The sequence below is a fragment of the Scatophagus argus genome, chromosome 12, assembly GCF_020382885.2.
Source record: "Scatophagus argus isolate fScaArg1 chromosome 12, fScaArg1.pri, whole genome shotgun sequence".
Lineage (NCBI taxonomy): Eukaryota > Metazoa > Chordata > Actinopteri > Scatophagidae > Scatophagus > Scatophagus argus.
In genome coordinates this window covers 8,664,837-8,786,732 of record NC_058504.1, presented here as the reverse complement: position 1 = coordinate 8,786,732, position 121,896 = coordinate 8,664,837, and the positions used below count along the sequence as shown (strand labels likewise).

The window sequence follows — 121,896 nt, the reverse complement described above, 5'->3', positions numbered from 1 at the left end:
GAGGAGAGACTTTTTGACTTGTTGGTATAATCCCCAAGAAAATGGCTTTGCGAAAGAAGTCTGTTTGTCTCACGGATGTTTTCTGCAACCATGCAGCTCTTGTGCTGTCGGGGAGTCGTCGCACACACAGAAATGTTAATGACATCAGTGAGCACGCTGGTTCTCATTACTTCTGCAGCACAAAGCGGCATATTGTAAGTCTGAGGCGTGTAGGATGATGTGGGCTTAACCGTCTTTCACATGAGACAATTGAACACAACTCTGATGCCTAGCAATGCATGTTGGCCACATGCATCACATAACACAACAACAAACCTATTTTAATCATAAGCAGCGGTTACCTGGGAGCACGTTAAGCAACTACTGAGCACGGGGGTCACTTCAAGTTTAGTTGGCGTAAAATAATAATTATTTTATTTTGTATTATTTATTTACTTCATTTGCAGTATGTTATTTGGCATTTCTAGTTACAAGTTACTTTAAAGAGCTATCTTTTAAGTACACAACTTACTCACGGTGGCCACTTTATGAGGTAATTTAAACAGAACAGGTCCATCAAAAATCACTGCCTTTATGAGATGAGAATTCAAATAGTATAATATAATAATAAAGAAATATAATAATAAAAAAAGGCAAAGGCAAAAGCTTATTACACATGACATGGGTGTAAATTGTGAGATGTGGAGCACTCTGATGAACTGAAACGTGCCTTGATATTAAAGCAAACAATACAGTGAATACACACAGGTGTTTGCTCAGGGAGCCGTGCTGTTACCATAGAAAAGTTCAGAATAAGGGTAACCAGGTGATAAGAGCAAACAGCTGTAGGTGTGGCAGCCAGGTAGACCGTAGATTGCTGCTGTAAGTGCAATCTCACTGCTAACGTGATACAAATCCTCATTTAGAATCACATTATTGACCCTCAGACGTCACTTTCCATTGCTGAGAGGTTCACCAGAGCTGCCTCATAAAGTAATAATCTGTGCCCTGGGTGGTTGTCTGGGGCTTTATCCCTGTCAGGTAGGAGTTTTACAGCCGTTAAGCAACAGGCAGCACGGTGACACCACCAGAAAAAGCAGAGCAGACGCTGCCTTTGTCTGCCAAGTCTGTGATCACGCAACCTCCTGCTGGCAGGCGGGTTGGGGCAAAGGCCTGACAACCACACAGTTTAATTTTAGGAGACCTTTCAACACTGAATGTCTTCCATGTGTCAAGGCCTCACAGTCACCTTGCAATGAACCCAAAAAACTGCTCTTACAAATATCAGACAAATAAACAAGTGTTTACATCAGGGTTCTGGTAAGCAGAGGCCATCTTGCATAAGCGGATTTCTTACTGCATATAAAATATAATGCACCATTTCAGAACATGGACTTTGAAACCCTCAGCTTTCTAAAAACTGCTGTGCACACTGAAACAGCACATCCTCCTCTCAACTCTTTTATTGAATGGTTGCAGCCATTTGCTCTCAGGTTTCTCAAGACATCAACGTGACTTCTGAGACTTGTGCATGTCGCCAGTCGGAGCTGCATTACAGAATATCAATGTCATGGTTCAAGCCCTTTGTGAGTTGTGTGGTTAGAGCGTGCATTGGAAAATACAGCTTTTAAGCATATGTTTCAGGAGATAGCACTCACTCACTGAAAGACATCTCTCATATAGACATATAGAAGTAGTTTTCTTAAACAACATATTTAAGTTAACATATTTAATATAAGAAAAGAAGAATTTTACCAGCAGTTGTGACAGTTCTTAGTCTTAAAGAAAAAACGTTCATTCATTTCCTGGCAGGGAAGATCAATCAGAAGATTGATGTCGCTCTCATATCTTAAATATGAGGTTGCACATGTTAGCTTAGCTTAACATCAAGAGTGGAAACTGGGGAAGGTGCTAGCCTGTCGTCTGACGGCAAACTCTAACTAACTGACATGTTTTACTCATTTGTTTAATCCAAACAAAAAGGGAAGAATAAAACCCACCATTTACTCGATGTTTTTTACTGCTCTGCCGCAAAAATCATTCATGAAACTGCACATTTGATGATAATGATAATCAGTGTTACCTCTGGACAGAGTCAGGCTAACTGGTTATGCTAAGCCAACAGGCATTTGTGGCCTTAGATTTAATAGTCAGAGATCTCATAGTCAGAGAGCTCATAAAGTCTTTTCCCAAAATACTGAGCTCTAAACATGAACATGTAGATTTGACGGCTGTATTTCATGAAACTTCTGTTTGATTGGTTGAAAATCTCGATAGAATAGAAACGCCATGTTTTTTCACATTGGCTGTAGGGCCAGCTGTCACCAGTTTGGTTGGCCCAGTTTGTCTGAGTGGGCTCAGGCACAGCCATTTTGATTTGCAGCCATTTGTATGGCCCATTGTGAGTCTAAAAAGAGGATTGCAGCCTTGCACCACGGGGCTCACAAAGCACTTTTCATGCAAACTCTCATCCCCTGGCGTCCTCGCTGCTGCTGCTGTCTGAGGAGCACCGGTTTGTTGGATGACCTCGTCTACCCTCCACTCACTTCCTGAATGCCCTTCATCACACTACAATCTCTAATCACCGCTGCGTCTTTGAGGGGTGTGTGTGTGTGTGTGTGTGTGCGTGTGCGTGTGGAGGGGCTTTGCCACCGTATTGGCTGCTCTTGGTGGAGCTGTTGCTAAGGGGAGGGTTTCACTCGGTGATGGATGTATTTGGCAGCTGGTGGGGGCAACCAGCTTGAGCAACATATCAGTTTAATGTTTCAGATGTACTTCAGTGCTGTCACGTTCAGCTTCACATAGATGCAAAATCTGTGATCGATATCCTGTGAATCTCCGCAAACTCCTCCACGGGTTTTAAAGATCATGTTCTCTGCACCACCTGGATGCCATTTATTTTTGTTTTAAATCCACTTTATTGTCTCACCCAAATAAAGTCTTATCATTTCTGATGGGGTCAGTGCACTTTACAGCTTTCCTAATCACTCTTTTGGTTATTATTCCCACAGCTTGAGACGATTAGACTGTAAATGTCAGCAAAATTATCACTTTGAGATAAGAAATGGCCTCACATGCAGGTGGCAGACTGAGAGGGTTTGTTGCATCCTGACACGTACGTTTGTGGCAGTAACAGGAACAACTGCATATTTAAAGAAATGTTACGGTATTTTGTAATTTGCCCTTAAAACAAACAAAAAAGATCCTTGAGGAGAGAACATATTCATCATTGGCATTGAACTTTGTAATTCTAAGGATTTGGTTAGTTTTCAAGTTACCAGCAACCTAAGGGACGAACAAGCAGCAGGATGTGCTACCAAAACACGGCAGGCGATTTGCCTGCGAGCACAACCGCCTATTTGTATAAAACAGCAATGAAATCTTCAAGCAAATTTTACTTGGGAGCCACGGCTCCTTTTGCAAATCGCCCGCATCATAGTAAGGAAATATTAAATGCCAATACTGTCATTACATAGAGCTGCCAAACTACAGCACTGAATCAAACTGTTTACTCGTTACTGCATGTGAAAGTTCAACATTTCACCTTCCTGCACAGCTTTCAGCAAAGTGCCCACAACTTGCATTAAGAATTAGAAAGAGGAAGAGACATTAACACCACCTCCTGTTCTGTGACAAACAAACGAAGCCAACATCATGTTTCCAATTATTTATTTCAGTTTTCTGCATCAATATAAAATTGGGTTTTGAAATATCCAAGGACAAAGAAATGAATCATTTCATCATGAACATTTTGATGAACCGTTAAAGCAGTCACACAATGGGGGGGGGGGGGGAATAACTGAACAGGGCATGAGGGTATACAAAAAGTCAAGGCACGCCATGTTACAGTAATGCCAGGCGGAAAGATTTAAAACCTCTGCAGGTGAGAGCCCTTCAGCTCAGCATTAAAATCATTTCTAAATTGTAAAAAGGAGGGACAGAATAACCAGCATTCAACTTCTCCTACAGTCAGAAACCTTATTTTATTCACAACCGGGTGACATGTTCAAACTTTCAAACAAAAAAAAAAAAAAAAAAAAAAAAAAGGCGGGGGAGGGCAAGGGGACAAGTTTCTGCATGAACCACACCTGTGCTTCACCTGGGCTTAGATTCAATAAACCTCCACCAGGCACAGAGCATCAACCTCTGCACTGAAACAGACAGAGAGAGGGACATGTGCAGGTGTCACTGGTTTCAGGGAAGGGCGAGGGGGGTTACTGGAGTGTCGGTACTCGGGAGTGAGAGAAGTCACGAGGAGTGGTTACCCTGGTCAGTTCGCTGTCCGTTGAGATCAATTAGGAGGAGATGGAGCCCTTCTCAACACATCCCATTGTGCAAGTCAAGCAATCCGAGGAGGGGGACGAAGACGACGATAAACAACAGTGACTTTTATCTCATGAAGTTTCCGCCTCCGATTTCTCTCTTGTATCTGTTAGTGAGGTGGTCGGCTTGCAGCGTGAGTTTGGACAGAACTCCAAAGAGTCCCCTGAGGTGATAATGAAACTGATGCTCCAGGTCAGAGTTGTTGTCCACGAGCAGCTCCCCAGTGACCGGCTGCTGCTCCTCCTGCTTCACCGCCATCTCCAGGAAGCTGGCGCCGCTGCTCATCTCCCTCCTCAGCAGACCCCACTCCATGTCGTTCTTTATGGACTTGAGGAGCAGGTAGTGCTCGTACATATCCCTCTGCTTGTTGGGACACGGCGGTTCGTTATTGTTGTTGGGCTCCACCTCGCTGGCCGCCTGCTCCTCCAGCGGCAGGTCTCGCAGCAGGCTCGGCACCATGATGGTCTCGTCCATGTTGTTGGCAGCTGCTATGAAGCGGTGCATGACGTTGATGAGGGAGTGCTTGTTGCTGGCGGGGTCGCTGTTGATCTGCATCATTTTGAAGGCTTTCGGTTGGTTTTGTTACAGTGTAGAGCTGGCAGGTGGCGACGTCAAGGCAGAGCTGCTCTGTGGCTTGGAGGTGGCTGATCTGCAAGAAGCACAGTGGAAACGTGAGGATTGCAGTGTGGGTGCAAGAAGGCTGCTGTGGAAAAAGGCCAGCACAACAAAAGCCAAATCCAAGCCTAACATGCACCTTGAAAAACAGTTTTGCACCTTCAGCATGGACACAAAGGCAACCAGTGAATAACCACACACACAACAGAGTAAAACCACACCGCAGAAAATATCAGGAAACGGAAGCAGCTTGTTTTTTCATCTCATTCTCAGAGCATAACCTGAATGTTGGCACAAACAACAACAACAACAGCCACAATACATTTAGATTACTACAGGGGACGGAAAAAAATCGCGTTTGCCGCATTGAAATGTCCGAATCATATTAATTATGACCTTGACTTCCTGATATTTAAAGAAAAAAAAACAATGGCTCGCTTCATTGGCCTCGAGCAAACAGGATGTAGACTGACCTGGACCACGAGGTAGGCTGAGGAAAGGCTTTTTTGGCGTGCTGGTTTGGTAAACGAAGTCTTCTCGGGCTCTGCACACCACCCGCCGGGAAGAACCGTGAAAATTTCTCCCATCTGCCTCGCAGCTCAACTCTGCTTTTATACCACATAAGCCGGGTTAGGGCGGAACATGGGAGTGGAAGATAAAACAAAGTCCGCCCCTCTTGTATTTGTCTACCGAGCCGGTTGGGCAGCATGGAGGACGTAGGCGGACTCTCAGAGCGTCTGATCCAAAATGGACCAATAGGATATCGGATCACAGCTGCCAGTCAAGTGTGTTCGTCAAGTGTTTGTCAGCACTTAGCTGCACCCTATGTACTTCTCATCTTTTCCAGGCCGGTTGTACCCTGAAGGCAACACTGCTGCAAGTTCACACAGCAGCGCTGAGCCCTGGTTGTGAGTCATGTGTCAGGTTTGCCAGGTGTGCAGTTTTGGCCTTTATATTTAAAATAATAATAAATAAAAATACGGCACTCCACATTTAGAATTTTTCAACAAGTACAGTTTTATTTTATTTTTTTTACTTTTGTGTCAACATCTGATTTTTGTTACACAACACTGCCCCCTGGTGGTCGGCTTTAGTAAAATCCTCTGAACCGGCACGCAGCAACCACAGACCGCATTCAGTGATCTGTCAGTCACGGAACCCCGAAGTGTTGAATTATTCCGAACACGTTGGTCTTACCAGATGTTTTTGGTGTGAAAATGGTCCACTTGTCTCCTGTATTATGTGAGAGTGACGCTGAGGTATCGACCCTTCAGCTGAAACACTCAGCAGCGCTGGGAGCTGCAGACATTTTGACGGGACAAAGCAGGAGCGGCACAGGTGTGTTTAATGGAGTTAATTAGCTGTGAGGAGTCTGCAGCGCTGGGGCCCTGGTGCTGTGCTTGTTGTCCTACTCTTGATGTTCTTGGTTACACCTGTGTTTTTCTTGTTATGATAAGTCAAAGTATGTGCTGTACTCCAGGCCAAAGGGGCTGAAGAGGACCACCATCAGTTCACTTCACTAAAACCTTTTGAATTTCCCATGAAAGCAAGAACAGTTTCACAGTCTGAATACGTTAGAAGCTTGTGAATGAACAACATCCTAATATTTTGCTTTTTTTTTGTTTGTTTGTTTTGAGACCCTACAGTGTTAACAATTGCAAAAAAAATTTAAGTAATGCCCTGTTCAAAATCAGTCCATTTTGAAAATAAATTTCTACTAATATTTCCTGATTGTAACATAAAACCTGAAATCAAAGACTAATGGTGTGTGTGTGGGGTGGTGGTGGGGGGTACCCACACATACCCTCTCTAATGTAATTGTTTTTGTTGTGGTCTGACAGATTTTTTCCCCTAAAAGCATCCTAAAAGCCAGAACACATCAGCCTGACTCTGATCCCGTCTCGTTTTCAGACACTGTCATTTCAGTTTCCAGCTGTGACAGAACATAACAATTAAAGCTGAGTAAGATGTTGATACATAAACATTGTGATATGCTAGATGTGTTTGTGTGAATTCTGGTTGACACGTTCCCCTCTCTGGATTAGCGTAATCTTTATTTGTCTTAAAGCTTGCATTACAGAAATGCAAGCTCATCAAAGTGTTGTGGCTGTTTGATCACACAGTTTACAGCCATCGTGTTCATTTTACAGCACAAACAATGTAATCCTTATAATCATATTGAATCAACACTCTGCACGAAGGCATCAAAAGTTAAAAACTGTCAAATAGAAAAAGTTGCCCTTCATACTGAAAAAACTAAAAGCCTCTCCCGATCTTGTAATTTTTATGGATCTGAAAATAAAAATATCCGCTTCTGTGACAGGAATTTAGTCTTGAATCTTTTCAGGTGGACGCAGAGGCTAACAGATGTGACACCGACGCATCCTGAACACACACGCTGGTAAAGATACTTTCATCTTTATTTCACATGCATTCACGAAAGAATATCAACTTAACACTGAAAACTGTGACATTGAAGTTGGCTTGCCGACTCATATTGGCACACTTGAATGCAGGCTTTCAACAATACTGGCCTACAGAACGAAGTCCTCACCGTAAAGAACACATGCTAGATTTCAGGGTGGCGACCTCTTGTCCATCTCCCACGCCTATATGGGTTTCAGACACAGAAATTCACTTAGTGTTGCGGAGAAGTTAAGCATTTATCAGCTTATTCTATGAGCTACAGACTAGTTTTAGCAAAAATTACAAAATACGGCAGCAGCATTATACAAAGACACAAGAGACGGAACGACTGACAATCGGTAGAGTTAATTAACTCAGATGAAAGTGACTACATTTATACGATGTCATCGAGGCTTGGTGGAAACTGATAAACTCCAGGAGTAACGAATGTTCCATGAAATGTCCAGGTCCCTTTTTCTTTTTTTGGAATTTTTGGTCAGACTACATTGCAGGTAAAGTCCCTTTAAACATTATTCCCTTCTGCTTGTTTGTCGTTACTGAGACCGGATAAAAGAAGAAGCAGTGGCTGTTTTTTCACTCTCTAAAATGACAACATCAACTAACACAAAATATTAAAAATCACAGGAGATTCTCTCAGCTGGATTTGCATCGGGAGCTGCCCATCAGTCACCTGCAAAGACACATCAGACAGGTTGGCGGACGCCGGCAGCTAATTTGTTTTTGCATTTGAACACTGGCTCACTGAATCACTGCTCAATCTGAAGAATTCATGTAAAAATACGATTTGATCTCCTAAAAAAAACAAAAAAACAACTGCAATGTTAACTCTGGTAATATGAAGTCTCACCTGTGGAAGGGTCACTGTTAGACCATCTCATACTGGTTGTTGGTAATGTATCGAGACAAGCAGCAGGACAAGAAGATCCCAATGAGCTGAGACACAGACAGAAAACAAAGTTCCAGTCAAAATACAATAAATTCATCTTTGGGAGGAGGAAGACACTGAGAGACCATCGTTCAGTGTAGTGTGGACAGCAACGCAGAGCTGCTTAGTTAGAGCCGAACAGCTGTCAGGCTCTGTATCTCGACTGGGAAGGCGGGGAGCCTGGTGGTGGTTTTACAGTACTCACTAGAAGCACATTTATGGCCCTCTGAGAGTCACTGTGTGTGTTCCTCTGTTGTATTATTTATTGTTTTTATCTTTATTAGATAGCAAGCTGTACAGAGCAGAAAAGAAATGAGAGCAGAGCGAGAGAGGGAGCAGCACAGATCTCCCTCCAGGCAACCACCCAGAGATTTACTCAAAATATGCTTGGCTGTCCGTCTGATCGCAGTAGTTATTTTATTCTAGTTCATTTATTTATTGGTTTATTTAACAAGGACAATACACACTAATAAATATTGCTCCAGAGTTGACTGAAAGATTTATTTTTCTATGTCACAAAGTTACCTGACTCTTTTGGCACGTGCCGCTGCATCACTAAGTCTCAACCACTGACTGTATACAGTACAAAGATGGACGACATGACAGTTTCCCAGCCCAGTCAAAACATCTCAATCGCCCCCTAGTGGCTGCCTAAGGTATAAGCCCTCCATTTTAGCAGAGACTGCACAGGCTGAACTAAAAATTTCAAGTACACATCAAATAAATTTTCCCCTTCTGTGAGTAAGATGTTTCCATAACCAACAGGAAAGACGGCCAATACCACAAAAACAATGTTGGAGAAATACTAATCGTGCTTTCATCCACTGGGAGTAACCCAGGACCCCATTTGTTCCATGACAATATATCTGAAAAGATCAACATGTGATGATGATGTACCTGGAAGAATGCAATCCCAAAAGAAATCCCTGCGATGATACCCAGGTTAGCCTCCATCACGTTGGTCACCAGTGAGAAACAGCCCTACAGAAAAACACCACATTTGTAGAACTGCTTTTCAAGGTTTCTATAAAACATAGCCGGACAGTTTGTGAGCTACCCTGTGTGTTCCCCCAAAAATAACAACTTAAATTTGGATTTAAAACTACATGAATATCGAGTGGTGGTGAACTCACAGTTGTGTACACCTCCTTCTCAGCCTTGTCGAGGTCTTTCAGGGTCTCCGGTGAGCATTTGGTGTTAGCCTTACAGCAGCTGGCAGGGATGCCCTTCTCTTTGAAGTAATGTGTGTCATTCCAGTCAGTGTAATTATTCACCCCGCAGCAATGCAACTATATTGAAACAAAATTAACATATCGTAACACATTTCTTGAAGAGATTAAGATAAAAGTAACACCACTCGTAATGGAAAACCTGCCACTCACAGTCCTCTGGATGGCATCAACTGCAGCGCTGCTGGTGTCTGTGCTATTGTAGGACTTCACAGCCTTTTGATAGGCGACACCTAACTTGGCCTTGATCTGGTGGATTCAAAACAAAACAGATGGCATATTTTAGTGAGCTAATGTGACTCACTTTTTTAAAAAAAATATATTCACGTTTGGGACAAATAAGTCACCTCATGCCTGAAGATAAAGCCTGAGATACCGGCCACGAGCTCAGCCAGGAACACCAAGGTCAGAAACATGGCATACTGAAGGAAACAAACAAAGAAAACAATTATGCAGGGTCACATGAGAGCAGAATATTTCAAGGAATTCACTACACCTTCACTGACCAGTTTGAGCATCCACGGGCTGCCACGGCATGTAGCAAAACAGCCGAAAAGGCCGAAAATAACGATGATGGCTCCGGTCCCGATGAGGACATATGGTGCATTGGTGCTCTCCTCAGAAGCCAGGGAGAAATAGGCCTCCAGACTAACCTTTCCCCACACCCCGACAGCCAGCAGGATCACGCCTGTCAACTGAAGAAGACAGCAGGGCAGGTCAGCTCCAGCGTCAAAGACGGTGGACAGGTTCTTATGGCTGTCTCTCTGACACAGAGAGCTAAGATTAAAAGGCTCAAAACCACTCGGTAAATTACACTGTGGCATCCAATCTGCAATCTTAAGTTTTGCCTCACAGATTTTATAAATGTGCCATTTAGCTAAATTACTGCCTGGATGTTTTGACAAAGACATAGCAAAGACAAGATGTGATCAGAACAGGTAGGTTTGGGCTTTAGCAAATGTAAATATTTTTACAAACTTAGAGCTGGGTCCAAAATGAGAGCCGTTATGAGATCTGAAACTGGAATGAAAGAAAATGCTAAAAATGTGCTTTTTAATGTGAAGATTTTCACATTTGATAAGAAAATTGTATAAAACTGTGACATTTTGAGGTTTTGGGCTGTTGGTCGAATAAAAGATTTGAAGAGTCTGAGAAGTTGAAACAGACGTTTTCACAGATTTCTATAAAAAAAAGACATGAAAAATCTACACATCAATAATAAAGACAACTCGCTGCATTGACTAGCTGATTAATTGATCAACATGAAATTCTCTTCACAAATGAGAGAATTTCATGCTCTTCTTTGGCATATGACAGCACATTTCATATCTTTTGTTCAGTTTTCTGAAATTTTACACACCGATAATTCTAATAAATAACTCAAAAAAAACTGTCAGATTAGATAATTGTTAGTTACAGCCTTACTGAAACCCAACCCTCCACACCAGCTAACCTTTTCCATATTAAGCAGACAAGTTTCAGCTCTGACGCACCATGCGTACTGAGTAAAACAGGACACAGCCTTTAACATTGTGCACAATCAACATATATTTGATCAAGCCTCATTCCTCTGGTGTCAGTGATAAGATACATGATTCACATGCTGCAGATGATTTATTTTCCCTGTCAAGATTTTTGTAAAAACACACCTGGGATATGCCATCAGCCTCAGCCTGAGGTTTTATTAACTCAGCATCTTTTGCTTTAAGACTGCCAACACAAGTCATTAGCCGGAGGGGAGGCATCAACTGGGAACATCTGACGGCAATAAATCGTCAGATAAAAGCCCTGATCTGAACTTTGTGTTAGCAACAGCCTGTTTGCTCAGTACAAAGATTGACAAGGGGAGAGTGAAAATAACTGCTCATTTTCTTCTGTAGGCAAGCTTATGTTTATACCCCCCCAGTCTGCTCAATATTATATGAGCAACTCTAGAGATACTCAGTTTACGATCATAACAAAGAAAAGCATCAAATCAAAGCTGGAGCAAGTGAACCGACAGAAAATTAATGAGGAAATAGATATGAGAATAATCTTGAAGTCATTTCAAGAAACCAAACTTTTCCTCCTCTTTGCTCGCCAAATATGAAATATGCATTTTCTTTCTCTTATGTGAAAATAACCTTTTTTTTTCTTTAGGACAGTGGGTGTGGTGGAGTGATTAATCACCCTCCCATTAGTTGGCTGATGTGCCCTTGAGCAAGGCACCTTCAGCGTATGTAAAAAATATACTGACAATACAGGTCTGAAGTTTGAAGATGGTCCTACAAAACCTGATATCTGAAGAGGTAGGTAGTCTGTAATAGTCCCAGTAGTCTGCTACATAAGCTGCAAAAATTAGTTGATTAACTGATTAGTTGATCAACAAGTTCATTTGCAAGGACTTTGATAACTGATACATCGTTTGGAGTCTTTTTTTTTTTTAAAAAAGATAAAATATCTCCAGCTCGTCAAAAGTGTTTGATGGGAATCTTAGTCTTTCAAACTGAGTACATTTGAATTTTAGCTTTGACTGTTTCTGATTAAGCTAACAATTAATCAAGAAAGAAAAAAACCTTAAAAAATTAAAAACCGTTTAGATTAAACGATGATAACAGTCACTCCTATCATTAGCTCTTTGCATGTGATTTTTAGGAGATTATCTTGCTGGAATGATAAAGTCTTATTCCATTTTAACCGGATAAATGACTAAAATGAATAGTTGGTCATCAAAACAGCCGCAGATTCATTTTATATTAATAGATTAATCGATTCGTCGTTAGAGTTTCAAGGATAATTAAGTTGCGTTGCAGAACAACAAAAACGATCGCGTTAAACTAACTTTCAATTGACATAATGTATCTTTTGGGATAAGTACGTTGTGTGCAGAAGAAATCTGTTTTCTCAAGTGGTGAAACTAAATATCTGTAGGCAGTTTTCATAAATGTGGCTAACAACACGACAAATCTGCTCCAACGGTCACTAGTTTTTCCAACAAGTGGTTCTTTGTGTTGACACAAAACCAACTCCACTTTCCATCTGTGGACATTTATTACAACATATTTACTCAGGGTGTGTGTCCTTGTCTTGATTTTAGGAAACCACGTAGTTAGCTTTGTCGGCATCGCCGTCGCTTTTAGCCCATTGTGTTGCTCCTTTAGCTTGTTGTCCCCCATTACATGTCAGGCAAACTCACCCAGAATATGAGGCTGTAGGAGATGAGGAAAGTCTTCAGGCAGGTAATCACTGGCTTCGTCTGAAGCCGTCGAGACGGCGGAGACATACTGATGCTTTTGGTTTTAAACTGGAAAAGAGGGAGAAAAGTTCGCACCCTGAAGGCGAGAGGGGAGAAAAACTTCGGGGATAACTCCAAAGACAGAGGGGGAAGTGTCGTCACTAACCCAGATTCATTCTCCTGAAGGGATAAACAGCCTCCCACCGTCCACACCAACGTCAAGTCAGCGGAAACGCTTAACACACGTCGACGTAGCGTGCAACCTTCAAAATAAAGCACTCTCTGTGGCATTTGACTTATTTTGAGTGGGAATCTTTTTAGGAAGGTTTTCTCGGCAAAACTGTTATTTATTTATTTTTTTTATTTTTCTGCAGTGGGTCAGTATAATTTAATAGTCATTACTTACTTACTTAATTAATTACTTACTTGGATGGAAGTATCATTATGACGTGTGGAAATAATATTAACTAAAGCACTCAGAATATTAAAATAAAGTAAAGTAAAATTAAAGTACTTTAAAGTATTATCTTCAATTAAAGTAGGCCTACAAAAATAAAAGTACTCGTTATGCAGAATGGGCCTTTTCAGAATAATGTTTTGCATTGTATTTACTATAGTTACTGTTTACAGTGTTGGAAAGTAACTAAGTTCATTTATTAGAGTATTTCCTCTTTCTTTAAGTCTATTTTTTATGCTAATACCTTTGTACTTCTGCCCATGTAAAAGTTTAAATACATAACTTAACATACATTTCAAAAGATTTTGCTAAGACTGATTGTGGTGTAAAAATGTGACTTATTACTATCTACCTAACCTTCTAAAACAAAACTTTGTGATACTAAGTTAAAATGTTCATGTCGTAACACAGGTAGGTTACTTTTGTATGCATTTCTTTGTTAAAGGTGCAGTTAAAGGTGAAAATATATGCTTTTATTTTGAGGGAAGTAGCACTACTTCCCTCAAAATAAAAGCATATATTTTCACTGTATGCTTTTATTTTGAGGGAAGTAGTGCTACTTCCTGTCTCCTGTTGTCTTACTTTATAATTATTTTTCTTTTGACGACGTGACACGTGTAGGATAAATTAAATCAGCTGGGTAAATGATAGTAAAATGACATGACGCTCATGAGATAAACATGGAGATTGTTTGTTTCTTTTCTTTTTAAGAACCTGATTAGTACTCAAATGATGCCCTCCTCTGGCAGATTATTACAGCACACTGCATATCCTTTGGGACATATTCTAAACAGATTGCACACTCTTTTCAAAACCAAAATTATATTACATGATGTGAGGGGACACAAGAAATATTACAACAAACCTGTGAGGTTTGCATGTGAGGTGACTGCATGTGTTTTCTGCTGTATACTGCTCCTCCATGAATAAACGATATCATTCACTGCAGGAATACTGAGTATTAAAATATTACTATTAAATATTATAAATATTAAAAATTATAATAACTACAAATCATTTCAAGTCATCATTATCTCATCATGTTGGAGAGAAAGATTCTTGTGAATGGGTTTTTCATTTCCTTTTCATTTGCAGCCTTCACTCTCACACAGCTGTTGGAGCGGGTGGGGTCTTGTAGAAAGGCTCAGTCATCATGTTTAATGCAGCGCTGGGTGGAAACCATAAGGAGTCAGGTAGCGCCACCAAGCGGGTTTTGACTGTGATCATGTGGGCCTACTAAACCAAAAGGATCCGGACTTTACAGAAAGTGCGGAGACTCTGACGTGACCGTGAGGCGATTCTTTTCCTCAGCGGGGGCTTTTTGAGTTTTAAGTCGTTCGTCAAACCGCTTTTGAACTTTATTTGGAATATAACTGTATCCTTTTTGTTGGATCTGGCACCTGGACCGATCTGCAAAAAAAACAAAAACCTTCCTCCCCCCAGGAGTGTCATCTTTGCGATTCTGACATGCTCCTCAGCCGCTTTGTTGCTGTGTTCATCTTATACTTCACAGGTGAGTTCACGGCAGAAAAACCCCCCATCGACTCTTTTCTTTTCTTATGTGTCCATGTATTCTGGATATTATTTCATTTCAATCAGGCAGTCACCGTCAAAATCTCATTAAAATCTTTTCCGCTCTACAACAAAAAGTGATAAAATTATCTTCTGTCTTGGACAAGTCACTTGAAAAAAATTTCAAAACTCTCCCCTGCAGTTGGGAAACAACTTAATCACAGCTGTATTAGATGCAGATGTGCTGAATTTTTGAGGCGACTGCATGAATGCAAATGGAGCCCACTCCTCCCTGCAGGAATGAAGAGTCGGGGATCTAAAGCGTCTCCTAACATGCAACCCGCACTTCAGATGCTCCTCTGCTCACTGACAAGTCAGTTTAATTACAGCTTGGCTCCAATCACCGCCAGTTAATTACTAAGGAGACCCCCCCCCCCCCCCCCCCCCCCCCTCCTCTGGGACCAAGTGTGCTCAAGCCTTCTGGTTATCACGTGACCTGAAGATGATGAGGCAGAGTGACTGAAAGGATGCTGGTGATCTTCTCACCTTTGTCATTAGAGACACGTGAAGCGTTTTGCACGGTCGCTCATACAGGCTGCACACCTTTCCCCTGGTGTGACTCATCCCTGCTACAAGTCAGTACTGTGAATGGTGCCTCTTGCATAGTGTGTTTCAGCGTCTTGGTATTCAGTTGACGAATGTCTGAAGAAATGGTAAAAGTAGTGTGAAAGCCTCCCATTTAAGTGAGAACGTCAGTGTTATGAGCTATTAGTCTGCTGCTTTATTTTAGAGTTTGGCACTTGGTTCCCACTAAGGGGTCGGGATCCTTCAGAAGCTCACAAGGTAAATCCTGAAGAGAGGCTGTAATGTGATTAATGGAGTAGGAAAACGAGGAAAAGTTCTGTCACACAAATGTGTATTCAAGGATTTCTCTCAAAGTTTTGAGCTCTGGACAAAAATGGTTTGAGGCGAAACTGGTGTAAGTACTAACAACTCATAGACATCTAAAACATGACAAGATGGGGTTTTAACGATTAGTCAATTGATAGAAAATGAATTAAATAATTATTTTTTTTACAGCGAAAAATAAAAAAATGTCCGACATTTGTTCCCATGTTATGACTATAATATGCTCTTATTTTATGTAAAATCATAATCTGAAAAGTAACTAGTAACTATAGCCGTCACTTAAATGTAACTGAGTAAAAAGTGCGATATTCCCATCTGAAATAGTTGAGCAGAAGTGTGAAGTTATTAGTTATTCTTAAGTTATTCTTATTTGCCCTGTGCATGATGCTGCACGCCATCGGAGGTAACGCCTGTCTCTGTTCACGCCAGGCGGTGCACACCATCAGACTGATGAGCTAAGCTTGTTTATTTCCTGTGTGACTAATTCTCTCTAAGGGAGATTTTGGGAAATATTAGTCTGGTTAAATGTTACTGGGGAACACTGACAACAGATTTAATGCACACAATCTGAGAGTAGAGGAGGAGGAGTAGAGGAGGGTTTTGAAAGTGGTCCAATCGGTATTATTAGAAACTGTGTTAAAGTGAACTTTATATGTTGGAGGGAAACTGTGCCAGAAAACAAGAGAGGAAACAGCACAGAGGTTGACGCACTGGAAAGTCTGGCACTTGGGTCTAAACACGGAGTCGTTTTTCAGGATTTCAGAAGAGATAAACGTTCCTGAACCGCAACTGCTGAGAAAGTTGGATGACAGTGAAAGGATTTATTGTGCAGTAAGAGTGGTTCATAGAGGAATAAAAAAAACCAGAATGTGAAAGTACATGAGCCCTCCTTATTATTATATGAAAAGAGATGAGTAAGAGGAACAGTCTCCAAGTGAGAAACGAAAAGATGCTGTTTGTCCTCATTTGTGGCGAAGCTATTGCCAATTTAAAAGTTTTATAGCAGAACGAGGGCCAGAAAACATTAAAATATAAAGCCCAACATGCTTTCCCTGTAGTCACATCAACTTTCATCTCTGTCCCTTTAAGAAAACAACATCATCTTTAAGCCTTTTGCAAGATGTGTGTGTTTTCTACTCTCGGGTTTTAAAGGAGCCCCAGTAAGCACCTCTGATTGCAAACCCAGGTGGAATGTTGTTGAGCTCCTGTTAAAGGAAACCTGAAAGGAAGTCCTGGAAAAGACATTGTGTTGAAGAGAACCATTTGCATGCCAGACTTCCTCTGCGTGACCCATATACACTGTAACGCTCCTGATGCACAAGCTCGACCGACTGTACTGCTCGATTGAGCGGACGGTTGTGTTTGACGTCTGACTGCCTGCCGTTTCCCTGTGGCTGACTGTGGTTTTGTTTTGCTTTTAGCTGCTTGTGGGACCACAGTGTATGACACCCACAGCGACTTTGCAGAAGACGACTACACGCCTCGACTAGACTACAAAGGTGCATATGCAAAAACTCCCTCGGGACGGGTGATATCACACACACCTCCAGTAACAAAGCACTTTTCAATAATAAGTTTTCATGTTATATAACTTGAATAAAAATCTGTTGGCTAAATGCCTGTTCTTTGTTCTGAATAATATCATCAATAACTGTGCTGGCATTGCGCTCAACCCTCCACCTTCATTTAGCGTATACACACATGTTTTTATCATCTTCAGTTTAGAGCCTCTTAGTCCAATTCCTACATATTCCTAAACTGGAAGCTGCCACCATGTCTTGCGCAGCCTGACGCCGGAGGCTATCTGAGTTTTGTTGTGCTTTGAGTGCAGACCCATACTGGTGTCATTCCCTGCATCTGACCAATGGGGAGGTGACCTGCCACTCCCCTCGCGGCGGGGCCTACCGGAGCACACTGGGCACCCGCTGTGAGATGAGCTGCGATCGGGGGTACAGACTGCTGGGAAGGAGCTCCGTCCAGTGCCTCGCCAACCGACGCTGGTCTGGGACCGCCTTCTGCCGCAGTATGTAGAGGTTTAGACTTTAAATTCCCATGAAACACACCAGTGAGCCATGCTGTTGCATTCACTGATGAGTGACTTTAAACATATCCACTGTCCTGCTGGAGTAAAATCTCAATAGCTCTCAAGGTCTATATAAGGTCTGAAAGTCTCCCACAACAAATGCACTGTTCATGGTGTTTGAGTAACATTTGCTAAAGCATACAGGAATAGGAACGAACAGGGAAAGATATAAACAGATTTTGTGACTGTCCTCGACTCTTACTCTGAACCAACTGTGCGTCTGTTTCCTTCAGGGATGCGTTGCCATGTGCTGCCCCTCATCCCACACGGCAGATACACCTGCACTCATGGCTTTGTGGTGGACTCCAGGTGTGACTTCACCTGCGACCCTGGCTATCGCACTGAGGGGGAGCACTCACGCACCTGTCAGCATGGGGGGTCATGGAGCGGTGTGCAGCCAGTTTGTACAGGTACCTTACAGTCTTATTCTTCAAGTCCGTGTAAAGAAAAATGAAGAATGTAAAGAAAAAAATCAAAAGTCTTGTGGATGATTTGTTGCAACTGTCAGCTAGAGGTTTAACTTACTGCCACAACATGGACCTAAATTCAGGCCATCTGTGTTGCAGTCCTGTTTTTCATTTCTTTTTCATAAGCCGAGATCCCCAGTGTGTCTCATCTGACGGTCACAAAACAAACATATTTCCTGCTCCTCTGGTCTTTGGACTGAATCCAGATTTGTTTTATTTCAGTCTTCATGGGACTGTTGTAGTTAGACTGTCCAAAAACATTGTTGCTTTGAATGAATTTCCTTCCTGCAAAATTTCCAACTGTTTATTTCAGATACCGATCCTCCAAAGATCAAGTGCCCTCCATCCAGATTTAAGTTTGCAGAGCCTGGAAAACTCACTGCTACGGTGACCTGGGACCCCCCTGCTGCGAGAGACACTGCTGATAAATCACTCGAGTATGCCGCTCCTCTCCTCTGCTTCCCTTTCCTGTTCATTTTAACTGACTGACTAATTGACTGCTCCTATGCTTGTGTCTCTGCAGTGTGATATTAGTAGGCCAGGAGCCAGGAACCGACTTTAAAGAGGGAGCAAACATCATCCGTTACAAAGTGTACGATCAAGCCAGGAACAGAGCTGCCTGCAAGTTTATTGTACGTGTTGAGGGTAAGCTGCCAAATCTTAATTTCGGACTTATGAAATGAGTTTAAGTGCTACATGGAAAGTACAGGATTTAGTTTTTTATTCCCCACTGTGTGTTGTCCTTCCAGTAAGAAGATGTCCAAATCTGTTTCCACCTCTGCACGGCTACCTCACCTGCTCCTCTGATGGCAATAACTACGGCGCGACATGTGAATACCACTGCGATGGAGGACATGAACACAGGGGCGCATCTAGTCGTGTCTGCCAGTTCAACCGCAACTGGGACGGAGACCCTGCTGAGTGTGTTCGTGAGTCTGCACGAAAGTGGCAAACACGCTTATGGATTTGATGCACATACATAATAGTGTACGGATGTACTGTGAAGGGGGGCATGAATGCAGGATTGTGACGCGGTGTGTTTGCAGCAATGGAGGTCAAATCGGACGTGAAGACGGTCTCTGCTCTCCTGGATCAGTTCTATGAGAAGAGGCGGCTGCTGATCATGTCTGCGCCTAACATGTCTGACCCAGACTACCAACTGCAGAACATCATGATACAAGTGAGGCAGCTTTTTGCTGACTTCACATAGCAGTTTCTAAGGATGTTTAATAAGCAACCAGTACCTCAAAAATCTTTTTACTTGTTCCAGAAATCAGACTGTGGGTTAGACCTGCGACGTGTGACCGTGATCGAGCTCCTAGACTCCCCGCCGCGTGAAATAGGTCGCATTAAAGAAAATCTGCTCACTTCTGAGGTCATCGAGGGTTTGAGGTAATAGCGAGACTCCACTCACTACTCACTTATTCAGCAGTTTTATGTTTCACTCTGTGGAAAAAAGACATTTTATGCTATTGAAAAATTCCATCCTGAAATGGCTTTATATAACTCCCGTTCCCATGGAAAGTAACGGTTTGCTTCTCCTCACTCTATTAAAATGTCACAAGCCTCCTAATGAAAAGGTTTGACTTTAACGGGGGAAAAATGCACTCAAAAAGATCAACGCTATTAAAAAGAGCGACGTGTTTTCAGGGTGGTGGAAGCGACGGGACTTTGACAGGTCAGACAGAACTTCAGTAGTAAACATCTGGCTTGATACTCTGAAGAAAACACTTTGTCATTCATAGTCAGAGGGCCTCATATTCATTCAAAGTAAGCTGGGCTTTTTTTATTTCTTGCACTTTTATTCGACTATTGGTCCTGTCCTTGAAAAGCACCCCATTTATTAATTCACTATTACCAACATTATAGATGTTGACCCAGTGCGGCTCTCGCTATGTTTTCTTGTTTTTTTCTTCAGATCTTTTGAGAATAGGTGAGTATATAAGACTGTTAAAGAGTCCATTTTGCACCAGACGTAGACACAACTGTATAGGGACTAATTCCTCTTAGAAGAGGCGAAGATATAGACTTTTTCCACTAACACTGCAATTTGAGTAAGGGGCACTGCACATTTTTTCCAGACTGGAAAATTTCTTCCTTCTTCTCTCCACTGACACACAAATCCCACAGCTGAGTGAGGGCAGCTATTGAGGCACATTCTTTACTCTGGGAGATGTGAGCAACCAAACATGGCAGAAGCATATGCGGTTAGTACATACATGTGCGAATATGAGGGATTCTTGGAGCGCGTTGCCAAGCAAAGCCTAGAGCTTAAGATAAAGCAGCACTAATGAATATTCCAAATTTAATAATGAATAGAGTGATGTGCGAGTGTTTTAGCATCTCTCAGCTTATTATTTTGATTGGACAGCCTGTAGCTTTTCTGTCATGTCAAACTCATTGATTAAACCCACTGTACACTCGGCACCAAACAGCAGAGAAACTAAATTAGCAAAACATCACCAATTCCATGAGGTGATAATATGTCTGTGTTGTGTTTAAAGCTTGCTTACTACAAATATATTATTTATTTTTTTTTTTTTAATTGTCGCTGCTACAAACCTGCAATATTTGATTTTTTTTTTTTGCCACTTGGGTTCCAGTGTGACATAACTCTAAGACATCATCACCTTGTCATATAGGTTGACAAGGCAAACTATATATGGCACTTTAGGTGCTTTTTAAGGTGCTATTAAGTCTGAGATATGAAGTTTCAGATAATCACCTGTGGATTCATCACTACAGGTAGCCGCTTCACATAACACACATTCATTTAATTCATTGTTATTACAAAAATATTCATCGTGGCAGCTTTAATTATATCAAAGCGGTCGATGACTGATTTGTGTCTCTCTGTAGACAAGTGTTCAGAATCAGCAGATCCTACTTCAGCATGGTGCTGCTGGACGAGCTCGGAGTGGACCGGGAGCGCTTCATTATGCCGATGGCGTCGGACGAGCTGTTCTCCTACATCGACAGCTTCCTGCTGGATGAAGAGGAACGGGAGAGGCTGGAGCTCAACAGAGACTTCTGTGACTAATTTAATAAACCCTCCCTGGTTGCCACAGTGATAAACTCATCAGTATTACTAACACAAGAAGGACAACCAACCAGAAACCAGATCCCGAGGGGCCTCAGGAGAAGCGAGAGGACAAGAGGACTGTTCTCGTCATGTTGAAATGTGATCACTATATAACACTGAAGTGCTGGCACTGTTTTCTATATATCAAATCATCACCTGAAAAGGCATGGAGGCCAGGAAATGGACATGACAGACACAGGAAAAATAACAGAAGCTTAAGTAAAACACATAAGTAAACAACAGCATATATTTTGACCCACAGATACATAACATCTATGCATGATGTGGAATAGTAAATCTGCCATTTAATGGGAACTAAAACAACCATTTCCACAAAAGACTACTGAGGAACACTTGGGTGGATGGACAATATTTTTTAATCCAGCTGGTATTTGAGTGTAACACAGAGCTGAGATAATCACATGCGTCAGTTTTTATTGGGTGAATGAAATATTAAAAGCATCCTTGAGGTGAACATGACACTGATTAATCACACTCCAAGAGGTTAAAAATCTACATTTAATAACTTCAAATAAGATCTCTGAAAACAATTTATATAAATATAATTTTTACATGATAGTTTTAATGCAAAATTCAAGATTGATCTAAGCCCAACTTGTTAGAAGCAACACTATGAATTCTGCGTATTACCAGTTTGTGTTGAATTGTTTCCCACATTTCTGTGTAATTCTGTACACTATTATATAATAAAGGGTGACACATTATGACAGCGTATCTGGGCTAAGTGCTGTGTGCTGTGCATGTTTTTGAACTGCAAGAATAGATGCAGCCTGAATTTCAAAAACACAAAATGACTGTGTTAACGGTTACACCAGTCTGCAGCCGGGGGGGGGAGGCGTGCTCAATAACAACCCTTACAGGGACGCAGGCGTGGACAGATGTTTAGTGTTCAGCAGGCAGGTGGAGCGTCGTGTCAGCTTAGAGCCGATCAGCTGTGTGCTCGTTCACGTCAGTAGTCCAGCTTCTGGTCTCATAAGCTTGTAAAGTAAAACTGATCCACAAACAGCTTCTCCCCATATCAGTCTCTGGATTTTCTTCGAGCCTCGAGGCCTGTGCCGTCCTTATTTGCCCTTACCCTTCTCCATGGTGGAACGCAGTGGAAGAGTGCCCTCTGCCCACGAGTCGGGGTACTGCATCATTTTCTGCCACAGACTGACTTCCTCTCCAACCGAGTCCATTTCCACTTCCTCTTTTCCCATTTTTATAGGGCCTGCAGGGGTGAATATTACACCGTGAATGTCAAATTAGCACAGACTCTGCTACTGTAAATAGAAAATTCCCTTTGCTCACTGAATTTTCACCGAGGGCAAAGAACAAGACTTGCAGGTGCTTCCACAAGTAAGCGTGTCTTTCTCACAAAGGCAATTACGTTTTGACAATAAAACTATTTAACGTAGAAAAGCTTTATTTTACTTTCTCCTTTTACGAAGATTAAATCAAAAACTGAACTGCAATAAGAGGAAGCACCTTTGCTGTCAACTCAGGTTCTGCAGTGATTGTTTTGTTGTATGTTCTGCTTTCTTTCTGCAACACACTGATAACCTATTACGACCAACTTAGGCAACTAGGCCTAAGAAGACCTCACAAAACAGCACTTATGTATCACAAAGCAACTACACAAGGCTACGTTTCACATATAAACATTGAAAGCCAGGTGAAAAAAAAAAATAAATAAATAAAAAGGCAACACCAGGATTCATTGGCTTATCTGACCTTTTCCCGAGCTGAGCCGGACTCCTCCCAGGAACTCGTTGCTTGACATGGCCTCTCTGTCCCAAACAGTCAGCTCCAGACACATCTCCTTCAGCTGCTCCAGAGCCAACTCCTTGTACACAAACGTGTGGTTATAGTGGGGGTTCAGGTTCTTCTTCACGACCGGAGTCTTCCTCTTCGTGGTCTTTGCCTTAGCTGGGAACAAGTATCTGCAGACGCACAAACACAGAGTGGGCTTGAAAAAACAAACAAACGAACAAAAAAAAAAAAGACAAACTGCTTGTGAGGAAACTCAGCGAGTCAACAGGTCATCACTGACCCCTTTACAAAGCTATCTGATGTTCCTCCTGATTTCATGGCCACCAAATCTTTTGCCTCTTTAATTAGGACGTGCAGTTCTCCCCCTTCTGCAGTCATCGCCTTTTTGCCTGAGGAGGAGAAGACATATTTAGAAAATTAAGACAAAGCGTATCAAACACAGCCAAAGCTTATCTTTGTCTTACCTTTGATTTTCTCAGTTGTTGGCTTTTTAGGTGTGACATACTTCAAGGAAATCACCAACTCTCCTTTATACTGAGCAAAAGCTGAGGCTGGCATAGCAGAGGCTGCCTGTTGGAGAAAAGTACATCATATTTAGAAAAGACAGTATAGCAAATGTGTTATCACTACTAACATTCAGGCCTCTACACTAAAGCCTGACTACTACTGGATGGTTGAGACTCATAAAGATGTTGATATCCAAGTGTGGAAATAAATCTTAACAATATATCAACTCATAAACGTAGACAACCTTGTGTTCCAAGGATTCCTTTTGTTATTGGAGAAGAAAAGCACATGTCGGGTATTTCCAGATTAGCAATTCAACACAATCTGCATCTGATGTTCCCCATAAAATCATCTTTAACTGCAGTTTTTAAAATCCCAAATCGATGTGCAATTATATTACAGATGATTTGGCTTTAGTGAAGCATTATTTTTTTGTCATCTCTTGTTAATTTGAAAATTAACACAACTGCCATAATTTTGCACTTCAGAGTTCCAAAAAGTACCCTGTGTAGTTTATGATGAAGAACAATAAATGCAAACATCTCAGTGTGGTTAAAAAAAAAAAAGAAACATAAATAAATAAATAAATAAAGTTTCTCTTTACCCTCGGCCTGAGAGCCACGCAGTCTATGTCGGGGGAATCGAGGTCTCGGCAGTCCAGAGGAATCTCCACCTCTCCCAGGAAAGTGTTGCGGCTGAGGCGTCCATGATGCCAGACTGAGATCAACATGGAGCGGGTTGACAGCTGAGAGCGGCTGATAGAGTACTGTTGGTGGGAGATGAGGAGGAGACGAGATGGATCAAAGGCATGTCTCAATACTGATGCAGTGGCGGAGAAGTCTTATTAAATTTTAATGCCCTGGTGCTGAGGGAGGATTAAATAAATCATGGAACGTAGATTAAAGCAGAAGGTGGATTCAGATTTTATTGGAAGTTGCAGCTAAAATCTTCCAAATTATCACCTTCTTTTCAACCTTTAAGGAAGGACGGTTTGCTCCAAAACCACAAACATTTTCCCTCTTAGCCGTAATGCTATTTAGTCATCAAGGGTGTCTACGTATGCTTTGCAGAGTTAGAGATATTGGCCACAGAGATAACGAAACTAGATCACACTTCAAAGACACATTTGAAAAACTCAGCAGCAACGTCACTTTCCAGGAATTATAAAGCTACTCAACATAATGCACAGACCTTGTCGTGAGCAGTTTCACGTTAGAACTATCACAGGCGTGAGGCTAACCAAGCTGACTAATGTCACAGCTCAGCTCAAGAGGGCGCCATTAATGATTACATCCCGGCCTGTGATGAGCCTCCCGCTCAGCAGATGCACTTTTCCTCCTGTGCAGTGATTCGATGTAGTTTGGTAGAAAGAAAATAGTTCCAACGTGAAACTGCTCACAACAACCTTACCCAGCGTAACGATGGCATAAGAACCGTAAAGAAACATTGCTGTTGAGTTTTCCCAAACACATTTGTTTACTCCATTATAGTGGAGACAACACAGACATCTCTATGTATCTCCAAAGTTCAGCAACTTGCATCGAAACACTAAACAGATGAATAAGCAGCACAAGAGGTGAGTGAAAAAATACGTGTTCTTGATTTTGGAGTGAACATCAATGTGTCTTTTTCACATGTGTTTTATTCACCTGGCTAATTTCCTTTGCAGCAGGTTTTCTTTGTTGCTGCACTTAAGCACACTCTACACTGGAGACGAGGACCAAAAATCAATATTTGAGAACAGCTATTTTAATCTGCAATGTCAATATCAATCTTAAGGTCTCTGCAGGTGTGGTCATTATTTGCAGCAGGCATGGCACAAGGTCACTACTCAGGGAGTGTCATGAAGTCAACAGGATACAACAGGATAAAGTCAGTGGCTGCAGCAAAGTTCGACAGGTGCCAGTTATAAATCATCACCTTCAGTGTTTCTTTGTAGACAGGACTGACTGTGTTTCTCTTAATGCCGGTCTTCCTTTTGCTCTGGCGAGATTTGTCAGGGAGCAGATAACATTTGACATAGCTGAAACACAGAAAAACAAAAGATACATCAAACTGAGTTTCTCCCGCGCACGGCTACTGGTCTTTTGCTGCATTTCCTGACTGAATGTGTGTTGATGTTTAGTTTCCTGTGAAACTCAAGTAATAACCTCTGGGATGTTATTACCGGGACTAAATATGGCAACCTCTTATCTAGAATGATCAAAGCCGTGTTAACACCACCGATGGGGGTGTGAGTGTGCGTGCGTGTACAGTGGAAAAATGTGTGTTTTCGAGTCACAGCAAATTATGTTTCGCGCAGTGAACCTTCACATTCCAGCAATTAATCATGTTCTTAATATTTACGGGTTGGAAATCCGCCGTGAGATATCACCGTAGGCCAGCCCATGGCACTCTTGGATGAAAACCTGGAGGCTCTTGGTGTGTTCATCATAGCTCAAAGAGAAGACGACGTCTCCGGTCACCTCCACACTGTCAAAGTCTCCTGCTTCACTGTAAATACTCATCAGGCTGCCCAGTGTGCTCTGGAGAAACATGCACACACTAACAATTATTTCACCAAACATTAGCATGTAGATTATACTTGGACAGATGTGCTCTAAAGGCTTAACACTGCAGAGTTTAAGCAGACTGCAATAAGAAGAAATAATAAAGAAATCATACAAATAAATACTGGAAAGTTAACAGAAAGAAAGTCTGGAACATTTATGTTTATGGCCATCTCCATCTGACAGTCAAAGTCATGCTGGCCTCATTTCAGCTTTGGTAACTACAGAAACATTTTGTCAGACATTTTAAGGCTTTCTAACTTGCAGGAGGATATCCTGAGGTTGTAGATGCTTATTCAGATTATCTAACATCAGTTCCGGTCTGAGAGAAACAACAGGCTGCTCTTCTGAAAGGTTTCAGAGGACTAATGCAGGCTACGAGAAATGTCAATACTTTACCTTCGAGCTGTGCAGGCTGGAGGAGCTTGAAGTCATTGTCCTTTTGTGAAAGCTAACCAAGCTGTCGATATCTTCCTCCTCCTCCTCTCCATCTTCCTGAAAGTGGGGTGAAAGTGTGGTTTGTGTTTGTAATCAGTTATCGTGTGATTTTAAAAAACAAACAAACAAAACAAATGAAACTAGTCTGCTTTCTCAGAGATAAATCTCCTTGAACATCTGTACCCCATAATTGAGCAGTCTAATTATTAAGTTAATTAGCATCAGCTGTAAGGTGTAGGTATTAGGGGATGGGCTTCCATCTCACTATATCTGGCAGGGATGGTCAATAAATCACACAGGAAATAATCCACCACTAAAGGGAAAAAAAACAGCCTGAAAATAGCCACAATAAACCAGAATTAAATGTAACAACTAGACATGTTTGGTTTGAGTCTCTTACTATCACTGCTGCTTGGTGGTTATATCTAACGTCTATTCTCTGGAGCGGATGTCGGACGTCAGACAAGGATCTAGGATGAGACCACGCCTGGCATACAGATTCCACAATCTCATCCGAAACTTCCAAACTGCTACTATGTTGACTCTGTTTCACTCTGCCGTCGTTTTATCACACAGAACTGGGCTGGGTTAAAGTTAACTTTTAACTGACATTAGGCTGGTCTGCCCCAGGTCCAATGGAAGAGGCTCTAAAGTTAGCTAATGTCAGCTGCAGTCCAAAGGAGAGACGCTGCCTGTTAGCGTGAAGATATACACAAAAATCACACCCTCCAATCAAATGCCCCCGAACAACTCACCTGTATGTCCAGGCCTGGTACAGAATGGCTCCTGTTGCCCATTGAGGCTGCTGATGTGTCAGGTCCATCGCGCAGGTCCAGTGTCGATACATACTCTGCTGTAAAAATGCAGACTAGCAATTACGCTGTGATACACACAAAGCCGTCATTTGAATCTGGAAGAAAAATAAGAGCATTGCAAAAGGTAATATAAAGATGATAACCAGTAGGCCTTGGGTCTCGTTTGACGCTCTTCTTGAAGAGTCTGTCAACATCTAAATCTGGGCTTGGACTGACCGATTTTACTTCTGGGGCCTGCAGTGACACGGAAACGAGAAGTCACAGTCAGAGAAAAGAAGTTAAAATGTCTTGAGACAGAAACGTAACTGTGAAAGCATGTGAAAGCATCGTACCTTGCAAGCGTCTGTGCTGGTGTTCTCATCCTCAACAATATCTGCTTTGAGTGGAATGGCCATAGTGGGAACACTGGATCCTGCTGGGCTGGACTGAACTGAGAGGTTCTCTCTCCTGTGATGATACGAATCATTAATTATAGTGGGAACTTTTTAGATTCAAATACTTATAAAATAACTTTTTATTTTTTTTTTAAATTTTCTGTTGACTTGGTGTGTAAATGTCTACACTCTCAACTCCCATAACCTGAAACCTGTCAAATGGGACACCTCAGCAAGCTTTGCCTGCCATCTGCGGATTTTACTTTAACAGCAAATACAATGAGGAGGAGGGCACTTGAATTAAATTAAATATCTTCTTCAGGCGGACAAGAGCATTGAAACAAGCCTGAAATGTCCATGCATGAGTATTTAATTTAACTGGAGTGCTGTCCTGTACTTGATTTTGAATTTTGGATTCAGCAGCTAAATACATAAAATGAAGCTGACTGCACTGATCATTATTTTTCTCTATTTCAATAATGTACTCATGTACATACTGAAAACCAAGAAGTATTGTGGTTACTTATTTATCGGGTAGTTTAAAGAATGTTGTAACAAATTACAGTGTACTTTATGAACTTTCTTTATTTAAAATTGACTTGACCCTGCCCGTCTCAGCCTCAGATTGGCTCCGGCCAGCTGTGGGGGAGGAGGGGAAAATGCTACACTTGCTGCTTCAAATGTTGCTATGGAATAGGCAGGTTTGTTCCTTTCAGAATTACTACAGGTGATTTTTACCTGGGCTGCTCAGGTGTGACACGACCAGACTCTGTCTCAGTTTTACTGCTAATTACACTGGCAGTTTCGACAGACTCCGTGTCACTGCGTGTTGGCTTTGACCAAATGTCCTCCTTTGATTCAAATGATTCTCTGGAGGCAACGGATCCTGAATTTCCGCTTGAATGACTGTCAAAGGAAGCACGACAAAAGATACTCTTAGTCCGTGTTCACAAAATCCATACATTCGCAAATCTAAAACTGATGCGAGGAATGATCACGCACTCTTTGTTATTAGCGGTCTGATTTTTTTGCCTGGCCCGGGGTACAGGAGTGGGAGGATCTGGGTTCAGTTCGTTACTTCTCAACAGCAATTCTCCAGTTGTCTCCCGCTTCTTCGCTATAACACAAAGAAAAAAGTTGAATCATACTTCCATACCAGCTGAGCAAAATGCTATGCTGTCACTGCAGTATTTAACTCTGCTGTTCTTCTACTGCTGAACTGGGACAACGATCACGTCTGTTTACATTCCTGGTTAACCAGTTAACCACCCACTTCCTCTTCCTGTACTTACACAGAGGCCTCTTTTTCAGTGAGACTCTGACGAGGTCATGTCCAGGCGTTGTGGAGAAACGGTTGACCCTTTGATCGTAGAACCAGTCACCTGTCATTTTCTTCAGATCCCTAGAAACCAATATAACCAATATGAATACTTTTTAAACATCTGAACTGAACAGCATTTACACTCACTTATCAGTTAAATGAAGAAGGTTAATGGTGAGCAGTCATGTGTGGACTACTGTCACAATTACTGTATAAGCTGTTTAACAGGTCTGGGTTTTCAGAGATACGTCTGTTACAGGGACACATGCAATGATTGGTAACTGTGGACATTAAATGTATAGACGCATAGATGGTGGAAACTGCAAATTCCATTTTTTTTTGTCCATTTAATGGAAAATGCACCGATACAGACACAGATGACAATTTAGAATTTTGTATCTGTGTATGTACATGTATCTGTTTAAAATGTATATTCTGATCCTGTTTTACTATTATTTATTTTCACACAAGTGCCCTTTAGTGTATTTAATTCTATTTTTATACCCAGTATTTCGTGTCATTGTGTGTCTTACTGTACTCAAGTATACCGGACTGCTATGACATCCTAATTTCCCCTCGGGGATGAATAAAGTCATCTATCTGTATAAAATTGTATAAAATATCAATATTATGAATACAAGCACAAAATACTATGAAGTAACCTCAGTGTACATGAGTTTCACAGAATCATTTGTACTCTCCTGTATCCAATGCAAACTGTAAAGCTGATGCAAAACAGATTTAGCTGACAATCTCAAAAAAATATAAACAATGAAGGCACAAGATTGTTTTGTTCCAGACACAATACAAATAGTTAATTAACGCTTAGTTAAAGGAGAGTATAACAAGACAGCATCTTACGACTCTTTGGCACACACACTGCACAGCCAGGATCCATCGCTGAGGCCCGTCTGGCAGTTGCGGCACACGAGGTGATGGCACATCTTACACTGGCTGGAGAAAACAGTCAGACGACTCAGAGGCTTCTGGCATCTGCCACAACTACGCTGACTGTATCTTCCACTGCCACGTTTGGCCCCTTTCCTCTTCACATCCAGCAGCTCCGTCTTCAACTTCCTGTGACAAAACAAAATCAAAAACTGAGACATTGTCCTTTAAAAACATACCTCAGGGGTTAAGTGTCTGTGAATTATTTTAAATACTGTAACTTTTTGCACTTGGAAATGTTTTATATAGCTACAGCAATTAGCTGACTGATCAATTAACTAGCAATAAATTGCAGATGCTTCTCATAGTCTTCTTAATAAGTTAAGAATAGGATTTTGTTATAGATAGAAGCTGTTATAGGACTGTCAGTAGCAGTTTTTAAGATATAATTTCAGGATACTGTAATGGACATTGCACACTATTTTAATTTTAAAGAACAGCTAATCGATTCAAAGACAAAATAAGCGTCAGAAAAAAATCAATTGTTACTTGCATCCCTAACAAACCTTAATAAAATCAAAAATAAATATATAAATTCATTCATTCATTTGAAGAAAAATCACACAAAATAATGCTATCACGTGTTGATGATCATCAGACAAATTTCGCCACAGGAAAACCTCAGAGCAAATCTTTTAAATATAAATTCCACAGATTCTTGAACTACAAAAACAGAATGTGATCATATCATTGTGATCCAATTCCATCGCTAAATGATAATACTGAATTATTTCCCAGTCCTAAAGTTATGCATATTACAACACAAACATCTGTGTATTGAGAGACGACTGTGCCAGCACAGTCCACTGCATTACCCCTAATGTAAATCTGCCTTCAGCACAGCATCAATACTGACATCAAAATTCTTCCACTACCTTAATTGTGCTGCCTTTTTTCATTTAACAAATGAACAGTTAATGCAGAGAGTAACGGCCTCACACAAGAGGACAAAAACATCCATTTCTATTTTAGATAAAACATCATCAGACGATAAGTAAACAAGACTAACAAGATTTTCCACCTCTCGGCTGTATGTTTCTGTGCACGACTCCAGCTGCTGTCAGCCCTGACTCATATAAGTGAAGACTTTGAAAGAATTTAATAAAAGGCAATAAAACTGAAGTTATCACTATATTGACTTATATGACTGCAGGGAAGACTTTCCAGTGAGAAACATACTGCTTTCACTTAAGGGTCTGATTGACAGCTTCATCACATGGCACAACAGGAGTCACCTGAAGCTCAGCGCCAGCAAGACCAATGAGCTTGTGGTGGACTAATAAGCTGAATGCTTATTAGTGTGTAGGTTTCAATAAAGTGAGTCAAAATCACTGTTTGTTCACATGCTTAGCCAAATGTGAAATGTGGTCACAATCTGCCCTTCTGTTCCTGAGTTATGGTGCTGAATCAGAGAAGTGTTTTTGCATTATGATATAAAATGTCACTTCACTTCATCATTTCATCCTGTGAGACATGTGCATGAAATTAAGTTAGACAACCACAAAAAAAAAAACAAACTCTCTTCTCACCGCACACGTTGCTCCTCAGCCCGTCTCAGCTCCTCGTCCCGTCGCAGCACCTCCAGGATCAGCTCCTGCTCATTCTCGGTCAGGAAGCCCAGGTTGATTATTTCTGCAGCCTGAGGCATGGTGTCTGCAACCAAAAACCCTGCGGTCAGGTTAACTGGCTCGACTCAGGCGCTGTCACATGTAGAGGATCTCCTGAGGACTAAACAGAACATCAGGAGTTCACTGAAGTGGTTATGAACTCTTTGCTGAGTCACAAATATTTGACAATAAATTTATGATCAGAAACGCCTGCAGAGATGAGCAGCACTCTTGACTTTACTAGTGCAGAACCAGTTTTTTTTTTTTTTTTTTTTTTTTTTTATGATCTCACGTGAAGCAACCAAAGTAAAAAGTGGAACTTGGTGGCTTGACGCCTTGTGGTGATTTAGACTCACTCAAAGTGTTTGTTGTCTGCACAGTTAAAGGCAAGCACGAGTACGGTAAATCATTATACTCTGACATAATTAAAGTACAATTAAGTCACGTTGTTTTAACAAGAAAACATGGAGTAAAATGTAAAAAAATATAAAATACTGTAAAGCAGCTGTGTTATCCAAATCCAAGTGCAGTTAATCCATGATGGATAGTTGTGGAGTACAAGAGTTGAAGCCTCCTTCTTGTATGTCAGTCTGTCAAATATAATCGCCCATGGGAATCCAGATATCCGCACCGCCAATAGGGACTGACCTCAATGTTTTTCCATTTCATGAGAGGACAGGAAATAGTCTACAACTCTGGAGCAAAGTTTGGGCCAAACTTACCATTGCCAAAAATGATAAATGACTAATATGAACCAGGATGCAGGAGGATTTTAAAATCCCACAGAAAGCCTCTGCCTGAGTGAAAGGTTGTTTTGAAAAGGACATGCAAAAACAACATGAACTTGGCTGCAGGGTTCCCACCCTCTAAAGATACAGATTACAGGGTGGAGTTTAGAAACTTTTGCCATTTGTTTAAGCCCAACATGAAGCTCAGCGTCTGTCTTGTTCCCATCTTAAACTTCATGCCACAAAAGACATGAAAGTGAAGGGTTTATTTTGAGCCTGACAAACTGTGGGAAGGCTGCAACTCTAAACTGTACGTGAAAACCTGACACCTTCTTTTTTTTCCTCATTGTTTGAATGCCTGCAGCCAACTACCACCCGTACGGGTTTGATAACAACTGCAAGGTAACTCGTCAAGGTAAAACTTAACCGTCAAGGAAACGGCGCATGCGTCTGTACCAGATGACAAAGACAATGCACTAACTGGAAAAAAAAATCCCTTAAACACTAAACAGAGGATATTAGAGAGGAAACTGGTGTTAAAGGAAGGAAACTCTTCCCGTCGTCTCAGTTTGTAGCTTAGTTCAGTCGTGGTTTATGTAAGTTAAGAATGACTAACAGAATTAATTTCATTTAAACAAATTTCACGATGGTGGCTGAACAAATCATGTTCAACAGGCAGCTATTAAAAAAACAAAGCAATCTGCGACTAACTATAGTGAAATTCAAATATGAGGTATCATCAGTTACAGATGATACTCCATCAGCCCAACTTAAATGCAAATTAATGCTAACGTTACTACATATTCACGTCATGGTATTTTTTTTATTTTTTTGGTGGAGAGGGACTGATAAGGCGTAAAAGATTTGGAAAGTTTTACTGCGCAGATAAGTCTGAAATCAGGTCACAAATAATACAAGAGACAAAGAGTTAAAGATGGTTAAAGATAACTACACGCACCTGTTGCTTAAAAAGTCGACGTCTCTCCGCTTGTCGGTTTGCGTCGCTACGGGCGACAGCGAGGAATTCCTGTCAGAAAAACGCAACAAAACGGGCTAAAAGTAGCAGTTAAGCTAGCAGCGCATGCAAACTAATAAAACTGCCGCGTACCTGTGAGCTGCTTTACTCACTTTCCTTGTTGGCTGTGAACATATCACTGCCGCTTCCCTCTTTATTCTTCTTCTTGCCTCCCGTCTCCAAAAGTGTTGACTCTGTGCACTGTGTGTGTGTCTGCGCTACAGTCCAGAGTACCGGAAGATGAGGAAAGTTTGCAGCGGACAGATAGACAGGAGCGCCTCTCCACATTTTCCATGACAGGTGCATTTCCTGGGCTCTATTTACCAGCAGAAGGGCCGAAAGTGGAAAATTTGACCCATTGAAACGGTCCAATAATTAGCCCGATCCGCTTTCAACACGCAAACAAGTAAAGGTGACAGTTTCTTTTCAGTGCAGAGAGAGCTAAAACTTGGAACAACGGGAAGTACAGGTCTTTTTTTTGCCTCTGGGTGGGAAATTCATCACAAAGTAAATTGTAATAAATAAATACAGTGAGCTATTTAATGCTGTTGAGTTTTTTTTTTTAACACTACAGATATATTGCTGTTATTTTTTTTTTTGTTAGGGCGCATGCAAAATGATGTAAAACGATGATGATCACCGGGTTTATGAAAATTAATGTTAGTAATGTTGTCAGTAGGATTAACAGTAACTCTCTAATAGAGGTCACAATCAATCAGATATTTTTCTCCAAAAGTTTTAATTAATTAATAACCTTATTTTTTTGCTCTAAATAATCACAATTGTAGAATTCAGAAAGAGTGTCGATGTTGATTTAAATATTACATTAACGTTGATGACTGAAACACCTGATTGGCTGATGATAATCACCAAGCTGATGCAGATCATTTCTCTGCTGTTTTTAGTCCCAACTAATGAACTGTGATTGTGGCCGAATGCTACAACCAGACGCCAACATGTATCTGTAACCTGAGGTGTTGAGCTTCACTGGGATATGGACAAGAGGTGGCTCTGGATGATTAATATGACATTTAAGAGGAAACTCATATGGGCCATCACTTACTAGGAAAAGCCAGCCTTCTCTCCTTTAGCAAGTGGTGCAAAGATGCAATTTTGCACTTTCGCCACCTCCACAGTAGACACAGATGGGTGACAAGGGGAAAAGACAAACACATTAACTGTCTTAGTAACATGCTGGTCCACCACGAGCCACCAAAACAGGCTTCAGTGCTCCTTGGCAAAGATTTCTGCTGGGGGGGATAAGCACTAATCATCCAGAAGATATTCCCTTATTTGGGCCCTAAGTCTGAGCAAAGCTGTTCAATTGGATTCAGGCCTGATGAGCGTGAAGGCCGTATCATATGATTCACATCATTTCCATGCTCATGAAACAGCCAGTCAGCCCCTTGTATGGAAGCATCGATATTCTGTTTCTCCACTTATTTGTTCAGGTTTTTGTTTTCATTTCCATTAGTTTATATGTTTACATAGTACGTAACCAAATTTCTTGTCGAGTTTAACCTTTTTAACCATCCCAAATGTATGAATCTTGTTGTTTAACTGGTCATAAAGTTGGTTTTATAAGATTGGGTGTTCCTTTAATTATCAACACGCTGATGTGAGAGTGAGGAGATCTGACTCGTGTCTCATTCTTTAGCTTTTTATTTCAGTCGACCACAAGGGGTCTAGTGAACAAACACTGGAGGAAAATCAATGTATAGAGCATAGCACATCAATAAGGTGCCCTTCAGCAAGACACCTAAACCACAGCTATTTACTGGCCAAAAGATAAGGCTTCGGTTGTGGCGTGGCTTTGCAGCTTCCACATGTGATTATATTAGCATGAGTGTGAGGCAGGGCGTTTCTAAAAAAACACAGCATTTGTGCACAGTGAACCTGCCTTGGATAAATAAAGGCTTAGAAAAGTACCGCAGCAGCTGACAAATGGAATAATCATAGATACCAGCTGATGTGGTGTTTGGTTGCACAGAAATCTTCTGGAACCCACCGTTGCCTTTTCTTTCCCTAGAAGAAAGTCGCATAATAAAATGTTAACCACCACAGTGTCTGTGGTCATCAGTTCAACTCAGGATGGTCTGCACTCCAAGTCGAGCACAATATGGTGAACATGAGGTGCATAGGACTTAACATGCTCAATGTGCTGGATGTTTGTTATCCACAGTGCACCGGTGATGTCCTTTAAAAGAGAGGTGATTCGGTTTGCTGTGTCATCAGCCCAGGCCTGCCACACCTCTCTGTCAGCTGCCTTCCCAGAAATCCTCTCGGGGACGTCATCGATTGCTGGAATGGCAGCCATATCCGGTAGCGGAGAGCTTACGTTCTGGTGAATGTGCAAAACGCCACCAGTTGTTCTCTTCAGCAGTCGACAGGCAACAGGCCAGCCCTCCTCAGAGCTCGGTATGAGGCCCAGGTTCACTCGGTCGGCAATGTCATATAGTTGGAGCTGAGGAAAAAAAAGAGAACCAAATTTCCCCCCGAAAATTGTATCAATATGTTGTTTAGCAAAGATGTATATATAACTATAACATTCCTGGGAGCCGAGCCCTAATGACTCTTGCTAAGGCCATGATTTACAGTGATTTCACCGTAAAATGTTATATATTCTGTTATTTTGCACATTAAGAGATGACCAATGGGACTTTAAAACAAAGAGAGTTACTGTGCAAAATGAGATGATACTGAATATTGAGATGCCTCTCGTGTCTCGTACTCTGTAAAGTACGAGTAGTTGCTGTCCAATTTTCTGCTGCACTCTTGCTAACACTTGCTGTCCTCTCAAATCTGCAAATTTGCCCTTTGAAAGCAAATCAGTTCCTGTCACATTAATAGTTAGGGAAAAAAACCTGTTTAATTTGCAGAAATCCCAGATATCCACTAAAAAGCAGATCAGCTGTTTTTCTAAGTTTCATGCCATACGATCTATTAAAAGTTTTGAAATGCAAGCTCTTCAGAACTGAGTGATATGGTTTAAATCCTTTCAAATATAAAAAGATTGAAAGCAAAACAATTCAACATTCATCGCACTGAGTTGCCCGTACATTTCAAACCAATCTCACATTTCATACATCATTTTGTCAGCAGTTTAAAATAAAATGTGCTTGTTATCAATTTGAATGACAGAGTTGTGTATTATTGTATCAGCAAAGGTGACTGTCTAAGTGATACAGCAAATGACAGCAGCAACAGACACATTAATAGTTCAGTTTCTCCTCCAGAAATGGCCTGAATTCTAACATTACTTTACTGAATTATTGTAGTATTAACTCAGCAATAACACTTGCATCTGAATGAAGCTGTTCCCTTCTGAGTTGCGGATCACACAGAAAAATCTTGGACGGTTCTGTGATTTTCAGTAGAGATGGGAACTAAAACAACCACTAGAGGGCATAACTCAACATTTTCAAGCCTATGGTGAGGTGTCCAGTTAACAGTGGGCTAATATTGGAGTTGTGTGTAAACAATACATGTTACATCAGCAGTATGTGATGCATATTTATACACTTATACCTTTCGGTTGTCTCCCTGGTGAACAGTGCAGCAGTCAGCCACCCTGTTTGCCACAAGGTTTTTCTGTAAAGCTTCAACTGCGTCGGGGTTCCACTCACAGGCATGAACATGACTGGCTCCCGCATGTACCAGATATGGCAAAGTGAAGTATCCAATACCTGAAAGAAGATACAGTTATAATAGTTATGCACCAACATTCATCTCAGGATTTAAATTATGTTTATTTACTGCTGAAGAGTACAAGGGTTAGACATAACAAAAAAATGATGGGGCACTTTTCTGGGCAAGAAAACACATCTAATCTGGACCATCTGGACCACAGACAAATGAGAAATCAAACAGCACAGATGGCAGGACAGAGGACGTGTATTTTATTAGTTCTCTTTGGTGATATTAAAGAAAAAAAGCATTACATCATTAATTCATATCCTTTATAAATGTAAAAACCTGTGATACACTGGCACAGTTATCCCACCTGCATACAAATCCACCACAGTCTCCCCTCTGCAGTCAAATCCTGCCACCCGGAGCTTCTCTGTTATGTTTCCAGCTGAGAACATGCATTTGGTGACATCAAACTCATACCTGAAATTGAAGTGTAAGACACTATAAACGTTTTAGTCATACTCAGACGTATTTGTTCATGGGCCCAAGACCTATTCACTGAGCAAACCAATAGCAAATAAATGATTCTGATTGACTAAAACTCACCTAATCCTATTGTCCACATGTTTGACCCAGCTGTGTTCTCCCAAGAGCATCGTCACCACGGGAGACCTAAATCCATCCCTGGATATTCGACTCGTCTTTGCCAAGCGCTTTGCCCCCAGTCCTTTGGCCACTGCACTCCATAACTCTTGACCTAAAAAGCAATAAATAAATGTCCTATTAATTGTATTGTACAGCTAGAACTAAAAAGAGAGAGTTTGAAAAGTTTGAGAACAGCACCCATTTTCTTCCATAGTGGCAGAGAGAAACAGTTGTCTCCCAGCAGGACTAGGTCTCCATGCCTCTGGAAGCTGCGAGGAAGGTCCCCTCTCAGCTCCTCTGTCCATCCTTCCCCACACGATCCCAACAGCTCCTGGAGGATTTTCTTTAATTTATTACCATGTGTCTGTCCTCTCCCCCTCTTTGAAAGAAGAGGAGACTGTGGAGAAAAGAGAACAGGCAACAGGGTGTACACAACAAAAGCTGCAATGTAGTACTGTCTGTTGCAAATGGTGTATTTAAGTGAAACTTTGCTTTAATTACCTGACTCCAAACTAATTCACAAGCATTGTCTGAAGCCACCGTTTTTCCGAGAGACTGTAGATCAAGTTGTGACACACAAGATGTTAAAATGGGCAGAAGGACTGTCTCATCTGAGTCTCTCAATAAGCACAAACTCCGGTCAAGAGCTCCTTTAGACTGCAGACATCTCCTGTAAAATAAGACCGTAAAATTACAGCCACAGAAAATATATAAAACTTGTCAATAAAACAATGTTTCTGGAGACACTGTTTAGTCCCCACCAATTTTATAGGTTCCAAAGCGAAGCACTAGCTAGCTTAGCTTAGCTATTCGCTCACTACACGTCCGCTTTACCTGATCTGCTGTGCATGACACTGATATACACGAAGGCAAGGCACACCGTCCATTTACAAGCAATCAAACAAATCCACTATATTAGTATTTCACGGCTCAAGAACTTTTCGGCACACAACAAAAAGTATAGGTAACCTAACAGTTGCTACACATCAACAACAACGCGTGTTTCTAGTGGGATTGTTATTCAGGACGGACGTTTCAAAATACAAAACTTTATTGCAACGTCCGTGAAACCGTCGTAGTTTAACTTTATTCTGACGCTGAAGAAGAGCAATACAAAACTGTGAAAGCTTTCGGTTTATTTAGGTTACATATTTGTCAGAGAAAGACAGCTCTCGCTAAATTTCAAGGAGACATAAATCGGTTTGGACAAGTTGCTTGACAATGTCGATAGATGGAGACAAACGGCTCAAAAGTCACGCAAAGTCAATAGACACTTTTCGGTTAACTAGATGCATCGGTTCGGACTACTAAGTAAAACAATAAAATATGTACGTAACGTTAGAATCAGGCATGTCATATCAACATGGCTCATGAGGTTGCATTTACAGATATGATAAAGATATTAGGCGTCGCAGATTTTCAGAATACCAAGGTACAAGAAGACGATTTAAATTAATGTCTAATGAATTAAAACAATAAAAACATTACAGTTACTTAAGCCCAGCTGCCAAAGGAAAACTGCTGCATGAGGTAGTTTTATAAGTTTATATTTATTTCAGGATTTGCTTCTGTAATATCACAGCTGTTTGTCCATGTCACTGTGTTGCCACGTAATGTAATTAAAATAGTGCGATCATAAATCTCGCAGTGCAGGCTGTAGCCTATTGTAGTTCACATACTTACAATTCTTAGTGAGATACTGTAACATGAGATTTCAAGTCATTTGACATTTTTGGTAGTTTTGTACTTGGACAAGATAGTGATAATAGACCTGCTGTATGTATGTATTCTCTGTGGTACTGGACATAACTCTATAAGTCTTAGTTTTGTCTGTGTTTATTGCTCTTTCTGGGCTGGTGTCCTTTTAACCCTAACCCTGATAGAGGTGGTATTGGTATGTCCATGGAGATTAAGTCATACATATATCTGCTGAACATTAGATCACTCATAAGTTTCTGCTGGCCGTGCGATCAAAATACCTCATCCGGCCTGATCTCTCCTCATGTAAGAAAAATTTGGACCAGATTTTGAATTCTGGCCTTTAAATGTCATGCAGTCAAGTACATTTGAAACTGAGCTGGCAGGATGGTCAAAGCAACACCAGACAGGTGGCGCATTCATAATGTCCTCCTCTGGATTAAACATAACACAGCAGGGATTCTGACTGATGGAAATGTACCAAAGCTTTTTCCACCTCTAGTCTATAACTTCAGGACAGACTGATAGTGAAGGATGTTTGGTTCACTCCTTGGGTCATTTATGGTTCAGCCCTCCTCCTGTGCGTCTGATAAAGTGCCATCTCCTTGTCCCTGTGTAGCAACGGGGAGGCTATAATGGCTGTCATAAACATCATAATAACTTTTTATGTCTTTACGCATTGATACCAAGCATGGGTTATTGTATAGTTTGTACAGTCAATGCAAATATCCTCATTATTCCTGGCCATGAACACGTCACAGTCTTTAAATTATAAGCTCAAAGAGGTGAAGACCGAGGCAGACAATACAGTTCTTTGGTGGGTGCTGCTTGGCTTTCTTAAAGATGGACTCTTTAATGAGACATAACATGAGAGACTGAAGAGTAAATGTTGTATACAAGAGCAGTAATGATGACCTCCAATCAAACTCCCACATTTCTGTAAGGAGCTTTTTGTGTCAATTTCAAATCAAATATGTCCAGCTGTAAACCAAAGACTTCCACGTCCTGGACTTGTGTAACATATCATACTTTTATCCTCAATAAAAATACGAAAGCACTTTCTTAAATGTGCTTTATTGTTCAGTTTTAGACGTGAGAACTGACGTGACGTGTTCTATTTTATCTTTTTTCCTAAGAGTTAGGATGTGAAAAATAAATACAATGAATCAAAAAATAAATATGAGACGCAAGAAATATGCAGTTGGTAGAGATTAAAACAAAAATAAAAAAGTGAACAGATTTTATTTCCGTTGAGGCCTTATGGTAAAAAGTGATTTTCCCCGAGGACCCGCGCTGCCTCTGGAGTCTTTAAACTACACATGGAGCAACACCTGAGGGATTAATGCATCCCGGCCACGCCACCAATTATCTTCATTAATACTCTCCCTCACAGTCTCCTCCCTTGGGCAATACCTTCAGGCCAGCGATTTAGCATATTAATGTGCTCTAAATACTAGGACCCTTATCTGTGTCCTTTGTTCCTTTTTGTTTTACCTGTCCTGCCCCTTTAAGACTGGACCTTTCAATCTAGGCGTGTTTCCTGCTGCCATTGACTAAAACATAAAGCCTGGCATCCTGCGGGGGGGAAAAAAGCGCATCAAACGGCTTTGCGTCCTTAAAGGCGATTAATTCCTATTTTTGAAAGATTTTAGCTGTTTATTATTATTATTATTATTATTTATATGAAGGCATACTGACCAAAGTGCATGGTCTCGGTCTAATGTGTGTGTGTGTGTGAGCACGGAGCAGCTCGCCTCTGCCACCGTTTATGATTTATCGAGATGATATGAATGTCATTCGGTCAAGGTCCGCTCTCCCGACGCCACGGCCGCGGCCGGATTGTCGAGCTTCTGGTGGGAAACATCTGCCCCAAGCATTTGGATGAAATTTCCAATAATTTCCCGAGTGAACTGAGTGGACGGTGAGCGCGGTTGGGATTGTGAGCAGCGTGGGATCCTCGCTGTGACAGTGACCTGCTGCAGTAAAAAATAATATATATATAAAAGAAAAAGACAGGGAAACAAACGTGGATTAGAAAACACCGATGATGTGATTGCGACATTGAGAACCAAAATGCTCCACAGTCTTCGCCTTGTGCACAAACCTTCAGCAGTACCGAGTAAGCCGTTTGCTTTTTTCTGCCAAAGGACTGCGTGTCACATTGACTGAACAGTGTTTGTAAGAGCATACCGAGCGCAACACCCATCGACTTATTGTCTGACTAGTTTTACAGTATTAACGACTGACATCCACCCAAAGAGGGACCGATCCGGGCTGATCTGAACGGAGGACACCATGTCGGCGGTCATGATAACACGAAAGGTGCGGAAATGGGAGAAGCTCCCGGGTAAAAACACTTTCTGCTGCGACGGGCGGGTGATGATGGCCCGGCAGAAAGGAGTCTTCTACCTGACCCTGTTCCTCATCGTCGGGACCTGCTCTCTCTTCTTCGCTTTCGAGTAAGTCATCTCCTCCGTCTGGCTCTTCTTGGGAATCAGAATTATTGTGATCTGATTTAGAAAGTGTTCTTAAGTCACTTTTGGTCACTCTTGTTCCTAATCTTAAAATCCACAATAATTTCTATAGCTGGCAGGATGTCAAGTGAGAAAACTCATCCCACATGGGTCAACTTTTGATAGATGAGCACGCTGAATAGTTCTTGGTTTCCTTTTTTCTCCCACGATCGTAAACTAAATCTTGGTTTTAGACTGTTTGGAAGATGTCACCCTGGCCAGTGGGAACCTGAGATATTTTTCACCATTATTCTAACCTGTTATAGCTCAAACATGAATCGGGTTAGTTAAGAAAATGTAGATTATGTGTTAATGAAAACAACTGTTGCAGCCCTGCAGCACTTTAGGGCAATCTAAGGATGTTTTTCAGCAGTGATTGATGGTTGTCAGTGAAATGTCAGGCATCAGTTAAAATGCTTATTATTATAATTAACTCAAGCTCAAAATGATGCATTGAAATTGCTTCTTTTGTCCACCAAACCACCCAAAACCCCAAATATTTGGGTTACTGTCATGACAAAGAACGTCATGAAATCCTCACATTTGATAATCTTGAACCAACAAATATCTGGAATTTTTAATTTTTGCATAAATTATGAAAATAATCTCTTTTGGTTGTTTCAGTTCAATTTCAACTCTGTCTGATGTTTGTATTTGATGTGTGAAAGATAAGATTTTACTGGTATTGGATGTTTGCAAGCTTCTAAAATATACTTAAAGATGATTTATTTGTTTATTTTGAATCAGTGCGAGCTGAATTGTGCAAGCTGATCTACAACCTCTTGTATTGCCTTCATTTATACCCAAGGATTACCAAGAATTTCTGTTCTGGTAACCTCACAGACACAGCACAGAGTGTGTTTTGCTGCTCAGAATTTATACCCTGTCAGAGAAAAGGTTTATGATTGACCACATACTGTGGTGATAAATATTTAATAACCCTGGCTGTCCAGCTTTTCCTCTGGTTTAAGAAAGGAAAGCTGCTGATTCCTGGTGCCTCAGCAGTCCTGTCTCAACCCACTACTCGCACAACCCAGTGGACTCGTTAGCACCGCAAACGCTGCCAGTCAGCTCGGATGCAGCATGTAAAGGCAGTTAAGGCTCCGCAGATTATCGTTTCAAAACTGAAGAACACAAGTTTGAATGATCGTCATCAAAGCCTGCCGCTTCTCATTCAGATTGCACTCGTTTCTGTCGGTCGGTTGCACCTCCTCTCTTTTCTTGCCTGACATATCGGGCACAATGATGTAGCACAATATGCTGTGCTGTAACACAGTAACCTCTCTTGATTGTGGGTGTGTGCGCAGCTACCAGGCCAAATGGATTTGGAGCATAGCAGAGAAGTGAAGTATCTGCTCTCACATAGTGTCAGGCCCTTCCCATCTCTATCCGTTATGTACTTTAATGGCCTCCTGCTTCCTTGGAGTCCAGACAGAAGGAGCTGTTGTTTGGTTCAGAGCAAAGAGGGAGAGATGATACTGCTCACACTGAATATCCCGAGCCCAGAGGAGGCATTGCGGTGACTAATGGCTAGGGGGTTGTTAGCATACTATGTTCATATTACAGCAGAACAGAATTATCTCTCAGAGGGGGTGGATATTAACGTGGAGATTGGACCTAGACAACGTGGGGGTAATTTTCAAACTCGCCATTAGACGGCATGTTGATACATATCTGATTTAAAGCCCTGATAGAGTAATTGCCTCGTGCGAAAGGGCTCTGTGGTTTAATGCATCCGCAAACTACCCATTTGAAATTATGTTTAATAGAATACTTAAAAAAAAAACCAATACATGCAGTCTTTCTTTGAGTGAATATTGTAGAACTGAACATCAGCTACGATTAGGGCTGCATTAACAACTATTTTTATCATTGATTCATTTGCAGGTTGTTTTCTCGTTCGATCAATGAATTGGTTTTATGTAAATGTTAAAGAATTAAAATTGTTTATTTGGCAACAGTCTAAAATCCAAAGTATTCAGTTCAGATCATTTCAATAATTCACAGAAGACAGCTTTATTACTACTTTGAGAAGAAGCAGGAAATTATGCCATTTTTATCCACAGTGGCAGCGTGACTGTGTGTGTGTGTGTGTTGGTCAGCCTTCCTGTGCAAACACACACACACACGCCAAATGGGTCTTTAGTGATGAATGAGAGGGATTATTTTTTTATGAGTCTATACATTATTTGTTATGAACATCCTGTTTATTCTGCCTTCGATTATTAGATGGATTGCTATGAAATTTGGCGCAACTAAATTTTGCCAGCATCAGGTTATCAGATCAAATGTACTTTGTGTTTCGTGCTAACTGGCGAATGTAAACATGCTCACACATTAAACTAAGATGTTAAACATTGTAAATATTATACCTACCGTGCTGATGTTAGCTCATAGCTCTCAGCCTCACAGAGCCGTTAGCGTGGCTGTAGGCTCTAAGTCGTGTTAGTGTAAGTTAACAGCACAGATTGTTCCAAAACACAACACGGTGACCATAATTTGTCAAAAACTGTATTTGTAAAAGGTTTGGGATTGATTTAAAAACTGTACAACGTAATCTGCATGACACTGCATCATTATAATCTAATTTTAAAAATCAAAGCTTTTGTGTTGCAGTTCATCATTCTGTTATCGCGCTTTTTGTCGGTTGTTTTTTTTTGTTTGTTTTGTTTTGTTTTGGAAGATTCAGTCCTCACATGTTGTCATGAGGTTTAGCTGTGAGCTGTGGACGGTGTCCTGTTCTTGGACTGGCTCATATCCAACATCAGCCGAGCAGACGTTTCACTTTTATCGCCAGCCACCGGCGCACTGTGCAGGGAGGCTTCTCTGTGCTTTAATTTGTGCTAAATTGCAGTCCATTACACAAATGGAAAAACCTGTTCCGACCAACGTAACAAATGATTTCCTGAAGAGGTGGCCCAGTCTATTTTTCCATTTACAGGTACAATCAATTTGAGGACTCTATGTCCTTACCCTATTAGTTTTGTGCCCCTTTATTATCCATTGATCTCGTCTTTTTAAATGGGATTTTACATAACGTGTATGTATCTGCAAAAGCCTTCCTCACAGTTGGATGTTCACTGGTCTGGTTCCCATTTATGTATTTGTGTAAATGTGTGTCTGGTGTGCATGCATGCACGCACATGTTCATGTGAATAGCCGCATATGGAGCTTGGATGAAGGAGCAAGAGACTGGAACACAAGGACGGTGTGTCATCTGTCTGTCCACCCCAGGACGCTGAGCTACGAGGCCAGAGAAGCATATGTGCATGCAGTAAGGCTGACGCTTTCCCTCTGTTGGGCCTGTGTGCTCCGTCCACATCCTTACATATAGCTGCAGTGTAGAAGCGTGTCCTGTCCTGTCCTGTCCACCCGTCCTGTAGTTGGATTCATAAAATGGGAAGATGCACTGAGAAGTGCAGGGTTGAGTCTGGCGAGCTAGCAGCTGCAGTCATAGAGGGTCCTGTATCTGACAGCCTCCCTCAGCATCTAACCCCACCCTGTCTCCCTGTTAGCTAATCAGGAAGCAGCTACCGGGCCAGCTAAAAGAGAAATAACATGATTTATGTCCCATCCAGAGTACATGCTCCACTTACAGTAACAGTGATCTACAGGCTTTGTTCTCTAGAAGCTTCCCTGGAAGGAGGGTGAAGTGATATTTTTTGCCCACATCCTGTGCCATATAAGAAGGCACATTTCACATGTTTCCTCACTTTATCTTTGTCTATTTGGTTTGAAATAGAGGCTCTCCCATCTTTATCTTGCTATTAAATCGCTAGTATTGTTTTTTCATGTGGCTGAAAATAAATCATCAAATTTGTAATTATCTTTTATTTCGCTTAGCGAGTATTCTGTGACGCAACATCTGTAATCCTAGCTTTAATCCTAGTGAAAGGACCATGACCCTGGAGTTCATGTCTCATTTCTCTCATATGGTATTTATTTGTTGCATAACGAGGTGGACTGACTGAAACTGGGCAACAGATTCCAGCTAAAAATTACTCATACATTGGATTCCAAAGAATTTAGAAGGACGTTTCTGGTCAGATTTTTGTAGTCCAGTGAGAGGTCTGAGATACCCCTAGTTTACCATTGCACTCCAGTCATACAGCTGAGCATTATATTTTCTGAATAAAAGAAAAAACATAATTAAACCGGCAATTTTTAACCTAGAAGGTTACTGAATAACACTTGATTATGCTCAAAACTGAATTCTTCATACTGCCCTCATCGGCGAAGAATCTTGTGGTTTGCTTTTCCTAACTCTGCTCAGTTCTCTGCGCTGTCCATCAAACGTTATCGTCCATCAGCGTGGATGCTCATGTAGTTATCGTTATGGTTGTGTGGGCAGCCCTTAAAATGGAAAACACTGAGGATTGGAAACAAAGACTGAAACGAAAAGACTTCTAGAAATACCTTTAGCATATTCAGAACATGTTCAGAAGCTTCAGAGGTGCTAAATTACCTTCTGGATTTTTACAAATATCACCAGCTATTTATTTTTAAAGAAGGGATACTTAGCCCTGTGGCTCAAATGTAATGCATGAGAGGCCCAAACTGGAGAAAAAAGGAAAAAATTGTCTGAGATTTCTGCTGCAGGAGGATTGCAGAGGCATGAAATCCTCCCCGAGTCAGAACTTTTGCCTAGTTTGGTAACAGAGTTGTTTTCAGTCTGTGTGTGAAAAAGACGAGAGGGCAAGTGGTTAGTGACTAGTGAGCTTTTGTTTTGTTTTTTTCTCAGCAGTGCCCAAGAAACTAGACATAGTCACAGTTTACAGATGTTTGTGTGATGAGGGCTGTTACTGAGGCCCACTGTGGACCTGCCTGCACACTAAGTGCATAATTCATTTGTAGTATGACTCATGCAGATCTGCAAGCGCTTACAACTGTTAAGTTTTAATAAAGGAAGGGCTTGAAATGTTCGACAAAGGTAAAATGTCGTCACTAACCATGGCTTGACATGGTGACGTATTAATCCTCGGTTCAGTGGTTTTGCTGCTGAGAAACTAATGTGATTTTAATTCAGCGATTTCCCCATTTTAGAAACTTCTCATATTTGAGCTCATGTCATCCTTGGTTAAGAGGGGAAATCCTCTGGATCAAAGTCTGCAGCAGACACACCCTAATGCATCTAATGCTCCCACACACACACACACACACACACACACACACACACACACACACACACACACACACACAGAGTGAACCTCACACTTTCCATGCAGAATAAGCAGCACTGTAGGTAGCTTATCTCTATCTCTTATGTAACCCTGTGTAATTGTATTTATATGTTTAATGTCATTATTGACTTAATAGCCAGCTGACAGCAGGTTTTTCAGTTGATGGCATCCCATTATTAAACATTAAACTGTTTTCATTATTCCAAGAACTTTGAGCCTTATAATCTGAAGTATAATAAAAATTTGTTTTTGTGGTGTGGCTTTGATTTCATGGTCAAAGCAAGGTTACAGTAAACATATCCCTCACATATGAAGCAGGCCATCTCTGGACTGGCAGTTGTAGTGCTAAAATTAAGTGTGATTTAGGCAAACTTGATTGGAATGATTTGCTTCACATTCTTAAACATACAGGCGTTGATCTGGGAGAAATATTCAGATCCCTTCCTTAAGTAAAAGTAGTAATAAAGCTGTCAAAAATGTTAAAGTCATGTATTGAAAGCTTTAAGTGAGATCATGAGATTACAGTAGTTTTGTCACCAAAATTTTCTTGTAATATAAAAGAAATGTTGTAGCTTATGCAGGCAAAATGGCCTCAATGTTAAATGTTTTAATATTATAGATTGTATTATTTTCATATATTTAGGTTGATGTTGACGAGTTAAATGAGGAGAATTATACCACTCGGACGTGAGATGGAGATGTTGAAAAGTGGCATGCCATGTCGTTTGGCAGTCTGATTGATTGCCTCGCTGAAAACAATTCCCCTACATGGACATAGGACCTGATTAAGTCCAGTTTTTTTGGCTGTCTCTGATGAGCACGTGGGGTCACCGTGCCGGCACCACCCTGCTCCTCAACAGAGGAAATGGTCACATCCAGGAAGGACGTGGAGGCTTGATGGGAAGCGATGATGGAGCGCGCCTCGAATACCTACCAGTCATCATTACGGGAATTACACTTCATCGACAGACTGCTCCCCCACAGTCTGAATCCATTGGCTTTTCTCTGCTGTCTGCACACTAACAAATGGGCCAAACATACTTCAAAGGCCTGGTCCAGTGGAAATTTCTATTGATTTAATCTCTGCTCCTAGTTTCCATTAGTGTGGGAAAAAGGCACTGCAGGGGAACTGCTCAGACCAGTCCAGCAGGTGTTGTGTGTTGCTGGCACGGCACAGCTCAGGTATGTTGATATACCTGGTTCATCATGCTGTGACTGAACGAGTGGACTTTTCTGCCACGTGGTGCTGACTGGTAGTGTTTTTTTTGTTTGTTTGTTTGTTTGTTTGTTTTTTTTAATGTGCGTGTATTTTGACACACAGACATGCGTGTTGGCTGTATTTAAATAAACTATTGGCTATTAGTTTATGTGCAAATCTGGTCTGGTGGCACTCGTTTATGTAACTGTGTATGCTGCGTTTTAGCTGCTAAGTGATTCAAATAAATGACTGCTGTCCATATTTGATATTCTGTTTCACACAAATGAACCCTGTAATTTTGTTCATCTCAAAAAAGCAGAGCATGTGTGTGTGGGAAAACTTTACGCATGACATGCTGTTCAGAGGTTGGTTTTGTACAGTATATGGCTCTTTCCAGTCCTATAGTGCAACATCAGGGCTGCATTATGAAAATATGATCCTGGTTGCATGAGAGGGAGACGAGGCACAGTTTAACTATTAATAACTGCATGCAGAAGCCTTTGCTGCTACTGCTGCTGCTGCTTTTTTTCCGTCGCAACACTCGGCTCTGCAGCTCACGTCTGTTATTGCACTGAGCAGCAGGCCTTTTTGGTGGAGGAGCCCTACTGGCTCTAATCTAATGCTAATGTGTCAACACTCCAGTGGGTGAAGAAAGTGCGGCATATTGTTGTTTATTCAGTGCCATGACTTTGGCACTGTCCAGAGAAAGGGAAGCTCTCATGGTTCATAACCTTATGGTCAGAACACACAGTTGAGAACATGTATGTTGTTGTGCTGTGCCCTCTCCACACGTGTTCTTGTTGAGAGGGCTCAACTTGTTTCTGTTCACGTTGTTGACTTTCTTCAGGTGCTGCTGCGATGTGAGGTTGATTCAGATTAAATGTTCTGTCCAACCAACGGTACAAAATTTCATATATTTGTTTGCAGTAATATAAAACAAAGAAAAGCAGCAAGTACTGTGGCTGAAATCATGACCACGCAAGACACAAAAAGTGTTTCAGTAGTAGTTCTGTTTTATCTGCTAGAGTATCTGCAGGCAGAAAATGTTGCTCGACAGCTTATCATTAAGCAACAAAAAAAGTTTCACCTCTTCACCTTTCTGAGACATTACCTGTTTTTAAACTAGATCTTTGCCTTTGTTTTGTTTTATTACAGATGTCCGTACCTGGCTGTCCATTTGTCTCCTGCTATTCCAGTTTTTGCTGTCCTGCTTTTCCTCTTTGTCATGGCCATGTTACTGAGGACCAGCTTCAGTGATCCTGGGGTGCTGCCCCGGGCCCTTCCAGAGGAGGCTACATTCATCGAAATGGAAATTGGTGAGTTCTTATCGCTCATTTCGGCCACAACAGGCAGCCATTTTCAGAAAAAGATGTTCTAAACATCCATGGCACACCTGCTCAGGAACTGATAGAGAGCAAGGAGGGAGCTAAAAGGGTATTCAGAGTATTGGTCTTGGGTTCATTATTTGGTCAGAAAGTCAGTTCTGTGTTTGCATGGAACACTGTGTCCTTGGGAATTTTACTGGAAATAGAAACATGCAATGGCTGCGTGAATCTGAAGAATGTTTTTCTCTATCATATTTTTGCATACGATAACATCTGTGAAAGTGGTTGGAGTAAATATCAATTAACTGCAGATAAAAGCAGAAAAGAGTAAAGCCAGGCCAGTGCCGTCAGCTTTCCTGCACCATCAGTAACAAAGCTCAGATCTGCAGCAGGAGTTTGAAGTAGTCTTGTCTCTTCCAATGTGAGTGCAGTCCACTTCCTGTCCTTGAGGTATGCATAGCTATTAGGTGCAGCTGATAATGCCCCCAGGCACAAATCCCTTATCTATATCCAATCAAATATTAGGTCAGCAAGAGGACAAATGGACCCTCCCTGGGCTATTCAGGCCCTCTTTTTGTGTCTGTAAGAATAAGCATTTATACTGCAATATCTGTGCACCAGCCAGCCCTGCATCCTTAGCATGCCCCCCCAACACACACACACACACACACACACACACACACACACTCACACACACGCACACGCATACACTCCCTCGTTCGCCATGTCCTTCAGCCGTCGCCTCTCTCTCTCACTAAGGCATAGGTTTCAGCACATGCAAGAGGAGGAGGTCTTTGGTCTTCTGAGAATGGATTAACTGGCAGCCAGTGCTTTTCTCATCATGACTGTGACTCATGCCACTGGATGACAATGGCTCTGTGTTCTGACCAGCTCTGTCCGTGATGACCCAGGCGAACAATGTGTAGCTCCTGCCGTTATTTATGTGAACTGAGCTTGAACTGATTATTTTTGTAACTGATAAATGTGTCGATTTGTCGAAAATATATTCGGTGTATGTCGCCGTTATCATGTTACCTGTCATTTCATTCAACTGTTTGCACAAGAATGGCAGCGAAAGTGCAGCCACAGTTTCCCCAACGCTGCTTGACAGCTGTGAGTGCTGTTTTCTTACATGTGAATGAGACATGAGGTAGTTGGAAACAGTTAGCGGGGGTCACTCGCAGTACACAGCACCTGAGCTGAGGAACGAGCGAGGAGCTACGGCAGCAGCCAACTCAGTAATGTTAGCACAAAGCACACGCCCACAGCAGTGCGCAGCAAGTGCCACGCTGGTAGCTTTTCCTCGGACTGAGGTATGTCTGTGAAGGATGTTTTTCTTGTGTTAATATGAGCTATGGGGCAGTCAGACAGTGTGTGATTTTTTTTTTTTTTTTTTTTTTTTGAGAGGGTTGTTTAGGATGGAGGCCTGAAGGGGTGGGTTGGGATTTTTTCGGTTTCATACTTTGAAAGTCTATTTTTTTTTTGTTTAGTTTGTTTTGTTTTTTTTGCAGGTTTCTCCACTGTTATCAAAGTCTAACTTGTCAAAAAATGATGAAATGAAACGATGATGAAATGAAAGTCTGTACGAGTCTAAAACCCAAAGATAGTAAAAGAAGTTAATACACAGTTATATCAAACAAAGGCAAAAGCAGAGGAGACATTGTATGCAGGAGAGTGAAATATTATAATATGACAAATATTTGTGCAAACTCTACATTGTGTAGACTTCAAGACTGTGCCTTGAATGCAACTCTAGCTTAAATATCAAATCGATTCACACAAACATTTAACAGCTAGTAAGTCTAACTTATACTTATTCGTTTGTAAGGTATGTAGGACCTCTGTTTTTAGATTCAACCACCAGATGAACATCATGATTAGATTTTCACCTAAAATTAAAATGCCTTGTGAATATATGTATAATTAGTGTAGATTGCCTATTTTCAGTCTTATGACTTCCTATTTTGATTTCATTTCATTTTTTTTTTTAACCTTCCACATCTCAGCAAACCTCCCAAAATAGCAAGACATTCATCACTTAAATGCTGACAAGGGCCACGTGGCTGCAACACTTTAAATGAAGCACTTAGCTGATAACCTCCAACACTTATGGCTCTCCTACATTATGTTTTTTTTTTAATGTGTTTGGTGAGTGTGAGTATTCATACAGATACCAGCCAATGGAGAAGGCAGGTATGGATGTTTAATCTCATTCTGAGGCTGAGGCAGGCATGTTGATGAAGCAGCCACTGCCTCGCAGCTCTGTGCCCTCAGCCTGTTAGCGACTAGTCCCAAGGGGGAATGCTAATATGAGGAGAGGCATCCTCTTGGAATATATAACACCACCAGCAGACAGAGCTTCGCTACCCGAGGGAGTGGCATCATTTCTAGTGAGTTATGACCCATTAATTTATTCTACACTGGTTTTCTCTGAAAGCCACTAATCTTACATCCTGTAGCTTCATTGTGCAGAACATTTTGTGCTGTCAGATAAATGAAATTCATTCATTTTGTCTGTAGATGTATGTTGGTTGGTTCTGGCAGGAACTTGTGAACATGCAAGTTTCACTGATTTATTTATGGATAAACTGTTTTGTTTTACATAACAGAGAATGTCCATAGAGAGGTTTATACAAATGATATGCAGTTTAGCTCATGTGGAATATTTCCTTTACCCATAACACTCCCTCCAGCCAAGATTTAATTTTCCCAATACCACATTTTTTTTTATCTTAATTTATCCCCAGAAAGTCAGAGCAGCATGCTTGCTCTTTATCATTAACTCCACGTTCGGGCCTTTCCAATGCAGCATGATAATGGTAGATTTCTCTCTAACAGCTTCTCTCCTGAGAGATTCCACCCAGCAGCCCTCTGGTCATTAGCCAGCCTCTTGAACCTTTGGGCTGCTGCACTGCAACATCACCAGAAAAATCTGGAGTGCCCAGAAAAGTGAATGCATGACGGTTTTATTTAGCTGGTGTCTGGAGGAACAAAAGATAAGACTGTGAAATATGTCAGGGTGAGAAAGGTTAGTTGATACCCCAGTGGAGCAGGGCTCTGCATTATAGTGCTGCTAATAAATAATATTAACAGCTCAGCAGTGATTACACATAAATCCAATCAACGATGCTGTATCGAGCCAACGTCGTCATTTACTGACATCTTCAAGGTTCAGCCGTCAAGATTTACGTCTTATTTTTTCTTCTTATCCTTGTCACTGAATATGACATTGCTCGATTGCCTGTTTAAGAAATGTACGGTAGGAGAAAGCAATGCAGTGAGCTTATAATGCAGATTATTTGTGAAAACACTGTCAGGGGTGTTAATTTGTGATTTTTGTGGAGTTGCTGGTATTAGATTGCAGTTGGATAACAACACCTTTAAGAATCATTCCTTGTGTGACCAAGATTGCTAGCACCTACTCACGACTGCTGTGTTTTGTTCTTTTTTGTTTCCTCAGAGGCTGCCAATGGGAACGTCCCCGCAGGGCAGCGTCCCCCACCACGAATCCGCAACGTTCAGATCAACAACCAGATTGTCAAGCTCAAGTACTGCTACACCTGCAAGATCTTCCGACCACCTCGAGCATCTCACTGCAGCATCTGTGACAACTGCGTCGGTAAGAAGTCTGTTCTGATCTGCCCGCAGTTCTCATGGTGTTCAGACAAAGGCTTTTCAAAGTAAGACGGCAGCTCATTGAAGTTGGTTTATTTCAGTTTTCTCTGAAATAGAAAGGTGAACAAAGTCTTGTAGGAAAAATAGCTCGCTGACGTGAAGATTTGTTACTGAAGCCTCCGCATTCATTTGTGACAGTGATTAAATAATTTAAATTATTATAGCTCCATAAATAAATGTTTGACTAAGAAGAATATGGGCTAAAATCTGTTTTGTTTTGTTTTTTTGTTTTTTTTATGGCATGTGCTTTGAATTTTGAAGGCACTTTGAAGTGTGCGTGTGTGTGTGTGTGTGTGTGTATGTGTAAACGTCTCCTCTCTTAACCACGTAGAATAACAGCAATTTGGCTTCTAATGACTGAGGAATGCGTAGACTCAGTCTGCATGTGAGGAGACAGTGGAGGCTCAGTCAAGAAATAAGCGCTCAGTCATTGTGAACAGTGGTTCATCTGTGTCCTCCTGCACACACACACACACACACACACACACACCCAGTCCCGGCATGACACAGCAGCATACCTCATTCCCTCTTTAACTGCCGTCATATCTTTTCTTCCTCAACTCGACAGTGTTTATAGTGGTCAAAGTCTCTCTGCTAAACAGCCAAACCATTTCACAGTTTAGATTTGTTTATACCCGAGGCCTTTTCTGGTTAATATATTATGAGTTGTATGATTTACAGTATGGTCTCTGAGTATTTAACACGTGGAAGTTGAAATAAAACAATAATTATGGGTGTCAAGTGAGTCTGGTATCATTATTATTATTTTAGTAAATCAAATGTACAAAATGGCAATTTGGTTTCACTGTCAAGTCAGTAAAGTGCATTTAGCTTTAATTTGAGGGTTTGGACTTCCATGTTTGACATTCATATTCAGTGTAGGGGATTATTGTCCTGCTGCAGTCTCTATGCAGTCTAAAAATGCTGGCAGCTCTGTGAGGCTGTGCTTTGTGGTGTTTTGACTTAAATGCAAATGTTGGCATGCCAACATTCTCACAATGACAACGCTGATGTTTAGCAGGTAATATATTTACAGTGTCTTGTTTTAACATGTTAATATGCTAACATTTGCAAGGTATCACTAAACACTGTCATTAGTTTCTAGGATGTAAGTACTGGGCACACTGGAATGCTGGCCTGGTGGATGATAGTGATGGAGCAGCCACCCAACTGACAGACAGACACTGCCATTTGTAGAGCTAATGTGGCTAAAACAAATAGTGGCAGGTCTCTATGAAAAGGCTCCTTCTCTAATCTGTAAATGTGCTTAAATATTTGTTTTGTGTTTCTGCACCGATGTTGACTGTATGTTGGTGTGAAAGTCCAACCGGGGAGTGCGACTGTGTGGCCGCTGCAGAGAAGAGTGCAAAACAAGATGTTTACCTCTGTTGTTGTCTGTATGCCCCTGCCTTGCTTCCTGCTGACTTTCCTCCAAATTATAGAGGAGGAGGAGGAGGAGGAGCGAGGAGGAAGCGACAGTTAGTCTGATTGCAGGATTACAGAAGCCAATGCACAAGGCTGTCTTTTATTAAGACAGCTGATACTGCTGCTTGCGTCTTTATATGACAAGGTTTTTCTCTCTCTCTTTTTTTTTTTTGTTTTTTTGCAGACCGTTTTGATCACCACTGTCCATGGGTAGGCAACTGTGTAGGCAAGAGGAACTACAGATACTTCTACCTGTTCACCATGTCTCTCTCCCTGCTCACCATTTACATCTTCACCTTTGACATCGTCCATGTGGTCATGCGTGAGTATCCTGTTAGTCATTTGTCCAATCAGAGGGAACAGACAGGATACATGGATTAACCATGGAGTTATTATAAGAACTGGATATGCCCCCATGTGTCCCCAGTGGCCACTCGCGGTATTGCAACAGGGAAAAACAAGTAAAATAGATGACCATTAATGGTTAAACTATTAACAGGTCAATTATTACACTTTGTTTTTTTTAGTTTTTGAGCTATGAGTGTTTAGTGTTTGTACAAGCACACTATGTGTGTTTGTGATGTTACAGAGGCATGCCTAATTTTTTCACATCAAGATACATAGATTTTGTAATTTTTAATTGTGCTTACTGGTCATTCGTTTGCTTTTGTTCTTTAACTTAAATTTTTTTTTTAAATCAGCATATTAGCTGCATAATGACTGGATTGACTGATGTGATACTGTAAGCATTTTTTCAAAACAGTTTTCTTCAGTGTTAAAAGAAGGCGACGGGCATATGAAGAAGACAGTTTTATGTCAATTACAGGATCATTTTCATAGAGATGTCATTTGTATAAATACAACCAGGGTTTTCCAGATCCAGAACGCTGTTCACTTCACAATGCCCAGCATGATGTCATTAACTCTACTGCACGTGTTCAGTAACCCAGAGGCTACATACTTTATGTCCCTGGTAAGCAGTTTTTATTGGAATAGAGAGGGAGAATCTCAAGGTTTATTATCCATGACTATGATCCATTATAACAGGAAGAATGACCAGTGACATAAGCTCACTAGCAGCTTCTAGTGTATATGCAAATGCACGCTCGTGTGCTGAAACTTAGACCTGAACCAGACCAGGATTTTCTCAGTGTGACATGACATGCAATAACAACTGACAGCTTGACATGACTCCTCTTTTCAGTCCCATCTTCCTGTTTCTTGTTCAGTCCAACATAGACGGCATGAAGACAGAGAGAAAAAGGAAACAGGGAGTCTGGATCTTTAGTGCTGAGATTGCTGTCTTCGTACTGGGAGTAATATGTAAATGTATGTCTTTTCAGCAGAGAATAAAATGAATAACTTCTCTCTGTGTTGCTCTGTGCACAGGTTCGGTGGATAATGGCTTTTTGAACACTTTGAAGGAAACACCTGGAACATATCCTTTAAGCTGTGACCCCAAAAAGAGATGCTGTGTGCACTATGTTTTAAAATAGAAAATTAAAAACATCAAGATCCTTTTCAAGTCCAACACCCCAGCTGAAACCTTCCTTAAAGTTCTCCACAAACAGTGCTTTTTTTCTAATTTTAGCTTAGTATCCGTAACCAGGCACAGCAGGCCTGTCATCAAGTGGTGTCCTTTTTTTCTCCTCTCTTGATTTTTCTCAAACCAAAAGCATAGGAGCAAAAGTTTAGGGAATGGGTTAAATCATTGGATCGTTTATGGGTCCTAACAGAAGCTGCAGACGACAGCATGTCCAGCTAATTAGTACATGGCCACAGTAATAACCAAGTGTTACTGCCATGCAACACAGCTACCTACATTAATTTGAGGGGATGAGATAAGATAATTGTTTATTATTCCCGCAGTTGAGAAATTCACATTGTCTCAGCATCACAAGGATAGCAAATAAAGGTGCAGATGTCTGCTGGGAGCAGTGCTGGTTGTCTCACAGCAGCAGGGAGGAAGGACCCTAGCGCTCCTCACACACTTGGAGTTAAGCAGCCTGCCACTGAAGGAGCTGCCCAGACTCTGATGCAGGGGGTGGGAGCCTTTCTCCACCAGAGCGGATAGCTTGTCTATCATCCCTCTGTGTCCCACCACCTGCACTGGGTCGAGGGGGCTCCCTAGGACTCAGCTGGCCTTCCTAATGATTTCATCCAGCTTCTTCTTTTCTGCGGTAGAGATGCTCCTGTCCCAGCAGACCACTCCATAGAAAAGGGCCGATGCCAATCGAAAAAGGTCCCGAGGAGTGCCCCCTCCGTCTCCTCGGCGGGTCTCTGACCCTTCCTGTACAGTGCAGTGTCCAGTCCAGACCAGGTTGTAGGTTATATTAAAATGGCTGTACTCTGCAGTGAGGTCAGGGGTTTTTATTAACAGAATTGCTGATCGGAGCAGTCAAGTGCTTCTTTCTATTTACTTTTTTTTCTCCACTCTTAGTAGTAGGAAGATGTGCGTGCACGTCCATGTAAACAATGATTTTAGCAACTGCACAGCTCGTGTGAGCAGCGAGGCGAGTCCGTTATTTCTGCATCATACCAACGTTTCACTGTAGTTTCAACATGTACGTCTACAGAATACGCCACAGACATGAAAAGTCTGAAGTCTTTATTGTCTTCCCCTCAGATTATTAAGTGTGAGGATAATAACTTTTTGTTGTTCACGTACAGTAGCTTGAGCCTCAGTTGCTTTGCATAATAGCCATCAAGGTGCATATTTAAAGCAAGATTTTCGTTTTATAGCCGATCGACTAGACACATTACATTACACGTTCTTACATTTTTGCTCATTAAAAAGGTTATAATCCCCTCTTGCCTTTGGTCGTATATTTTGTTTTCAGACTTTGGTTGCTTTCGCTGACTGTTCACTGGCTTTAGTCATGTTGCATAATTGTCTGGCATTTTGCTGATGTCTGCTGTTCAGGGTTTAATCAGTGCTCATACATCAGCTAGAGAACATCTGTTGCTGTTTTCTTAACTCTTGTTCACTGTGCTGGAGGTGTTGGTCTGCTTCTTCACCCTGTGGTCAGTGGTGGGACTGACTGGCTTCCACACCTATCTGATCTCTCTCAACCAGACCACCAATGAGGATGTAAGTGCATCTTACTGCATGTTCAGTTAAACGTGATATTCAGTCCCATGATATTGGAACTTTTTGTCCGTGCGTCCGTTCAAACTGCAACCACAGGCTGATGCTTTTGAACACATGACATGATCAGCTCCTTCTTTAATTAGTCTTGTGTGACAATATCATCAAAGTACTGTATTCCTGTGGCTGAAATTCCAAAATGTTACTCTATTAAACTGCACTTATATAGGATATACATATACTTTAATAATATATACTGTAATATATACTTGGACTTTATATGCAGAGGTTGGTCCAGGTCCAGCTAACTTGTCCACCTTATCAGTTAATGTTATTTTTGACAGTAATAGTTTTTTAGCTCAGTTTTGTAGCTAACCACTATTTATAAAGACAGACACATATATTCGCACCTTTTATATCTTTTCGCCACAAGCGCTTAAGTGCTCCTTGGTTGCTTTTGCCACATATCCAGACGCTTTTGGCACTGCTGATTGGTGCTCATCTAAATATTCAATGTTATCCAACAACACCTACCAATCTAAAGTCAAGAGGGCAAAGGCTGCAATATTAATGTAACCAAACCGACTGTATGAATGAATGAATGAAAACTTTAATTACGTTTTAGCTCTTATTGCTTTAGTGTAATTCTATTGTACTGAAACTTGTTATTCTGTAAGTCGCTTTTGATAAAAGCGTCTGCTAAATGAAGTGTAATGTAATGTAATATATTTAAGACGTGTTTGAGGTGATTAGTTTTAAAATTAGATTAAGTTGTCAAAGTTAGACGAATAATGAAGATGAAGTATACTTTAAAAACTCAGGCTGTGTTGTGATCAGACAGCTCGGTTTCACATGTCTGCAAAGATAAGCTTACATCACAAAGGTATAAAGATAACGCATGCATCACAGAGCTGTTTCCTTGACAACAGCACAGCTTCGCTTGGCACTGAGGCACAGAAAGCTGGTAAACTGTAGCTTGTTAAACAGGGCCATTATATTGTAAACTAGAGTAAAGCATATACAGCAAGTGTTGTGAACTCAAAAGCAAACGGAGGCTAACAAAAAGAAGTGAATGAAGCTGGAAAGTCTATTCCTAACTGTAGCTAAAACATCCTGCGTGTTTGTTCCTTTTTGTAAACATGTTTCACAGAACTCACCAATCTTTTCTGTGTGTATTTTAAATTTTAATAGGTCCTCTACTGATCCAGTTCAGCCATACTGAGACCACAGGAGATGTGGCCAGTACAGCAGGAGCAGTTTTATTCTGCTCAGTCTGAGCAATATGACAAATTGGCTGGTAAATAGTTTGAATGCTTAAAGCAGCAGTTGGATATCCTCTCTGCTCACCAAGGCGACAGTCTGATGATCTAAAAATATGTATGATACCTGCTGTTTATAATAAAAACCAATGATAGAATGGGGCTGAAAGTACAGAACAGATCTGCCGATTCATGGCTCTTATCTTGTCAGCTACATTTCCAGGGGTGAGGCTAAATGAGGAAAAAGTATTGATTGCTTGATCTTTTGACCAGAGAGTAAGTATTTAGTCTTCACACACACACACAGGCTGATCTAAAGCAGACAATAGTGGTGATGCAGATGGATGAATCCACAGAGGGAGAAATTTATGCTGTGCACTAGCGTTAACAGTATGTACATTTTATTTGAGGTCTTGTTAGCTCAGATCCGACTGCAGAGGTGGTTCTCACAGGATGTAGGGAGCAGCTGCGATGATGGTGGTGGGAGATTCCAGACGGCTGAAAGCAAGAGAGTGCACTCGTACTTTGTTGTAATGATTAATTTATAATTCCCCTCTTTCGTTGCAGTGGGATGGCTGGCCTAATTTTTTTTCATTTAGTCTGTAATGAAGCTCTGCAATGTGCACCTACAGTGTAATGTTGCTCCAGGAGTTGAAATAATGGCCGGCCGTTTCAATATCTGTGATTGGCCTATTAATAGATGCATCGATACCTGCAGGGGCTTGGCACGCAGCCAGAAATACTGCTGGGGGTGGGGGGTGGGGGGGGGTGAGAGAGGGAGGAGGAGAGAGGGAGAGAGGAAGAGAGGGAGGAGGAGAGGAGGGAGAGAGAAATGGTGAAATAAGGGGCGAACAAGAGAAGGCACCTTGAGTTTTGTGGCTGCTCTGGTCTCCCATAGGAAGACATGTGCTCTGTCAACTGTGTCTCCTGCACACACACACACACACACACACACACACATACAGATACACAGATAGTACACGTAGGCACGCAGTACTGAAGTGCCTTTTGGACAGACAGTTGACCTACATCTACTGCAACTAAAAAAAAAAATAAAAAAATAAAAAGCCGTAGTCTGTCAGGGCAAACTCATGCTGTGCAGCCAAACTTTGTTTAGTTTAGGGGTCAGTTATATAAGTCAATCTATAAATCTGCTCTCTCTTCTTCTGCATCTTTTCAGGTGAATAAGAATATCATCTAACCTATACTGACGACACTTAACTGGTGTTGTGTATTCCTTAGTAATAGTGGTATAACAAAAAATGTTATGTTAATGATATAAACTCTTTCTTGCTCGAAGTGATTTGTAGTTGCGTCTATGCTACAACATCTATTAAGTGTGTCCTATTCCAGTGTCTGTTTAGGAGAAAATTAATAAATAAAGATTGTGATTACATTTGTTTTCATCTAAAAAAATCATGCAAAAGAGGCCAAAGTGTATTTTTATCCCAGTGTAGCGTCAGCAGGTGTTGCTTTCAAGCCCCCGCAGTGCAGGGTCAGCCAGTATGTTTTGCATTTTAATCAGTTCAGATCTTCTCTCATCTGGATTACAGTGGCTGCGCAGGTGGACGACAATGTTCAGAGAGACTTTAGTAGGAAAAGAAGCACGAATCAGAAAAATGAGAGGGGCAAAAATGTCTCAAAGTTTTCTAAAGGTACCAAAGATACCGGGTTGCTGTTTGTGTATCAGATGATGCACAGCACATCTAGAATATTTCTATTTGATGTAATTGTGCTGCCATTAAAGTCTTCTGTTTGACTATTTCACTCACTGTAAACATCATATAAATGTGAAACCAGCCAAACAAGGAAAACAAGAGGAAAACCAGATGCTTGGGAGTTAAAATCTTCCTCCTGCTTAATAATGCATATGTCTTAGAGTCTATAAACAGTACAGTGTAGAAGGACTTTAGTTATTGCTGGAGACATCCTTTGTATGAATTGTCAGATTTTTCATTGAATTATTTAAGTGGTTGTAATCTGTAGTTGCTGTGTTCATTCTCACCCATTGGTGCATAGAGTTCCCATCAATACTAGGAGTCGTTAAATCCCTGCAAGGTCTTTTTTAGTAGGTCAAAGCTGAGCCTGTGGGAATAACATCTAAAAATGGAACTATGCTTTTGAATAAGGTATAAAGCGCAAGGAAAATCTATTTGAAACTGAACTGAGTGAGAGATTGTAACCAAGTCAGGATGTTTTTGGGAAGATTTGTTGCTCCTGTGATTAGTGTTGCATCCACTTTGTTTTGCCCAGATTAAAGGATCCTGGTCAGGAAAGAATAGAGTCCAGAATCCATACAGCCACAAGAACATCATCAAAAACTGCTGTGAGGTTCTCTGTGGGCCAACATATCCAAGGTAACTTCCTCCTACTGATATTGATAAGTTCTATATCGGTGCCTGTGATAGATTAGCCCTTTAGATTTGTCCCTGTCCTAAACCTGCCGTACAACAAACAGGATGCAGTTAGTGACTGATCACCTTGTCTGACTCTACAGCGTCTTGGACCGAAGAGGACTGATGCAAGAGGAAACGTCTGTTTCTCCTGCTACATCCTCCTCCTCCTCTTCCAGCAGCAACCCAGTGCCACAAACCACGGTGAGCACGTGCACACACACACACACACACACACACACACTGTACCGTCCTCCTTTGCACAGAAGTGGACTGAGGCGGCAGACGTAAAACAGAGTGGTCGAAACCAATTACAGTTAGTGTTGGAGGAAGAAAGAAAGCATATGCGTTTGAGAAGAAATGTGCTGCTGAGCTTTTCTTACCGATGCTCTATTCTATCACACATGGATAGGGAGCCATTGTTTGTCTATTTATAATTATTATTTATAATTATTCTTCTTCTTATTATTACAGCTAACTCATTAGCCTAGTTTGTCTCTCTCCTGGGACTGAGCTGATAAAGAACATATTGACATTAAAATGTTTCGCTGGCGCACATGTACTGCAGAACTTTAATTTCATTATGCATTACATAGCAGAAAGTGTGGTTGTAACCACATTTTATATCCCCAGAATTATCAGAGGAAAATCCATTCAAGTGTGGAAACAAAATAATTTCCTTTTCTCACTGCAGTTAAGTAGTCTTTTATTGCCTTGATTATTTCTTTAAATTAGGTTTTTAATTTGTAGGGCATCATTAAATTAGTTAATTCTGAAGAAGTGCATCGCATCACTGCATTAAAATCAGCCTTTAAAGACACATGACTTGCTTGTATTGTGAATACACTATATAGACAAAAGTACTGGGACACCTAACCATTGCATCAACAGGGACTTTAATGACATGGCATTCTAAACACGCAGACAGTTTGGCAGCTAACAGCTTCCACTCTTCTGGGAAGGCTTTCCACAAGATTTTGGAGCATTTCAGTGGGCCTTTTTGCCCATTCAGGCAGTGAAGAATTTGTGAGGTCAGACACTGATGTTGGACAAAAAGGCAAAAAGAGACAAAAATCCCTGAAAAACAGCTCCATGACGAAGTGTGTCTGGATACCTTTGTCTATATAGAGTATATTAAGTCCTGTGATGTTTCGCTGCCGATCAGTTTGTCATCAGTGGCTCTTGCGTCTTTTCAGCACGCTGTCCTCTGCCTACAGAAAACCACGGCGCCACTCATCCCCAATGAGCACACACCTGATGATGCCAAGCCGAGTATTGCTGAGTCAGCAGAGCAGAACCCCTCCCCCAGCGAGGAAAACCTCCCTGCTTCAAAGGTCCCGCCTCTGGCTTCTCCCGAGACTGATGCAGAAACATCCCTCGCCAAGGACAAGATCCATTAGCTGCATGTGGGGGCGGCTCTCAGTGTAGCCACAGGAACTGAAACATTAACAATCAACGTCTGATTACTGTGCGGGTGACTCAGTTATCCTCCTGCCCTACATTCCACCTGAAGAGCAGAGTTTCTGCGGCAGCTTTTCGTCTTCCCTCCTCTCCTCACCAGTAGCTGCAGAGCTGTTTGATTGACACTCACACTTGCAGGAGGAGGAGTGATTTAATGGAAAGTCAGCAGCTTCCTCGCTCTCCTGAACACTGCATGGAAAAAACTTGCAGAGGGAGAAGCTGCTGGAAAACTGCAGAATCCCCCCCCCCCCCCCCCCCCCTCAACCCATCCCACTCCCAACTCTCCAAGCATAAGACATCCTGCAGGTCACCTGTGAACTGCATTCATTTAAAACTGCATAATGACATTTATTGTGAGAGGCCAGTTTAAATATACTCCCTGCAAGCGTCTGGCAAAGACAATATTACTTATGGACATGTATAAAACTTCATACTCACAGGTAGTTTTCTGTTGTGTGCACATTACATGCCCTATGCAAACCATGAGAAGGCTGGACAAGCAGCTTTTTGATTAGTGTTGAAAGAAGGGTTACAGCTGTAAGTCTGAGTGCACATGATGTCCAGGTAGGGGGAGGACATGCAAATCCTTAGCTGAGATAACCTAATGGCTCCTTCCAGGCAAGTCAAAATCTACCTTGTATTCTGATATTGCTGCATTCAGTACTGTTGTTCCTTATGTGCATCTTTTTTTAAATGATCTGATCCAGACCAACGCCTGTCCTTCCATTTTTATATAATCGATGATGTAGTGTGACATCGGTGCTCTAAGACACATGAAATGGCTTTATGCATTGAAGTCTTGTACAGGAGACACTTTGCCCGAGTCCCAGTGTGGATGAGAAAAGGCCCGACTTCAGATTATAGTAGACACTCGTAGTAACAGTGCCTTATCCTAACAGTTGCACTATCGAAAGCAACTGATGGCAACCAACAGAGAAACTTTTGAAATTTGTTCTAACCACTGATCGAGTGTTAAAGGAGAAATGCTAATGTTTATACACAAGTGAGTTCAGTGGTTCCCATCCTGGGGTTTGGGATCCTCGCAAGGGGTTGTAAGATAAATGTAACGGGTCAAGAGATGATTAGAAGAACAGCTTTACATTTTGAGAAATAACACATTCGTCTTCTTGCAGAGAATTAAATGGGAAGTTGATGCCACTCTCATGTTTGTGTGATAAATATTAGCTTTAGACCAGAAATGGGGAAACAGGCAGCCATCTTTCCAAAAGTTCCAAAATCAGCACCTCTGGAGATCACTAATTAATATGTTATATGACATTTAGTTACCATGTATAAAAAACTAAATGTTTTGTGATTTCAAAGCGCAAACTCTTTCCTTTTAAGTAAGGACTCAACAAGACAATTAGTCAGCTTCAGAGATGCGGGTTGTATATGTGCATTTTTTTTAACTATTTGCAGGACCAGGCTAGCTGACTCTGACTTTCCAGTTTTTTATACTAAGCTAAGTTAGTCAGCTGCTGGTTAGCTTCACATTTAGCGTGCAGAAATGAGAGCAGTATCAATATTCTCGTCTAACTCTCCACAAGAAAGCAAATAAAAAGTCAGTAAGTATTTCTTTTAAAATGATGAAGCTGAAAAATTTCTGCTAAATTATACTACAGATGAGCTTCTTATTTTTTGTTGTTATGAAATACTGTGAATTTCCGCTAGAAATGACGTGAAGTGAAACATCTGAAAAGGAAAATATTAATTTTAGTTGAACTCACAGCTGGCGTATGTAAGCGACGTGTGATGTGCAGAAATTGCTGTCAGTCTTAAAGCTTGGGAACCACTGAATTAGACCTTGTGAAGCAAAAGCCGAGCAAAGCCATTGTTGAATTGTACATAGTTTTAGTAAGTAAGGATGTACTGAAGACCTCTCAGCTGGTGAGGAACAGTGATTTCAGCAAGGTTTTGTTTTATTTTTGGCTTTTTTTTTGTTTTTACGCATAAGTGCAGCCAGTGTTAATTATGTTGCCTGTGAGCTTGAGTACCTCCTCTTACAAATCACACCCGAGCTGATCTTCTCTCTCTTTCTGCCGTCTTCTGCCTCCTCCTTCGATAAAATAACAGCTCTTCTCCTTGCTGCTCTGCTGTGGCAGTTATCACTACAGTATGGCCGAGGCAGCTTCCACTGTGGCTGTGGCTCGTTACGGCAGAGAATAAAGTCAACGCCGAGAGAAAGACACTCAGTTCTTTCTTTTCACACATCTGTGTATTTCAGACGGAGCACAGCCTGTAATGCGCTTGAGAATTTGTTTTGTTTTTGGTCACAGATCGCTTGAGGGGACAGCATTCACACAAAGAAAAAAATGAGAGAGAGTAAAGCTTATTCTTAGTATTTAAATGATGTTAGCTGATAGCGAGCGTTTGTAATAGTGACTGTGTTGTATGCAAGACAAGAGTTAGTGTTTGTGAAATATACTTATATAGAAATTCTAGTGTGTCAGCAGCGTTGTATCAGACTCTGAAAATCTGTCACAATTTCTCATTCAGGTCCTAAAATATTTGCCAAACAAGGAGTGGAAAATGAATTAGGACCCTGGGATTGTTGGCAGCTGTAAGATTATTTTCACTGACAGACTGATTGAGGACACTTTTAAATGATGAAAGATTAGTCAATGCCTGCAACTAAAAATTTCAGATTAATTGTTTTGGCTACACATAATTGCAAAAAGATTCAGTATGCTTTCAGAAAATCTGGAAATATTTAGATTTGAAAGATGGAACTCGCAACTTTTTGACATTTTTGCTCAACAAATTCCCAAATTTTTGACAATCAGTTTTCTGTTTATACTTTCAGCTCTAAATGAATCTGTTTTCTGTGTTTACCTTCCCTACACCTCATCTGATGATAGAAGGAGAGATCACTGACACGTCTCAGTTGGAAGAAGCTGTAAAGTGTGTGGCGGTTGTTGTTGTTGTTGTTTCTGTGAAGTAGAAAAGTGTACCTGCAGCGTGTTTGTTTCCAATCATAAATATGAAGCAGAGAGCAGATTTTAAAGCTGAACTTAGTGGGCTTTCTTTGTGGAAAGTGTCTGAAGACAGTTTGGTGTACTCGATCACTTTTGTGTTGCTGTCACCGAGAAGCAAGAATGTATGTATGTGATTGATAGTCGATGAAAGAAGGGACACTTGTGTTGAATTCCTGTGTAACCGTTCCAGATTAAATTTTAAAGGGTAGGTTGAACTTTAATTTTTTTTAACTCTAAAGGTTTGCAGACAAGCTGAGCTCTTGTGTGTATGATTGCTGTGTTAAAATGCCATGATGTGGTCAGATCTGAATGCTCTGATCAGTCTATTACATTGCATTATGTATACAGATACAGTAATATACCAGTGATGGAATTCTTTATTTATGTTCACTTTATTTAGTATGAACACTGTGACTATATGTCTTTCATTCAATTTACTTCACTTCTTTTTACATGATCAATGTGTCTGGTAAATAAACAATATTGTCTTATTATTATTTGTCTTTTAAAAGATGTTTTCTTGTGGTGGAAATTACTGGTATGAGAAATACTGAGGAGGCGGCTCAGCCATCTGCACACACTTCATCCACCGTTACTGAATATTCAACAGGGTGCTTATTTTGTCTAAAGGTACATTGTGCCTCTGGATAATTACAAATTGTATTATGGATTCAGTTTTCTACAGAGGTCAGCTTTCAAAACAACAGCATTATACATCATATAATAGCTTTTACAGCAAGCAGGCAGGGAGGGAATGGTTTTATAAAAGAGGAATCGCAACAGCTGGATGAAACGATATTCCTGACTTAACACTAATGCAGTTCCTCATGTTTTTTTTTCCTTTCCCACTACTTTGGTTCAAGGTGAGATTTGCTCTTAAATGGTCCATACTCAATCAAGTTGATGGTTTGTCATGAAATCCGGTGCAGAAATCTGTGTTCTCCTCAGGATGAACCGGTTCCTTTTCATCTCGCAAGGTCAAAATTTTCATTTCTCCAGCATTCTGTTTCATTACATACCTGCAAAAGTAATGAGGATTCCCATCAGTCTCAACTGTATTTCTTGATAAGCTAAACTAAAATGGCAAACATGATAAACATGTCTTTTAAAATCAGTAGTGAAAGCTTGTACCTTGAGTTGAGATTACTGAGTCATAATATCCACTCTTAATTATATGAGAATCAAAAAGATGATAAATAATGTTTAGTAAATCAGTGTGTAAACTTTCATTAATTGCTTACGATAAAGCCTTTCAAACAGCAATAATTAAAAGATTACATTATCCTCAAAATCTCACAGAATCTCATTTTATTCAAACTTTATTTACAACACAGTTGACAACTTCCTCGCGATAACGTGACATAAATCAATGTAACGCACCTCATAACACAAATAAAAGCGAAACTCCTGAAAGTTACGTTTGAATTCAAGTTAGACGAAAGACATTTGAAATTATTTTACATTCATATTTGTATCAGAGTGAACAACATGAAAACATTGATATACGATCACAACGAAAAAAGAGGAAAGTTTTAAATGGTTCTTTGATATACCTTACATCATATACTGAGTAACAAACATGATGATTTATACAATATAACACATTCATTCAACTCAGCTGCTGCAGACGAAGAGAAATTGTGCTACTCGCTCAACAGTGCAAGCAAACTGAGGAAAACAGAGGCCATCATGTTCACACAGTATTTCGACTTTACATTTTGTCACCAGTCCGCTCCCATTTAATGAAGAGATATATTTAACGGCATTAAAGCTCCATCTGCCAGAGTCCCTGAGAACCAGGAACAAAACAAGTTTGAGTATGTTGGTCCTCCACTTCTCAGGATCCTTCATCCACCGTCAGCTCCTGCAGCTGCTCCTGCACAGCATCCAGCTGCTCTGTTTTGTTCTCCTCTTGCTGTTCTGTTTCCTGCTCATGTTTCTCTGCCTCCTGGTTTGTCTGCTCCTCCGATGCTTCATCCTGGAGGTCTTCCTCCGTCTTTGGCTCCTCGCGTCCGCCCTCCAGGTTCTCCGAGCTCTCAAAACAGCCCGAATCCCTCGGCTCCTTGGCGTTCTCCCCAGATTCACCCTCCTCTTCTGGCTGGGACTCATCGTCAGCTATGCAGGGCAAAGTGAATCACATTTTAATACAGAAAAGCTCAATATAAATGCTTTTTATTCATCCTTGAGTCTGAGATGAGAGAAACTTTAAAGTCAGTTCATGTGTGAATGAATACAAAAGCACCAGTCCTGTAAATGTGCTCAAATTAAAATTTTTATTTTGTGTTTGTGTTTCTCATGTGACTTTTAAAATTCAGCAATGCACCAAAGTAATAATGTCTTTTCACTGAAAATGTTCATATTTCATAATCTTAAGAAAAAAAGATGCAGTTTATCATTATATTCTGCAATGATAAAATTTAAATCAGCTCCAACTTATTTTGTCCAAACAAGAAAAAGATGCTAAACTGTGAAGTTTAGCATCTGAGTCTGAGTCTCCACTGAGTCTGGTTGAGAGTAAATAATTATTGGATGGGCATCATAATATTCATCAGAATAGTAATAGTTGACATGGTGTAGCTAAAATAAAAAAAATAGTTTTTAATTAGAAGAATCTATTTGGAATCCATTCAAAATAGCAGACCGAACAGTCTCCTGCCTTTTTGCTGGGACGTTTCTCTCAGATTTGACTGTGATATTTTCTTATTGCAAACCAGTTGAAGAGAATCAGTATGAAAGATTACTGCAAAGTGTAAACCTACAGTCTCTCAGCAGTTCAGAGGCCTTCAGGATCTTGGAACGCTGCTCTGGGTCAGTGATGTTCAGCTCGTTGAGGTGAGACTCCTTCAGTCCTGAAAAGTCCTCCAGGCTCTGGAAGCCATGCATGGATAGCAAAGAACTGAGCTCCTGAAACACGAAAGAACATAAACACAAACGTTTAGATGAATATCCGCCATCACAACGTAAGCAATGACGACAAGTCCCACTTCAGCGTGACAAACAGTGTTATCTTACATTAAGACCAATGCTGTCCAGAACCTCCTCCAGGGTTTTGGGTTTGGATTTGGATCGACGGGTCTTGCTGTTGCGGTGTCTCCTCCTGGCCGGGGGGCTCTCCTCAGGCAGCAGGTTGACGTAGATGAACTTAAAGGAGCCCACTTTGTTGTTGAGCTTCCCTGTCCAGGTCCCAACAGGAGGCTTATCAATGATGTAGATGATGTCTCCTTTCTGTAAGAGAGATGATGCATGAATGCCGGTTACCGATACCAAGCGAAATCAGAAGCAGAATGACACGTGACTTTCTCTGGGTGCACTGTTGTACAATTTGCAGTGCAGTGACACAATAACTAATGACATTATGTGATCTTGTCAAACAGGCCGTCAGTAATGGGCCATGGAGTTTAAACTCTGCCTTAAAGAATAATGATCAAAACAACCCGTCTTGTTTCACTTGGTTAACAAGCTCCCTGGAGGACAACTTGTCAAGAGGCCTGGGGCCAAATCAGAGACAGCGAGGAGGACGTTGCCGGGGACTCACTTGGAGTTTGAGTGACTCAACATCATAGGGGCTGGGAGTGAAGTCAGTGTGGACCATAGCGCGACCACAGAAAGGCCCGTTGTAAAGGTTGCCGTTCTCCTCCAGTCTCATGCTGTCCCTCTGGCAGTACCCACTGTCCAGGCTCTGTCTGTCGCTGCCTGAAGTGCACAGACAAGAAGCAGCGTCAGATCCATCCATCGTTATAGGTTTGTGTGTTGTCTTTATGCTAACAGGTTTTCCAAAGCACTGCAAAATCCCATATGTAAGGAGGGCGCTGATACTTCAAGCAAATACACATTTTCTTTTTCACTCTTTTTCATTAATTTATTTGTACTACTTCTATTGGGTTGATAACCCACACTATAATTTGGAATAAGAGTTCCCATGATACTTTACAGGATGTAAACAGCCATGGAGTTGATGGGTTAGTGGTGAGCCACAACTGGAGTCCTTTTTTTTTCTTTCTGCCCATATTTTTTTACATTTCAGAAAATTCACTCCATCAGTCGCTGTTTGTGCAATTATTTGTACAAATAGCATTATGAGCTTATATGCAATTATTTGTTCAAAGATATGATATTTGCGGAAATTGTTAGTCACACTGATCTACATCATCATATCATGTTGGTGTGTGAAGTTTTGAGTATGGACTCTGAGAAGGTGTCCAATGTTCGAGTCACCAGATTTCACCTCACGTAGTATCTTTGCCTCGCCTGTCTCCCTCACAGTTTGAAAACCTCCGCTTTACAGGCACACAGATATTGACTTACTGCCTGAGAGCTGGCGGGTGATGGGGCTGGGCGTGGTGTCCTCTGACCCTGTGGAGCACACAGACGTCCTCTGTCCTGCGCTCAGATCTGGAATCCAATCAGAAGACACTGGAGACAGCTCCTCGCCACTCTCACCCTGTAGACGCAGAGGATGACAGTGCAGGTCAGAGGTCAGTTCTCTTTAGGCCAACTCAAATAATGACGCTGGATTGAAACTGAAGGTCACATAATGATGAGCCTTTGCCCAAGACATTGTTTACAGTAAAAACAACCATAATGTGATATTTACTGGGGAACCCTGAAACTGACAAAATGTGGTAAAAAAGGTTATCAGATAAGTCAAAAATATAACTAATGCAGGCTAAAATAATGAATAGAACATGAATGGGTTGAGAAATAAAATAATAATAAAGTGAAAGATAAGTAGAAGAGTAAAATAAATTAAGCTTTCTATAATTTATCAGTGAACCAGCTGATTGGAGTACTAATGGAAAGTATGAGACTTTTACACTCAGTTTTAACCATTCATCCAACAATATGATTTAATGATATATTTAGTAATTCTTTTGATTTTTCTGATAGTCTTTTACTACATTTTGCTAGTTTTGGGCTCCACAATTCAGTTTCTGCTTAAATTCTTAAAACAGGTCAGAGGTTAATACATTGACAGCTGAAGAGATCACATTTGAAACAAAGAAAGGCTTCATACATCAACTCTGGTTTGCCTTTTTGTTCATTATAACACATACAACAGCCTTGTGATGACTAAAATAATAACTGTATTCTCTGTGAGTGGTTTACCACTATGTATTATTAGACATCGTATTCTCATCATATGTTTTGTATGAAAAGTAAAGTAAGATAAAGGCATTGCATTTTGACAAACATTTGCTTTGACAAACACAGTACATACATTTGTCCACTAGATGGGGACAATTTCAATCTTTTTGCACCATGTGTACATGTAGACGTCAAGGTGTGGTTTTGTATGTCGAGCTGTACATCTGTGTATTATTTACAGTATTTTCACATTTTTGGCTATATGAATCGCTACTGTTTAAATAATGTGATTTTCATGTGTTGCTCTGGTTGATTTGTCACTGTGAACAGGTTTTTACCCCTTCCTCAGCCAGAGCCTTCTGCACCATTTTGGATGTTTTGCGGGTCATGGTGCGTGAGATGACATTGCGCCATTTCTTGCCCAGTTTGCTGCCACCTTTTACTGCTTCCTCTGTTGTTACACTCTCTGCCACCTGGGAAGAGAGTAAACCAACAAACAGACAAAAAAAACACTCATCAACTATTTCAACACTTTGTTAAAAGATGTGTGACGGTAAAAGAATGTGTAGTACAATCTTATTTAAGTAAAAGGTCATTAAGTGAGCCGAGCCAAATGATGCCACTGTGGTTAACAGTGACCTCGCTGTAAAGTCACACAAGTATTCACTTCTAGAAAACCTACTAGGTTTGTGGTGATGGGGTTTGCATGAACTCATTTTGCTAATCCCACAAAGTCACATGCTTAACACACACACACACACACAGACAGACATATTCCCACACCTGCACACTGTTGCAGCCCACTGCACAACATTCTCTGAGTGTTACCAAACATATTTCAGACTGCAGCCAAATGCTGTGGGGCTGTGGGCTCAGTAATGAAAGCTAATGATGTATTTTTATGAGGCCCTTCATAATAACAAATGTTATGTGAGGCACTTTGCATTGGTCAAGTCTTTCCTAATTTGCAAAGTAAAATTAAAAATGCATGCCGTGAAGTACTGTTTTTCAAATCGCTTTATCGGTATGTAGACGATGTAGTTGATGTAGTCATTCTGTGACCACTACAAACCGACAGCTAGTGATTAATTTTGTGATGTGACTCTGCAAAATATGTGATGTTGATGCTGCACATTGTCAAGGGTTTCATGATCTTGCACATTGTGATCATAACTTTCCCCAAAAAACAACAAAAAACAACAAACTGTGTCTACACGTTCTCGATGAAGCACTACAGTGAGGAGACATAACTGTTAAAGCCGCAGGGGTTAACATGCAGGAAATAACCACACTGACAAACACACTGCAGAAAGACAGAAAGATCATGAAACAGTTTAATAAGGAAATAGAATGCATAACATTGACTGAAAAATACCTAAACTCTCTGGGGGAGGACTGTCAGACTCCTGAGTAAGTAAATGCTTGCTGCTTTTGCAACTGTCTGTCTGACGCAGAGGCTCTCTGCTTGACTGGCTCACATTGGAGGACATCCTGTCTGCATGCTGCTGTCATCTGAGCTCTGCGCAACGCTTCTCTTTCTTACTTCCTCTCTTCTTCTATGCTTCTACCAGTTACTTGGCCTCCAACTTCCACTCATAGCACAAAGAAATCTTTCTGGGAAGTCACTGAAATTGTGTGAATTTTAAGGTGTTAACATCTGCCCACACTTGCTACAGTGTTTTAAATCAGGAAGCACAAACTGTGAACTTCTGTATCAGCTGTAACTGAACAATTTCTGTTTGGCATTCGTGCATTGTGGTCTCTTCTGCGTGCATTGTCATTTAGGGGCTGGATGAAATGGTCACAACATGACCAGTGAGGAACAACGTGATAACACATCTGTAGGAACACAAAGAGCTCATAAACCATCTACTGTTACTTTTCAAAATAGTGATGTATTGCGTGTTTTATGATGTGTTTGTTTATGTGTTTGAGAGGAACAGCCCAACTCACATTCTCCTCCAAGGTAAACTCCTTTTCTGCCACAATGGGAGAGGTGGGTTTATGCTTCATAAAATCCTTGAAGCTGCTTGACCTCTGCAGAGTGAGCTGTAAACACACACAGAATTACCTTTATTTTTAGTTCATCATCGCAAAAGAAAAACCCAGAGTGAAGAAACCAAGCTATGAGCAAAGGTCCAGTAATGACTCTCACACCGCAAAGCTAACAGGTGGTTTTCAGAGCAACACTGATAGCACACAACATGTTTTTTTATCTCTTCAAATGTGTGTGCAGAATGAATCTGCAGAGGGATTTCTCGAACGGACCAACTGTCTCTCCTCATGCAGCTATCTAAGATAAAGTCATGAATGTGGGTCATCAAATGTTGCTGCTTCACAAGAATGTTCTAAATGTAACTGTACAGTTCAACAGGAAACAGGAAATGATGTGTGGTGATTCATGACAGTCCCTGTAATAAATAGTTTACATTTATTAAGACTGGTTTTTAAACTTACCAAAGACACATTACTATAGAAGAAAACTGTCTTGTCTGATGATGGAGAGTAATGAGGCACTGAACAGAGAATTTTGGTAGCCAGCATTCACACGAGTGCATGTTAGTGCATGTTTGTTCGTTGGATGTGTGTCCTATTTTTTTGGTCAATCTGAAGCAGCATGTCCACATTTTGACATCCAAATACACTGATACAGTTTGTCACTCTAAACTACACAAAGAACTGGTGACACCCGTGAGTTTCACTCTGCACATGCAGTTCTCAGGTCTAAGAGCAGGAGGCAGCCATGAAGTCAGCCAAAAGTTAGACCAATCATAGTGCTGGATTCATTTACTTGTCTTCATCCAAATATGAAGCGGGAATAAGAACGTTTTTTATTTTCTTAGAAAACTAAGAAATTATATATAAAAAAGTATATTTTTCCAAGACTGGCAAGTCTGCAACTTAATTCAGTGAATGGCACACATGTTTGTTTGGTGACAGTGAATGTTGTTTCACCTTTAATATCTGTTGACAACAACAAAAATTCATTATTTAAGTTTAACTCAGGGCCAGAAGTGTATTCAAACGCTGGTATAGGGCTGCAACTAATAACTGATTAATCTGTCGATTACTTTCTCAATTAATCAACTTACTGTTTGGTCAGTAAAATATCAGAAAAAAAGTAAACACAAGTAAACACACGCTGATGATGTCTTTAAATTTCTCCAGCAGTTCAAAACCTGAAGATCGTCAATTTACAAAACCTCATAACTGAAGAGGTGGAACTGGGAAACAATTTTGCTTAAAAATTACAGAAACAATTAATCAATTATGAAAATCAGCTTCTGATTAGTTATGTGTTAATTAACTAATCAATTAACTGATCCTTTCAGCTCAGCTTTGATACCCACAGTCACATCCATATGCCTAAAATTATGACTTGTTTTGAACCAAAAAAAAAAGGCAATTTTTTTACTCTTTTGCATAATCTTCACATCTTCTCTATCTCTGGTGGAAATTCTTCATCAAATTTTCCATACAACCCACACCTCCGTGCATAGGCTTATCTCAGCCCATCCTTCTTGAATCTTTGTTGAAACCACAGGAAATGGGCAAAGCTTGAGCAACTGCTGGCAGCCAATCATTGCAGACATCCAGTCTAGTGGTTGATGGTCTCTGTTTGTCTCTACCCAGAAGAATTAAACCGCCAGTGCAGTCAGGGGAGAAAATTACCTTTATTATGATGATATTACAAGTTTTGCACATAAGAGGCGAGAATCTTTTTCCCACTGTTTTTCTCCTCCCTAAGAGCCACAAAGGTTTCAGAAAAATCAATCTCCTATTACTGCTGATAATGGCAAAGCAGCGACTCCTGTTGTGGAACAATGATGTTCTCCAGCCTCGATTATTGCTAGTGACAATTATGTCCCAGGAGCCGATTGCTGAGAACAAAGACAGTGAAATGTGTAATGACAAGGCTGTGAATTAGACCACATGAGGAAAGATGCGGATGGAAAATAAGGGTACTGGTGTTGAGCGTAGGAGGCTCATTCTCATGACGGCAGCTGGGGACCAAAGAACCAGAAGCCACAAAGCCTGCTGTGACTCAAACTACATCTGCAGCAATGATTCACCCTGCCATGATAGAGGAACTTTACTTTTCTAAAAAAAAAAAAAAAAAAAAGACAGTACAACCAATATGTCAAAGCTATAGAGAAGTTAGACTAGATTTTTTTTAAAAATAAAAGATGTAAAAGATGTTTGCGTGCGTGCGTGCGTGCGTGTGTGTGTGTGTGTGTGTGTGTGTGTACGTGTTCAGCTTCACCACAAAGGTTTGCACTAACTTCAGCAGACATCCTGTGTTGAAAATATGTACAAAGACAGCTGTATGTAAAGTTGTAGCACAAACCTCCCATATTTTAAGCGTGTGACAAAAACTTCTTCACAAACACAGCCTTTAATGATCACATTTAGTAAACAATTAAATTCAGCATAGTAACTTCAAAACTCCCTCATGTTCCAAAACAAGCTTAACGATCAAAACCTCAGCTCACCTTCTTCTTCTGCACCTGCTCCTTCTCCGAGGCATTGGAAGGTCTTCGCCTCAACATCGTCCACTTCAGAGGTCCTGAGGTCTCGCTGGACAAAACCCTGTGAGAGAACGAGCACCTTTAATCAGCGAGGATTTCTGTCGCTGTGCTGTCACCGCTTAAGTTGTCAGATAGAAAAAAAAAAAAAAAAAGACAGTGGAAGGTAGTGTTGCACTCCACTGCAGCCGTACGAAGTGCAGAGGCTGGGAGGAAGTCACATGGCCACACAGAAACTGAAGAGGCAAACCCTGTTTTTTTTTTTCTTTACACGCAAGCTGCTGGGTTTGTTGCATGTGTCTCTCAGCCTCGCGTGCTACAAGCTCTCTGTTGCTCTGTACTGAAATGACACACACAAAGCAGTATGAAGAAATGTCATCGTAACGACAGTTCCTAAGGATGGGCAGATCGAAGTTAAAAAGAAAGTGAATCTTGTTTGATACAGGCAACTTTCTAAGTTCAGAAGATCAACTTCTGTCTGCTAATTTTCAACACGTTTAAATCAATAAAGGTTTCTCGTGAGGAACAGTTATTTTTCTCTCGTTGCTCACCACTGTAGTGAAGAACATCAATACATCCTTCAGCCACTGTGTTACAACATTTCTACTCCCACAGATTTCAGCAGAAAGTTAGAAAAAATGAAACTGCTCGCAGGTAAAATCTTTATCATGCAACACCGCAGCTCTTGTGCTCATGTTGTCCAGGCCAAACTACGTTGTTGTTTTGGGGGTTTTTTTTGTGATTTTTCAGCTTGTTGTTCAGCTATTGCTTTCAAAGCTGCACATCTTTGTCATAGTGTGGAAGTGAAAGAAATCTAAAATTGTCATATTTAGAAACTTAGTTACGGTTTTGCAGCTGCAAGCAGGGGTCTGTCGCAGCTACAGCAGACAGTCCAGCTGCAGTCCAGCTCATCCAACATGGAATATTTACACAAAAAATGGTTTGTGAGACAAATAAGTTGCAAGGCCAGTCACATGCTGACCCTGTTAAAACATCCAAAACAGACAATCAAGCCAAGAAAACAACTTGAGTGAGTCACAAATGTGCGTGCTTTTAAATGTACACTTGGCATGCAGGATGGGCCTACATTGTTTGTAAGGGAAGTACAATATAAGTCATGCTAAGCTTGTTATTTTGGCAGCAAACCACATGATACGAGGATGCTCTATTTTAGTTTCCTGTCACTCGACTGGTTGGCAACAAGATCCGCCGTCTGCAGATCTTAAAGGGACAAAAACAATAAGTAACAGCTGAGATAAAGAGGCTAGCAAACAGATGTAAACAATACAGGATTTAAAGAATTTCCCTTCAGGGATAAATAAAGGAATTCTGATCTGATTCTGAGGATTTGAAACATTTTTTAAAAGGTTTGCAAGTGTTTTATCAGCAATGCATGTTGTAACATACATAACTTCTGAATACTACGCAGGGAACTTCTGAGAAAAAGTACAAAATTTACTTTCCACCATTGCCCGGAGGACACTGACCACTAAAGAGGAGTACATGTAAACATTTTCAATTTAACAATACCTACATAACAAAAGGCACAACACAGAGAACAATGATCTCATTCTTCCGCTTTCTGACGGCCTCCCTCTGGTCCCAATTTCTTCCTCAAATGTTTCTTCATGTGCTTTTAATGATGGACCTATTTGACATGGGCATGCATATGCAGGGTGTGGTGTGACAGCAGCACATTCACACCTTCAAGACGTGCTGGCAGAATGGTTTCCAAGCCAACAGCTGGTTGCGGGCAGGGGCTCTTAAAACGTAGAAGAACTATAAAATAAACATAACTTGTTGTTTAATGTTATCTCTATTATGATCAATTATGATGAATATTTAAGCGTATCTTCAAGAAGATGAACCAGTGAACCTGATGAGAAGATTGACACCACTTACCACAAAGCCTTGAAACACAAGCTGTCACGTTGTACTCAATGACCAATCAGATTCTGTGACCCGATTAAACATTTCAGCCGCTCTGTCATTACAAAACACCTTTTTCAGCACTGAAGGGATGGTGAAAACTGAGGCCTGTAGCTTTTCAATATGCTTTGTTTCATTATTTCTATTAATTCATTCAAGAATAATTTTGATTTATGAAACCATTTTAGGATAGTACGTGTGAGGGCAGGTGTCATAAATCCCAAGAGAGACTTTTGTTGTAAGTTACTAAGAAACTGGAGATTTTGTCAACACATAAACAGTGGCTTACCACTGTGATTGATAACAATCTGTCACAGTCTAAGAAACAAAATTTTCTTAAATACATGTGTTTCCTCAGAAGTTTATCAGCCTTCATTTCTACAGCATGTGCTGCTCAAATAGCCTGGCTGCCTTAATTATTAGCACTAGATGGTAACATTAACCTCAGCTTACCCATTTTTTGCCTCAAGTGTCAAGAAAAGCCGTAAGTTGTTAAGTTGTATGTTGTACATGAGATCTTGGAGTTGTGTTTTGCACATGGAAACGTTATTTACCACAGTGGCCTCTAATAGTCTTTGAAATGAAGTCAAACATGATAATGCTGTCTTCTGGTCAGAGTTATGGCACAAATGTCTGGACTCAGTTCTCCACGGGTCCTTCCCAAAATTCAAGACTTTTCATTCTTGTATCCTTGTAGGTCCTCCCAACATGAGGGTCTTTATGTTCACTCATCCTCTTCCATCCAGTCTGATGCCCCTGCTGCTGGTAGAGATTACCAAATGCACCTTTCCCTCTTTTATGGTTTCGTCAAATCACAAAATCACCACATTCATGATGCAAGTTGACGCCTCTGTTTTAAGGAGTATTACTTTAATAAAATAGAAATTATATCAGCTGGTCAAATGTCCAGATTAGAACAAACAAACAAACAAACAAACAAAAAAGCTAAAACATCAAAAAATCACACAAAAGATCATTTTTAAACTTTGAACACCACAGTATCAGCCAGTGAATCATTAAACAAATATATATCCTTCAATTAAAAAAAAATCTAAATTACAGTGCATCCCTCAAGTTGGTATAGCTGCTCAGTGTAGACTGCATAGGGTTAACGTTAATGTGCAAGTCAGCTGTGAACGGAGTGAGTGTAAGAGAGATGACGGTGCTCAGATGATGTTGTGGAAGAGAGCAATGACCAGAGCCATGATGGTCAGCGAGGAGGAACAGATGGACGCGGAGGACCCAGACTCCATGAAGGGCTCTGTGTTTTTAAGCATCCAGTCCTTTTCCTCACGTAGTCCCTGCTTGTCCAGCTCAGGACCCATCAGCCTCCGAATAGTCTCATAGTATTTATTCAGCCACTGAAGCTGGAGGGAGAAAAGATGAATCTCAATAAAAGTCACAAACAAACCTGAATAGGTACACTCAAAAACAATTAAAAAAACCAAGTGTCTTTGTTTAATTCCAAATTAAAAGTACACAGTGGGTTTATGCGCATATAAATGAATAGAAATATATGATAACACTGTTTCATCCTGGTCTAGGGACAGATATGGTGTACCACAGGGATCAGTTCTTGGACCACTTATCTTCTGTATGTTCGTTCTGCCACTTGGACACATTGTAAGAATATTTGAAATTTATGATTGCTGTGTTGAATGCGGTGGATGAAACATAGTGTAAGTAAACGTACCAATACAAGATTGTAAAAATATTCACAAATAAAGGTCCCCCTTCTAAATATATATTTAAGCAAAAATGCAGTACAAAATAAATACAATCTGTGCAAGTATTTTCAGCAACATGTTCTTAAACTATCAAAAGTAAAAGCAGTTGTTCTGAAAGAAATGACTCTTGTAACTATAATAGATATACAAAATAGTTACATATTGTAAGCTACCTCCAATTATTAATCTGAGGGACAAGGTGATTATATTATTATTATTTATTTATTTATTGCTTTTTTGCGAAATATTGGGTAACTTTTGGAGGGCCTCCTGGGACTTCAGTTATTTAAATGAGACCATCTAAGAAGTTTAGAGAGGATATGGCTTTTTGGTAGCTCAGCTGACAGCTCAAAGGCATCTAAAATGTGAGGGGAAATCCAGAAAACCAGAAAACTTTAATCTAATATAAATCAATATATTTTATATGTTTTTTAAAGTAAACTTGAAATGTGAAAAATAACTAATAACTACTACTACTTACTAACCATGTGTATGTAAAAGTCCAGTTTTTACTTCTAAAATGTGTTGGAGTAAATGTATGAAGTTGCAGAAAATGGAAATACTTGAGAAAAGTACAAATACACTATACAGACAAAATAATGATTAGCTCATATTTTGCTGCTAAAGAAAAGTTAACATTTTGTAAACACAAGGTTGTTTTATGATACAAAATATCTTGTTTCCCTTTAAAAAACACAAACATAACACATACAATTGATTTTCACTGTTTTGTTTTCTCCAAGAATGTTTTGGTCTCTGAGCTGAAGAAAAGCTTCAACCTGAGGTGTTAAAGGGGATTTTAAGAGGAAACCTGCTCTATGCAGGAAAATGAAAGATTCGGTTGATGTCACACTCTCTTAAACGGAAAGGTATTTACAAATTAAAACAGGAAACTGTTCATATCTTTGGGGAAGTAAACTTTATAACTTTATGCATTAGCCTGTCACTGCATGGGTGTTTATGTTAATGCTTTGGCTAACCGCGTTTTCTAACCTCCTTTTCGGGGAAAAATGATTTTCAATCTCCAATAACTTCTTGATATACAGAATTCTCAGTAGTAAGGTGTTTATGCTGTCAAAGTACTACCTGTTCTGAGCTGAGGAGAGAGGTGTCAATCAGCTTCCTATCATATGGAACCAGCGACACAGTGTCAAAGGTCAGGTAGTTATTGGCATGCTGAGGGAAAGAAAAGCACATTTACAAAGAAATTACCTTGACAGTTGCTATGTCATGCAATAAAAGTAGGAAATAACTGACAACATCTGATTTTCTATGATGTATCTACCTTTGTTTGTGCAGGTACAATCACAGCAACGTCTTCTATCCGGATCCCAAAGTCATTATCCTTGTAGTATCCAGGTTCTTTGGGAAAATCACCATGAAAGCCATTAGCCTTGAAATGTGTTTTTTAATTTGTTTTTTTTTTTTTTGTTTTTTTAATTTAAAATGACTATAATTTTATCTGTGGCGGCTGCAAATTTATTTTGAAAAAGCAAAAATAAATAAAGAAATGAATAAATAAATAAAATCTCACCTATAGATGTGAACATGCCTGATCTGAAGGGAATGTTGTTGCTCTGAAAGCCAACTGGCCCTGGAAAAACATGTTACAATATTACATGATTAAAATACAGATTACAAACATTAAATAAAAACCTTTTCATTTTCCTTTTTGCACTTTGTTGAATCAAACTTGCTTTACTTCAGTTATACTTTACCCAGATTATCTTCCTGCAGCCAAGCATGACACGTCTTTTCAATTCAAAAGAGAGAGTTAGTTATGGTGTTTCCTGCTTCAAATGTGTGAGGTTCATTAACTTTAGTCTATTTGAATTTTGTCTATGCTTGTGTTGTTGCTCTCTTTGTGAGGAATATATTCTTTAAAATCCAAATCACCAGTGAGAGGATTTGACTTTGATTTGAAGAGCTCTGAATTATTGTCAGTATTGTTATTTTTTATTACTATTCACCATTTTATAGGCTAAATTAAGAAAATGGTGTAAGGATTAATCTACAGAGAAAATAATCATGATTTGCAGCTCTACATAGAGGAGCAATCAGAGTACAGCAAACTAATATAGTTTGTTCAGGATTAAAGTAACATTACTGATCACAGTAACATCCTCTGGGCTCATTTTACCAAACTGAAAATCAGCTTCTTTTGTGCTGATATTAGAACTGGTTGCACTAAAAAAAAATTAAATGTTTGCTTAAACATGCAAATGGCTTGCCAGCTTAATAAAATGTATTAATTGTGTCACTCCCACTCACTGTATTAGCATCACCACAGCATAATGAAATTCAGTTTGATGTAAAACAGCCTCTTGTACATCAAAATGGTGATGCCTTCAGACATCACAGATCATCAGACTCTGCATTTTAATTTTGTTGAAGTAAGATGGATTTATGCTTTAAAATGTGCTTGTAGTGGTTGATGAATATGTCACTATGCTGAACACAATGATCACTTTCATACAGAGGTTATAAAATTTTAAAAATATATTGAAAATGAACATACACTCATGAACTCCAAAGTAGTTTCCAACACCATGACCTGTGCCGTGGCCATAATTCAGGCCCACCTCCCATAATGCCCGGCGACCTAACATCTCCATGTTTGCACCTGTAGATAAAAAAAAAAAATTACAAAATATCCACAGAGAGCCTGATTCAAATATCTCGCTGCAGATGCATTTCTGTAATTCATCCACTCCAAAATGCACGCAAAATGTTGGCCAGTGGACAAACCACAGTGGCCTCTAGTGGTGAAACTAGGAAAGGCTTCCTTTTAAATGTTCACTTTAAGGATGCATGAAAGTTTTTTTATTCTCACCTCTTGTCCCTGAGGGAAAAATGGTTCGAGATATCTCAATGTTTCCCATGAGCACTCGAGTGAAGGCCTCCTGTAAAGGTGGTTAATGACAGGGAAAATGTATTTTAAGGGAATATTTTGGATTATGTGGCTTTCAATTTGGCACGTCAATTTAACAAAATTCTACAGTGGAGGAAGGATTGAGAAAAAGTGATCTACTGATCTTGATTGTTTGGATGATTAGCAATCCCTTGTGTTTGGACAGAGAGAATATCCCTTCAAACATTCATACTCTCAGTATAATATCCAAAGTGTTACCCTTTGCAGTTCTGTGGGGTTTCCCCAGTGAACAGTCCGAGTGATGTCAGTGGTCCCATCTCTGATAGTAGTGAGAGACAGGATGACTCATTTCAAATGCAAGTGATGTGAAGTGAAACTGGGGAGTCTGTAAGCACAGTGTGTTTTTACTCACAGATACTGGCCACCGGAGTCCACCAGGTACATCTCATCAACTGTCAATCTCCGCTTTGCTTCTTCTGTTGGACTGCAACACACAAAAACAGGAAATAGCAGCACTGCTGCAGTTGTAGTGCACTTAAATGATCATTTTGTGTTCCATTTTAAACAGATTAGTACACATTTGATGCACTGGAGTGTATTTATACTGCAGAATGTTGTATATGAGTCTGACAGTGTGTCTCAGTTCTTAGTTTAAATACTGGATGAACAATGAAGGTTTTTGGCACAACTGACTTTGGATGCAGAAATAATATTTTACTTTAGGATCAGTTCGTTGTGGGTTTTGTCTTCTGTCTTTTCATTCATTTATTGGCAGGAAGATGAATAAATGTCATTTAGAATGCATACACTGATCAGAAACAACATTAATCATCTGTTTACAATGCAATGTTCTGCAGGGAAACTAGAGCTCTGGCAATCATGGAGATGTTTGAAAACTGATCAGCAATGTCTCAATGTCTCAACAGACCCTCCAGATGGCAACTTGATCGAGAATTTGTCTGCAAAGTGTAGGAAGAAATGAATAAATCTTACCTGTAATGGGCAAGAGCAGCATTGGGGCCGCTTGCAGAGATAGTCTCAAAACTTGGGCCTCTGCTGTCTTTCTGTTTGCTGTAATGATATTCATATTAGCTGTGAAAACCAACTATGAAGTGAATGTAATTATAACTGTTCTGATTTCCAGTGATTTTTTAAAAATTGATTAGCATTTCTGAGTCTAAACTTTACTGTCAATTTGTTACTTTTCTTGGCTGTAGAGCACTCATGTTCTGACTTGTGCACCTCAGTTCTCCTCCACTTTATGTATTTAGGTGCACACTCACCTACGACACATATTTACATATTCTGAAGCCGTCAGCTCAGTCTCCTTCCCCTGTGGCACCGCCTTCTCCAGCCACATTAGCAGCTGGATGACTGCGACTGCATCCCTCACCTACACAGAGCCACAATGACACATTGTCCAGGAGAGTCTAGGCATCAATCACAACACAAAACATACAGGCGGACAGTTTACACGATGTGTTGCAAGGACGTTCACATGTCTTTGGACAGGGTAATAGATGTATGAGGGTGTATGTTCACTGAAGTGCTCAAGCTCTTGATGAAAACAATTCATAAATGTCCCAAAAGTCAGTCGATGAAGAATGATTAATGACCTCCTGCAATGATGATGTATCATTCAGATGTGTGAGAGGCTGTGCTAAAGTCAGTGCTAATGTGAGCATGTATGTGTGGGCAGTCGTGGATCAGCGGTTAGGGTGTCGGACCCGTAACCGGTGGATGGCTGGTTCGATTCCCCGTCCCGGTGTCCATGGCTGAGGTACCCTTGAGCAAGGTACCTAACCCCCACTGCTCCCCGGGCGCTGCACGCGGTCGCCCACTGCCCCGGGTTTGCTGTGTGTGTGTGCACGTCACTTGGGTGGGTTAAATGCAGAGAACAAATTTTGTTGGAGTGAGTTCCCTCCAATGACAAAATATGTCACTTTAATTTAATTTTAATTTAATTTAATTAATTTAATTTAATTAATGTATGTGGTGGTGTGGTGTGTCCATGAGCTGAGTGTGAGTGTGTGCAGATGACATACGTGTGCCTCCCTCAAGATTCGCTGCTCGGTCTCATCTTTCACTGCTTTAGTCGTCAGCACGGGAGAGTAGGAGCTTGTTGTTAGCTTGTCCTGCATAATGCAAAACAATTACGATAATTCAAAAAAAAATATGTAACTTTTATACTGTTTATACCTGGAGAGACTTTGTCCTCTTCTTTATCTCTCACAAAATACCTTTCCAGTTTAATTCTGTTATTTCTTTGGGTCCATTTACTTCCAAACACTACATGGATGACTGATTTTCTGGCCACTTGGGGTCAGTAAAACAAGCTGTAAACGCAACACTGGCCTCACCTTATGAAGCTGTTACAGTGAAAGGGTTACACATCCAGCCGACACAGTGCAACACTAGCATTTGGTTAGACTGGGTTTGTGTCCAACGTTTAAACTTTATCCAAATTTGATGGAATAAATTTATGTAACTGCCCCCATGGTCAAGGTGAGTTATGGGAGAAGAAATGCATTTTGACATGGTAAGATGCTGTGCAGCAATGATACAGCAATACATGTATGTACTGAGCACATTTCATTCAAGGTAAAGAAAAAAACACAATATAAAATAACAAAGAACAAACCTATGCAACATAATAAATAGAATGAAATAAAATCTATGCTCACCTCTGGTTTAATGACCTCATAAAGTGCATAGTTTGTGTACTCTGTGCCGATCCACACTTTAACACCAGGCTGGGCCACATACTGCCTCACATGATCGAGGACAGTGTCGTAGCTTTTTAGCTGAACACAAAGGGGCCCGACACAAGAGGTGTTCAGGTAGTCCTTCAGTTCATTTGTCACTCTGTCCGTGTGGAGGAAGAGCCTGGTAGAGGTGGTATATGGGATAGCAGAAGAGGGTTCATAAAAGATGAGTGTTACATAAAAACGTGTCTATATGTCCTTATGTTCTAGTCTAGTGTATATGATGGGAGTTGCATGGACAGAGACATGGGAAAGGAAATTTGAAAGGAATGTAATCTTGGGTGGACTTACCAGATCTCATCCATTGTGAGCAGTGTGTAGGAGTAGAAGAAGGGATTGTATGGGATGTCGTTGCCGCGCATATTGAACAGCCCTAGAAATAAAAGATAAATAAATAAAAAAAACATCCCTGACTGTCAACAGCAGCAGCAGCTCACACATTCATTTACATCATCTGCTATGTTCACCCAAGCCAAGACACGCACGTTTACATCTCATGTTTGTGTCAGACATACATGACCTTCTGTGTCTGTCTCTCTCATTGAAAACAGACTCGCTAATTCTGAAATCAGAAGTCGGGAAAGGTGCGAAGCCTAACAGTCATGTTGTTCACTGTTCATCTCAGCTGAATTTCAAATAAATAATATGACTCGTGCTGCTAAGAAAGGATTCTAAACTTTAGTGGACGGAATTCAAAATAAAAATGAAAGTTTATTTTTAAAAAAATCATATTTATATCAGTCTTTTGTCTGTTTAAACATCTTTTTATGGGAAAAGAGTATTGCTCATTTTTTATACAGCTGTGGTCTGTTCTGTATAATTTTGCTAAACAAAGATCTGATCAAGGTATTGCTGTCATAATCCTGTCATAATCCTTCACATCAGACTGCAGCTCCTCAGGCTACAACTCTACCCTTAAAGTCTTGGTTGTACTTGTACTTTGTTTGTTTCTTTGTACCTTACAAATGGAAAGATCTGTTTTTGTGGTGTTGAAGAGGTGCAAGAAGACTCCATAAGGCTAAACACTACTGAATGCAATGTATTTTTATAATGCTCATATCAAGCACATGTTTCAAACATTGAGTACAGTGGATCAATATTATTAGCATTATTATTACTATGATTTAATCCACAGCACGTAGTGAAACTGTAAAAGCATGTTTTACAGCCTAATGGACAAAGTCTGAGTTACTCACAGGCTGTTTCATCCAGCGCTGATAGCAGAAGAGCTGTTGGTTCGTATGGATTGTCCCTTATCTGATTCCGTATGAGCTCCACTTTCATCTGCCAGGTTCTTTCTGCAAAAAAGCATTTTACTTTTAGTTGAGTCCATATGGCAGCTAACACTCGATGCTCATTTGCACGGGATGTTGAGATTTATAATTTTCATTTTCAGCATAATTACTTTTAAACCAGCATGAATCATTTTTTATTTGTTTGATTTAGGCAGGTAGTGCAACAAGCTGAAAACACAACAGCTGTCATATTATTACCCTATAAAGCTGATGAGGTGAATGAGAACATGAGAACATTATCCTTCATTTCAAGTCATGTGGGTGTCTGCCCAAATGTAACTGCAAATCAGCCTTCTTTGGCCTCCACAAACTTGACAGGGAAATATTTGGCCATGAAGCTACTGAATGTCCTACTGTGTTCACTTGCTGTTTGATGCTGTGCAGTTAGTGAACAGTGGGTTTACACAGCAGTGTGTAAACCCACAGTGGGTTTTTTTTTTTTACTGAAAACTAGGTTGAATGCAGATGTGAGAGTGAAGCAAAACAGCTGTGGTTGTTGCAAATTAAAAACAATAAACTGAAAGAGGCAATGTTGCATCTTTGATCCGATGGAAACTTCAGAGCTTGATGACAATCCTCAGTGAGCTTGTCACCAAGAGCAACGCCTTTTACATTACACATAGTCAGTTGACATAATACCTATAGAAAAATATTGATTAGTTCAGCTTCAGGGCCTTACGTAATGTGACACTTCCTACGAAGTGCAGGTACACAGACTTGGTCCTGTCATCTGTGAACTGCCCAGACTGACCAATAAATCAGTGCTTTTCCACATTGTAGTCAAAAGTACATGCAACAAAAAAAAGCACAAACCATTAGGTTTATGATACCCTCTATTTTTTTTTCCATTTGTGTATTCTCCGACCATTAAGACTAATAAGCCCCATGGGTGTCCAGACCACTTCCTTTTCCTCGGGCTTTCCTATCCTCTCAAGCTCTGTATTTGATCTGTCTGCCAGCCATAAAAACATGAACGGGCTGTTTATGGCCGTGTTTGTGGAGCTGCTTAGTGCTGTCTGTTTGCAGGTATTTATCAACACATAGATAAAGGGCACCACACAGGCAGACGAGCAGACTGCAGTGTGTGTGTGTGTTTGTATGTGTGTGTGTGTGCATTACAGACAGAAACACACATGTAACCCACGTTACATGAGAAACAAGAAACCCACGTATGACTCTGTCGGGCAGGCGGGTGAGGCTGTCAGGTGGGATGGGCGGTCTGTCCTTCCACACTTGGTCGACCAGGTTAACAGGGATGGACTTGAGGCTGCGATTGCTTGATTCCAGATTGATGTTGTAGCTCTCCTGAGTGTCTAATGGAGGAAATTGCAGATGATTACACACACTGATGCGACTCCATCACAAGTAAACAGTCTGCATGGCGTCTGGAGGCTCCATCAATAATTTTCCATCTACTTGGGCGAGCACTTTATTGATGTTAACCTGTACTGACAGCAGGGATGGAGACTAGAGACTTACTGAGGGAGAAGACAAAGGGATCAAAGCCAATCTCGCCGCCAGGTGGAACCTCAGAGATGAGCCACTCTGCTATACTGCTGATGGACACTGAAGAACATCACACATGACAGACTGCAGTCAAGCTATTATTGACTGTAGAAGATATGACAGAGTAAACCCAGTTGGCCTACTGTGGGGAAAATGCATCATTGCAATGGGCAAAATGTTTGTTTTTGCCAATTAGATTTGCAACAAATCAAATTAGCACAAATTTCTCTGTCCCAAAAGGTGGACTGTAAAGTTATATGTGTCACTTTCACTGTGATTCAGAGAGCATAAATGGTTTTTGGATGTCAAAATGTGAAGGTTTAAAGATGTAAAAGTCCACATTCTGTGACAGGATGCTGTGAATAAGTGACCCACATCACAAAAGTTAATAAAAAACACAATGTTACGTAATTGTAACAGCAATGAACCTACATCATAAAGTAGAACATCGATGCTTTAAATGATTAAAATTACAAAGCTAAACCAGTTCCTTAAACAACATGGCACAGCATGGCAAGATCGCAAACACAAGCGGCCAATATGAGTTTCCGGCCTCAGAGATTAGGTGAGGGGCTCGGACATCTGGGAGGGGCGCAGAGAAGAGTGACGGCTCATCCACTTCGAGACCAGCTAGTTGAGGTGATTGGGGCATCTGGTCAGGGTACCTCCCAGACGTCTCCCTGGGGAGTTGTTTTGGGCATGTCCATCGGGGAGGAGGTCATGGGGCAGACCCAGGACATGATGGAGGGACTATGTCTCTCGCCTGGCCTGGGAACCTCATGGTGTCCCCCCAGATGAGTTGGTGGAAGTAGCCAGGACCCGGATAAAAGCGATAAGCGATAAAAAACAAGACGAGCATGGCACCATGATTCTTAGCAAGTATTAATCGAACACAAGTGTGTAAGCATGTTTGTTGCTATTTTCAGTCCTTTAGTGTGAGTGGTGTTGCATGCTTGGTATGTTAGGATTTGGCCTGTTTGTCTGCTTGTCCCTTTGGGGGATCAAGACATCCATACTGCACAACAACAACCTGACACTGACAGCCAGTCCCCGCTGGATTGTTGTGCCATTCATACTTTGTTGATTTGCACACATTTTTGGCTCTAAACGGTAGTTTGTTTCCCTGTCCCTCTCCTGTAACTGTTACTTCGCTTGCCTGACTGCTTTTATCTGCCTCACACCTGTTCTCCTGGTATCCAGGTCTCCTTGCCTGCCTGCCTCTCTTGCCTTCTTAAGCTCACCAGCATGCTGGATTTTCCTCCAACAGCCAGCCATCATCTCACCTTCTCTACCTGCTTCAAATACTTCACCTTATTTGTGACAAACAAATATATATATATGTGTGTATTTGGGTTCAGCTGAGATTTGTGACCGTATATCAAACTCAAAATAAACTACAGTGGTCTTATTTATAGAAATGTATGACACTGTGCATCAGTGTTGCTCATATTTGTGTTATTGACAGTGAAGGTCTCTGGCATAAAGGAATAAGATGCATCGAGCGTTGGCCACATGCACGGTCAATATTGCTCTTCTGTCCTTGTGAGCTGCCACAACAAGTGAATTTCCCCACTGTGGGATCAATAAAGTTCATTTTATCTTATCTTATCTTATCTTATCTTGTCTTAGTAGGATTCATTGTTGATTTTAGCCTTGTCATGGGATTTCTTGACAATAAAAAAAGAATTTCAACAGATTTATCTGCCAGGCATTGAGGTATCAACCATTAACTGCAACATCACCAGTTTGTATCAGGTCAGCGACTGGTTGCATGTAAAACCCATCTATCTGTACTGTGTTATCAGATTAATGGTGCATGCTACAGTGGGCTTTGCTCTCTTTGCCAGGATGATGGGGGTCAATATATGTACTATAATTGGACCTTACAAATGTGGGAGCATCAGGGACACAGCATGCAGTGACGTGAATTTTTTTGAAAGTTATTTTTATCCCGTAAAATCATGTAATAATAGGTGGAGCATTTGCCAGGATATCTTTGAAGTGGATCATCAGAACCACAAGTATCTGATCGGAATCCACGTGTCCTGCGTTGTCATAACATATAATCACAATATGATCACCCCTACCATCTTTTTCCAGCTCCCAGTTGCAGTCCATCTGTCTCTCGGCTTGAACCCAGTAGCGGCTGTCTGTCCACAGAGCGGCCTTGGTCTGAGTAACTACTGCTGTGCCTGGGGAGAGGCAGGACAGCAGCTGTTTTATGGACAAGGCAGCAGTGCCAGTGAATTACAAGCAACTATAAATGTCAGCACTGACTCAGAACAATGCGTGATGGGCCAGCTAATCCTGAAAAATGTACTTGTGTGTGTGGGGAGAAACAGGAAGGTAAAGAAGGAAGCAACCTGGTGATGTGTGGTGGATATATAATCAGGGCTTAAATTATCATTCCACTGTTGCAACCTCACATGAGACCCTTAAGAAGCAACAGCAGAGTATATCCCTGAATCTGAATTTTGCTTGACTCTCGACTCTCAGTCCAGAAAATGTAACTTTTCTTTATGGAGTTTGGCATAGGTTTGGCCTGGGGTAAACTTTACTGAAGTGTCATTTGTCCTCTTATCTTTTCATCCATGCAAAAGCTGAGTACAGAGATACATATGATCGTTGTTGATCATTGCTGCGTGAAAACAGATCTCATGATTTATTGGTCGCATTACTCTGTGAAGGAGAACACAGATGAATGAAAGGATGCAAAGATGCAGTGAGTGAAAACGATGAGACTAAATGAATAAGTCCGTATGGTGAGGAGGTGGGATGGAAGAAGAGGAGCTGCGTGACCGCGGCACTCAGACGTGGGGAGTTGAGTCATAGGGAAGAGGAGGAGGAGGAGGAGGAGGAAGAAGATGAGAAGACAGAAAAGGATTGTACCTGCAGAGCCTGTAAAGCCGCTCATGAAAGCCACCCTTGCATCACGTGTTGCGATATACTCACTCTGCCAGAGAAACAGAGTTAGTTAGCATCGCTCTCACTGTTGAAATCAAAATGAATTAACTATGATGGACAGCAGATGTACCAGGTGAGCGTCAGTGCCGGGGATAATGTAGGCAGAGATTTTCAGGGCAAGCATTCCCTTTCGTAAGTCTTGCAGCCGAAGAGTGGTATTTACTGCTGTGCTCGGAAGGTACTGTAACACACACACACACACACACACACACACAATGAGAGAGAGAGAAAGTTGTCAGATTTAATTAAAACCTGAAGAACTGCTGATTCATCTCATCCTGTATCTCCCACTGTAATCATTAACTGTACTGCATGTGCAGTAATCATTAACTGTGACGGGATAACCCTCATGCAACACATTTCATAGTAGGAAAACTGTGTGACATCTCTGAGGTCAATTTTATTACTTAAGTTTTGTAATAAAAAGCACAAAAGTCAATAATAAATTGGATCTTACTGGTGGGGACTGGGAGCAGTTCCTCTCAGTTCCCTCAACTGCAACAGCACCAAAAGAGCTTCCTGAAATGAGAAGCACGTAATGACAAGAGACCTTGGAAAGTGACACTGGGCTGTGGCTGAACCAAGCTGCCTAAGCACATCTTTGTCATCACATCAGCGCAAAGTGCAGCCTTTTTTGGGTAACTTATCGTGCCGAAACGTTTCAGACGCAGTGAGCGTCAGAGCTATCTGTGAAATCTATGCAATTCGAAGCTCAGGATTTAAAGGGACAAAATCTCAGTCAAGGTAAAAAAAAGCAAGGCAAATGTATAAAAAACAAAAAAACATCAAATATCAATCACATCAATTGCAACTTGCCCAATGAAAATAATGCAATCAGTCAAGATAATGTGGCTCCATTCATGTCCACGTTCAGAGACAAGACAGAGCTGTTATCTCCCTCTGAGACGAATTTTATGCATAGAAATCCTCATATGATAACAAACTGTGACATCTGAACTGTTTTTACATTTTACACCACTTCACAGCTTCTGTCTCTACCGTATACCAGCAAAAAATATTGAGTATCACAGTTGCTCAACGAAAGTGTTGACACTTGCAGACAGATTAAGAGGAACTTTTTACCTGTTAGTGCTGTCAGAGACAGAGCCAACAGCCAGTTGAAGAAAGACATCTTGACACCACTAGTCCGCCTGATCAGATCCACGGAGAGTGACTACAACGCAGGTGCTCCGATGTGCATGCAGCGTATATGTGAGAAAAAATGTGTGGGTGTCGGGTGAGAAAGTGTGTGTGTGGGTGTCTGCTTGTAAGTGCATGAGTGTCCTCTCTCTCTCTCTCTTCTTATCTCTGTCTCTCTCCCTCTCTCTCCCTCTCTCTCTTCTTCTCCTCCCCCTTTGCTACTATCTCCTCTCCCTGCAGACCCCTGATAGCAATCATTTACTGCTGCTCTTAGTGGTTCTCAGGATCTTTGCTTTTAAAATACAGTGTGCCAAGCCACAGTGACCACCCAGCTGTGTTTTCCCCCTGCTTCTCTCTGAGTTGCTCAATGTTTTTCATTGTGTCATGATGCAGCTCTGAGGCTGTGGGTTAGGAATTCCCACTAAGATGCAGGGTCATTGAGTAAATATGTTTTCGATCAAACGTTTTTCATCTCAGTTATTTGGGCCAATAAGATTAGAGATGCCAACAGTGCAGCCGAAAAAGGCACATCACGCCGAACAACACCATCAAGCATTTGTCTGCGGACGTGCGTAAATGTAGATTTTCAAATTTTACACATGAATGCATGTACAAGTATCTCTGTCTGCAGACGCAGGACAAGTCTGTGTAATTCTGCAGGGATTTTTATAGAAAACGTTTCTGCTTTCAGCATTTTTAAATCCTTGTATTCAAGCCAAATGTATAATGCCACTTAGCTGAAAGGTGGAGGAGGAGGAAAGAAGTGGGTGGAGGAGATTTATTACAACACCAATATATTAGTCTGTCTTTAAACATTTATGTTTCCCTTATTTTACTAGAATGTAATGTCATTTTAACCTGGCTCAGTTTAAACAGATTAACTTAAATATGCTTATTTTCTGTAGAGTTTATTGAGAGTTAAATGAGAAGGTTTCTCCAGAGCCCAGGCTGTTTCCTGTTCCTGTTCCTGTTTCCAGTCAAGCTAAGGTAACCAGATGAGCTGACATATTGCTGACATTACCATACAGACACAAGAGGTATCAATGTTCTCGTATTTGGGAAGTTCACCCCCCAAATTTAAAATACGTATGCTTACTTTTACCTGTAGTGCTATTTATCAATTTAGATTGTTTTGGTGTGAGTTGCCAAGTTTTGGAGATATCAGCCTTCTCTTGAATATAATGGAACTTGATGATACAATGTAGTTTGGTGAGTCTGAATTGAATGCGTTTACTCCCCACTACAGCCCTGAATACCTCCCTGGTGCACTGGGATCCGCTGACTCTGATCGTGATTCAAAACCTGTCAGACCATCAGACTACAGCGCTGCAGTGCTGAACTAAAAATGGGTCATATACAGTGGCCGAGAGATGTGCGTCTCTTAAAGGGGAAACTTTGATAATGGCGGCAACAATTTTTGAAATTGGTTTCAGTATTATGTGAGAGTGCTGCAGCTGGTAGTCATGACAACTCAACTGTCGCGAAAAAGAGAACAAGACTTCTTCATGAATGAGACATGGTAACAAACAAACCGGAACAAGAGACACATAAAGAAGTTTTATTCCTCTGTTTTCTCACTCATAATAAAAACCTCAGCCTACTTTGACGGTGGGCAGTTACCTCAAAGAATTACATTACAGCTTGTTGCTTGTTGCTGATGTTATGTTAAGCCCGTTGAGACAAACTGCTTGTAAAAATGGGCTATACAAATAAAGTTGACTTGACTTGACTTGACTTGTTGACTGCAGTGTCTCACTCTCACTCGATACTGGACAGATTTCAGAAACTGTTGCCACCATTAGTCACTTTCACACAGAAAAATGGGACAAGTTATTCCTTTAAGTGGCTCTTTATTTAAGTAAGTAAAGGTAAATTTATGAACACGACAAAAAATTTGGTTAGGTATCAAACTTTATTAAAATTTTGTTTGAAATTGCCACTTTTTGTTCAGCTGATAATTAAAGTATAACAAAGTCTCCTGTGTTTTTTGAAGATTAATCTTGGCTTTAATGTTATAGTTTGCTCGTACTTAAAACTTAAAACTACAGTATCATAACAGGATTAAGAGCCTACAGCCATGCCAGCAATTTAGTGAACTTTGATGCTAAATGCTAACATCAGCATGCTAACATCATTACTTTTATTTTGAAGAACTGTGCTATCAGTAACATCACCATAAAGCAAATGGTTATGTGTTAAAATCTTTTGCGCAATATGAAGGATTATACTTATGATATTTTTAGACATCAAGTGACCCAGATATAATGTTGGACATTTTATTATCACATCCAGTAAAAGGCCATTTATACACTGCGAACTTGATGATCACTTCTAATGAAAAGAAAAATAACAAAAACATAATAAAACATAATATAATATCTGTAAGGCCAAATTATAATCACCAAATTATAATATTATATAATCACAGTACAAACAACCTTGAACAAAAATGGATTAAGACTAAAAAGGAAAATAATGTCCTAGTCACACTGTGACCTGCTATTTCCTCCATTTTACATTTATTGACTTTGATGGTGACCTGAGAGATTTGTCCACTTGTTTGAACAGCTTCGTTTGACAAGAAGGAATCTGACTGTTTTCACTGAGTGGTAGAGGAGGATGGGCGAAAAGATGAACAGCAGCTTCCATGACAAGTCTGCAAGCACCTGCAGTCTGTTTGCAGCATTGTAAATAATTTCTGCAAGCTCCTAATGTTCATAATTCCTCATGATTAACAGGCTGAGCTGCTTACATGAAAGAGGAGATGATGGATTTGCTTTGGGTCCACCTAAGTGCATTTTTACATTTTGACATAAGCCTGATTGACTTGAGACAACTAGAAAGAATAATCTGTTACCGTCCATCAATCCATGTAAGAAAGAAACTGCAGCCCAAAGTACACACCAAATGATATAAGCATAACCACATCATATTGTACATTTATAGTCATATTTTTTAAACACAAACCAAAGATGAGTCAGTGTTTTATGATCAGTATTGCGTTAAATGCAAATCACACTCTGCATGCAGTTAGTGAGAGGACGGTCCAAAGGTGAGTCTTTCAAGTACCAAGCACACCTGTGATGAGCAATGACACCCATACAAAGTAGTCTGAACAAGGCTGCTCAACATCCCATCCACAACACCTGAACATAATCCTGCAATATGAAAGTGCATATCATATCAGATAATTATAGCTGAGTTCCTGCTCAGACGGGGCTTGTGAAATAACCTTGCAATCATCCTGGGCCCACATGAACATGTGCTTTAAGGCGTGAAGTACTTAAGGATCATGATGGAAAACTAGAGTAAGCTTACTAATAATATGTGATTGTTAAGTAGCGTGTCTAAGTGCCTAATGGCTGTTTTGTGTGACTTACTTGTTCTGGTATTGCCTTGTGTATGTGTAGTTTGTTCTCTGGTCTGGAATCCCTGACATTCTCCAGGCGAGGCAGAGGAGACACACACACACACACACACACACACACACAAAATGGCACATTTACAAGCATGTAGTCCGTTTGTAGTCCTCTAGATCCAATTGCATTATTGGATATCCACTAAATTTGGCACAGACATTTATAGTCCCCACAGGGTGAATTGCAGCATTTGGGACCATCTCCAAGAGCCTGCAAAGTGATGAAGGCCTTCTGTACCTTCTGTACTTAGTTGAAAAACTGCAACAATTGAAGCGACTGGAAATAACAGATGCAAATGTTTGAAATGATAATTATTATATTGATGAAATGGGTATTAACGTATTAAGGCAACAGGTAAACACGTAGGATGTTTTGATTTTACACCAACAGCAGGAGGAGAAGGAGCTCAGAAAACTTCTAACTAAAATATGGTATTTTATGGTATATATTGGCTCTTCAACTTATCTGTTTGGTCTGTCTCTTATCACACAGTTTGGTCTGGTTTTCACCAAGCACTGCACTGAAATAATCCCAAGTTATCATATTACAACAGTTGTTTAGTTTTGCGATCACACTCAACTTGACAATGGGTTCAGTAAAGCCCCTCTATTGCTTTGCCCTTGGACCCAAACGTGCATTACAGAGCGGACAGCGAACTATAGTATACAGCTGTTAATGTTTGGCCACCATCTGTTATTGTGCATTGAAATGGGAAACTGCACATGGGTCAATAAAACCCAGTATTGGTCATAAAGCTTATTTAGTTTGCATAATTTCTTGATAACACAAAGAACAAACTGATGCAGATGGACAAGCAGTAAAACTGATTATGCAACTTTACCCCAAAGGCTGTAAACTCACAAAGTCATGATTTTATTTTATTCAATGCTGTGAAGTCTGCGACACATTCATTACAACATTTATCCATTGTGTCCAGTGCACAAGCCGGGATTCGTGTCACTTCACTAAGCTGAGTTGCTGATGGTGTTAACCTGCATACCATAGACTGAATGTTTGACAGTTATTTTATCACCGGCTGTGATGGGTATTTTAGCTTTCTGCTGTTTGCTAAATTGTGCACTATTTGCATTGGTATTAAAAGTAAATTAATATCTTATACTTTTGCTTTAGGTTGTGGTGTGCGCATTAAAGTACTACCTTAGCTAACTTGCAAGCCTGTGAGTTGGACATTTAGAAATGATGCATTGTTCCTCTCACACACAGCTTACTCTACTTGCTGCAACAAAACTGACATTTCAGTCATGTCGTATACGTATTTGATGCTGTTCACTACTGCAAGCACTTGCTGCTGCCACAACAGCTGCGTCATAAACCCCACCTACAACACAGCATCCACCTGTAGGCTGTGACTCTAAGTTCACTCACTGACTGGTAATGTCGTCACGCCTCAAAGGCACTACAGTGTGATCCCGTACTAAAAATCAGACAAGAGATCAGATCAGGTTCCACAAGCAAAGCATCTTACACTGCACATATTTGATTTATTATATAAATGATCCTTGATATAAAAATTCTATTGACAGCAACAGTTTCTGCATTACTAAATAGTAACACCCAGTGACCAGTTGGGGGTAGAAGTGCTCCATTGTTATTTCTTTCACCAACAGGAAAATGTGACTCTGATGTGTGCGTGTGTGTGTGTGGACACTTTGTGGGGACAAAATTCTGTTTACACAGTCGCATTGCAAGGACCCACCTTACTTATGGCGACAAAATGCAAGTCCCTTGCTTTAAGGTTAGGCTGAGGTTAGTATTAGGATTAGGCAAGTAATGTTAATTATTATGCTTAGGTAGTGGTTACGTTTCCAGGAAAAGTCTGCGTAATGTCCTCAAAAGTGATGGAAACACAACTGTGTGTGTGCGTATGTGTGTGTATACAACAAATAATACGTCTTTAAGGGTAAAATTCATAAAGACAGCCATTGTAAAACTAAACACAAATGAGTGTCAGTCTCACACCACTTGTCAACATCAAGCTATATTTTCATAGTGCACTTTGTTTGCAGTTAGCATACAGGAAACAATGTACTGTACTTCTACATTTTAACTCACAGGAAATGGTGAGGAGCTTGTGCTGATAAATGTCAGCATCTTTGAATGACCACTGACACACAGAGAGAGGAAACTGTTTTGCTTTTTAAAGATTTAAAAGGTCCCCACAGGTGTTTCAAATATCTACTGATTAGACCTCTGCTCAGGCTGAAGGCAGGCAAAGCGCCGCTGCTGGAGGCCACCAAACTTTTTGTACTAATGACGAAGTTATAATTTGTCCAGCAGAGTGAGGACGATGTCAGTCAAACGCAGCCTGAACACATCCACGCAGTCCCGAGAAAAGCTCTAATCAACCAAAAAAGGTGAAATTACCTGTGTTACTATGCAGAGCCTTGACTGCTTTTTGTTTTGCTTGTTTCATATTCTGATGCTACATAACAGATACATATATATTTCCCTTAATATGTATATGTGGTTTGAATATGGCAGTGTCTGGTCTGTCTGGTATTATTAGGGAACTCATTTTGAATTTTGGAGTAAAAATTCAGTAGCCACCTGTTTTTTAGGTCAGTGCTTTGCTGTACTTGGCAGGTCAGAAGATGGTTAAGTAATGCTAAAGGGACATAATGAAGATTTGGACGCTTGAGAGCGATAATGTTTATTAATTGCAAATTAATGACTAGTTTTGTTTCAACAAACTGAAAGTTAATCATCAGTGACTCATGGCAAGAGTACTGATATCTGTGAACTGACTGTTGTATAACAGTTTATCAATATAGTATGTGTATCTGTCCATATAGTGCTTGTTTCATAGTTATTCAGGAACTACTTTGTATTTTGTCAATTATCAGGTCACACCTGATTCGTTCCTCACTCAGAATTTTGTGCAATGTATTTTAAAAAGTTTATTTTTGTCTCTTCCAGTATGCAGACTAGTCTCAAAGCCTGATTAGACTAAGTATGTGGTATGGATTTAGGACACAGCACACGCCAAGTGGCGAATGAGAAGAAAAGCGAACACTTCACCAAAATAACCACAAGGGGTCACTAATGTCCAATGTATTCCATATCCAACTCTCTCTTCAGTGTCAGTGAACACCCTGTTCTTCAAAAACCTCGCTCCGTAATACGTGCTCTCATTCACACATCAGTTGGACACAAAGCCACGCATGTGTCTGTGTGCATGTGTATCTGTTTTGTGTGTGTGTGTGTGTGTATGTGTGTGTCGGGGGATTCATTGCCTGTGTCAGCCATCAGCCATGCTCCAGCCTGGCGATGAGGCTCAAAGTTATGGACCAATATTAATAAATGGTAGCCCTGGCAACAGTGTTCAGTGTGTGAGTCAGAGGAGCTCAGGCAGAGGGGAAGGCAGGGCACTGTGGCCGAACATGGATGCTCTCTGAAAACCACCTCGAAGGCTGGCTGTGAACCAGTGACACATCTGTGCTCAACAAGAGTTAGATGATGGGCTGAATCATAATCAAATCATTATGAAATAATTGTAACAGGAGACTCCTATTTTGGGGTTCTGCCACAGAGGGACTAAGAGAGTTGTTTGTTTTATGTCAACACAAGTGAAAAACAGCACTGCAGAGCAGAGCAATTTCATCTGAAGACACTGTTTGAATGGTCTGAGCAACATGAAGAATCACAGTACAGTAAACAGTTGAAGGAATACAGCATGGGTGTTCCCCCTGCTGCCCTGGGATTGTTGAGATGCTCTGTGGCCGTGATGCACATTCTCCTGTATCTCTGAGGAGTGGATGGTATTTTTAAAGTGACCGTAATGGTTGTTGTGGATTTGTAGGGTTGTTAACTGGGTATAAATCCATTAAACTGCTGCAGACAGTGGACGCCAGCCTCCAGAGCCCTACTAGTCCTACTAATGTGGTCTAGAGAGGGACAAAATGTTGTACAGAATGGAAGATAATGAGGAAACTTTAAGACAAATTGAAAAGGAGAAAGGCCATAGATACAGTAAAAGAAAAAAAAAATTCTAATTGGTTGCAGCCCTATTCTGTTGTATCGAGTGCTTTATGACTTCAGTCACGTATACACAGTGCAGTCCTGTGTGCAGCCGTCAGTCTCTGTACAAAGTAAACAACAACTGGCCATGTTAGGGTCACTCACATCAAATCTTCGAGCTGCCTTTGTTTGCTGTGCTACTGCGTAGACCAGGGGAAACTGATTACAAGTCTTGCCACTTCCCCAGATTACAGCTAGAGAACACAGAAATGTTTTTTCACTGCTCAAGACAGATTTTCTAACTTAACATTTGGCCAAAGAAGCTGTGTGAGTACTTTTTTATAAAATGACAAATAGTTACAAAGTGATACTTTGTCATTATTTCACAATAATAAATAAAATGGGCATATAATGGATCCACTTTTATATGTTACAGTCTCACCCAGCAGGTTTAACAGTCCTTAGATTAATCTTATAGCATCAGGACATGAGTGACAAGTATTTGGCACGACACTAGCATATTATAATCTCACAAAAATTTTGTTGGTTTCTCAGTGTTTATGTATTCAGCAGATACAGAGAAGCACTGATTCAGAGTGGTGTTCATGCCCGGCTGTCAAATGTAAACCAAATATTCATACTTCTTTTTGTTCTGTTTTGGCCACCACCAACTCCTGAGGGAAATATGTGGCTCTTTAACTGAGCTCTTTAGTTGAGTCGGGTGGTAAAAACGTGATGAAAAGAACTGTTTAGTATAGCCTGTTTAACTAATTTGTTCCTCTAATCGTGAAATTAGGGACAAACTAATCTACTGTAAAAAGTACATTACACCATCTTGGAGTATGGCAACTCACAGATATTGGCAGATTATAACAAACACACAGCACAACAAACACAATAGATCTGTCTAACACAAAGTTATACCGATTTGTTCACAAGGCTGACCAAAAAAAAAAAATTATTTATAGTTATTTCATTGATGACTAACATAAACCTCATAAATACACTCCTAAAGATCCAGATGTTTTAGTCCAAGATTAATCTGAAATTTAATGTACAGTATTATGCCTCAGTGTCTCCACAGTCGTATTAGAAATATCATAACACAAATTTGTCAAGAAAATCTTTAACCTCCCAAAACATTTTTGACTGTTCTTTGCCATTGTCATTGTACAGTTTCTGTATTGAGCAGAACACGTGGTATCTTTCTTTGAGCAGAATTTGTTTGAGAAAAGTAGTAACCACAAATATATGCTGCCTTTGGAAAACTGTACCCTGTTTTCATCTTTTCCATAAAGAAACCTAACATCTTGAAGAAATTAGGAGATTTCAGCGGCAGTCATATAAAATAGGTCTTCTCTTTTTTTCTTTACGACACAATACATAATTTGGGGAGCTTTGGCAGGGAGGAACATCTCCCCCTCTCATTGCGATGACAAAATGCTCTTAAATAGAGCTGGGAGCCCAAGTGAAACCAGATTGTTCATTGAGATAGAGGAAGCCGAAGATAACAGGCGGTAAATCAGACGCAGTCGGGAGACAAAGGTTTGCAGTTGGAGATTCACATATAGTGCAGGAGTAACACCTTTCTGCAGTAGCAGCATCCAGGAGAGTTATAGCAACTGTAAAAATCTGCTCTGTATAATGTTGTGCTGACGTTTTCATTGCACCACCATATACCACTTTCAGGATAGTTTCTGTACAGTGATCATGACATTCACAGCAGATGAACAAGTGCTGCGTACTGCATACTACATATTGCATTATTCATTATTATTGTCAAACCTGATTTTCTGACTTTGGAAAGTAGAAATGAACCATAGCAGACCTAATGGCAAACTACTGTTATTACTGTGGATTTTTATTATTTTTCCTCAATATGGATATTTACCATAGAGATGGATCAATATCTTTCTGATAATTAAAAAAAATTCCTGATTTTTGTTATTTTGTTTTGTCACATTACTTCACTGCAAATATAACATGAGCAGAGCTGATGAGCAGTTTCTCTTGCCTGATTCAAACAGGTTGCCTTTTGCATAATTTCAATAAAGTATGTGAAAAATGTAATGAAACTACAAGGTCTCCTCTTGTCAACTGCAATTTTCGATTCACCATCTGGTGCTGTGACTGTTGGGCACAATACAATTGGTTGGCTGATCTGTGCATGTGGCAGATTTTGTTTTTGTTTGCATACTTTAAGAAGAATCACATTATTGACAGTATATATATATTTTTACATACACACACTGAATTCGTCTTCTGCATTTGACCCGTCCTTAGTTGAACACACACATGCAACACCTGGCAAATTACATGCAGTGAAACACACACAGGTGCAGTGGGCTGCATCAAGCAGCATATTGGGGTTAAATGCCTTGCTCAAGGGCACATCAGCTGGCTAATGGAGGGGGGAGCAATTTTTTATTTTCGCATTAATCACTACACTACACCCAAATTTTTCCTGCCCATCCGGTGGGGGAATCAAACTAGTGACCCTCCGATCACAAGCCGCTTCTGCAACCTCTAGGCCACGGCTGCTCTAGGAATGGAAATGTTGGTCTGTCTATTGGCCATCTACTGCTTTGTGTTGGACTGAATATGTAAACAAAGAGTACTGCTTACTGATTTGGCCTGATTTGCATACTATATTGCACATTTTGGCCAAATCAGTAAGTCGTACTTGTACAGTAGGCAGTTCAGAATACAGCATACAAACAAGTTTAATGAGACTGAGATATTTCAAATGAAATCTTTGACCTGCTGGTACCACTAGAATAAAAGTTGTAAAGACATGAAATTCATTATGGTTTGTCCTCTGGGCATCATTGCAGTCATTCCAATATTTGTTTACATATTCAGTCCAACACAAAGCAGTAGATGGCCAATAGACAGACCAACATTTCCATTCCTAGAGCCAAACTGCTAACATGGCAAATATAAAGGAAAATTACTGGGGCTATTTTATTTTACCCAACGTAATGTGATCGTAACGGAGCCTCTCATTTCTCCAGTCATAGAGGACAAATGAAATTGCACACCAAATCAGGCTGAGCAGATGCTATAACATGGAGGACCCTGAACTTAAAAGCAGGAATGCAGATAGAATGACAACAGATTTTGGCCAGTAGCTGATGATGGAGTCCTGAGTGTGATTGCCTGTCGATCCAGCTGCAGATGAATGAGCCGGCTGGCTTTGAAGCAGTGGCAGGTCACATGCCTGCTGTCCCTGTGTATATATATGTGTGAGGTAATGGGGAGTGAGATAGTGAGAAATACTGGGATTACTGGAAGGTCGAGGGCTGTCAGATGAGATGGATGCAAGACTTCTCCTTCGGCGCTCAAATCACACACACATATACTCGCTTGGAGGTGGAGGGGTTTCAGTCCTGAGGCGCCAATACTTCACTTACGATGCACAGACACACACTTCTTTAGATGTGAGTGCACATGCACACTTGCTCACAATAAAACAGATGTGCATGTACAAGCGTGCACGCACACACACACACACACATACACACACACACACACACTTCAGCCATGCATCCGGCTTTCCAACTGTATACATCCTACTGGGCTGCGCTCCAATCAGCAGGATTAATGAAGAGGTATTGCATTTTACAGTTAAGCAGTGTGTGGGGCTCTGGGGAACAAATGGCTGGTCTGCAGTATTTCAAATCTGTCTTCAATAATGTAATCGACTTTTGGGTTATGAGATAGCATGGTTAAGGCAATTTACAGAACTTTGTAGCGCGGTTGAGTTATGTTCCTTAACAAGACCATCACATGCAATCTGCTACATTCCACAGACCATAGACCTTCATGAATACCTACTTTGTAAAGACTGTACTGCTGAGAAGAAGCATGTCGGTGCAATATGTCAGAAGGCATTTGGTTAAAGAGCCTATGATCCCTTAAGAGGTTTTGTGAGAAGAATTATTTTTGTTAATTATTATTAACTTAAAGTGGTGTCATTTGGTGAAACCGCCTCAAATCTGTGAAAACGTGGATAACCTTGAAAAACAGAAACAAGCTTGGAACAACCTCAAAATTGCTGCCCACTAAAGGCTCAGCTTCAGCAATGAAATATCAAAGAAAAACTGACCACAGACACCATCCTAGCTCAAGGCTTGTTCTGTGGTGAATCTCATGGTTAAATGAGGTTTAAAACACCACATATGAGGTTTGTTTGACAGTAATCATGCCCACATTTAAAGACTGATTTTGGGAAATGAAATCGACTTTGGTGTGACTGAAACTGAGGTCAGTAAACAAATACATTCAAGAAGTAATGGCAAATTTTTGACAAGCTAATGGTTCATTCGGTGGTTCCGTCAAGGGCACAGGCCAATGTGATTCTGAGAGGCTAGAAAATGCTGGCCGATCCAAGTGCAGCTGGTGAGGTGGTGGCATGTTCGGCAGAGTGTGGGATGATAACAGCGTGTGCTTGGTGTGAGGTGACAGAGTCTTGTTCCAATGCTCTGGGGCTCTGGACCCTCACCAGGGAGATTTGTTACACTTCCAGTTGTGTCTCAGAGTGTCAAATTCCAAACTGCTGAGGGAATAACCCGTCTTGTTTCAGGCGAGGGAAGGAACATATCAGTGGAGAGTACAGTAGATGAGTGTTAGAGTAGCAGGTTACGATTGATAAAGGCCTGATAAAGGCTGGAGTGAGTGTGTGACATGTTAAGAGTCAGTCAAGCAACTGAGAAAAAGTCAGTCTAATCCTTCGTTATCAGAGTATTTGTCTTGGGTCGGCATGAAAGCAGCAAAGCTTTGGGGCGTGTAAGCAAACACAGGTTGAGCTGTGTGTATTTGCGTGTGGGCATGTGATTTGTGTAGTTGGGTCTACGGTGTGTCTGATAACAAAAACAAAGGTCACACCAGAAGGCTCCATCAGTAACCCAGATACCCAATATGAGAGAACCAAATCTGTGCCATATCACAACCTGAGGTCAAGAAAGCCATCAGAATTCAGACTATTTGGAGGATTCAGTGTACTCTCAAGTCTGACTGACAGAGTGTTGCACTGAAGACAAAGTGTGGACATATCAGGACAAGACTAAACAGGCATTGAGATGAAAAACAGCACTGTGTTAAAACAATGCAAGGGCCCCAGCATGGGTGGGGGTGTGATGCTTCAGGTATGGGTGAGATATGAAATGCAATCCAGGCAGCCCAGTTTGTCACAGATCCATTAATCTGAAGGCCTCTCGGATGACAAACACTGCGCAAATGATTATTTAACTCAGAGACATGATGCTACAACTCTAACACAGTGGAGATTACTCTATATATGGAAAGAAATGTAAATAAAACAATCAAAGATAGCCTGGCAAGCAGAAATGCCTCATTCTCTTTACAAAAAACACTTTAAAAAAAGATGCTGTATATGTAACAAAACATTGACTTTAGGTATTTTAAAAGTGTCACAGTATGTGCCACAAAAATGTCACAGGACTACTAAATTGTTATTGATCGCACTGAATTTCATGTCAATCCCTCCGACAGTTGTTGATAAAATCATTTCTCAGAATTAAAGCTAAAAAGTATCAATGATCCTGATCACCAACAAATCAGAAATAAAACAAACAACTGTTTCATACAACAGTGTGGAAAACATCGCAGAGAGGAAATCAATTTATACTTAAAGGAAGTCCTTGGAAATGGCATTGTTTTATTTGGCAACAAAGGTGTAGGTGGCAAATAACTACTTCTTACAGTTGAATACAGTTGATGTGCAGGAGGCAGCTCTTTGGCTCCAGAAATAGCTAAATCCCAAACCAGCATGGTTTCAAAACAATACACCACACACTGGACTCCATCAGACTTCCCTTGACAAATATTCTGAGCCTTTTTAATGATGTCCGGTGGCCAGAAAAGAGCAATGAAGTCAGACAAGAGCCTCGCAGCCCACAGGAAGATATTGACTTAAGGGAGCAAAGGAAAACACCCAAACAAACAGGTATGCTATTCAGTAAACAGGAAAATACACAAAGGAAGGCACCTGGTTCAAGTGCATGGTGCCTTCAGGGACACGAGACACACTCCGGCTCCCGCTGTGTTGTTTCCTATTGACACGCAGTGTTTCCTTGCTTTCGGATATCCTGTGTATGTGTGTGTGTGTGTTTGTGTGTGTCTGTGTGTTGGTGTATGTGTCATTATGTCAAGTTGTTTGTTCAACAATATCTATAACTGGTATCATTAATTGCACTTTGGAATTTGCTCTGTTTTAATTTTGTAGGATGTTACTGTATGTGGAGGAATGCCATTGTGTTTGCTAATCTCTGTGGATGATCGTGTAATCGTTTACAAAAACACACGTGCTCCTGGAGCCCTCACAGACATCACGTGGTTCAATTCCTGCAGCTTGATGAGAAGGGGATATTCTTCTTTTAATACCCGATCATGGATATGTTTTAAGTAAATTAGAGAGAGCAGGTTGGAAGTGAAACAGGAAAAACCTAATTAGAAATCACTGGGAGCCTCCAATTTAATGAGCCACAATCCAGCTTAAAGTGGCTATAATCAATATTTTTATAAAGCAATTGATCAAGTGTGTGTGTGTAACATTAAAGGGGTTTGTTCGCAGTGATGAACCCACAGAGTTTTCAGTACGAAAAAAGGCTAAACTGTACACTGTTTTTCCTGCTTTTTAAATGGTGCATTAATCACTGCTTGTTACACACTACTGATGCTAGTGCTAATGCTAATTATATTTTGGACCCACAACAACAAGTAACACAAAATCCTGACCTATCCTGTCCATGTGTTGCTTTAAGTAACAGTATTGAACAATTTTTTTAACTTTAACTATAGAGAAACTGACTGAACTGAACCTTAGGATGGTGTTTCTACATGAAAATTACAAAAGTAATTACAATTAATTTCTGTTGACCATGACTGTCTATACTGGCATTGCTATCCCTAGAGCACAAGCAAGGCTAATGTCAGAATCACTTATCACAGGTTTAAATATATAAGTTAATGTTGAGCATTGAATACAAAGACCTGGGCTCAGCTAAACAGAACACAATGATTCTTCAAGAGTCGCATATGGTTGCTGAACAAGAAGTAACCATATATCAAGAGCTTTGGTTCATCTTATGACTTAAAGTATTGCACTGCTCGTGTCCACACATTCGGTAGCTCATGATAAGCTTGTGGAGGGATTAGCACTGTGCCTAGCTTGACCTCCTGACCCTTCAGAATAAGGCCTCTGCACAACTCTGAACAGACAGCAGCTGATGAAAAACGGCAACCACCTCTCAGTTGCACGAGCTTTTGTCCTGTCTTCGCAAATTCCGCTTCTCCTTTTTTCCTTGTAAACTGCTCCACCATAGCAGACTCTGACCCCCATTACAAAGGGAGAACTGCATGTCAAACTTGGGCAGTCAAGTTGGCCCATTATACGCACTGGTTGGGGGTTAAGCTGTGCCCTGGCTAACACCGAAACGGAGCTGAGGCTGCTGTCACAGGGATTTTTAAGCTCTTGAGCTGCTTTTTTTAATGCAGGGGAAGACTTGTTGAGGATAAACCTTGTAAATTCTTATTATTTTGCTTTCTAGGACATAAAATCTCCTAATTGTCCTCCATGGAAACTGTCATGAAACAAGAAAAAGATAATGAGGAAACTTGGAGACAAACTTAGTGAGGAAGTCACAACATCTCAGAGTATGAGGATGAAATCTCAATATTAGAGATGAGTCATCGTACTGTCGAGAGACACGAAAGTCAAGAGAGAAAGAAAGCACGTCACTTATTTATTTATGAATAAACTGGAGACCGAAAAGAACATAATATTCATGTATTTGGCGTTTAATATGAATGTGAATGCTATAAATCATTTCACTGTCCGAACATCTGACAGTGAATGACATACGCTAGACATTACTAACAACTACAATGTAAAATAGAATTTTTTGTTGGCTGAACTTGTCACTTCGGTCTGAAATAACAATACAATTTATGTGAAATTCAGCTTGAGGCACTGATTTTAAAGCCTCTCTTGGAAGGAGAATAAAAACAAACCTTTGGGCAATGAGACCCTGCTGCTGCAACCCTGTCATGTATAGGACTTTTATTGGTGTCAGCAGTGACCAATGGAAAAATGGAGCTGCTGCAGTCGGCACGCACATGCTGACCTCGGTCGGCATATCATCCAGGCAGCCTGTTAGCTCAAACACCTTCTTCTCCCAGCTCTGATGACAAATACTATTTATAGCACATTTTAGCTGTGTTATTACTGAGCTATACCTTTCAGTGTACCCTTATCTCCAGTCTAAAGTGATTAAACCAGCCCCTATTTCCAGGCTCTATCACTGTGAGCAAATGTTATTCTAGCTTAAAAAATGCCAACACTTGACAGTCTGACAAACCAAGCATATCATTGGAATATCATGGGACTAGGAAAGAACAGGGAAAATATTATGGTCATAGTACATTTCATTAATGCTGCAGCAGTAGAATTTCAGAGGTTGAAGGTAAAAATAGGCAGATGTACTAAACAATTGTTGTGCTGGCTGTAGTTGTGCTGCATTTTGTGCATTTTGTGTAAATGTGCTTTGATCAAATATAACTGACATAAGCATGGTGGACATAAGCAGTGCAATTGAGCAAATACTGCACAATATATAACATATGTGTGTATTAACATTCAATTTGGTTGTAGGTAATTTTGTGTATAAGTACACAAAAGTATGGCTGGGATGGTTTGGCTCTGTTAACTGAATCAGGTCTTTATGTTGTATAACGTTATATCTCTTTCTGATCTCCGACTGCAGCAATCATCAACATCAATGCATGCAAGGAGCAAATTGGAATAAAATGTAACTTAAGACAAAAGTGAAGCTTCTGAGTCAGCTCTGCTTTTAATTATAGAATCAAGACAGAGTCTACAGCCAAGCTAGCCGCTCTGTGAAGCTGATTGCTATGCACAGAGCTGCTTTGAGCTAAATGCTAATGTTGACCAAACTAGTGTGTGAGCTGAAATTTGATCCTGTGCCTCTGCTGCTTGATCACTTCTGCACAGACTCTGGCTCCAAATGACATCACCGGTGCCAGATAGCAGCACTCATATCTGGGATATTTTGGCTTCATTTTTGTGCAATGGGAGGATTTGAAGATATATCGTTCATCTTTATACAGTCAGTGGTCTTGAATAAATTGATGGACCAAGATAGACAGGCCAACATTGTTATTCCAGTCTGTATTAACTCCAAACAGTACAACCACAAATGGTCATTCCTAAAATTAGTGTATGAACATGAACAGTGTAGAAGTACTGTTGGATCCTGACAAACATTCTCCATGTGCCGCAAAAATACTGAAGTAGCTACTAAATCCTGTAGTTTTTTCATGGTTGCAGTCTCATAAGCATTTTGAATCGATTTATATTTGAGCATTTGATCTGCATTGTCATTCCTTATAAGTGAAAACGAAATGACAACAACACCTAAGCAAAATGGTCATAGCAGGTGACAGGTAAGGAGCAGTTCTCTCTGGATGCATAACCTCAGTCCTGTCTGTTGATTCATTATCTCAACCTGTAGTCTCTAACAGCGAAGCAAAAATAAGCAGGAAGACTTGGCTAAACAAAAGTATGGCGCTCATAAATCTACCAGAGGCCCCTCTGAAATCCTCCAGGCCATCGCTGCAGCTCAGCAGCGTGGTACCTCGGGGTTAGGGGGTCATAGAGGAAAGGGAAAAGTATGACACACTGTAATGGCGGGGGATCTGAATTCCTGCTGTGCTGCTGCAACCCATCATGGAGAATTTCCTGATTGTATGTCTAACCTTTCAGCAATTTTGGCGACAGCCTGCAGTGCGTAACATGCGCGTTGCCTGGGGAGTGCATGTTTGCCATGTTACAGACAGACAGGAAAGATTCTGTACGTTCTCATAGAAAGAGATACCATTTTTTATGGAAGAAGCTTAACAAATCAGCTATGTCTGTCTTACAGTAAAAAAGACATATTTCTGTCTGTCTATCCGAGGGAACTGTTTTCAGGCAACAACCTAGTCCTGAGTTCTGCAGTCAAAGAGATGCTTATGTCTCTATTAGGGCTCTCTTCTCTTTTTTTTTCTAGTTAGTTCCACTGGGACAAAGCCGATCAGTAACAGTGATGATCACATGTACATCAGTAGCTTTTATGGTGAGGATAAAACCCTCGTTGTGATGGGGTGTTCGGGAAAGGTGCCATAAATATCATAGACAAAAGTTGGGCGTCATCTGACTTTTCTCATCAAAGATGCTCAAACGCATATTGACAGGGCTGACGGAGAGAGCTCTACAACTCTGTTTCTCACCTGTTTCCTGCTAGTGCTGCAGCCAACTTTATAAATCTGCATTATTTTATCTGTATCATTAGTTTGGGTAGCTGAGCAACTACTCCTGAGTTTGGTTTACACTTACTGAAAATAAAATGTTGGTTGATGGTAAGAGTGGGAGAATGGTTTGATCGTGGTTAGGAAGAAGCACCCTGAGCTGATCTGTCACTCTGACTTCTTTTACAGAAAGTTTCTGAGTCGCTTTGCAGCTTTTTAGGGATTGCCTTCATTTAATGAATACTTTCACATTCGGGGAGGTGGTATTTTCTTGCCAAGAGTTGGATGAACGATCAATGCCACTTTCATGTCTGTACTGTAAATATGAAGCTTCCGCCAACAGTTGTTTAGCTCGGCTTAGCATAAAGACTGGAAACGGGGGAAAGCAACAGTAAAAGTCTTCCTGCTGCCAATTTAAAACATTGCATCTTGTTTGTTAAATGCATACCAAACCTGAAGAGTATAAAAAGAGTTCATGGAAAGTTATGTATTGTTATGTTCTTGTTGGTGATGTTGTAGAGCGCTCTCCTGTTAAATTGCAAGGTCTCCAGTGGAGAGTCTCCAGTTTGTATTTGTCTTACAGTTGCCACAGACACAATGGGAATTTCCAAAACGACAATAAACAACCTAATTGCACTTGTTTATCTATCCATTGTGAACACCTCAAACTCTCGTCTGCTTGTCACAGTCTTAGATCAAATGTTCGTGTTGGAAAACTTCATCAACACATAGTTTTTCATTGTGTTAATCAACATCCTCAATCAATCACACCTCTGTCATCGCACAACAGCTTCTTCACCTTTATCTCCTCAGTCCAGTCAAAACAAAGACAACAACAAAACAATGGCGCTTAAGAGCATATTAAGTCTACAGGTGCTCAATATCAATGATGAAGAGCCTGTTTTCACTAAAACAATGGCTACATTCTTGGCTGTCCTGGAAGAGATGTCCAGGTTGACATTCTTCACCGTTTCCTCGACGCATGCTGCGCTAACTTGAGGGCCTTGAGCAGCCCGCATATTTTCCAGGCAGCACATCCTCACCGGTGATGGAGCAGAGATTCCAGCGGCTTATAGGCAGCAGGTGTGAGGCCAAGGCGGACTTTCCAAGGATGTTAACTCAATGGAGGACTCATTAATGTCCTTCCCCCTACCTCTGCAAACAAAAGGACTGGAATGCAGGAGGATGCCTGTCGACATGCCGCAGATGAAGGAGATACGGTCCTCTGAATAGGATCCTGATCACTGGTCAAAGATAGTTTACACACTGGGGGCTCGCTGGGGCTTTTTCTCTGCTGGGCCCTAATACAAATATAAACTAAAAACTACAGCACTCCTCTACTGGGCTGCAGGGATTCAATGTTTGTCTGAAAGACACAATACAGTAATTTAAAGTTATCCGGGCTTAATTGTTTCTCAGTTTGTCTATGTGGCGAAAAACTTGTTTAAGTCAGTGAAAAGGATTTGAGCAAGGATGTATTTGCTTATAAACTGGATAAACTTCAGGAGAACGAAGAGCAGTCAGTAGAAAAGGGAACATATTACCACGTTCTGTGTCTGACTTCTGACTCTAAACACATTTTAAATATCTCCATGGTGATTGCTGGAGATAGGCTTAAGAGCTGAAATTGCACATAATTGCTCTATCTCAGCCTGAGTGAATTTTCAAAGGACTTAAAGGGCAGGAAACAAACAACAAAGCTCTGCAAACAGCCAAACAAGGACAGTAAAAAAGCCATTTTTGGCCAAAAGTACATGCGAGTAAATTACAATATTATATTAATCATTTAATTTATGGTTTTAATTTTCTTCATAGATGCAAGGACCAAAAGTTTGGGTGATTCTTTAACAAAAGGAACTGTTTAATGCCACACTCTCATACCATAATATAAATTCACATGAAAGCACAGACAGCTGCTCCAAGCACCACAAAAGTCAGTACAAGCAGATTAGTGTACTGTTCCCTGACAGCACAGAGCAAAGGAGGAGAGACAAAGTGTTGTAGAATGATGACCATTTAGGAAACCAAAAGACCAATATACATTATATCCATAAATACATAGATAGCTTTGGAGCTATAACAGCTTCCATTCTTCTGGGAAGGCTTTCCACAAGATTTTGGTGTGTTTCTGTAGGAATTTTTTCCCATTCATGCAGTAGAGCATTTGTGAGGTCAGACACTGATGTTGGACCAAAAGGCCTGGCTCACAATCTCTGTTCCAGTTCATCCTGAAGTCATTCGCTGAGGTTGAGGTCAGGGCTCTGTGTGGGCCAGTCAAGTTCTTCCCCACAAAACTCATCCAGCCACGTCTTTATGGAGCTTTGTGCACTGGGGCACAGTCACGCTGGAATAGAAATGGACCTTCCCCTAACTGTTGCCACAAAGTTGGAAGCATAGCATTGTCCAAAATGTCTTGGTATGCTGAAGCCTTAAGATTTCCTTTCACTGGAAGTAAGGGACTGAGCTCAACCCCTGAAAAACAGCCCCATAAAGAGATGTGTCTGGATTATTTTGTCTACATAGTATATTTTTCAAGAGTTGACCAAATCAGAGCTAAAACATTGAATGAATATTGGACTAACATTCAAAGGTGACACCCATGTGTTGGTTCAACTAAACAGCCACACAAATTAAATGTTGCTATTACTACGAAAGGTATCTGTGTTAGTGATACAGTGGCATCACATTGGTATGCAGAACGTGTTAATTACTAGTGCTATATATATATAAATATATAGAAATAGCATGATGTTGTTAAACCTCTGAGGGATGAGGTCGGGATGGATCTTTTGTCCTTTATCAAGTCGACACTGGTCTCTTCTAACCATTGTGACAATGTTTTCTCACGTTAACCACTATCTAACTAATACAAATACTAGCTGTAGTTACCAAAACTCAATGAGACCTGATCAGCTGAGGTTTACTGCACCCATCATTCACCCAGAGCACATACACAAGACTCTTAAACACTGATCTTATTTCAGTGTGTTCTAAAAGCATAAGAAAGATATTACATTGCTTTTATATTGCAACAAATACTGCTCTGCAAACTTCAAGTTTATGATGCACACGTCGGAGAAAAGCAGTGAGATGACCACCAGATATCACACTACAAGTCAGAAAACCAAAAAAATTATATCTTAACACATAGTGCCAGATCAGACTGTAAACTTAGGCAGTAATGATGAATCAAGATTGTTATTGCATAGTCTATGTCTCGCCTCAAATGTTTTCAGAACCATATTTTAGTGAACTGTTTCGCTGTGATATAATAAAGTTTATGACCAGATGGTTACCATTTTTTATCCTGCTTTGGAACGCAGGCTTGTGTGTCTCAAACTGTACAGATCAAACTGTAAAACTAGGCACTGATGATCAAATATGGATAGGGAACATGTTACTGCATCACCTCAGATGTTTTCAGAGATGCATGGGGGGGCAGAGAGGGACTAACATGCACTGAAATGCACCTGTGGCCAGTACAGCTACCAAAACAAGATCAGAAAAGCTCTGATTACAGCGCACACACCCAAAGTACCCAAAGTAACATCATTCTCTGATATACGTGCATAGCAAATGGAAAAAGTCATTTCAGGGTAGGTAATGTATACAAAATAAAATGATCTCCACTCACATAATAATCTACTTTGCTCTTTCTTATACTAAAATATAAACTCAATAAAAAACAGTGCAACCAAATTAACGGATCCATGTCAGAGGTGTTGTCGTTACACTGAGCATTTCTGGAGTCACTGTTTGAGAACAAACATCAACCTTTAGACTGGTCACCATGGCCACTGGAGTTGCCTCAGCTGGCTTGTCAAGGTGTTTTAATGGGGCCTGTTGATGGATGACTCCATTACTGTAACACAGCATGCTGTGTCACCTCCAGCTGCACACAGCGCTTGGCACGCTCCCCTCCTCATCCTAGGATGTTGTCATATTGTTTGCACCAGAGGAAATGAATATGTTTGAAAACAACAAACAAACAAGAAAATATCTCCCGCAAAAATACTTCCTCATGATAAGAGAAGTGCTTGATTGCAGCGAGCAGCCAGGAGATGAGGCGACTGTTGTTGACCACAGTGACAACGAGCCCTACATCCTGTTGGATAAGGGCTCGACATGACGCTCTGTCCTGAGGCTCCAGACCAGAGCAACAAAAAAAGAGGTCAGGCAGCTGTTCTTTCGTTTGACTGAATCTCTGAGGCAGAGCAGCAGTGAGGAGTCAAAAAAGTAGAGTAGAATCGGCTGAAGTGAAGCCCCCACAACAAACAAGGTATGGCCCAGATTGAGGTGCTCCCCCATCGCCACTCTGCACGCTATCTGAATCACATTAGTCAAGCTTGAAAAGACTCCCCCTGCTCACCACAAGACCACTGAAGATAGACGAGCAGCAGGGATGCAGATGAAATGCAGGTAAAGCAGAAAAAAGGAAACAGACCGAAAGTTACAACTTTTCTGCTCTGTTCGAGACAAAGGCCAAGACTTTTTGTCTGCATGCAGCCACATGGCCTCGATCACTAATAAATCCCAGGTGTTCGTGTCTGTGAGGTGTTAAATCTGAAAGGTCCCGCCCTCTGTGGGCCCGGGGCAGAGCCGAGATGTGAAGGAGGTGGACCCAAGAGACATAACCGCACTGTCACACAAGATCAGATGTTACATTTATTCTGTTGCTTGAATTTCAAAGTATAGGCCTCATTTGTTTTGCTAAAAGAAGAGTTAAGATCATACACAAGATGTTGGTCTTTGTAGTTGCTGTGAAACTGTGTAAATTCAGCGTTGGAGTATGTTTTTGTGCGTGTGAGATTCATGCCTGTGAACACGCTGAGGGGCATGTACTCTCAGATTGATACAGCTCCACAGCCTACCATCAGGGGTCCTGTGAAAAGGGGATGATAAAAAATTCACCACTTTACAATAAATTTTTCACTCACAAAAAACTTGGACTGTGCCGGCTACCGATGGTCGGCAAAGGAGAAGATGTTATAGAGCCTCAAAAACAATTACCTCGTTACCCCAACAACAACTGTTGATGCCTAGATGAATATTATCTGCAACCTAAATTATCTTACTTTGATTGATTAAAGAGCTCTGATTTTTTTGCATATGTTACCATTTTTAGAGCAAGAACAAAGTAGAACATGACTGGAGGGTGCAAATATCATTCAGCTTGCTGATTAGATCTGCAGTGAACCAGGATATGAAGCTTGAATGAACGTGGTCAGGAACCTCCTGTGTTACCTCTTCGTTCAACTCTGAGGCTTAAGATAACACACTTTAAATTCATTCCTTTAGGAGAATTCAACAGTGCAAACATGTAAATTGAGATGAAAAGCCAATTTCCTTTTCCAATTATGCCTCTCATTTGGTTTTACTCCAGTTTGTTACATTTGCCAAAAAACTGCTGCTGCAATCCAAACAGAAATCAAACAGAAATAAATCAACATTTCTTGGTGACTGCAAAGCAGGAAACGCACATTTGCTACAGACTACAAACTGTTTAAATTCCACCGCGAAGGAATGTGTCGCTTACATTAACAGTTTGTTACAGGCTGATGTGAAACAAGGAAGTGGGAGTGTTTTAGCCGTGTATAGGGTATTTGTTGCAGGCAGAAACGTGAGAAACTGAGCCCTACTAAACCCCGCTGAACCCCACTGAGCTGTCGGGCACCTGTTTTCTGCAAATGCGAGCGAGCTTTTGCACCTCACAACAACACCATCTAATCGCAGACCATCCCTCCCCTCCCCCAATGCTGAAATCTTCTCCTCAAGGGATTCATACTCTTCTTATCACAATTCCTCTGTCTTGGATTATTCCCATCCTGCACAGTGACTAGCGGGTGCCAGCAGGCCACGACTGCTGACACAGATGGGAGTCCATGCCTGTGATGGCTTCCATATGTCACATCGATCGTGCAAGTGTGTGCTGCTTTTTTTTTTTTTAATGTTTTTCTTTCCATCTCTCATCTCTTTCTCTGTTTTGCTCTTTAAAATGACCTGAGCAGGGAGTGAGAGGTGAGTGCAGTCGAGGTTGAAGAGGGTCAAATGTGATGCCCGTTAATACATTTCAACTCAAAGCGGGGATTCAGTCTCAGCTTGAGGTCTACCTTTCACTGAATGATTATTGAGAGGTTAAAGACTGCAAGGTTAAAACGACCACGTTTTACTGCCAAAAAGCCGACAGGAGATAATTTGTACGTTTTGGAGTGCCCTCAGTGTCCACCGGGGCCTCTTGAATTGGACCCATGGTGAGATTTCCCACCATAACTCCTTCTCCCATTAACTGTCCCAGGCTTCAGACGTCTTAAAGCCACCCTGGGGATGCTGTGACATGGCTCTGTGTTGTTGTATGGTAAATATGAACCAAACGGAAGCTGAAAAGTCCACTTTGACATTGCAACACTAGGAGATTTTCCCAACTTGACTGACACATGAGAACTCTAATATTCCCTGTCTGATTATAATCCCTGTAGTCGACCTCATTAGCCAGGCATCCGCATTGAACCCTGGCTGAGTAGGGTGCAAGAGCTCAGCTGTCAGTCAACACCTTTTTCTTCAAACAAAGGGCATCAGGGAGAAGTAATCCAGCTCTCCCTCTCTGGAGCTTATGAGCAGCCTGTTTTGGGATTTGTGCAGACTTAAGAATGCAAGCACGAAAGCAGTTATGACACATCGTTTTAGGACAAAATTAAACAGAAAAGCTTAATGTGCACATGTGAAAGAAATAGAGAAAAGTGATAATGGCCTCTGGAGTTGAAAGTTCTGCTTTACTCTAAGTGAGGTCATTTTCAGTTTCCTTATCAATGTACTCTGAAACCAACAATGTGGCTCAGATCTGTACTGGAATGGTCCAAACCAAAACTCTCTATGGTTTTCTCCCTAAACTTCTCCCATGAGCCCTGACACAGAGTCATTCATTATATATAAATGTTAATGCAAGTTAACACTTATACGTTCAGGTTCACATCCTCAAAGAATGCAATAAAGCCTCCACTTTCCATACTAAAAGAATTAGCTGAATTCCTCGAGGTTCAGATTCTGGACAAAGGTTGGATTGAGGTCCCCCCTCAAACTTAAGGCTGTTGTTCTGTAGATGTCCCTCCATTCATCCCTCCTTTGATTCACCATTTCACAAGCAAACACATCAGCATTTAAAGCAACATGATTTTAGAGACTCCCTCTCTACATCATGGAGTGAAATAACAACCTATAAAATGACACTGGCTACGGGCAGTCTGCCGCTTCAAAACACAAAGCTGCCAAGTTGATTTACGGTGCGTTCGCTTTTCCTGAGGGTGACAGCAGAGACAGAGAGGAAGAGTGATTCAGGCCTTTGTGAGTTCCTCTCATAAAAGGTTGAGCGATGAGACCCCACTGCTCTCATAACATTCCTTTCTTGTTTGGGTAACATACCCAAACAGAAAATGATATGCCATTTTACGGCATTTGTCGTGTCACCAAGCAAAGAAGACGCCTGTTGTTCTTTACAATGAAGAGTGTGACATTTCACAGGAAGTTCACATGGACCGACAGCTTTAAGATGAAACGCAGGCAGAAAACAAACAGTTGTACTTGCACTAATGCAATAATCTCCCTTTTCTGCATTCTCTGTCTGCATTTTGTAACTTTATAGCTCAGCAATGTGGAGGAAATTGTGACTATGCCAGGGCTTTTTCTTTGAGTTGAGAGAGTGCCACAGACATGAAAAACAGACAGACGATGGACAGATGGGCAGTCTGAGTGTAAGAGAGCTTTTTTTACTGTGTGTAGCCTGAACCGAACCCACATTGCCCTTACAAACAGGCATGGGAAGCTGACCACGCTGCTATGTTAATATGAAATGTTGCAATGCCAATAGTGTGGCACGGTGGGCTGCTCCTTACTCCCTCATGCCTGCGCATTCAACATAGCACTGCTGGACCGCCGCCTGGGAAACAGATGGCAGGGAATAACACTGTCACCCACCCTGAACACTGACATCCTGGGCCAGGCCTCCGCCATGCATTTTGCTATCTGTCTGTTTGTATCGCCTCTGAAATCCCCCCCTTATCCTCACAGAGCCACCACCAGATTAGGAGATATACATGAGTGAAACTGACTGGACAGCTGAGCCCCATTAGCCAAACATACGCTTCTATTTTACAATGAGTTCGTTTGCCCGTGATTGTTTAAGTGGCCCAGGCAGGTCTGATGACTGGGTGTTGTTTTGGGTTTAGGACAACAGGACGGATGACCAATGAACCAGACCCCACGCAATAGGAAGACGGGTTCTTCGTATTTGGTGTCTGGGTTTAAACAATTAGGCAATTAACTAGTTAAGAGGGATCAGTTGGTGCTAGGATTAAGGGAATGCTAAAATACTTTAGATTAGAAAAAGATTACAGAGACAACATAATAATGTTCTAATACTGATTTAAAGCAAAATAAGCCTCCTTACAGCAATGCAAAGCTGACAGTTTATAATGAGGCTGCAGTTCAGGGTCAGGTTGTCCAAAATACTGTCAAAAGCTGAGAAGTTCATTTCTTACAACGTATCAATTATATATATATATCATATATAGTTCTACTATCTACAGAACGTGTAATATCTGTGTTAGACATTGAAATTAAAGGTTTACAGTGCCACCAGCTGATCACACCTGACTGCTCAAAACAAAGTCAGTGGATTTCATCACAGTTTTTCTTACAACTGCACTAATCAAAGTTTTCTGCTTTAACACTGCATTAAATGTAAAAAAGGATCTTAATGATGAGCCCGCAGAGAATTATTTCCTGACTCTCATCTCTATGAAGCAATGTAGCATCTTTCAGCTAATTGTTTTGACATTTGCAATCAGCCATAAATAAATACTAATGAATTGTTTTGCTAAGAAGTTCACCATATGAAGTTCTTGAAATGTAAATATGACAATGTTGTGTTTACAGATTGATTCTCCTTTTCAATAGTTGGGATTACTGACTGTCTGCAGTTAGCACTGTAGCACACCAGGAACTAAAATGTGACATGAGTTCCCTAAATTAAAAACAAACAAACAAACAAACAAAAAACTAATCTGGGCAGGCTAAGATTTAACTACAAACACAGATTGACTCACCTTTTATCAAGTTCGGTGGGTATTAAATCATATAACTCATTTAAAAAATGTGGACAAGCCCTCTCCGAAAACTATCCCCCAGTGTGCGAATGTAGAATTTATCCTTAATGTTTAATTACAAATTCATTAGTTTTCAAACCATTTATAAATTATATTAAAACTACAAACCTTAAGGACAGTTAAAGATAACCTTTGGTAGTTATTGTTAAGGCTTCACTGTACCTTGCCCTGATGTGATCACAAAGGTTTTTGAGAAACAATCTCCGCCGAATGTGTAGCTCACTCCTGTTCAAAGGCCTGTCAACAGCGTGAGTCCTTTTTAATATCAGCCCTGTAGCCCACCCCACCCCCCACCCCACCCAGCAGCACTTTTAATCTGGCCTGCAGTAAGTGATTTGGTCTTGGTGAAAAGCGAAGCATCTGAAAATCTGATAGAGTGGGACGTGAAGTGCTGCCATTTGACCATGTGTGCTCATGCTGGTTTTGAGAGTGGGAGATGGTGACAGCAGGTGTTTTGCCTCCTGGCCCTCTTGATGTCCTATGGCAGTGCTTTCATCTGTGATTTCTGTCTGAGGCCACAGAGGCAAGAGGCAAGCATAGAGCAGATTGAAAAAGAAAAAGCTCAAGGTGATGTCCTGGAAGTCAGGTTTTTGGCAGAAAAGTCTCAGATTATAGCTAACAGGTTCATTACGTGATAACTTCATCTTGTCTAACGTCTGTCCATCACTCATACCTCCTGTGACAACATCCTACTCACTGGAGGATCTCCATTGCGACAATGAAAAGGGCAAGAAACACAAGCAAGCAGAACAAAAATTCGTCTGGAGGTAAAACTGAATTTGTGATTTGTGCTGCATTCCCAGATCTCAGCAGTTATGTTAAAGTGTTATTATTACAGATTGAATGACAGTCAAAGCTACAAATATACAACTCAAGTAGCAATAACCCAAAATTATACCTTTAATAAACCTGTTTGTAGTGTGATAACCTGGACTGTTTGCCTAAATTACAATGTTTCAGTCTATGTATGAAACAGTCTGTGAATAACTCAACGTCCCCTGACCCGCTCTCTGGATGGTTACTACTTGTCAAAATCAAGGAAAGAATGAGAATCCGTGACATTCCATAAATGATTATAGGTTAATAATTACAAAGTGAAAAAAAATCCTTATGTTCTAATAATTTTTTCAGTAGTCACTTCTTACAGTCCTAACTCCCCCCACCCCACCCAGATTAATCTGTTGACATGTAAACTCAGTCTCTGATACAGTGTCACAGCAGTTAAACAAAGTTGCTCAAGTCAGCAGTAGTTAATTTTTTTTTCACAAACTACTGTTCTAAAGTCAAGAAAACTGCTTATTGCTTTTGACTTTTTTCATTTTTATCACTTTTGCCAGTTATCCAAGCTTTGAGCAGTGCAAACTAAATTCCATTTACCTTACCAGGCTGTTGGGGAAAGTCTCAGAAACAGAAGTTATCAGTGTGAGTAGATTTACCACAATGAGTAAGAAGGAAATTTTGTATTTTGTTATTTGGCTGAACTGACCCTTTAAATACAACAGAAAGATTTTAAGTATTACTCAGATCAATGAGTAGATGATGTACACGTAATGTGGGTGCAGTGACTCACATGATGAAATGAGGAACTTTCCAGAAGTCCCTCATTTCACTCAGACAAAACAAACAACACTCATAATTCTAGAGAGTCTTATTCAGATTTCACTCAGCTCCCCATCACCACCTCAGCCAAGATAATTTTATTCCACCAGTTAAAAATCCTAGAAAATATTTTCGTCAACTCTCAAAGTTGTAAAATGTCAATGTATATGTGTAAATGTATATTTACACCTTTGAAGTAGAAGGGAGTGTAATATGTCTTCTTATGCACGTGGCTCATATTCATAGCTGTCGCTTTCACTCCACAGTTGGTGTTTGAACCTTTTCAGACTTGCTCAAAGTGCAAAATGTCAAAATACCCCAGTGACATTTTCCATGTTTCATTTTCCTCTGGACCTTGACTGGAATCCCTGCAGTGTCTTATATCTCTAGCCTCCCCAGCCACAGTGTAAGCTGTCACGCCACCAGTGACGTCGTTCTCACCTGAAAACCATCTCCAACTGAGACCACCAAAGATGCCCTTGACTCAAAAATGCTGTTCCCTGTACACAACAGGGAGTAGCAGGGAGCATCAAGTCTGGTCTAAATAATATTTTGTTAAGAAATCTTCTCTTCCTTTGTGTCAGGAAATCAGTGTCCATTTTTCTACAGGTGGCTCCACATCTGGAAGCTCCAGCTGCAGGAGAGCGTGAATGCGGCGGGGCAAATGGATGGATGCACTGTGGCTGGTGGAAGTCCTTATTACCCATCCACTTCCTTCTCCAGGAGCTTGCCTATTGAGGCCATTAATCCTTGGCTGCTTCAGGGGTCGTATGTCACTTCTAGTCCATCACACCCTCTACCACGCCACCTCACACACACCATCACACACACAATGTCTGGCAGGCCCAGAGAAACAGAGTTGTTTTGATGGGTCTGAGTTAGCCATGCGTGAGGGGCCAATAGGATGTTTTCATCTTTAGGAGACGTGCACTGACAGCAGACAGAGAGGTAACCGCAACAGACCAGTCAAACCCATCTGCTATACCTGCAGTGTCTCAAATCAAGCATTGAAAATAGTATACAACCCTGATTTCTTTTTTTTCTTTTTAAAAAAGGCCTACAGTATATTCTCTACACATTCAGCAAGAATGCATGCAGGAATGGCATGAAGCAAGAATTTTATTTCCAAGTTGCAGAAATTCAAATAAAAAAACAAAAAACAAAAAAACAATCATAATTTACTTCAGTTCTTTAACCTCACAAAGTCACAAATGCTCTTCCTAACCTATCATTCCCCTGAAACAAACATGGGAATCAGATTTAGGGTTAGACCTCTCTGCATCAGAAAAGGTAAACATCAGCGTGAACCTTTTAAGGAGAGCAAAACATATATGGCAAGATGACAAAACATTCATCAAGGTGTCACCAAATCATGTGGGAGGGAAAACTACAGCTCTTGTATTGTGCAAAGTGCAGATGCGGCCTGAGCAAAGATTAGCAAGCAAGAATCCCGTCCAAACAGGAGAAAGTATATCATCCTTCTCACAAATAGCTCGTAGACGTCCTGCTTTTATTTTACTTATTTATTTATTTTTTGGACAGCAGTGCTTACATGAAACTTTACCTGCTGATTAATCAATGACAGAAAAAAAAACAACAACAACAAAAAAAAGTGAGTACATCATCAGCTGTATCTGTTTAACTGACTGAATATTTTGTACACGTACTCTGAAAGAGTGGGGCTTAAATCAGAAGTGGGTGGTACTTCAACAGGAACTGGGCAGAACTGATCGGATGTTAAATTAAGCCTGAAATTTAGCTGGGTTTATCAGAAAATTTATTTTTTATTATTTAGTAGAAAAATGTTTGCAGAACATTGAGTGTCAAAACAACCTGAAT

At 40.7% G+C, this 121,896-nt stretch overlaps 8 protein-coding genes and 1 long non-coding RNA gene across 19 annotated transcripts; 3 read left to right on the top strand and 6 right to left on the bottom strand.

Moving 5' to 3' along the window:
• Positions 1 to 3,631: 3,631 nt before the first annotated feature.
• Positions 3,632 to 5,544, bottom strand: mid1ip1l (MID1 interacting protein 1, like). The gene is made up of 2 exons (XM_046406377.1): positions 5,391 to 5,544; positions 3,632 to 4,951 (listed from the first exon to the last, which is right to left on the bottom strand). The coding sequence occupies exon 2, from the start codon at positions 4,858 to 4,860 to the stop codon at positions 4,369 to 4,371; it is 492 nt and encodes a 163-aa protein (XP_046262333.1). The 5' UTR covers positions 4,861 to 4,951; positions 5,391 to 5,544; the 3' UTR covers positions 3,632 to 4,368.
• Positions 5,545 to 6,021: 477 nt separating this feature from the next.
• On the top strand, positions 6,022 to 8,568 carry LOC124068271. The gene is made up of 3 exons (XR_006844897.1): positions 6,022 to 6,255; positions 7,265 to 8,035; positions 8,554 to 8,568. It is a non-coding gene; the product is annotated as an uncharacterized LOC124068271 (long non-coding RNA).
• Positions 7,320 to 12,932, bottom strand: tspan7 (tetraspanin 7). Of its 2 annotated transcripts, none has more exons than XM_046406375.1 (8): positions 12,674 to 12,932; positions 10,005 to 10,193; positions 9,846 to 9,920; positions 9,652 to 9,747; positions 9,403 to 9,558; positions 9,167 to 9,250; positions 8,192 to 8,277; positions 7,320 to 8,014 (listed from the first exon to the last, which is right to left on the bottom strand). In XM_046406375.1, exons 1-7 carry the CDS (start codon positions 12,758 to 12,760, stop codon positions 8,209 to 8,211), a joined length of 756 nt encoding a protein of 251 aa, XP_046262331.1. In that variant the 5' UTR covers positions 12,761 to 12,932; the 3' UTR covers positions 7,320 to 8,014; positions 8,192 to 8,208. The 2 variants fall into 2 exon arrangements, with proteins under 2 accessions (XP_046262331.1, XP_046262332.1); XM_046406376.1 differs by having other exon boundaries at positions 7,320 to 7,526.
• A 1,413-nt stretch (positions 12,933 to 14,345) lies between these two features.
• Positions 14,346 to 21,947, top strand: srpx2 (sushi-repeat containing protein X-linked 2). The gene is made up of 10 exons (XM_046406309.1): positions 14,346 to 14,682; positions 17,012 to 17,089; positions 17,422 to 17,613; positions 17,907 to 18,083; positions 18,454 to 18,577; positions 18,664 to 18,785; positions 18,890 to 19,069; positions 19,187 to 19,320; positions 19,411 to 19,532; positions 21,000 to 21,947. Exons 1-10 carry the CDS (start codon positions 14,637 to 14,639, stop codon positions 21,178 to 21,180), a joined length of 1,356 nt encoding a protein of 451 aa, XP_046262265.1. The 5' UTR covers positions 14,346 to 14,636; the 3' UTR covers positions 21,181 to 21,947.
• sytl4 (synaptotagmin-like 4) lies at positions 21,582 to 33,561 on the bottom strand. Of its 7 annotated transcripts, none has more exons than XM_046406303.1 (18): positions 33,411 to 33,561; positions 33,241 to 33,335; positions 31,477 to 31,675; positions 29,861 to 30,076; positions 28,971 to 29,080; positions 28,681 to 28,795; positions 28,417 to 28,584; positions 27,637 to 27,751; positions 27,448 to 27,538; positions 27,245 to 27,342; positions 26,451 to 26,546; positions 25,849 to 26,027; positions 25,423 to 25,525; positions 24,107 to 24,268; positions 23,460 to 23,565; positions 23,276 to 23,384; positions 22,957 to 23,165; positions 21,582 to 22,453 (listed from the first exon to the last, which is right to left on the bottom strand). In XM_046406303.1, the coding sequence occupies exons 3-18, from the start codon at positions 31,593 to 31,595 to the stop codon at positions 22,305 to 22,307; spliced, it is 2,145 nt and encodes a 714-aa protein (XP_046262259.1). In that variant the 5' UTR covers positions 31,596 to 31,675; positions 33,241 to 33,335; positions 33,411 to 33,561; the 3' UTR covers positions 21,582 to 22,304. The 7 variants fall into 7 exon arrangements, with proteins under 7 accessions (XP_046262259.1, XP_046262263.1, XP_046262264.1 ...); XM_046406307.1 differs by having other exon boundaries at positions 31,477 to 31,600; XM_046406308.1 differs by having other exon boundaries at positions 27,245 to 27,339; positions 33,241 to 33,309; positions 33,411 to 33,557.
• A 1,382-nt stretch (positions 33,562 to 34,943) lies between these two features.
• trmt12 (tRNA methyltransferase 12 homolog) lies at positions 34,944 to 38,718 on the bottom strand. The gene is made up of 7 exons (XM_046406987.1): positions 38,410 to 38,718; positions 38,077 to 38,245; positions 37,774 to 37,972; positions 37,537 to 37,687; positions 37,301 to 37,410; positions 36,826 to 36,983; positions 34,944 to 35,761 (listed from the first exon to the last, which is right to left on the bottom strand). Exons 1-7 carry the CDS (start codon positions 38,460 to 38,462, stop codon positions 35,384 to 35,386), a joined length of 1,218 nt encoding a protein of 405 aa, XP_046262943.1. The 5' UTR covers positions 38,463 to 38,718; the 3' UTR covers positions 34,944 to 35,383.
• A 2,084-nt stretch (positions 38,719 to 40,802) lies between these two features.
• Positions 40,803 to 66,262, top strand: zdhhc9 (zinc finger DHHC-type palmitoyltransferase 9). Of its 4 annotated transcripts, none has more exons than XM_046406021.1 (10): positions 40,803 to 41,392; positions 41,499 to 41,732; positions 49,320 to 49,480; positions 52,950 to 53,108; positions 54,774 to 54,911; positions 55,979 to 56,027; positions 57,578 to 57,680; positions 61,190 to 61,293; positions 61,434 to 61,533; positions 62,526 to 66,262. In XM_046406021.1, the coding sequence occupies exons 2-10, from the start codon at positions 41,569 to 41,571 to the stop codon at positions 62,727 to 62,729; spliced, it is 1,182 nt and encodes a 393-aa protein (XP_046261977.1). In that variant the 5' UTR covers positions 40,803 to 41,392; positions 41,499 to 41,568; the 3' UTR covers positions 62,730 to 66,262. The 4 variants fall into 4 exon arrangements, with proteins under 4 accessions (XP_046261977.1, XP_046261980.1, XP_046261978.1 ...); XM_046406024.1 differs by lacking the exon at positions 62,526 to 66,262 and adding an exon at positions 61,963 to 62,386; XM_046406023.1 differs by having other exon boundaries at positions 40,804 to 41,392; positions 62,547 to 66,262.
• A 794-nt stretch (positions 66,263 to 67,056) lies between these two features.
• sash3 (SAM and SH3 domain containing 3) lies at positions 67,057 to 75,598 on the bottom strand. Its single transcript, XM_046406020.1, has 8 exons — positions 75,344 to 75,598; positions 72,804 to 72,899; positions 71,189 to 71,323; positions 70,071 to 70,206; positions 69,301 to 69,458; positions 68,778 to 68,990; positions 68,525 to 68,669; positions 67,057 to 67,880 (listed from the first exon to the last, which is right to left on the bottom strand). Exons 1-8 carry the CDS (start codon positions 75,398 to 75,400, stop codon positions 67,603 to 67,605), a joined length of 1,218 nt encoding a protein of 405 aa, XP_046261976.1. The 5' UTR covers positions 75,401 to 75,598; the 3' UTR covers positions 67,057 to 67,602.
• Positions 75,599 to 78,097: 2,499 nt separating this feature from the next.
• xpnpep2 (X-prolyl aminopeptidase (aminopeptidase P) 2, membrane-bound) lies at positions 78,098 to 91,736 on the bottom strand. The gene is made up of 21 exons (XM_046407092.1): positions 91,518 to 91,736; positions 90,892 to 90,953; positions 90,505 to 90,615; positions 90,360 to 90,423; positions 89,558 to 89,662; positions 87,444 to 87,530; positions 87,134 to 87,277; positions 85,866 to 85,967; positions 84,961 to 85,042; positions 84,589 to 84,790; positions 83,950 to 84,039; positions 83,188 to 83,297; positions 82,898 to 82,975; positions 82,317 to 82,388; positions 82,163 to 82,223; positions 81,866 to 81,935; positions 81,551 to 81,655; positions 80,567 to 80,626; positions 80,318 to 80,394; positions 80,119 to 80,208; positions 78,098 to 78,672 (listed from the first exon to the last, which is right to left on the bottom strand). Exons 1-21 carry the CDS (start codon positions 91,564 to 91,566, stop codon positions 78,472 to 78,474), a joined length of 2,022 nt encoding a protein of 673 aa, XP_046263048.1. The 5' UTR covers positions 91,567 to 91,736; the 3' UTR covers positions 78,098 to 78,471.
• Between the last annotated feature and the right edge of the window lie 30,160 nt (positions 91,737 to 121,896).

Coding starts and splice junctions, on each gene's coding strand:
- mid1ip1l (XM_046406377.1), bottom strand. CDS start 4,860: ATGATGCAGATCAACAGCGACCCCGCCAGCAACAAGCACTCCCTCATC.
- tspan7 (XM_046406375.1), bottom strand. CDS start 12,760: ATGTCTCCGCCGTCTCGACGGCTTCAGACGAAGCCAGTGATTACCTGC. Junction 9,748..9,845: donor GCTTTATCTTCAGGCATGAG/GTGACTTATTTG, acceptor TGAATCCACCAG/ATCAAGGCCAAGTTAGGTGT. Junction 8,278..9,166: donor TTGGGATTGCATTCTTCCAG/GTACATCATCAT, acceptor TCTGTGTCTCAG/CTCATTGGGATCTTCTTGTC.
- srpx2 (XM_046406309.1), top strand. CDS start 14,637: ATGCTCCTCAGCCGCTTTGTTGCTGTGTTCATCTTATACTTCACAG. Junction 14,683..17,011: donor GTTCATCTTATACTTCACAG/GTGAGTTCACGG, acceptor TTTTGCTTTTAG/CTGCTTGTGGGACCACAGTG. Junction 17,614..17,906: donor TGGGACCGCCTTCTGCCGCA/GTATGTAGAGGT, acceptor TGTTTCCTTCAG/GGATGCGTTGCCATGTGCTG.
- sytl4 (XM_046406303.1), bottom strand. CDS start 31,595: ATGCCTCAGGCTGCAGAAATAATCAACCTGGGCTTCCTGACCGAGAAT. Junction 28,585..28,680: donor CAGACCGCTAATAACAAAGA/GTGCGTGATCAT, acceptor TTCCTTTGACAG/TCATTCAAGCGGAAATTCAG. Junction 23,566..24,106: donor GCGTGGCTCTCAGGCCGAGG/GTAAAGAGAAAC, acceptor TTTCTCCAACAG/GCAGCCTCTGCTATGCCAGC.
- trmt12 (XM_046406987.1), bottom strand. CDS start 38,462: ATGGACGGTGTGCCTTGCCTTCGTGTATATCAGTGTCATGCACAGCAG. Junction 37,688..37,773: donor GCCACTATGGAAGAAAATGG/GTGCTGTTCTCA, acceptor ATTGCTTTTTAG/GTCAAGAGTTATGGAGTGCA. Junction 37,411..37,536: donor CATGTGGACAATAGGATTAG/GTGAGTTTTAGT, acceptor CTTCAATTTCAG/GTATGAGTTTGATGTCACCA.
- zdhhc9 (XM_046406021.1), top strand. CDS start 41,569: ATGTCGGCGGTCATGATAACACGAAAGGTGCGGAAATGGGAGAAGCTC. Junction 49,481..52,949: donor ATTCATCGAAATGGAAATTG/GTGAGTTCTTAT, acceptor TTGTTTCCTCAG/AGGCTGCCAATGGGAACGTC. Junction 53,109..54,773: donor CATCTGTGACAACTGCGTCG/GTAAGAAGTCTG, acceptor GTTTTTTTGCAG/ACCGTTTTGATCACCACTGT.
- sash3 (XM_046406020.1), bottom strand. CDS start 75,400: ATGTTGAGGCGAAGACCTTCCAATGCCTCGGAGAAGGAGCAGGTGCAG. Junction 71,324..72,803: donor AGTTTACCTTGGAGGAGAAT/GTGAGTTGGGCT, acceptor CTCTCTTCCCAG/GTGGCAGAGAGTGTAACAAC. Junction 69,459..70,070: donor CACCCGCCAGCTCTCAGGCA/GTAAGTCAATAT, acceptor TGTGCACTTCAG/GCAGCGACAGACAGAGCCTG.
- xpnpep2 (XM_046407092.1), bottom strand. CDS start 91,566: ATGTCTTTCTTCAACTGGCTGTTGGCTCTGTCTCTGACAGCACTAACA. Junction 90,954..91,517: donor GTCTCTGACAGCACTAACAG/GTAAAAAGTTCC, acceptor TTCTCATTTCAG/GAAGCTCTTTTGGTGCTGTT. Junction 83,298..83,949: donor GAATCTTGAGGGAGGCACAC/GTATGTCATCTG, acceptor GGCTCTGTGTAG/GTGAGGGATGCAGTCGCAGT.